This window comes from Poecilia mexicana, unplaced genomic scaffold (genome assembly GCF_051168715.1).
Source record: "Poecilia mexicana isolate PSO_F unplaced genomic scaffold, ASM5116871v1 scaffold_8, whole genome shotgun sequence".
NCBI lineage: Eukaryota > Metazoa > Chordata > Actinopteri > Cyprinodontiformes > Poeciliidae > Poecilia > Poecilia mexicana.
In genome coordinates this window covers 24,983,737-25,097,036 of record NW_028263377.1, presented here as the reverse complement: position 1 = coordinate 25,097,036, position 113,300 = coordinate 24,983,737, and the positions used below count along the sequence as shown (strand labels likewise).

The window sequence follows — 113,300 nt, the reverse complement described above, 5'->3', positions numbered from 1 at the left end:
TCTGACTATACTTTGAATTCCCCTTGTGTAAAAAACTACATATTAGTGTCAATTTGCAACTGAAAACCAATTAAACCATTATAATTGAGGGAAAATGCATTGCGTCCATACCAGTTTTATGTTAAATAAATAAAATATGTCTTTTAAAAAAAAAAAAAAAACTTGTCTTCTATACTTGTTGCATCCATATATAAATGTAACAGTACCGGTTAGAATTTACATTTCCTAGAGCAAAATTTGAGCAAAATTTGTATTTAAAAATTTTATTTTGAAAATTCTAGAACCAACTCTGTTTCCTGTGAACTCAGAGTTAAAGAGCAGCTTTACAAACCTGCGCAAAGCGACGTAAAAGAGAAAGAAAGGTAAATGTAATGCAACGTCAACTTAAAAGTAAGGGAAACTCAAGGAAGTTATGGCATTTTACTGTCATTGTATAAATATTATATGTAAATTATGAAGGCTCTTTTTATTTGGAGACATACTCTTAATTTTGTTAATTTCATGTAATAAAATGTGAGGATAATGAGTTTAAATACTAATATGTCTCGGGAAAGCCCAGATTATAATGATGCCATTGCTTATTAGAGCAGGGTTTCTGCAAACTTTAAAGTCCAAAGAGAAATTTCCACTCCAGCTAAATAAAACTTCCTCAGAGGCCGAAAAATATAGAACCTTTTGAAAAAAAATAAAATAAATAAGACAACCTGTAAACTCATATTTCTGAAATAAATGAATAAAACATTAAATCCCTAAAAAAAAGTGCTGGTTCTTTTAATGTCATTCTGTTGTGGAAATTCAATGCAATAAATTATCGTCCATTTTTATTAGAGATACATTTTAAAACATTTGTTCGTTCTTACGCATTTTAGTCAAAATTATTAGGCGTTATTGTGAAGGTCTAAAGAGTAACTTGTATTGTGTGTGTTATAACAAAAAATATACGCTTACAATAATTTGATAGTTTATCACGCTAACTTTAAAAAGTAATATTGTCTGTCTAAATGCTGACTTTGCTGTTTGTTTTTGTGAGATGCTTTTACTTTGAAGGTAAATCCCCTCCACTTCCGGTGTGTCATTGTTTGTGGAAGCTAACTTTCGTTTTTCTCTGTTTACGTATGAATCATCTTTTCCAAGATGGCGAGGCACCTGTTTCTCTGGCGATGATCCTCTTCATTTTTGCGCAGTTTTAATAAAATAACCACCGGGAATACGTTGTCGGCAAACCGACGGTGGGTGAAGGAAACTCTGAAGTGATCTGCACCGTCCAGAATGTCCACGGAGGAGCTGTCAGCTTCGGATAGCGAGACTGTGTTCGCCAGCGCCGGGGAGCGATGGGCACCGGTGGGCGCCGTGGCCAGCCCCGAGGAGGAGAGCGGCGGCCGGCCGAGGCAGAGAGGCTCGTCGTCGGCCACCGATGAGGAGATGGCCGCCCGGCTGATGAAGCTGGAAGAGGAGCAGGACTTGTTGAATTCATCTCTATTAGCGCTAACGTCGCACTTCGCACAGGTTCAGTTCCGACTGAAGCAGATAGTTCACGCTCAGAGCGAGGAGAAGGAGAGGATGCTGGCCGAGCTGGAGGAGTTCGCCTTCAGGGGCTGCCCGCACGTCGTGGGCTGCCGAGCCCAGGATGCCAAGCAGCTGGAGAACTCGGTGAGACTTCCAGTTAATTCTGGTTCAGAAATACATTTAATGGTTTAATAATATAAAAGTATTGTTTCTGGTGTGGTTAGGCTTATCAGAGGGAAGGTAAACACACAAACAATATATTTAACAGAAAAGGAAGCATTTAATAATCGGAGTTCTGGCAAATAAATATTTTAATTATCTATCTCTAAATGAAAATTTGAACAAAAAGATGGAAGGGTGAAACTCCAAAATTTTGAAATTAATCTCAGAATTAAAAATAAAAAATTGGACATTTCTGAGTTTAAAAAATCTAAAATTTATTATAAAAATATTGACATTTTTTAGATTGATCTCAGAAATTTTCTAGAAAAAAGCTGAAAATGTACACGTTTGAGAAATCAAAAATGTTAGAATGAAAAGAAATTTTGAGATTAACATCAGAAATTTTCTTCTTTTTCAAAAAAAGGACATTTCTGACTTTGAAAAGTCATAACTTTGTTAGAAAAACAAAATATATTCATACTACACCAAATGTTTCTGTTTTTGTTAAGTCCAAAAAATATCTTTGTTTATATTTTATGTCTTACACAGAACTAAGCTATGACAAAATATCAGTTTTTCCTGGAAAAAGCTAAGAACTCAAACCACTTTTGCTTTCAAAGCATGCACTCGGGTGGAATTTTTTGTTGTTTAGTAAAAAACGTAGTTTAGAGACATTCTTTTAGACACAAATGTTGATGCTACACATTGTCTTTTGCATTCAGAACTACCAGTGCTTTTTATCCTTTCTATTTCTAATGCAAGCTTTAATTTATGCTGCATGCGAAGTGTTTTTTCTGCTAATACAGATGCATAATTACCATGGTGTTTCCAGATCTGTGGTGGAAATGTTGCCTTGTTGAAACCTCCTGCAGCAGCAGATCACTGTCTGCTTTAAAAACAGCCGCTTTGTTCCCGCTGCTTTTCCTGCTGATGGGAATTTTCAGCTTGTTGTGTTTAATTTAAAAGCCTCTTATGTTTCTTTTGTCACATGCTTCATTTGCAGGAAGATCTGGTGAGTAGATCTCGTGTAAACATTGCGCCAAAAGCAGCTTCTGAGAGGCGTGTGTGTGGTTGATTTATAATCGGTGTGTGTTTGTGTGTGTCCTGTCAGAGCGAGAGGGAGAAGCGGGAGCGACTGGAGGCGCAGAGGGAAAAACAAAAGGATCTCATCGTCCAGCTGAAGACGCAGCTGGACGATCTGGAGCGCTTCGCCTATCAGGAGGGCAGCTATGACTCGCTGCCACAGTCCGTCGTCATGGAGAGGCAGAAGGTGTGGAAATGCAAACATGCGTCACATCTCATGCGTCACGTCTCACATCATAAAATCCACAGGTTGTTCTTCCACTTATAAACATCAGGCATATTAAGTCCAACATGCTGAGATATGAAACATTCAGATTAGGGATGCAAACAATTAAATAACCATTAAATGTTAATTAGTGGTTTATTAGATTAAAATGAGTTCCAATCATCAACTAACAACGTCCGCTTAGATCTTCTTTAGTGTTGTAGTTTGACCGCCAGCCAGCAGAGGGCGCCGCTGGTCATCCTGAAGGAGCCTGATACCCCAGAACGGTAAAGAGAAACTGTCCAACTTAGTAAAAACTTGGACATTTCTGAGTTTCAACTGTCAGAAATGTTTAATTTTTTTCTACAAAATTTCTGAGTATTTTCTTGCAAATTTTTGACTTTTCAAACTCAGAAATTTTCAACTTTTTTGTACAAAATTTTTGAGATAGAGCTCAAAATTTCTGACTTTTTTCCTCATAAATTTTTGACTTTTGACTTTTTTTTGTTTACAATGCCCGTAATTCTCCGTCATGTTTCACATATTTGATTCTTTAACAACCCAATTGGTCCTTTTTTTATATTTTATGAATATGCCAAAGATTAATATGAGAAAAATGCAAATTTTCTATTTACTCAGTCAGCATTTAATTCCAGCCGACACAAAATAATGCTAAAATTAGATGCTTTTTTTTAATTCAGTATATTCTGAAAAATATAGCCCTTTTTTGTTATGGAAAGAGAAATTGGCCGCTTATCGATTAATCTTTAGTCAATAAGATCAATCAACTTTAGATTAACTCATTCATTGTTAACTTGCATCCCTAATTCTGTGCTCTCCTACCAATGAGAAATCTTGTGCAGAGTTGAAGTTATATTTAGACAAATATGAGCTGCTTGTTTGGCTTTCCCAGAAGCAACACTTTCCGTGTTTGCATACCTCAGTGTTGCATTCAAGGAAGTCACGGGTAAACGGCTTCTGGAATTCTCTGATTAGTGTGATGAAAATCGACAATGAATTCTTTTAGATGAGGAAATGTTGACATGACAGGAACTGGGTGAGGTTTCTTTACCTCCTTATAAAAGGAGGGTAAATATCTTTCAGTTTCCAGTTTTTTTTCTTTTCCTCAAAAATATATTTTTTCTGGTGCTAATGGCGTTTACTGATAACAATCAGACAGGAAGAAAAACACAAGGCAACGGTCTCTACTTCCAGCTTTTCTTTCGTTTTTTTAAACACAGTTTTATTAGTTTTGTGTTTTCAGGTTTTCTATTAAATGTTAATTACATGTCTTTTATTACCAAAATGTTTTAATACGATTATTTTACAAAAACGTAAAAAAGTAATTTTAGGAGTATTTTTACTGCGCTGTAAAAAATACTCTTTTTCTTACCCACTAAATGAAAACAAACATGTTTTAACCAAGAATTCATCAGACACACACCTGCAGTTTCTGTTAAAGCTTCATAAGTTTTTTATTGAAAGAAACTGATTTGGAAAAATTTTCTTTTGTCTGATTTTGTTATTTTTTGTTACTTTTATGAATTATTGTCATTTTGGTCATTAAAATACAAAAATTTCCACTTAGCTTTATATTGTGGTCCGTCTGATGATGTAATTTTTAAATAATTTGATCAGTTACTTAATTTCACTTTTTCCCAGATACTTTTCACTCTTACTTGAGTAATTTCTTGGACTGATACTTTTACTTTAGTAAAAATATGTTGTAGTAGTAATACTCTTACTTGAGTGCAGTTTTTGGTTGTCTGCCCACCTCTTCCTAATATTGACCTGAATTCAAAGTTCATATAAATAGAAGCTATCAAACAAGATGGCCGCCTTGTTTGTGCTGACATCAGTCCAAACTATGGAAGCTGAAATCCAGATGTTTCAAAAATTAAATCTTTAAAAAGCCAAAGATAATATTAGAATTGATGTAACACCCTGGCTGTAGATTATTTGGTTTCATGGCCAAACCTTGATGGAAATACCCCCAAAGTGATTTTCATGTTTTGTTTCCGGTTTCACCTTCAGCCTGTTTCTGTTTCCAGGTCATCATTGACGAGCTGATAAAGAAGCTGGACGTGAATCTGAACGAGGACATCGGGAACTTGTCCCCGGAGGAGCTGAGGCAGCGGGTGGACGCCGCCATCGCTCAGATCGTGAACCCGGCCCGAGTGAAGGAGCAGCTGGTGGAGCAGCTGAAGACGCAGATCAGGGACCTGGAGATGTTCATTAACTTCATACAGGGTACGCAGGACACACACCTGTTCACTCTGGGGTTTATTCTTGTTAGATTGTCTCTTTTAATCATATTTATGTCTTTCCTTCCTAAAGATGAGGTGGGGAACCCTCTTTTGTCAGACGGAGTGCGGAGCCAGCAGCCGAAAGCGGACGGAGCCAATGGCAGAGCTGCAGGGATGAAGAAGAAAGGTCAGTTTATTACAGGCAATCAGAGAGTCTTAAAATAGTGATAAAGGTCCTAAACCTAATTCGTAATGGTCTTAAATTATAGTTGGTGAAACCGGCAGAGTCCCAGTTCATCAAGCTGCCTCTCCCTGTGTTTCTGCCCCCACAGTGGACCCGGTCCAGGCCGAGCGGATGCGGGACACGGGCCTGCAGCTCATCCAGAAGGCTCTGGCCGTGCTGCAGATCTTCGCTGCCAGTCAGTTTGGCTGCTCGGCCGGCCACGTCCCCCAGAACCTTTGGCCCCAGGACTGTCCGGGCCGGGACTACGGCCCCCTGCTGCAGCGCCTGGAGGCGGCCGTGGAGAAGGTCCGGGTCCTGGGCTCTCGGCGCCATCCCTCCGTGGAGCACGTGGTGAGCTACAGCGGCGGGGCGGCGGCGGCGCTGGGCGCCCGGGACGAGCTGACGACGGCGGTGAGGAAGGAGCTGGCGGTGGCGCTGAAGGACCTGCTGGCCCACGGCCTGTTCTGCCCCTCGCAGACCATGAGCCTGGTGCTGGCGCCCATCTCCTGCCTGCTGCCCTACCGCCCCGCCCCGCTCGCCATGCACCCCTGGGAACTCTTCGTCAAGTACTACGAGTCCAAAAACGGGAAGGCGTTCGTGGAATCGCCGGCCCGAAAGCTGTCGCAGTCCTTCAGCCTGAAGGTGGGCGGCGGCCCGGGGACGGTGACGCCCAAACACTCGCTGCTGTGGGCCGTCCACTCGGTGCTGAAGGAGCACGGCCGCTACAAGCGCGGGCCGGACTCGGAGCTCAAGGCGCTGGTGTGCATGGCGCTGAACGAGCAGCGGCTGGTTTCCTGGATCAACCTGCTCTGCAAGTCGTCCGTTCTGATCCAGCCTCACTACCAGAGCTGGAGCTACATGGCCCAGACGGGCTTCGAGGGCGCCCTGCGCATCCTGGGCCGCATCAGCCACCTGCGCTTCAACCTGCCGGTGGACCTGGCCGTGCGGCAGCTCAAGAACATCAAGGACGCCTTCTGACGAGGCGCTCTGCGGCGGCGGCCACTGCAAAAACACAAAGTCTGACCAGGAACTTCTGTTCAAAATGTCTCATTACGCTTAAAATAAGACAAAACTAAACCACAACTAACAATTCAGCAAGAAATACCAGCTGGTTTTAAGTCAGTAATTATTGAATATTGATAAAAAATAACTCACTGGCAGATTATTTCACTTATAACATAGGGAAAAATGTCTTGTTGCCATGGAAACTAGTACTTTTTATCAAAACTCAAGAACTATGTACTAAGAAATCCCTATATCTTGCTGAAAAGTTAGTTTTGTCTTATTTCAAGTGTACTAAGAAACTAGACCAAAAAGATTTAGTGTTTTTGCAGTGTACTCTAACCCGTTAAGCTCGTGTGCATGAATGTGTTGGCCTGCTTCTCTAAACATGCCTTACTGCAAAAACACAAAGTACTACCAAGTGTTTCAAATGTCTTATTATGTTTAAAATAAGGCTAAACTAACTCGCAAGTAACATTTCAGCAGGAAATACCAGCTTGTTTTAAGTCAGTAATTACTGGATATTGATAACAATCAGTGTTTCACTTTTAACATAGGGGAAAATATCCTGTTGCCATGGAAATGTGTACTTTTTTATGAATATTCAAGCATTATTTACTGAAAACAAGCTCCTATATCTTGCTGAAAAGTTGCTTGTGAGTTAGTTTTGTCTTATTTTAAGTGTACTAAGAAAATAGAGAAAAAATACTTTTGATTTAGTGTTTTTGCAGTGTAGAGTCACCTGCGATGACCTCACCTTTAGCCTTTAGCCTAACGCTCTTTGTGACCTTTGCTCAGCAGCTCCTTCCTCTGCTGGACCTGCTGGCGCCCCAACCTATGCAGCAAACATCCTGAGGAGACATGCACTGCAAAAACACTAAATCTTACAGTGTTTTTGTACAGAGCTGGTTTTAAATAAGTAACTCATCAATATTGATGAAATATTGATCAATATTGTGGAATTACTGACTCTTATTTTACATTTTACATTTAGAAGTTTTGTCTTATTTTGAGTTTACGGAGATATTTTCTGTAGAAACTAGACAAAAATAGTTGGTAAGATTTTGTGTTTTTGCAGTGTACGTTGCCATGGATACCGTTAGTGAAGGAAGAGGAGCAGACACATTCCTGATAAACTCTCTAGTTCTTGTTTGTAACTCTGGATGCTGTTACGCAAACAGGAAGCTTTTGTGTAGCAAAAATCACCAAAATAAAAGCTCTGCGTGTGTATGGGTGGTTGCTGTTGTGCAGCTTTTTGGTCAAATGAACCACCGAATGTGTTCCTGTGTTTCAGTTCTGACTGTTTTCTTGTTGACTGAGCTGCTGCTGGTGATCATTTTTATTCCAGATTTCATTTTATTTTCCATGAACAGCAAATCATGTCCGTAAAAACCTGAATGTATGGACCGTAGATGCTATTAAACTGACGTTAGTTTGTATTTGTTGTTTATTTTGTTCATGCGTTTGTGTCAAACCTTCAGTGTAGAGCACTTTTCCAAACTTCAGTTGTGTTTTGGGTATATTTACTCCACACTTTTTTGCTTTTGTTTATGTTTATTTATTAGATAAATCACTTTAAACACTTAAAGTGGCTGCTGTTCTGTAACCGTAGCAGTTCAATCTGGGAGCATCACTGAAAACAATTAATGCTATATTTATTTAATTGAAGATGGTATGTGGGAACATATGAATTGTTATTTTTGGTTTTATTATATTTAATGTAAACCTGCAGTTGTAAAATAATAAACTAAGTAAATGAAGTGTCTTTTTTTATCTCCGTTTCTTTCGTCTGCAACCTCCAGGGGGCGCCACATTCCCTCATCTATCTACCGTTCTACCTATCTATGCATTGTGTATTAATGTGTACATAATAAAGTATCCCAATCTTCAAATATTATATATCAGTCATGTGTTTTACTTTGCGATGCAACATTGTTAATAATCTTTTTTTCTTCATAATTTACAGAATTTAGGTTTTCTTTTTCTACAATCTAGTTCCATAATATTGAGAAATACAGAATATTAAGTAAGTATATGTTCAATACTATTAAATCAAATGTTAAAGAAAGGAGGACCCTTTAAGTTCCTCCTAAGTCCGTAATAAGTTCGTACTTATTTAAAGTCCGTATTTTAAAATGCTAAAATTTTAAACATGTTTGAAATGTAAAAAGTATTTACATTTTACGTTTAGATGTTTGGGAAAAAAAATCTTAAAAGATAATCCCGATATTTCCAAAATAAAATGATTTAGGAAGTGACGTACTCCACGTTTGCCCTCTGGACTTCCTTTTCCTGTTAGTGGCTGCCGAAGAGAAGCTTCAGTGAGTGAATTTTTCCTCAAAATAATCCACTTCCATCGGGTTTAATCTGGGTTAATACGTTGTCTATACCGCGGTATAGACCAATACCGCGGTATTGTGTCAAACTCGACCGGATATTTAGTGAGTTTATGTTTGATTAAAGATGAAAATTAGCTGTTTTGCTGCTATTGGATTTCTTCCCCAGCGCACTTTCCAACATGGCAGCCTTCTTAGGGCTAAAGCTGCACCTTACTTTTAGTGGCGTATTATATAATTATTTTAACATATTCTGATTTTATGTGGATGTGTTCTTTGTCAAGCAACCCATCTAACTTTAGAAACATCCAAAGTGCTTAACAGGGTGAATATTGTATGTAAACACGCTTGTTTGATAGCTTACAGTTAGCTAAATGCTAACTAGCTTGGTTGTCCGGGAGCAACAGCAAGGCGATAATAAAATCTGATTATTCTGAGCTACGTCTGTGTCGATTTTAACAGATTTACTTCTTTCTGACAGAAATGGGCAAGTTTATGAAGCCGGGGAAGGTGGTGATGGTCCTGGCTGGACGCTACGCCGGGCGCAAAGCTGTTATCGTCAAGGTATAAACTGATGTTTCCTAGACTTACTGTCCTGCAGCAAAGAAAATATATTTATACAAAATGTAGAGACTGGGTTCATAGTTTTCATCTTTACAAGGCAACAGTATGAAATTTGGCTGAAATGCTAGTCTAGTTAAAAAGTGTATTTGATTGTGTGGATATGAATGAATGAATAAACAGCAAGTGAATCAAACTTTCACGTTCCATGGCTTAAATCAACAATTACATTTTTAAAAAAAGACAATTTATTCTTAATGTCAACAAATAGTGTGGCTGGTTCATAATTGTTTGAGCTTTAAAACATAAAAAATCAACATAAAATCAAACCAAATTGACTTTTTGCTGTTAGAAGAATATTCTAGTGTGAAATTTATCTTTAACATTCCTGTAAATTGTTCTTGGCGTCTTATTTGCTCTGCGCAAAGTATTTAGATCATTAGCAGGACTTTCAATCAAATGTGACCCAAATCCATTGTTCTTGTTTTCCCCCTGATGTGATTATCTGACCTTTTCTTTTTAAACAACCCAATTCTGATCATTTCACCAAATAAAGAGAATACCATCTGACACTAATGTGGTTCTATACCTCAAAATTTTCAAACGGCTGCATTAAGACTTACTGACATACTTGGAGGTTTAATGTTCTCCAGTCTCTTTTTTTGTCTAACTAGATGGGTTAGGAGGTAAATTAAATGTTTATTTGACAGTAAACTGTTTGTTGTTCTTCTCTTTGCAGAATATCGACGACGGCACCACCGACCGCCCCTACAGCCACGCTCTGGTCGCCGGCATCGACCGCTACCCCCGTAAGGTGACCACCGTCATGGGCAAGAAGAAGATCGCCAAGAGATCCAAGATCAAGGCTTTCGTCAAAGTTTTCAACTACAACCACCTCATGCCCACCAGGTCAGAAACTCACCTTTTCTCTGCTCCAGTCCATTAAATGCATCCTAACCACAACGCTTCAGTCCCATTCGTTTCTCTTGTGTTTCATAAAAATAAAAGGTTAATAATATAAGCTTTTACAGTGTACATTGGGATAATCTGTTTAAATCAGAGCTGCTACCTGATTGGTGCGTCTCTAATTGGATTCTGTTTCTGTCAGCAGATAAAAACATTTCAGGTTTATTTATCCACCAAACTTTCCACTCAAAGAGCAAATCAGCTCAGGATTAAAACTCTGATTTGCTTTCCCACGTTTTAGGGTTGAAACGATTAATTGTGATTAATCGATTGTTGAAATGATCATCAAACAATTTGGTAATCGATTAATCTGTAACAATAGTATACAGACATTAACCAAAGTCGCCACTACAGAAAATAAAACATCCATGTCGCATTTAAGATTAAAACGTTTTGTAAATGTGTTTTAGCTTCACCATGTTTCTAAAGGAATGCTGCTATTGCATTTTAATTGGAATAAAATATTTGCATTATTTTGGATTTGGGATTGAATTGTTTGGATCTTTCAATGTATTTCTAATATTTAATAAAAGGTTTTAAGTGGTTAAATGGAAAAATCTGCAGTCATTTTTTTTAAATCTAATAATCAGAATTAATCATTAGTATTACATATTAATCACCCAAATAATCAATTAATCACCAGAATAATCTACTAGATGTCAGAATTATTGGTCATTAGAATTATTGTCAGTATTACCAATTGATTACTAAAATCAATTTTCCTGCTCTAATCAGTTAATCATTTTTGAAGAGGTGAACAGAAATAGTTTTTGAACGTCTCTCTGCTGTAGTTGAACTCGTTTCCTCTTCGTCCTCAGATACTCGGTGGATATTCCTCTGGACAAAACCGTCGTCAACAAGGACGTCTTCAGGGATCCTGCTCTCAAACGCAAAGCCAGGCGGGAGGCCAAGGTCAAGTTTGAGGAGAGGTCAGAGCAGCTTAGTCAATCATCAGTTTCCAACATTAACATGTTGGCTTCTTGCTAAATTTCTTTTTTTCTGCTTCCAGGTACAAGACGGGCAAGAACAAGTGGTTCTTCCAGAAGCTGCGATTCTAATTTCACCCGGTTCACAAAATAAATGTTTATAAATGGAAATCATTTGGACTCTGGGTTGTTTTTTGGTTCTGGTTGAACTGGAAATGATGAGTTTTATTTTCTGAAATGAGTAAAAAAAACTTCATTTCAAGTGAATTCAAAGCTTTAAAATATTACATTAAAGCAATAAAACACATTAATGCAGAAATGTGGACCAACTGAAAAGTGCGTCCATGTAATGTGCATCATAACTGAATAATTGTTTGGGGCTCCTGTTTTATTTTTATTTAATATTTAAGTTCAGAACTTTCTATAAGCAAAAAAATATGAGATTATAAAACAAAAAATATTCAGACTGACTAAACTTATTGTGATACACTTAAATCAATAGTTTTTAAATCAGGTAAATTTATCATGTGCCATTGTTTTTACTGAGTTTACTGAATATTGTAGTTGGCTTTAGTGTTTTTTATTTATTATTTCAGTTATTTAGGCAGGAAAATGAAATCAGATAAATCATAAAATGCTCCTGATCTGTTCAGGAAGCCCACACTGATTTGAATTTTGTTGTTGCAGTTAGTTTTTTCCTTCCACTCAACTTGCCATAGCAGTTTTCCATGTAGTTGTGTAAATATTAAAAATAACCATCTTCTTTTCTCATGTAATCTAATTTTCTGAGAACCTGAACCTGAAGTTTTCAGGTGTAATCATGAAGATTAACATAATTTGTTCTATAAAGTAAATTTTTTATAACTAATTTTTTTGTTTGTTTTTCTGATGTACTGAAATGCGCCTAACTCCAGTCCTCTACTGTCCTGCAGTTTTTAGATGTGCCACAGGTACAAAACACTGGGATGAAACGGCTTAATTACCTCCTCCTTGTGTAGATCAGATCTCCAGAATCCTGCTAATGACCTAATTATTCTCAGGTGTGGTGCAGCAGAGGCTCATCTAAAAGTTGCAGGCCAGTTGCCCTCCAGACTGGAGTTTGACACCTGTGATTTAGGGTGTTAAAATAGCGGTTCGTGCTGGTAAAGTGTTGGAATTCCTACAGCCCCTGAACACATCGTCATGTATTCCAGCTGTTCGCCCCCTGGTGGAGATAAGCGGTACCTGCTGCTCTTCCTGTTGATCGAGAATAGAAACTGAAAGAATAAAACACTGCAGAGCAGAGATCGTCGGTGAGAGGTAGGTCAGAAACGAGCTGCTGTTCTCTCATGAATACATTTATTTGTTTTTATTTAGTCGCTTTGTGTTTTGATTTAAAGTTAAATTGTTAGTCTGAGATTTACTGCAAGTTTAAGATTTACTGTTATCTGAAATTTGGCCTCCAGATTGGCTCTAAAGTTCACCTGACTGCGCCTTTCTTTGTTTACAGCATGTAAACATATTTATAAATCCTCTTTACGTAATGATCTGACTCTGAGTGACGGTTTTGAACTGTTTTAATCTGTTAAACATGTAATCTGAATTATTTCAGGTTCCTTTCACCATGTCGTCAGACGAGGTGAGATTAAGATTCTTTGCGTCATTGTTTGTCATATAATCAAAGGCAGGAACACTTTCCGTTTCCCTTTTAGCCAGAATCAACCTTTCACTGCTTTCCTCGTTTATTCACTGAACATTTTAATTTAAAACTCAGTATTTAACTCATGTTTGTGTTCAGATTCTTACTGTTTGTTCGCTCTTGTCAGGATTTCTCCCTGGTGACTGACAAAAATGAAGACACAATAGAGGGAATCCAGGCTCTAATCAAGGATTACCAGGTGCAAAATACAACTACAACACATATTTACTGACATTTGTGAAAATATTTAAAATAAACCCATCTTTTGCAGCATAGACTCTCACTGAAACATCTAATTTCACTAGATCTATTTCTGAGATTAAAAACTCCTCATTACAGTTTTAATTTCCAGTTTTAACAGTTTCCTGATTTTATGCAACTAAAATCAACACATTTTTAGTTTAATGTTCTCTTACCTTTCCTCTTTTCAATTACATTTAGCTGAAAACAACTAGTGGTCTTATCCCAAAGCAGAATTAAATGTCGTAACTCATTGCTCAAGTATCTACTGATTTCCAATAGCAGTCAGTCTTGCAACGAATCTGAAGAGGCCTCTGACTGAAGACTACTATAATCTCAATTTCCAGGCAGCAGAGATGATATTTGACAGTTAAAATGTCCTGGATGAAAAAATATGTTGTTAGCTAGCTCTGCTAATCCACCTCATTTGCTTTTGCTGCTCGTCTTTAAATCTGTTTCTAGCTGTTTGGTTAGAAAGTCAGGGATGTGATAAATATGTCTGGGCTCTAGCGTAACAAGTCGGCGTCGGTCCGGTCTGCCATCCAGACCGGGCCCCTCACGTGTTTCACCTGCGCTGCTGGAAACTGTTGAGCGGGGGGGTTGGGCTGCGTTTGTCGTTTGATTTTTACCCAGGAAGCACATCGGCTAAACCGTGAGTGAAACAGTCACTGGGACTGACTACTATATATTCCATTGAGGGAAAGTAATTTTAACGTTACATACACCTTTCTGAACAGGCGAGGGTGCACTTTCTCGTCTATAATCAGAAATTAAAGTGACTTGAAACCATTCCTCCCTGGCACCTCCAGACCCGGGCCCCCATGGGCATCCATCTGGGCCCGGGCGGCAGCAGCCCCCCTACTCCCCCTATAGCTCCTTGCCTGTGTCTGGGATATTTTAAAGAGAAATTAGTCAGATTTATCCCTCAGGAGCACAGAGGTTTGAATTTCTGATTGAAAATTGAAAATCTGATTGTTTCTCCGTGAATATTCAGTCTAATGTTTGTACAAAGGCGCTTAGGGCCGGTGTAGAAAGAAAGGAAGGAGAGCATTTCCACCAAATAACTTTTAATTTAATCCCAGAAATTTTCAGAAAAAACTTGGAAATTCTCTGAGCTCAAAAAGTCAAAAATTTACAAGAAAAAAATTCTGAATTTTGAGATTAATAAAAAATGTTCTCTAGAAAAAAATTGAAACTTTTTTAGCTCAAAATGTCAAAAAGTTGAAAAAAGTCACATTTTCAGATTAATCTGAGATTTTCAAGAAAACATGAAAATGTATGACCTAGAAAAATTCAAAATTTAAAAAAAAAAAAAAAATTTTGAGATTCAGCTCTGAAATTTTTGAGGAAAAACTTGGAAATTTCTCACCTCTAAGAGTCAAAAGTTTGTGAAAAAAAACTCAAAATTTTAGGTCAATCTAAGAAATTCTCTAGAAAATTTCTGAGATCCAAAAGTCAAGACATTGTGAGAAAAAATTAAGACGGTTTTGGATAAATCTCAGAAACTTTTGAGAAAAACATTGACATTTCTTAGATCCAAAAAGCGAAAAATATTTGATTTTTTTAAAATTCCCAAAAGTTTAACATTTTTTCTTTAAGAGCTCAGATTTTAATTCCAAGATGTATTAGTTTTTTGGTAGAAATGTATTCCTTCTTGGTACCTGTAGTGGATTAAGAGGAGTTTAAACTGCTGCCATAAAATCTGGGTTTATTTGAAGCCTGTTTACATTGTTTACTTGAAGGTAAGCCGTTCTGCACAATGCTAATGCTAAAACATTAACGTGTCTCCATTGAAACTTTTCACAGCTTTCAGACGTTCACATGTACCAAAAAGTGATTGTTGCCGTTTCCCCTCAGAAAAAATACTCTGTGATCCTGGAAGAGCAGGAGGATTTAAAGGTCTCCATTAAGGAACGACAGGAAATGACCCAAAAGTTCAAGGAGCGCACAGAAAAAGTGATGGAGGGTCTGAAAAAAGACCAGATCTCCTTCAAAGAACAGATGGCAGCTGAAAAGGTTGGAGTGCGTCTGTCTGCAGCACAGCATGGAAAATAAAAACTAAAGTTTTATGGCATTTTCAAGAAGGAGGAGTTGTGCACAGGATATGGAAAATGACTAAACTTAATGAAACAGTTTGTCAGACACAGTAATCTGTAGATGGAAAAAAAATCTCTTTAATTTTTTAAACAAAACTTGAGTTTCAAGTTGAAAATTACTAGAAATTTTGAGATTATTAAAATTTTCTAGAAAAAAAGGGAAATTTCTGAGTTTGAAAAGTTAAACTTTTTCTAGAAAAAAAACTCAGAAAATGTGAAAAATTTTCTCAGAAATTTTCTACAAAAAATAAGGAAATTTCTGTTTCAAAAGTTGAAAAATTTTTGAAAAAAAAAAATCCAAAATTTTGAGATTAATCTCAGAAACTTTCTTTTTATTTATTGCTAACTTCTGCCATAAAAGCAGTGGTATTATCAAATGTCAATATCAGTTGATCAATATCTATTTATCCCTCATAATTACTTTACAGTGGCTTAGAAAATTAACTTGTAACATTAACAGCTCTTTTTTTTAAGTTAATCTGGTCAAAAATTACAAAAAAATCTGAAATGATATTAAATATGAAGCAGCATCTCATACAGACTGTAAGAAAAAAATAAAAATGTGTTTGCCTTGAGGAAGTTCATATTTATATAAAAAGCCCAGACCTGAATCGGAGCCTGAACTGAAGAATGGGCGAAAAATTCACATGAAATCCTAATAACACACAAAATTTATGTACTTTTGCATTTTTTGTGAAATTAGCTCTAATATTCCTGAATGTGTTTTGTCTGACTTCAGGCCAACTTGGACGCCCTGAAGCAGGAGGACTGCGAACTCATGGAGGAGTTGCAGAGACTTCAGGCTGAACTCGAGAAGGAAGATTCCCAAAACGCCCAACTGAAGGAGCGAGCGCATGTAGGCGAAGTTCTGATTCCTCCGCAGCCCGACTTCCTGAGCGTCTCCACTAATGACGCAGCTTTCCGTCGCAGGTGTTCTCCAAGATGCCAGAGAAGAATTTCGTCTTCTCCGGAAAGACGGGAAAAGCCGATGACGCGGAGGAGTTTGAGATGAAGCCGCACATCAGGTACCCGATGGAAGAGGGAACGGCGCTCATCACGTTCGAGGAGGAGGACGGTGAGAAGATAAACGTCAATAGCGGCTTAAAATTCACGTTTTGCACATTTTTCTACTTCCATTTAGTTCTTAAAAAGAACTTTTGGCCATAAGTTAATTGTAAAAATGAGCTGTTTCAAAAACCTCTATGTTGTTAAGTCACATTCCAGGTTACCTAGCAACCTCAGCAGAGTTCTGCAAGTTACCTAGCAACCCAAGCTAAGTTCCTGCACATTTGTTCAGCTGTTTTTGCTGCCGTTTGTGCTGTAGATGTAGAAAAATATAGATATTTGATCCTTATAGGGGGCTTATTATTATTAATTGCATTTACGTTTTGAGCCATTTTCACGTGCGAGTGTAAAGGTTGTGTTGTGGGGCGTGGCCAGTAGCAGCTTAATTTGGATTTAAAGTGGCAGAAGCCCCTAAAACATCTCATTCTGATGTGACCAGACTGAAATCTCGTTACCTAAGAGATTCTGTGCAAATAGTGTAATGGGCATTAAAACTTGACTTAACCAGAGATTTTTGTTAACATGTGATTGTTAGTGGCGGCGAATATTCTGGAAAAGAGGAAACATAAGGTGGATCTGGGAGCAGAGTGCCACATCACGGTGGAGGCCCAGCCGGTTCACCTGATGATGCCCAGCCTGGTGGAGGTAAAATCCGTCGCCACGACGATGAAACGAAATGCTCCCATTTGTAACCTCTGACCGCTTGAACCGCAGATTGACACAGACATCTGTCCTCACCGGGTTTTGGTGTCCAACCTGCCCAAGATGGACACGGAGATGCTGCTGAACAAACTGGAAATCCACTTCTCCAAGTCCAAACATGGAGGTGGCGAGGTGGATTCCTGCCACTTCCTGCCCGACTCAGGGACGGTGGTCATCGCGTTCGTGAACAACAACAGTGAGGATGGATGTTTTCTGCTTTTTTGACTTCACAGTTGGAGAGAAAACATTAAACTGACTCTTCTTCTGAACTTTCTCCAATCAGTTGCAGAAGATTTGGCACTAACAGAACACCATAAAGTAGATTTCAACAAAAACAAGCACATAGTGAGAGTGACGCCTTTCGTAAACGGAAAGATCACAAACTTGGAGGTGAGAAAATATTGGGAAAACGCACTCAGAAATAAAAATACAGAAACACATTTTTAACTCTTTATACGGAAGAAGATTAAGGCCAACAAAAATTTAAATAAATTGATTGAATTTTGATTTTAATCTCATAATTCTTACTTTTTTTTATCAGAATTGAAATCAAATTGTTGAACCATCAGGCAAATCTAGTCTTACAAAAGAAAACCTACCAACACAATTTAGAAAGAAAGAAACTGTTCATACAACATAACTGAAGAAATTTGGTTATTTGCTTTCAAAATGGTGAGGGGAAAAAATCAGAATGACAAGATTAAAGCCAGGATTTTTAGGAAGTAATTTGTTTTTTAGAAAGTCGGGATTCTGAGAAAAAGTTTTAATTCTTGGACTTTTTTCTAAAAAGTGACTTTTACCAAATACTCTTTTTTTTTTTTTTTTTTTTCTTTTAGAAAAACTCAAAATTTAATGGCTTTTCTCTAAGTTGGATTTTTTAAGTCACTTTTTTTTAGAATTGAGAAAAAGTCAGAATTTTCCTATTTTTTTCTAAAAAGCCAGATTTTTTTATGTCAAAATTCAGATAAAAACTAATAATTCAGAGAAAAACTCAGATTTTTTTGACTTGTTTCTAAGTTATTTCCTTAAAAAAATATATATATATATATCATTTTTCTTAATTAATTTTTACAGAAAAAACAATAACTCTCTGAAAAAGTTAGATTTATGGGAAAAGTAAAAATTCCGAGACAAAAGTCAGAATTCTATGGAAAAAACCCTTTTTTTTTTTTTTTTTTTTTTTTTTTTTTAGAAAGTCAATTTGGAAAAAAAAAATCCAAATTCCGAGAAAAAGTCAAATTTCTTTTTTTTCTTCTTCAGTAGCACTGATGTTCTTCCATATTCTCTCTCTAATTTTTGTCTTTGTGTCCTCCGGACCTCCCAGACCCGGACCTCTATGTGCCCTCGGACCGTCCTGTTGACGGGAATCCCGGACGTCATGGACCGGGAGACGATGCAGGACATGCTGGAGATCCACTTCCAGAAAAACGGCAACGGTGGCGGCGAGATCGAAGCCTTCCTGTACAACCCGGTGGGCCAGCAGACCCTGGCGCTGTTCGGCAGCGCCGCCCCAGAGCCTGGAGAGGAGGAGGAGTAGAACCAGCTGCTCCAGAACCGAACTGACCGCCAGCCCTCTGAGAAACATCTGGACTCTGTTTCTGATGGACCTCAGCCGAACTCTGCTCTATCTGTTGTATTGGGAATAATCGGAATGGTGAACGGTGCATAACTGGAAAATCAAAGAAATTTAGATTTCCAGATGAAAATTAGTGCAAGTTTTATCGCATATATATACATCTATGTTAGGGCTGTAACAAACGACTATCTTAGTAATCTTTTGTTCAGACGATTAATTGATTATTCAGACGATTAATCGGATATTTACACGATTAATCGGGTAAAAAAATGGACACATAATGCTAATTTTTCATTTAACCACTTAAGTTCTTTAAACAATATTAGAAATACAATAAAACATTGAAATGCTTGTGTTTGGTCCTTGATTACAATCAAGAATGGTGAAAACAAACAAAACAGAAAACAATTGATTTAATTTTTTTCTAATAAGAATTACTAAAATTTTTTAACAATTATATACAGATTTAATTTTTAAAAATGTTTACTGTTAAGCAGGTAAATAAAAAAATCACAGGAAACAATTTTTTGCATTTCTAATTTAATGAATTTTGTGGCCTGTCAGTAGTTTAAATTTGACAGGGCAAGAACTTTGGACCGCTGCATTAAAAAAATGCAAATAATCAATTCAACTCAATTTTTAAAGAATAAATTAAATATTTTATTGCTTAAAAATTATAATGTAGCAGTCTTTTGTGAATGCTTGATCATTTGCAGCAAAGGATACAATACATGTGAAAACCTCAGCCCTTTCTGCTTCCCTTAACGTCAGTCGGGCTGTTGATTAATTTTTGATTTAACTGACTAACATTTGGATTTTTACAGAATTTGAATCAGGTGAAGCTAAAAATGCCACTTGACAAATGTGTTTTTTTTTAGTTTCTTAAATATTTTTTTGTACAGTTTAGGTTTAATTACTGCCTTGGATATATTCTTCTTTCAGTAATTGGACTTTTTTTTCTGTATACTCCAGTTAGCAATTAATTGATTTCTAAGTTAATTGATGATTTAAATTGATTAATCATTTCAGCCCTATATGTGCACACATGCAAATATTTGTCTTTCACATTAAATTATCATGTGGGAAATCACAGACACCTAGAAATACTGTTTTCCCCCATTTGATTTACTTTAAAAAAGTGAATGTTTTTACTGTTTCGTATCGTATCATAAAAAGATTATCTGGGAAAATATATATTTTAATAACTTTAATAAGGTCCATGTACCGTACTCTGACCCAAGCTGCAAAAACATTTTCATCGACCTAAAATAAACTAATAATGGTCCTACAATAATAAAACATTAATAGTTTGACATGAGTTTTGATGGACTGGTTTATATAAAAATATATTTTAATGTAATTCTGCTTTGTCAGAATATTTACGCTGTCTCTCAGATTTTGGAAATCTGAGATTTCCAAAATCGCTCAGATTTACATTTCTTGTTTATCAAATGTAAACAAGAAGGTTTGAAGAAGAATATTAAAGTTTGAACCAGCTTGGTTAAATAAGGTTCGGTTGTGTTTTTCTTCAGTTTATTATTCCTTAAAGTTTTGGATTTATTTTTACCTTGTTGAGCTTTCCGTACTGACCAGACCCCTATTTATTCATGAAGGTCGCAGTTTGATTCCTGTTGTAGTTTATTTATATTTGTATCAATCTAACATTTTAATCCCTAAAATATCAGTGTGACTATAAATGTATTAATTATTGAATCTAAAAGTGATAAAATCCAATATAATCATTAAATTTCTATGTAATAATCGTGGAATCAAAGAGGAAATGTTTCATGGCTTGTCAGCAACAGCGCCCCCTTGTGGGAACATGTATTGTCTGGAGCAGAGGCTGCAACCTCTACAAAAAACGAGACATTTTGGCCATCAGTCCAGCTTGTACAGAGTACTACGGAGCCCCCTTGTCCCCTGTAGGGCTCCGTACAAATGCAGTATGGCTTTTTGAGGAAAACTTAAGTAATGTTATCATTTTTAAAGAACCACCATTTTCTGATATTTTTAGGTTTTAAAATAAAACTTTTGCAAAATAAATAAAATAGGATGGATATATTTTCTTCTATTGGATGTTAACTAAAATAGGTCTGAATAAATATTATTTGTACTTTCAGTGTAATTCTGTTTTGGAACACCAATGCATTATTCAATGAAAAAACCAACAGAAAAACAGCTAAAATCTACATGTTTGTTTAATTAAAAACATTAGTTGATTCTCTGTCAGTTTAGCCAAAGTTTTTGAGAGCCATTTATAGAGGATGAAAGTTGTAGATTAAAGATTTAAAGTTGATTACTCTTATTGATCAACTAACGATTAATTAATTAATTGACTATTTTCTTAAAACTTGGGTTTTCTCTTGTATGACCGTCTTCTGATGACCTAAAGGGCAAAATGAGCATTATAAAAGTGAAACTTAAATTTCTCATCTCATATCAGAGCCTGTTTGGACCGTTTTATGGCCGCCATCTTTAACTCTGTATAAATGGCTCCACTTACGGATAACTAGAGGCGCCCTCTACTGGATGGCGGCCAAACTGCAAAAATGAAAGAGGATTAAACGGATCTCATTCGTCAGTCGATTGGAACTACTGTTAGCATTCCTAAAACAGTAGTTTTTCTTTATCTGAAGAAAAAAAACCAGACAACCACTAAACCTCAAATAAAATTTTATTGTAAAAACCGAATAAAAGTAACAGTATGTTGAAAATAAAACTAAGATGAATTGTTTTCAGCTACATCCCATACAGAATGAACATGAAAAGGACAAGCTAACCGACGGCGGTCAGGCACTTCAAGGAAAAGAGACAAGAGAGCAATATGTGAACAAATACATACCGTTCAGAAACAAAACATTTAAAAGGAGAATACAGCAACATGATACTTTGGAAGACAGCTGGCCAGATTTCACATCAACACAAGGTACAATAATTTAAAGCCTCTAAACACAATCTGGAACTTTACATTGTTCTCATAAAAACACAAACTAGTACAGGAGTAACAGCCAGCGTTCAGGTCTATTCTACGGCTGTGCTTCCCACCACCAGAGGGCGCCGTTTCACCTCCGTGACGGCTGAGTGGCTTGGATCAGTAACGGTTCGTCCTCACACAGGTGTAACAATTAAACATGTTCTACAGTGGATTTATAGTGCATTCTGCAGAGGCTGGCCTGCAGGTCCTACACTGAATATGTAGCTGCTTTTTAAACACAGATGTGTCCGTTTGTGCTGACAGCAAAGATCACAATGGGTGTTTGGTACTTATACAGACTCCTTACGCTAATACTTTACATCAAATCTTTATATTTTGTCATCTAGGTGCTTGATGTATTAATACTTTACATTCAAAACTCCAACCGTTTTCGTGTCAGGGGTCGATGTGGGCAGAGGAGTGCAGTAGCTGGTCGATCAAACTGGAATCACAGGACTTAAAAACCGACGGCTGTTTAAACAACCACTGGGGCCCATTCGCTTGGTTTGCGTCCGTACTGGGAGAGGAAAACAGTCAGGTGAGTGTTTATTTTGATTAAAACGATTCATATTTAAAACCAAAAGTTATTTTTTTTATTCATTTGAAAGTTCAGAAAGCTTATTAATGGCGATAAATGGTACAAAAAAGCTAGCTTGTGAATACTAGCAGCTAGCATTAGCCTCCTCAAACATTACTCCCGTTTTTGGTCCACGTACCAAACATTTACCCACCTAGCTGTGATTAGTTTCACTTTGCTTTAAAATGAGCAACTTTGAGAGGAAGAAATATACTTGTGGAAGTCTATATTTGATTCTTTTGCTTCTTCTGGCTTAAATGTCTGGTTAAATTGCTTGTTAGTGGTTGAATGAAGCCTGACGATCTTACCTGAATATCAGTAAGCTCCTTGTAGAATCTCTTTGCGAGATCTGGACCGTTCTGCATTGTAGGGATCTGATAAGTCTGGAAAAAATAAAGAAATGCAAAGAATCTGGCCCAAAGAATGACCGAAAGTAAAAACCAAGAACATTTTAAAATTTTACGTACCTTTCCTCTATAAAGGAGGCTTCCAACGGGACAAACGACGCAGGCGGTTCCGGCTCCAAAAACCTCCAGAACTCTTCCAGCATCCAAAGCTTGGAGGAGCTCCTTCATCCCCATCTTTCGCTCCGTCACTTTAAAATCGCCCTGACAGAAACAAACAAGAAAAACGAGGAATATTGTTATTATCCACCAAGACTGTAGGTTATGGAGAATTTCACAAAAACACACAGAATGTGAATTAATTTACTCTATTTAGGACAAACATTTTGCTACATGGGCCAACATCATAGACTCAAAATTTATTGCAGGCAAAAATAAAAACATAAATTCAACCAAATAAAGAAGCCTGATATTTATTGTAGGTCCAAAACTAGAAAGAGATTTTTACGACTGTGTATTAAGGCCCTAACAGATGGGCACAAAAAAACTAAATGTCCACCAAAAACTCAGAAATTTAGTGATTAATCACAGAAATTTATAGAAAAAAACAAATCTGAGATCCAAAAGTCAAACATTTCTGACTTTTGGATCTCAGGAATGTCGGTGAATTTTCTCAAAATTTCTGAGATTAATCTAAAATTTTATGAAATATTTTTCACAAACTTTTAAAATGTTAAATTTTTTTCTTGAAAATTTCTCAAATTAAACTCAAAATTTCAGATTTTTCTCACAAACTTTTTTGAGCTCAGAAATGTCCACTTTTTTTTATTTCTGACTGATTAATCTAAAAATTTTGACATTTGAAATTTAGAAATTTTGTAGAAAATCTTTTATATTAATCTAATTTTTTTTTTCTTCAAAAAAATTCTTAGATTACTCAAAATTATTTTAGTTTGTTGCCAGAAATTTTCTTTTTTCTACTGTGGCCCTAAGACACTGTAGAAGATTTTGCATGTTTGTAAATTAAAGACATGCAGCTTTCTGCTCCTTTTGGGCTCAATTGAATACATTTATTTTCAGTAATAAGAACAGGATTTTTGTCACTTTCTTTCAAATTTGTTGCTATATTTATCCAAGTTGCAGAAAGAATCAAAGCTGGTTGGTGCAGCAAAGTTGGTTTTTCAGTAAAAGTTTCTTGATAAAACGTTAAATACTTTGTAACAGTTGAAAAGTCTCCGGGCCCAACTGTTTCATTTTTGAATTGCAGTTTGGAAGCTAAATAAAGCTCCAGCTTGCATTGACTGGACTTTTTGTTGAGGAGGATGTTGTCTTCTCACCCAGGTTCTGCCCAGGTCCAGCAGCGACTGCCGGGTCACTCCTGGCAGAATAATGCCGTCCAGAGGAGGCGTCACCAGCTCTCTCTCTGCAGACACACAAACAGCTGATCGATTTCCACCAATAGTCAATAGATCCAGCATGAGGGGTCAGCAGGCGTCTCACCTCCTTTAGTGTTGGTCCAGTAGATGAAGAGGTTCATGGTGCCGACCTCGGTGATCTCCTCATCCGGGCCGTAGAGCCACAGAACCTGCTGGCAGCCCTGCTTCAGCGCCTCCGTCTGCACGGCGATGGTCGGCCCGTAGTTCCTGGACACACACACACACACACACACACACACACACACACACACACACACACACACAGAGGTTTCTATTATAACAGCTGGAATATTCACAGCTGCAGTTTTCTGGCCAGAATAATCAATTATCAGGATCATTTTCAGTTGCAGCTGTAGTTTTAGCTGCATGTCTGTGTTAAATAACCGTGTAAACGCAGCGATACCCAGAGCTGAATCCCTTTCTGCTCCCCCGGCTGATGAGAGCTGCTAAATCTGGATTTGGGGCGGACACATTCCCCACCTTCTGATGGGAGCGGAGCCGGCGTTCGGTTACGTAACAATCTGGGAGCGAAGCAGCTGAACGAGCAGAGTCACATGGAGGCCTGAGCGACTGCAGGAAGCGAGGAGCAAAAAGCCTCCAGGCGGAGAAACGACCGTCAGACTGACTCCAGATCAGAGGAACCGAACGGAAACGGAAAACTCCCGACTGAAAGTCGAGGCGACGTTTAGAGACTTTAACGATCTGAGATAAAGGCTCAGATTAACGTTCTGCCCATGTAATACAGAGAAATGTTCAGATTACAGATTAACGTTATCAATTACTGAGTTAATCTGAAGTTGGTCCATCTTATCAATAAACTAATTGATAAGTGGCAATTTCTTAAAAAGAACATCAGAGCAAAGTGATAGACTTTTCATTATATGCTAAATTATTAATAATTTATTATTAATTAATAACTATTAATAACTAAAACATTATTTGTAAATACTTGTTTTCTCAAAGTAAATTTTTCAACTTTTGAAAGTCAAATCTTAAAAACTTTCTTTAAAAATTTCAGTTTGAAAACTCAAATTTTGAAATCAATTTTAGACATTTGATTGAAAAAATATGGATATTTCTGCATAAAAATAAAAAACTTCTGACTTTTGAAACAGAAATTTCTAATATCTCAAAATTTAAGATTTTTTGATAAAATTTTTAACTTTCCAAAGTCAAATTTCCTTTTTCTAAAAGTTTATTACATTTATTTTTTAGAGAAAAATTCTGATCTTACTCCTCCTTTCCTTTTTTTTCTATCTACAACGTCCCAATACTCTGTCGTTGATTTCACCCAACTGTGAAGTTGGAATTTCCCATTTTCTGCATACAACTGGAAGGTAGCGTGAAAGAGGAGGATAAAAACTCACCCTCCCATTTTGTACTCCCCGACTCCTCCTTTCCAAGCTCGGACGAACGCCGGATCCGCCAGCAGAGACACCGGGTTGAAGGAACCCGTGGCGAAGTACGGTCCCACCGGGCCGATGATGACGAAGATCAGCGCCTTTCCGGCTCGAGAAACGCCAAGAGACGGCTGGACGGGGAGCAGGACGCCGTCAGAAAGGCAGACGGCAGAGCGGGGGTTGTTCACGGATCACCAAACTCACCTCAGTGCCGATAAACGTGGGTCGGATGTAGAGGCTGGCGTCCTGGGAGAAAGGAACCCAGTCCTGGTCCACCTCCACCAGCTTCTTGATGCACTGCAGCAGCTCGGTTTTATCAAACAGCTGGAATGGAAAACACAGCAGAGGATCATCCTTAAGATAATTCAGATTACTAATCAGATTGGTTTCCTAGTTGGTTGGATGTACGGTTGGATGTACGGCTGGATGACCCTTCAGTGCAGAGACTCACAGGAAGGCAGCTCCTCTCTGTGCTGCGATGCATCCTCTCCATGTTCAGCATCGGCCTGAACAGACGGATGTGGTTGTCGACGCCACGGAACGCCTTCATGCCTTCAAACAGCTAAAACAACAAAAAGACCAAAAAATAAACATTTAGGATGAAAATCCATGATCAGTTTTCGTCCATGTTTATTTGCCTTACCTCTACGGAGTAGTGCAGGGCGGAGGAGGCCGGGTGCAGAGACAGGTTCTGGAAGGGTTTGATCTGCGGCGCGTCCCAGCCGTCCTTCTCGGACCAGCTTATGGTCAGCATGTGGTCGGAGAAGTGCTTTCCGAACATCAGCGCGGACGGGTCGGGCTTGGGTTTGCATTCCGGGTTGCGTTCGATGGTGAGGTCTGCGGCCTGGAGGCGGACCGGAGGGAGAGGACGGACGAGAGCAGAGCGGAGCAGAAAGACGAAGCCACGAGGAAGACAGTGATCGTTTTTGAGCAGGTATTGATAGAGCATGCTTCACACAAACACATCAGAGATACAGGATTATAACGGAGTCAGCCTGAGACAGGGGCGTCCGAGCGTCTGGTCAGAAAGGCCAAAATCGTCACGTTAAAAGGATTTCAGGGCCAAACAAATGTCTTTACCTTCTCACACTGCAGAAAAACATCTCACTACGTATATTTGTGTAGTTTCTAGTGCAAATATCTTAGTTCACTTGAAATAAGACAAAACTAACTAACAAGTAACTTTCCAGCAAAAATAATAGGAGCTTGTTTTAAGATAATAATTCCTTAATATTGTTGAAAAGTACGAGTTCCACTGGCAGTTTTTGTTTCCATTTAAAACATGAAAAATGTAAGTGAAATAATCTGCCAAGATTCCATTTTAAGGAATTATTTACCTAAACTAAGCAAACATATGTTGTTGAAAAGTTACTTCCATGTCACTTTTATACGACGGTGTCTTAAAGCCACTGTTGACAGAAAAAAAATTACATTTCTGCCACAAAACTCAAATTTTGAGATGAATTTCAGAAACGTTTTAGAGAAAAATATTGACATTTCTGAGCTCCGAAAGTCAAAAGTTTGCTAGAAAAAACTCAGAAATTTAGATTTTTCTCTTTGACTTTTGACAAATTGATCGAAAGTCGACCAATTTGTTTGAAAATAAGAAATTCTGAAGTATTTTTTCTCAAAAATTTGAGTTATTTTTCTTTTAATTTATTTACTTTTCAAGCTCAAAAATTTCCAAGTTGTTGCAAACAACTTGGAAATTTTGTTTCCAAAATTCAGAAATTTCTGAGATTAATCTCAAAATTTGTACTTTTTCTCTCGCAAATGTACTTGTTTTGGTACTAATACGCCTTCTTAGCTTTCTTGTTTCAAGTGGACAAAGATATTTGCACTAGAAACTGGACAAAAAGTACTTGGTAAGAAGTGTAATAATGAAATAAGTAGGCAATATTTTCACTAAAAATAGTCAGGTTAGTTGTTGGAAATTATTACAGATGTAAGTTTTGCAGGTTTGCCTCATAAGAAATTTAGCAAATTTTCAAGGGATCAATTGGAAAAAAAAATAGAACAAAATTTTGAGCAATAAAGTCATGATTTAGGCCACTTTCTTTGAAACTGCTTAAAGTTTAATAAACTCATTAAAAGCAGCTTTTAAGTAAAAGCTGTCTGATGTGATTCTTACAAGAAATGTGGCAATTTAAAAACAAATAATTGGTGTTGCTGCCAACATTTTGTCACTTTGGACTCCCCTGGCTTCGGTTCTGACTGGTTTGGGTTCAATTAAACTGGATTAAATAATCAAAAACAGGAAAAGGAGAGAACAGGTGAGAGGAGGAAATAGTTTTTAAACATGAGGAAGCTTCTTTTTCCCAGAGGATGCCTGTGCAGGTCTTACCCGACTGGAGTTTCCTAATTACCTTAAAGGAGCTGGCGAATCGCAGGGCGCCGAAGGAGAAGGGGAGAGTCTGAAGGAGTCGTGCATGGAGCGCCTGCAGACCAAACGACAAAGACTCAGAGGTTTTTACTAGGCGACCTGCAGCTTTCTGTCCAATTAATCAAGAAACAAAATGGCTGACACTTTGTCCTCAGTTTATCTCCAGGACAGGAAACCAGAGCCGCATGAGAAAATGTCAGATTTATTTTGTTTGAATCAAATTTCTTGCTTTGAAATGACAAAAAATATTTTTTAAAAGTGTCTTTTATTTCTATCATGCCTGTGAGTTGTGATACAGAGTATCAGAATCCAGGATATGAGAATTTTGTTTAATTACGAGAATATAGTGATAAGAAACAATTTTACCAGAAAAAAAACATCTTAAAATTACGAGAAAAAAGTTGCTTTAATGAGAAAAAATATAAATTATCCAGATCAGACGCATTTTACATTTTATTTTGAAGTTCTCATAAAGTTACGACTTTAATCTCCTAATATTACAAATTTATTCTTGTTAATTGAATACTCTGTCATAGAGTTAACCTGGATTCAAAGTTCAAATAAATAGAAGCAGTAAAACATGTTTGTCAAGCAAGATGGCCGCCGTGGATGCACTGACAATAAATCAATGGAAACCAAGCTAATCTGCACAATATATAACATTTATAACTGTATAATTAGACATGTGAAATGGGACAATATGCTACTAATGGGCTATTCCTACAAAACTTAACTAATGTGTCAGATTTGACACATTTTTAGTGATTAATGCAACAAGTTTAAACCCACACAAGCTTTTTTTATCCTTCACTGCTTATATAGTCAGAAACTCAGTTTAGCTCTTGCATAACAGGTTTTGTTGAGTATTTTTTTCAATATTTGCTTATTCTTGCAGCTCTTACCCAGCCTGTAGTTTAGTTCACTTCAAAAAACTAACCAAAGGACAGTGAAATATGACTATACATCAATTTTTATTGATAGATTTGTTTTAGGATCTAACTTAAAGGGAAATTAATGCAGATTTTTCTTCTAAAACTCTTAATTTATTTAGCCAGGTTGGCTTTGGAGTAAAAGTAACTGGGTGCTTTTGGCTTTATTTACATTCAAATGAATCTGAAAGCAAAACATACTTAAAAAAGATGAAGTTTCTGTTTTCCATTTTTGGAAGATTTTATTATTTTTTTAAATGGCCAGTGCTTTAAAGTATTGCGCAATGATCTACGCGCAACCTGATGATGTCATTCAGTTATTAAAAGATTAAGACCGCCTTTTACAAGCTCAAGAATACAACAACCTACATGGACAAACAGAACAATTTCCTCCTTATGGTTTTAGGAATGCCAGGTCAGAGTGTGATCCATTCAGTTCTCCAGCAGAGGTCTAATTCTAGAGAGAAATGCAGTAATTATATGCATGATGAAAGGATGATGCAAGTTTTGTCTTTATTGCCTCATCTGATGGGAGTTAACACAAAGCTATAAATCTGATGATAAGCCTGGAAACGGAGGAAATCTGACAAAAATAGTAAAATTGATGACTTAATCATGCAAAAACAACAACAAAAAGGGAAAACGTTGTTGCATTTTTATTTTAGCAAGTATGGGAAGCAAATACAGCCTGAATGGAGAAAGAAAATTCTGAATGAACCTTCAACAAATTGTCGAGTCGAGTCACTAAAAAACAAACACGTTTTCAAGTTGTGCAGAAATATAAAATATATTTAAAATGACACAGTTAAAATATTAACTAAACAAAAGCGCCGAATTCGTTGTCAGCTCTATAAATTTTATTTTTAACCTTTAGTTTGTTGTTCTCACTTTTATTTTTAGGACGAAGCTTTATTTTAAACTTTTCTAAATGAAGTCTGGTGAGGGATATTCCCCGCAGTCGGACTCCCGGCGCGGGAACGAGCCGATCTACAGCAAGTCATGTCCATCTCCTCTCCTCTAAGGATACTGATTTATTGATCAGTTAAATAATGTTTAACCCGGGTCGTTAGTGTAAACAGATAAGAGACACATCGGTCAGTGAACTCACTCACCGTTCGGAGGGCTGCCATCTCCTCTGCGCTGATAAACCGAGATTATTCGCCCGTGTGGAAACAAATAAAAATCCAATTCAGTTCCGCTCAGACGGACGCGCCAAACTCCTTCCAGAACAACTTTTACTAAAACAATTATGTATTAATAAAATATTTCTATTTTATTACACTTTAAAAATTTCTGGTTTAATAACTTTTAAATTATTTTTTCTGGCTCCGTTTAAACACAAAAGCGTTAGTAATAAATTACAGTATGAGGATTCAGGAAGTTACTGAAGGAGTGGCAAAATCCTGGGATCTGATTGGCCAGGAAGAGCAGAGTTTACTGTAGGTCAAACTGCTTATTGTTGATTGGCCGCTCAGGAGGGGAGGGGTGCAGGTCGTGTTACGGTTGACCTGCATGCCAAAATACTTAAAATATTTATGTTCCTTTATTCCCAACGTGTCTGTTTTTATTTCATCCATCCATCCATTTTCCTACAGCGTTATCCATAGTGGGGTTTGGAGGGGTGCTGGTGCCAATCTCCAGCAAGACATTTCACCCTGGACAGGTTGCCAGTCCATCACAGGGCAACACTGTTACCCTGTTTTTATTTAACAAAAAAATAAAGGTGTTTGTTTTTGTTATTTGCATTAATCCTGTGGGGTCAGAGACCCTCAGGATGGGATCTGACTCTTGAAGCCGTAGTTGAGTTCAGCTCCTCCGCTGAGCAGCAGGTCGATGCCGGTGCAGAACGTGGCGTCTGCAGCCAGAAACAGAGCAGCCAGCCCGCACTCGGCCTCCGTCCCCATCCGACCCATCAGCTGTTGGAGGAGCAGACGCACAGGAAACGGGATGAACACGGCAGGGACTTGTTTCTAGAAGCCTGCAGCTGTTCGTTCTGACAGTTGCTGCTAAGCTGTAACATCCGCTCAACTAGCATATAATTAAAACATCTCAACTTAGACAACTCCACAATTTAGGTTTAAAAGAAAAAAATCACATGTTCATGCCATGAAGTTCAGATGACAGTTTCCTAGTCTGCTTTTAACAACTGAAAAAACTAAATACACTGCAAAAACACAAAATCTTACGAATTATTTTTGGCCTGGTTTCTGGTGTGCGACGGCGTATTGGGCCCATACTAACAAACAAAATCAAATTATGAGAATAAAGTCGTAACACTACAACTTTATTATTGTGCGACTTTACTCCGTTGTCATACGGCTTTATTGTTGCACAACTATTTTTATGCAACTTTATCATCCTATTGTACTATTCTCACAATGCTGTGAGTTTATTCTCATACATTATTCCCATATGATTTTTTTATTATCTTCTTATTGTGGCCCTAAAACTCTATCGTACTAAGGTAAGACGTTTTTCCCAAGTTATAAGTGAAACAATCTGCCAGTGGAACTTGTAGTTTTTATTAAGGAATTATTTGAAAAGTTACTTTTAAGTTAGTTTTGTTTTATTTCAGGTGTATTGAGATATTTACACTAGAGACTAGACAAAAATACTTGGTGAGATTTTGTGTTTTTCCACTGTATTCAGTGCTTGACCTCTTCCATGTGTCATCATGTGAAAACAACAAACTTCAGGGATTTTATGTGACTGAGACTAAAACAAAAGTATCTCAATAAACATATATATTTGAATAAACAAACTGGATTTATTTAGGGGTTTTAGGATAAAGAGGGATAGCAAACACTTTTTAGATTTGGGTTTGTATTTTGAAAACTTTAGTTTTCTTACAATTCACAATTGTGCACTATTTAATGTTGGTTTATTAAATAAAAATTTAGAAAAGTTCAACAGTTCTTAGATTCAGGAAACAACAAATGCAGATCTTTCATGAGAACTTGACCTCTATGAATACTTCGGTTCAAATAAACATTAACTAGTTTCATCAGGTGCTAATCTAATTAGCATTTCATCATAACAGAGTTGGTAAAATTCCTCCTGCTGGTTCTAAGAATGAAAGTGTTTCATTTCACAGAGTGGTTGTAGTGAGGCAAATTCTGCATTACCACAACAACAAAACCCAGCCAGCCAGAACATCCAGTTCAGCTGCTACTTCACAACAGCAGGAGTCTATGGTTACCGACATAAAAGACTTGAATGTTCAGCACTGAGTGTGTTCTCCTGACCTCACCTGAGCTTTTTCCCCTGCGTGGACGGTGGCTGCAGCGTCGGCCGTCTGCGCAGCAAGTTCTTCCCACAGCGGCGTCATCACGTTACCTGGAGAGATGCTGCAACACGTGTCAGACACTAAATTATAATTTATAATTTTTTTTATTACCAAAGGTATTTGTAGGAGCACAAATGCATTTTGAAAACTTTACATCTTCTGGTTTCTAGTGACAATTTTAACTTATTTTATATTATTGTGTAAGTAATAAATGATAGAGGTCAGCTACTTTCTGTAATTTTAAGAGATTAAAATATTTTCCGAACTAGGCTGTTCTCCAGATTAACAAAAAAAAAATGTACGGCAATTTTTTTAGACTATAAATATAAAATTTCCAGGTACATAAATATCACAAAATTTAAATACATACATTTATATGATATTTATAAGGATTAAACATGTATTCCATCTTTGAAATCAAATTTCTTAAATAATGAAGATAAATTTGTTAATTTTGAGTATTTACATTGCAGCGATTTATAAAAATCATCTCAATGCTTATGTAACTAATATAATCTTCACGAGATTAAATATCTCATAGTGCTTATTATGACATATTTAAGTCCTTTTCCTTCTTTCCTTTACAGTAAAACGTAAACATTTATTTTAAAGAATAGCTGAAATCATGAAAATACAAACTCTAAAGCACAATATTCAATAGCAACTAATTTAAAAATACGAAGAGTTAAAAAAAATCACAAATAAAGTTCAACTTCCTTCTGCAAACAGGAATATCGCTGAAGTTGGGTTTGGCTCACCAGTTCACTCTCACTTTGTGTTTACTCTCATCCACAGCCATCGCCTTTGTCATGGAGATTATCGCCCCCTTGTGGAGAAAGACGTGCATTACAGAGCAGTTCTGACTGCATTTTAAAAGCTTCATCTTGACATTTTTACTCACTTTAGTGGCGACATAAGGCGCAGCATCTTTCTGACCGATGGTCCCCACAAGACTGGAGATATTAATGATGTTTCCGTGGCGCTGACGCAGATACGGTAAAGCAAACTGCAGGGAAAAATATTCAGAATGATGTTTTAGCTTTTTATTTTATTTATTTTTTGAAACAGAAACATTCTGGATTAGATACAAATTTAATATAATGGTAGCTATTTCAACAGTTCCCAGTCTTCGGAAAGGTTTTTGCCGTAACAAAAACTGAAACTGAGAAAACATTTCACGAACTGAAATAAATAAAAACAGTAATTAATGGGGAAAAACTACAACTAACTGGAACCATATCGTGGGTTTATAAAACTAACTAAAAGGCACTGAAAGTATAAATATAATATTGTTCATTTTCGTGTTTATGAATCTATTTATTAGCCTTTAGACTGATGTAAATTAGATTTCAGTTTACGTCAGCTGTAGGCAAATTACGACACTTCTTACTCCGCTAGTCCGCAAAATGGCGACGGCAAAAGTTGCTCAACAATATTTAAATACTTTTATCAATTGTATCTTGTGATGAGTATTCATCAGTGTGTACATTATCACAACACAATGGTTTGACATTATTTAATTCTGCACTTAAAAATCAAAGTAAAAACAGAAATTACTTTGGAAGCTAAGAAGTAGCTAACGAGGTTCAGATTCAGCAGATTCCTGAACTCCTCTGCTGTGGTTTCATCGATGGGTTTGTGAGGAGGATCTGACATGGAAGATACAAAATCATTTAAAAAGCAACACAAACTCAGACTTTTCGCTTTCTGTTGACGATGTCTTCCGGAGGAACAGACTCACGCCAGCCTGCGTTGTTCACCAAACAGTCGACGTGTCCATGAAGCTCCACGGTGACTGCAATCAACCGCTGAAAAGAAAATGGCCCGCATGTATCTGTATTTTAATCCATAAAACTTAAGCATTTTTGCTCAAAGTATGTAGAATCTGTATTTAATAATTTATTGCTTCCCGTTTCCATCGAGACTCGCCTCCCTTTGTCACTCCTCTTAACGGTAAAGGAAAGATGTGTGTTGATTTTCCTTTTAGCTAGTAATTATGTGTAATAAAGTGGCTTCTGAATTACAATCTAACAGTTTGTACAATAAATAAAAATATTAAAACAAAAGGACTTGATGAGAGCCATCCTGTCAGCGAGGGGAACCGTAAGTAAATGTATAAAAAGAATCCTCTTAAGATAACCGTTAGCATCAGAAGATTTTCACAAGATTAGCCCGTATAAATGCACATTATGGCACCAACTAAAGATTATGGATTACTTTTAGTAATTGATTAATAGAACAATTATTCTGGCGATTAATTGGATTTTAAAAAGTCTGATTTTTTAATTTAAATGTTACTAGAATAAACTCCAATAAAGTCTGTTAGAGATTTTTTGTGTTATTTTTATACATATTCAGTCTAATGTTAATCAGTAGTGACGTGATGTGCTAAAACCTTTTTGATTGCTGTGCTGAATATCTGTGCTCCTGAAAACTGATTGTTCCCTCCAGATTTCGCTTTTCTGACTTGTTTTCCCAAATAAAAGGCCTGCTCTAACAGAGAGAGGGCAGAACGCTCTGTGAACGGCTGGCAGGAGTCTCGCACTATTTAGAAATGGTATTAGATACTTAGCAACCCTGAACAGGAACACCTAGTTTACACACTTTAGGACAACATTAGATTAGTTTTCTTTCCTTTGGTTTGTTATTTTGTTTGTATTTCCTTTTAACTCGTGTAAAGCACTTTGAATTGCCTTGTTGTTGAAAATATCCTATATAAATAAAATTACCTTATTCTTGTAATTTTATGACTTTATTATTTTCTTAATACTCTGTGGTGAGACTGCGCTCATCTAACGATTAATTAAGAAAACAGCTTATTGACTTAGTGTAAGAAATGGGACTGTTTGCATCTTCATCGCTTTACCTGGATCTGGTCTTCCTTGGTGACGTCACACTCCACAAACTTGCACGCGCCTGGTCCCAGCGTGTTGAACTCCGTTTCCAGAGCTTCACCTGCTGCAGCTGCAACACACGGTGACACATCCTGTTGGCGTTACTGTGTGTTTTATTTACGTATTTTGCAGTTTTGCACCGACCTCCTCTTGCACAAAACACCACTTTGGCTCCATTTTCCACTAAAAAAAGAGACGCAAAAATAATCAGTGCTCCATTTCTTTTTTGTAATCTTAGCAAACACACAACGTAAAAACAAATATCCACAAACCAAACGCTTTGACAATCCCTCTGCCGATGCCTTTGGACCCTCCAGTGACAATAACCACTTTGTTTTGGTAGCGCAGCGGCATTTTGGTGCGCCAAAACGGTCAGGCAGTGCGCAGCGTTTATCTGCAAAACACCACAAGTTATTATTTGATCAAAGTTTTAAGCTGACTGCACGTCTAAGTCCTCTGCTTTGTCAAATATTGCGCAGCTGCCACCAAGTGTTTGTAAAGTTCAAAGTCCCACAAAAAACTCGTTTTGCTCTGAGGCGTTCAGGTGTTCAGGAAACGATCGGAAATTCAGCAATTCGCAGCAAAACCCAAACAATTCATGGAAAGCTCAACTTACTGCTACATACGGGATCTTGATGACAATTTACCTTAGTTACTTTATTCATGCAATCATAAACGTAACTATATCTGACATTACACTGTAAAAAAGAAACATTTAATTGATTTTAAAGAGTTTTTTTTAAGATAATATAAATATTTGTTTTTAATAAATCATTTCAACCTCAAAATAAAATTACACAGAACATTAAGTTGTGAAGTAGAACATGTACTGTTTAAATATAAATATTCAATAGGAAATAAAAAATATATATTTTTAGATTAATTAAATCTCAAAATAAAGTTTCACAGAACATTAAAATGTGAATTACAACATATATATTTTAAATAATATGAACATTTGTCAGTAAATAAAAATATATATTTTTAAATTTAATTTTTTTAAAATGCTATACAGACCAATAAGTTATGAATTACAAGTATTTTTTTAAAACAATTTGAATACATTTTTAATTGATAAATCTCAAAATAATGTCAGATAGAACATTAGGTTTTGTATTACATGTATGTTTTAAATATTCAGCAGGAAATAAAACAAATACATTGTTTTTAATTAATTCCATCTACAACATGCATGTTTTAATAATATAAATAATTGGCAGGAAATAAAAAAATACTTAAATAAATCTAAAAATGTTATACAGAACATTAACAAGTATTTTTTGAAAATAATATACATTATCAGTAGGAAATATCAATGATAGTCAAAAACATTATCATTGTCATGCAGATATGTACACTATTCATGCACTCACCATGTACAGTATGTTTAGTAGATTTAACAGGCTGACATTTTCAGACAGCAAAGGTGAGGACTGGGAGCGCGAGGGGTTAGCGACACTCTTGGATCAGGGTCAAAGATTAAATTTCAACCCTGCAGCATTCCCTGGGGCGGCGCGTAACAGAGAGGGTGCAACAGAGAGGACCCACAAACAAGCCTAACTCCAAGTGAGCGCTGCAGATTAACACCACAGCGGCCCCTGAAGGAGCCACGCCGCCGCCTCCTCCTCACCACACACAAAAACACGGTGAGGGCTTTCCTGGACATCCTGATGTGGAGATCGGCGAGGAGTCGGCTGCAGACGGAGGGAAGGAAGGAGGAGGCAGAGCAGGAGGAATATGTGGAGGAGTGAGTAGCTGGAGCAGCTGAAGCCAGGTAAGGAGGAGGAGAAAGTCTGATGGTGAGACTCCTAAAATTATGCATAACAAACTAGAGGTGTATCGATTAATCGTGATTAATCGATTAATAAAATAACCATCAAGTAAATTAGTAATTGATTAATCGTTAAGTGAAGTATACAGACTAAAAAAACAACACATTCAGAGAGTAATTAAGCAAAAATTTACAAAAATATAGACTTTTACCATTTGAGATAACTTTTTTCTGTAAATATGTTAAACCAACAACTAAAGTGGAATCCATTTAGCTTCACCTGGTTCAAATTCTGTAAATAAATCTCTCATTAAGCAATTATTAATCAGTTAATCCAGGAAAATAATCAGCAGATTATTCATAAATGCTGTTATGTCATTTTAGGCAATAAAATGTTTATTTCCTTATTTAAAGAAGGGACTGAAGTATTTTTTATTTCTTGCATCTTTTAACATATTCCTAATATTTCATAACAAGAATGAATGCTAATAATGAAAAATCTGCAGAAAGCAGCTATTTTTATGTTATTAACTGATTAATTGTCAGAACAATGTATAACTAAATTATTAATTATGAAACCTAAGGTTTTAGACAGCGGGGCTCGGCTTAACAGTGGTTGCTAAGTAACGGGGCTGGGCTTGGCAGTGGTTGCCAGGTAACGGGGCTGGGCGTGGCAGTGGTTGCTAAGTAACGGGGCTGGGCTTGGCAGTGGTTGCCAGGTAACGGGGCTGGGCTTGGCAGTGGTTGCTAGGTGACAGGGCTTGTCTTGGCAGTGGTTGCCAGGTAACGGGGCTTGGCATGGCAATGGTTGCTAGGTAACGGCACAGTGCCAGTGGAATGTGACATAATAATCGGGAGGTTTTAGAAACTGAAATAAAACTTAATAAATTAAAACGTCAACACTCAGCTGAGTGTTTTTGGGACTCAAACAGAAGTGGAAAACTTTGCAAAATGTAAAATTTGCATTATAAAGATTTATCTGCATCGACACGTGACTTTTTAATTCATCTGTGTCTCGTGGTTCAGTCTCGATTGTTTGATTTTCAGAGAGACGCAACCCAAGGAAACACCCAACGCCGAGAAATGGACAATCAAGACGAGCGAACCGGAAATGAGGGGGAGACAGAGGAGAAACAAAAAGCCGATGAGCTCAGCGACGAACAAAAGCAGAGCAAAGACAAGTACAACAAGCTGGAGAAGGAGAGCAGTGAGAAGGAGGTGCGTGTCGAGGCCAGGAGGGCGAGCCGCCGCCCCCTTAAGAGCGGCTGGGACTTGAGTGAACGCCTGGCCATCAACGTCTCCGGGATGCGTTACGAAACCCAGCTGCGCACCCTCGCTCAGTTCCCCGACTCCCTGCTGGGCGACCCGCGGCGCCGGCTACGCTACTACGACCCGCTGCGCAACGAGCTGTTCCTGGACAGGAACCGCATCTGCTTCGACGCCATCCTCTACTTCTACCAGTCGGGCGGCAGGCTGCGGCGGCCCGCCAACATCCCGCTGGACATGTTCCTGGAAGAGCTGCACTTTTACGAACTCGGCGAGGACATCATTGACCGGTTCAAGGAGGACGAGGGCTTCGCCAAGGAGGAGGAGAGGCCCCTGCCGCCCACAAAGTGGCAGCAGAAAATCTGGATGTTGTTTGAGTATCCCGAGTCGTCGGGTGGAGCGAGGATCATCGCCATCATCAGCGTCATGGTCATCGTCCTCTCCATCCTCATCTTCTGCCTGGAGACTCTGCCTGAGTTCAGAAACGAGAAGGAGCGGCGGGAGGTGAGGCGGACATGTTGGCATGAAGGGTCACTTTAGGTGCAAAGGTTAAGCCCCCAAACCCCCGGACTGGGGGCAGATTTTAGCTGAGGGTGTTTTCACACCTGATAATCCATTAGAATCACCAAAATCGCAACATTTTGTTACATTTGCAGCTCGGTTCTCTTTCACACTGCACTGAGTCAAGCTAACCAAAAGCTTTGAAAAACATGTTCCCCTACTTGCCTGTAGGGGCGCTGTACCAAGAACCACTAAAGAAAACAACTAGAAAACTTTTGAAATTTTTAGATTTTATAAGAAAAAATTATAAAAAAGATTATTTTTTACACATTTGTGTAAATTGTTACTATGTTGTGAAAGAATGTTATTAGATATATTACTAGTGAAAAAATCAAGTTCCTCCACCCAGCGCTCTCAGTGCTAACTACAAACAACCAGTAAGAGCCAGAAGACAGGAGGTCTTAGCGCTGCCTATCACAATCTTGTGTGACGCTGCTCATCCTCCCTCTCCTAACCTTGCTCTCTGCTACACTGCAGTTAGCATAACTTGTTGTGAATGCTAATGTCAGTTAGCATTTCCAATGATGATGACAAATAAATAGTTACTGTAATAGTATGTTGTTTTCCCATCTTTAGCATACTAAGCAGTGTGCATAAGGATGATCGACAGCACTAAGACCCTCCTCCTGGATCTGATTGGTTATCTATTCAGACCAATAGTAGCTTAGTGAGCTAAGCTTTCACTCATTATCTGTCACCATATGGTAACAGTTTTACCAGATATGTATAAACAAACATATTCTTTATAAACATTGCATACTGCAGCTTTACGTTGTCACCCTTTTTATTTAAAAATAAATGTTAAACATGAAGATGAAAAAAGCGGGCAAAGCAGCAGAGAAAGTGACGTCAGTGAACCCGATCCGCTCCGACGGAGTGAAGACATCATCCTGTCGGTGTAGTCAGAGGAGGAAGGCTACTTCGATGTTTAGCTTGTTTTCACCGACAGGCACCTGCCGGAGTCATTTGGTCGATTCTTCAAACCCAGCCTGAAGTGAGAGTGAATGAGAAGCGGAGCAGAAGTGAGCGTGAATGCGAGAGCTGGTCTAAGGTTACCGCGCCATGAGACCCGGACGGCTAAACTTAGCATGGACGGCCGTTACAGAGCATCGACACATAAACCGATGTCCGTATTAATAAACGCGTTGACTCACCGGCTCTGAAAACGGCTTGGAAAAGACGGCGGCAGATCAGCTTTTCGCCGCAGGATGAAATTAGAAACGACGCAGCACCGTACAGAAAGTCTTCAGGTCCTTCTGGTCTTTTTTTAGGAGGTTTTGTACTCATCTTCGGTCCAGTTCCTGGCGGGTTTTGTTTACAAAGCTGCTTGACTTTGACTTATGAAGCATTCAGGATATAAAATGCTCCCACTCAGCAAAAACATTTTTGGCCTACTTTCTGGTGAAAATATCTCAAAACACTTGAAATAAGACAAACTTAAAAATAACGTATGAGCAAGATGTGAGAACTTTAGAGTCAATAATTCCTTATTATTTGTGAAAAAGTACTAGTTCCATTGGCAGATTATTTCACTTATATAATAACGTATTATATTTACTGCTGATAGAAAAAAAGGAGTAAATTTCCACCAACCAAACTGAAATTTTTAGATTAAGTTCAGAAATTTTCTACAAAGAAACTCAAACATTTCCTTGGGAAAAAATGTTTTTAAATTACTGTGGCACTAGTACATTTAAAAATCAACATCAAGAAATTATTGACTTAGAACAAGCTCCTATATCTTGCTGGAAAGTTACTTGTAAGTTACTTTTGTTTACCAAGATATTTGCATTAGAAACTTGACAAAATACTTTTAAAAAAATGGAAATCAAATAAAAACGTAAACATTTTTACACTGTGCTCGCATCAGCAGTCATAAATCCATTGCTGCAGAAAATCAGAGATGTTTTGGACAAAATCCAAACCTAATCAGTCGCTTTCTGGATGTAAAATCACAAACATTATACGTTTTCTTAGATGTTGATAAATTCATTGTGTTGCTTTCCAGTTGACATAAAGGATCAGAGTCTTGCATGAACCAGCATTAAAGCTGCATCTAAAAGTGGAAGTCCAATGTAATCAAACTCAGATTAGTAACATTTATTTGCCAAAAAAAACTACAGATATTTTTACAAAACAACAAGAAAGTGATGGGTAGCGAGAAACATTAAAGGGAAGTTTAATTTTCCAGCTGAAACTAATTTAATCTAATACTTTGGTCCTGTAATAAATCCTTCTTTCAGACAGGTTACAGAGTTCATTAAGAGCTGAAAGAGGAGCTGGAGATGTTTGCTCAGCTGCTTGTTGATTTTGGAATATCGTTCATCCCTATTATTTGATTAATCCGAGCTGAATTATGAAAACATCGATCCAGATGAAGTGACAAACCTTGAAAAACACAAAGCCGCAGCATTGAGGTTGTATTATCCGGGTGCGTTTCAACGCAGAGCCATCAAACGCTTACTGTAACTTTATCTAACTTGTTAAAAGGCTCTAAAGCCAAGTTATGTCAGGCAGGCATTTTCCACCCAGATAAAAACAAACATCTGAGTTAAATGAAGCGCCAGATGTCCGTAATTCAAGCCAGAGTCACATGAACTTAAGATTTATTTGTGTGTTCAGAAATGGAGAAAGTGATTTCTATAAAAGTTGGTGGGAGAGTGAAAAAGGAGAAGAGAGAAAAGGTTATCACCGTATCACAGATCTCATAATGTACTCATCACGGATACCTTGAAAATGTTTTCTCTGCTGTAATCACCGTCTATGGAGACGCAGATCTGCTCGGAAACCTTCGTCACACCGAAGATCCAGACTTTTAAACTTTTAATCAAAACTCTTTTACTGACCCTCGATTTATTTAGTCATCAAAATATTTTCAAAACTCTTCAGATCAACCATAACAGACAATTTATTCACACCAGCTGAGGGTCTTATAATCTTATTTCAGAAAGTTTTCTTCTGCTGCCTCTTCACACTTTTATGTTTTAGTTTCCTGGAAATAACTCTAAACAATGAACCGTTACAGCATTTCTGTTTTGAAACAGAAAGTTTTATATTAAAAGACACTGATTTGGGAAATTGTTTTTTTTTCTTTGCCTGGGTTTGTTATTGTGTATGATGGAGTGAAAACATATATATTAAGAGAATAAAGTCCTATTACAAATTTATTATCTTAATATTATGTCTTCATTGTGGTAATATTGTGACTTATTCTCATCATTTTATTTCTTTATTCTCATAACTTTATTTTTTTCATAGCATGGCCCTAATTCTCTGTCATAATTTTGTACCTTCGTTACTTTTATGAATTATTTTCATATTTTTATTATTTATTTTTTAAAATAGCGTACCAAAATTACGGTAACACTTTATTTGAAGGGGGCTGAATAAGACTGACATTACACTGTCATAAACATGAATAAGCCTTCATGAATATTTATGACTGTTGTCATAAAGCGTCATTCGGTAAATTATGACACTTTTAATACAAAGTTGACATTATTGTTATGACAACTTGACATTAACCAAGAAATCATTACTGTTTAAACTTTACCTTTAATAACATAATGTTACCTAATTTTTTAAGTGCAATCAGTAAAACTTTTATAACAAATTTATATCAATAATGATTTCTTGGTTAATGTCAAGTTGTCATAACAAAGAAATTTTGAATAATGTCAACTTTGTATTAAAAGTGTCATAATTTACCGAATGACACTTTATGACAACAGTCATAAATATTCATGAAGGCTTAGTCATGTTCATGACAGTTCATGTCAGTCTTATTCACCCCCCTTCAAATAAAGTGTTACCAAAATTTCCACTGAACTTCATATTTTGGTCTGTCTGATTTTCTAAAGTAGCACCACAAAATCAGAGATTTTGACACAAAAAAAAATCACAAAATCCTGAAGGAACTTACAAAAGGAAGAAAATCAGTATTTTCTTCGGTTGTGACCATTACTTCTCCATTTATCTTTCAGCAATACACAACCACTCCTCACCCAACCATCCCCAACGCAACCATCCTGGTCCCGCCAAAGTTCTCCCCATTCCAGGACCCGTTCTTCATAGTCGAGACCATCTGCATCTGCTGGTTCTCCTTTGAACTCGTCATGCGCTTCATCAGTGCCCCGAGCAAGATCCTCTTCTTCAAGGACATCATGAACATCATCGACTTCTTGGCCATTTTGCCCTTTTTCGTCACAGTGGGCACAGAGCTGGCCAAGGACAAAGGCACACCGCCGTCTGTCTCCCTGGCGCTCATCAGAGTCATCAGGCTGGTGAGAGTCTTCCGGATCTTCAAGCTTTCCCGTCACTCCAAAGGCCTGCAGATCCTTGGTCAGACGCTGAAGGCCAGCCTGCGAGAGCTCGCGCTCCTGATCTTCTTCCTCTTCATCGGCGTCATTCTGTTTTCCAGCGCTGTCTATTTTGCCGAGGTGGACAGTCCCGACACAATGTTTACCAGCATACCCGAGTCGTTTTGGTGGGCTGTGGTGTCCATGACCACGGTGGGCTACGGGGACATGGTTCCGATGACTGTTGGGGGAAAGCTGGTTGGGTCCATGTGCGCCATTGCGGGTGTGCTCACCATCTCCTTGCCGGTTCCCGTCATCGTTTCAAACTTCAGCTACTTCTACCACCGAGAGATGGAATGCGAGGACAACAGGGAGTACCACCACGTCTCCACATCGCTCTGGGAAGACGACAAAGAGGGCGATGAAGAGAATGATGAAGACAACGGGACGGATCAGGATCCTGAATTCATGGAGGATCGTGTACTTCTGCACGAACAGAGCAGGGCGATATGTCCACCGCTCAATGGGAACCTCCTGGCTGGGCTTTGTGCAGAACAGGGAGGAAGAGATCAGCAAGGGATGAAATTACCTCTCAAAGAACCTCTGGTTACCCAAGTGTGATGAAAACTATTTACACTCTGACACTTTTTGCACGTTTTTGTACTTCCTTTTGGGTCCCTGCTGCTACTAATAACAACCCAAATGCTTAACAAACCCCCAACTCCCCCCCCAAAAAAAAACACTCCACAATTATTTTGGCAATAAGTTAATGTTTTTTGGTGTCTACAAAATGAACTGTTTCAAAAATCTACTGCGTATTATTATGTCACAAATCAGCAATTACTGCCCTAGCAGTAGGGCAGTAGTAGGGCAGTAACTGCTAGGTAACCGCAGCGAAGCCCTGCCGTTACCTAGCAACCCCAGCGGAATTCCACCCATTACCTAGCAACCCAAGCTGAGCTCCAGTATGTTTGGTCAGCTGGTTTTACTGCTGTATAATGGCTGCTAGAAAAGATGAATGTTTTATTGTTGCGTTCCTGTTGGTTGTACAGGAGACTCCACTTCTGCTTTTCAAAGATGCACAGTTGTATAATTGTGCATCTGTTTGCAGCCATTTCCATACGCGAGTGTAAATGTTGATTGGATTTAAAGTGACAAGTCACCTAAAATAGGGAGCTCATTCTTAAAGAAACTGAAAATAATCAGACTAAAATCTGATTCTCACAGAATGATTTTATGCAAAAGATATGATGAACATGTTTTTCCTAACCTGCTGAAGGAAACGTCACATTAAAGGAAAGAAGGTACTGCTAGTACGACACGATGAATTTGGACACAAATTCAGCAGGTTACCTTGATTCTCGTTGCTCAGGGTTTTGTGTGACTATATTTTGCAAAGTCTAGAAGTAAACTTTGTTTTGTTTCCTGTTTGTTGTTTCTCCACTTACTGCAAAGCTATTACAATGTTCTCCAACCTCTAAAAATGTTCGAATAAATCAGATTTTCATGGCAGAGGCAAAATGAAACACTGAAAAATCCAACATTTAAATGGAATACATTTGAAGGAAAACCTGTTGATGTTTCTTCAGCCCCTCCTTTACCTTTAGAACTGTTGCTCTCTTCAACATTTCATAAGATTAGAGAGAAAGATCTTTACACAATCTTTTTAAATCGACTCATTATCCTCTTTTTGGATTGGATTCATAAAGAAGGTTGATTTTGTGTCTGGTAAATCATTTCTGGATTTGGTTGTGCCTCTTAAAGATCTTATTGGGAACCGTTTTTCAGTTTTCTTGCAGGTTTCATAGAGTTCATGATGACATGAACTTCAACAAGGTTCTGGAGAACATCAAGGCCCACAGCATCACAGATTCTCCACCATGCCTAGAGCTGTATACTGAGCATCAAACTAAATGTTTAGCATGTTTGCTAAATATTTAGCTTGGAGCTAAATATAAAACTAAATATTTAGCTTGGAGCTAAATATTCAAAGTATTTAGCTTAACTAAATATATAGATTGGGCCTAAATATTTACAAACTAAGTATTTAATGAGTAAGCTAAATATTTTGGTCCTAACTAAATATATAGTAGAGCTAAATACTTACTTTACAAACTAAATACTTAGTTTGAAAAGTAAATATTTAGTTGGTAGACTAAATATTTCATCATGACTTTACAAACAACTCCCCACATTGTTTAACCACTTCAACAATAATCTAATATTTAATTGAAGTTTTTCCCTTTATTTTGTGTTTTAAATACAACATTTCAGTTTTGACATCTTGGCAGATTCAATCATCATCTTATTTAACACAGCTTCGGTCAGCATCCAGCGTTATTCATGTGCCTTTTTTTTAGGACATATTCCGTACAGTTTTCTAAAGATGTATTAAAGTATTAAATAGGTAGATTATCTATAGGGACAAAATATCCCGCGGGAGACCAAATCTGTAGTCAAACAGTATTTGTAGTAATAGTGACGCTAAACTGGTTTAATGTCTTTATTACAGTCTGGTAACAATATTGGAAACAGCAAAAGTCATTTATGTCAATATGCTTGATTAACATAGCAGCTTAATTAGATCAAATTTACCGTAAACTTCTGAGAAATAAAACACAATAAAACTTATGACGGATTTATAAGAAATCTGCTGAGTAAGCAGTATGTGACGTGACATCGATGTGCGCGTGCGCATTACCTAAGGTATGCGCTTGCGCACATCTGACAGATGTTCAGAACACCTGTTATTGACGTCAATCTGTGACGTATGACTCAGGCTTTGACATTGCCACCGGAGGATCACGTGATCAGCTGAGCCAATCGCCTGCCTCTGATTGGTCTCACACAGATCTGCCCTCCAAAACGTACAGCTCCACCCCAGCAGGGGCAACTCCTCCTCTTCCACCCCGCAGAGCGCCAGTTTCCTACCTTACGCCTCCTCCAGGGAGGCGTAAAAAGTAAAAGGGCCTACATTCAAATACTGTATGCAATAGGACTGTGACGTCACCTGCACCTGATTGGCTCAGCTGGTCACGTGATTCTCGGTTTTCAAAGTCAAAGCCCGAATCATACGTCACATAGTGACGTCACTGACAGAGTCCTTGAATGTAGGCCCTCTGCGATCATTTGGTCACTAAATTTTTTTATTTTCGTCTTGCAGGCTGACGTTTGTAAGAACGAACCAGTTAGACTGGATAGAGGATAGAAAAGGTTCTCCTTTCTGTCTTTTACCTCTCTCTCTGTCTATCCCTCTATCGTTTTAGATTGAGGTTTTAGCATAGACTGAAGATGAGGGTTCGTTCACAAGTGTTACCACACCAGACGAAAAGGAAAAGTTTTAGTGCCAGGGCTTTTTTATAAGACTTTGTCTTGAAAGCCCCGAACCTTAAGCCTCCTGCGGGAAGGCGCCTCCTGAAGGAAGGCATAAGGTATGGGGCTTTAAAGACAAAGTCTTTAAAACGGCCTCGGCACTAAAACTTTTCTTTTTCGTCTTACGTGGCAACACTTGTGAACGAACCCTCATCTTCAGTCTATGCTAAAACCTATGTCTAAAAGGATAGAGGGATAGACGGAGAGAGAGGTAAAAGACAGGAAGGATAACCTATTCTATCCTCTATCTGGTCTGACAAGTTCGTTCTTACAAACGTCAGCCTGCAAGACGAAAATGAGAAAGTTTAGTTTGAATCTACATTAAAAGCAGACTCTGCTCATAAAAGCAAATCTTGTGTTAATGCACATGCGCACATCGATGTTACATTTCTTATAGTTCCATCATAACTAGGGTTGCCACCCGGCCCGTATTGAACCGATGCTGTACGCGATTTGTTCGGTATTCTACAAACGTTGATGTGTAGTAATAAAGACCTGGTCCCAGAGTCTTTATACAGTAGGCGGCCCCAGTGATTGTTTCACTCACGGTGTTGGTGCCCAACTGCTTTCTGGGAAACACAGACTAACTGACACGCTGTCGCAGCAGCCCTGGATTCTGCAGCAGCAGATTCTGGGACAAGTTCGTACAGAGGAACTGATCGGGAAGGAGCCGATCTCAGGTCAGAGAGGTCTGGACGTGTTCGAGCTGGATCAGAATCTGATGACAGAATCAGTCACCGTACTTTTTATTCAGCACCACAGAGAGCAGAGCAGCCAAAGATTACAGTCAGAGAGAGTAGCGCTACTTCAATGTTTTACTCAAAGTAGCCGTCCAAGAAATTACTCAAGTCAGAGTAGAGAGTACTCTTACTCAAGTAACTGAGCAAATTGTCAATCATTTAATATTTAAAAATTACATAATCAGAAAGACCAAAATATAGCTAAGTGGAAATTTTGGTATAAAATAATTGTAAGATTACCAAGCATTAGGGCCACACTGCAAGAAAACAGTCATAAAATTACAAGCATAACGTTATAATATGATTTTATTTTCATAAGTTTTTGTCTTAGCATGGCTCTAATACTCTAAATAATACAAAATAACAAAATCATGCAAAATTAAGTAAAAGTAAATGATTACTAAAGTATCAGGACCATACTAAAAAAATAAAATTAAACCACGAGAATTATAAAATTCAAATTATAAAATTGAATTTATTTTACAAATTTAAAATAAATAAAAAATTATTTTAAATGATTATTTTTCAAAATAATAAAAGATTTATTCATATTATCCAAATAAAATTTGAAAAATGCTAAGTTTATTTGTAATATTCAAGAATACTACAAATAAAATACTACAACTTTATTCTCATAATTGTTTTTCCTAGCATGGCTCTAATTCTGTGTTGCACAAAATAAGAAAATTAGGCAAAATCAAGTAAAAGAAAACAATAATCGTCCAAAAATTTATTTTTCTTATAACAAAGGGAATATGTCATCAGTGAAATAATCTGCTAGTACTTTTTAAAAATCAATCTTAAGGAATTATTTATTTCTTTAATTCTTGCTGAAAACTTATTTATAAGTTAGTTTTATCTTATTTCAAGTGTATTAAGATATTTGCGCCAAGTCGTAGAACAAGAATGCTTGCAGTATTATTCTTTTTATATTATTCAGTCAGAATAAATACTCCACAAAAACTGTTTTACCTGAAGTTTTCTGACTGTAGGTCTTTAAATGAATATGTGTAATTTATGAGGCTGTGTGGACGCCATGCTGTCTGCAGATGTTCCCATGTATACATGCACGTCTTTCTTTAGTAAAGATCATGTTTTATTTCTGCATTCCTTCCACATGACTCGCTGTGCAGCGACTCCCGGAGAATGTGATGATGATGAAATTAAAAAAGCTTTTTCTTTTATTTTCTAAAGCATGACTAGGCTTAAACGCCGAGGCGGACACACAATGGATGACGGATGATTCTGCTCCTGATTGTTTTCTGGTTCTTTGCTTTGGGAAATCTCAGGATTTTATGAGTCAGGTTCGCGTGAGGAAGAACTCAACCTCTAGAGGTCAGACTGAGTCATAAAACAGGCGCTTCCTTCTTCCACTGGCTTTGATTTATGACCTCACATTTAAAAGAAATCTGCCATCTTAACATGATACTACTCATTTATACCACATGATCAAGAAGATTTAAGTGAAGATTAAAGTTGTGAAACTTTCACTGCAGAACACAGGTGATTATTTTTACCGGATATCACCTGAAACAGAAGCTACACTGCAAAAACACAAAATATTACCAAGTATTTTTGGTCTAGTTTAACATGCAAACATCTTAATATGCTTTAAATAAAACAAAACTAACTTATAAGTAGCTTTTCAGCATGAAATAGGAGCTTATTTAAGTCAATAATTACTGAATATTGATTAAAAGTTCCAGCTGCAGATTATTTAACTTATAACATGGGGGAAAATATGTTGTTATAAGTTAAATAATCTGTACTTTTTCTTTAATATTAAGGAATTATTGACATAGTAAAACTCCTAGAAAATACTTGGTAATATTTTGTGTTTTTGCAGTGCTGACCCTTCATTTTTACAGAAAAAAAACAAAAACTAACAAACAAGTAGCTTTTCGAAATATATAGGAGATTGTTTTAAGTAAGTAATTCCTGACTACTGATGAAAAAGTCAAAGTTTTTCCCATATTTACTTATAACATAGGACAAATTTCGTTATAATTGAAATAATTTGACCTTTTTCATCAATATTGAGGAATTATTGACTTAAAACCATTTCCTATACCTCCCTGAAAATTTACGTATTAGTTAGTTTTGTCTTATTTTAAGTGTAATAAAACATTTGCAGTAGGAATACTTGGTAAGATTTTGTGTTTTTACAGTGTAGTCCCTTGGTTTTCACTGAAGCTCTCTGAATCCTTCAGTTATTTGGGGAACTTCACTTTTTCCTCTGCAGGGTGATGAGTGGAGACCGGTCGGGCCAGAACCTGACACCAGCTGGTTCTTCTTCTGCCACTCCTTCGTCGCTGTGACTGTTGGTTTTGGGTCTTTGTCACGCTGGAAGACCCGACCGTGACTCATCCTCAGGGTTTCTGGGCTCCTCAATGCAGTGAAACCGTGAACAAAACATCCAAACCAGCATGTTTCCGCCTCCGTGCTTTCCTGCACGGAGAGTAGAAGCAGCAAAGTGGAAAGTAAGTCGAGTTTCTTGTTTGAAAGTTGATTCTGATTCATGATTTTGGTCCAAAACCTGCAAAACTATCATGATCAGAAGGAGTTTGATTCTGTTTTTCCATCATGCTCTTGATTTCTGTTTTGATTCTGTATTTTTTATTTCTTGTGTTAAATTGACTTCCTGTTTTATTTTGACAGTCTGTTTTCTCTTGTGCACAGTTCCTTTACTTCCTGTTTTCCCTTTTAAATGCTCCCGAGTTGTTTTGTTTCTAGTTTTTCTTCAAGCAGTTAGAATATTCTTCAGCTAGTTTGTAGCATAAATCTGTAAATGATTATTATTTCCAGAAATGTTGTGATTAATTTGAATTTCTCATTAATTAAGTGATGAGGGGCGAGGCAGATTTGGGTTTTTTTCTCAAATCTTTGATGTGATGGCTAAAAGTTTATTAAAACTATTTTATGACCAAAATATTTTGTTTCACAAGTTATATAAACTCTGCCAGTAGAACTAGTACTTTAAATAAATGTTAAGGAATTACTGACTTAAAACAAACTCCTATATTTTGCTGAAAAGTTCTTGTTTATTTCAAGTATACTAAGATATTTTACCAGAAACTAGACTAAAAATGGTAAGATTTTGTGTTTTTGCAGTTTTTAATTGAACATTTATTTATAAAACTATGCATAATTTTTCTTCCACATCACAAATATACACAGCTTGATATCAGAGTAGCACTAAAAACCCAAAGAAAACCAGTAAAGTTTGTAGTTATGCTATGAGAAAATGTGAAAAAGGTTGAGATGCACTTCAGGCGGTTTTCTAATCATCGCTCAGCTCATTTCGAAGCGCCGCTTTAGGACAAGAACCATTAAGACCCAACATGGTGACCCAGAGGTCAACAGCTGCTCCGGTCAGTGTCGGGTGTTTAAAATATTTAATATACTCAAACCCAAAGGCATAAGCTTTCCTAAATGTTTACACGCACACGCACACACACACACACACACACACACACACACGCACACACACACACACACACACACACACAGGGCCGGCCCAAGCCTCCATGGGGCCCAAAGCGAAATCTGGTTTTGGGGCCCTCTAGTTCTGCTAGTCCTTTGTCTTAAAGGGGAAGCGCACCCGCGTTGTCAGTGTGGCCCGCATTTTTTATATATCCATTTTTCATCAAGCTGTGTTTGCATCTGTTTCAATTGATTTACACTCAAGCTTTGTCCTTTAGGAAAGTCATAATTCTGTTTTCACCATGCAAAACTGTCATTCCCATTTTCTTAATTTTTTTGCCATTAGGTCATAAATATAAGTGCTGGGCCCAGGATCAGGCCGCTCCGAACTTTTCTTTGAGGTTCCTGAACTCATATTTTCAGTGAGACGTCTCTCCTCTGGATTTCTTTCCTTGGAGGTGTAGAAATGCTAGAAACCATCTTCCCTTGGATGGTTACTTTGTTTCTCTAGGAGAGAAAGAAGAACAAAACCCACTATCTCCCGATAGTTACTTTATTTACTTTCTCTCTTGGAGGTGAAAAAAGAATAAAATCACCCACTGTCTACTCCTTAGACAGTTAACTTTAGTTCACCAGCAGTCGGAGCCCGTCTCAGCAGACATGAAAAAAAAACAACAAACCCGACTGAAACCGTCCTCATCCGATACATTTATTGAGGTTCTGATGGATCCGGTCGGTTGCAGGGCGAGACGTTGGACTCCACTCGTTCAATCTGACAAAAAAGACAAAAAAAAGTTACTTGTATGTTCATTTTTTTCTTATTTCAACTGAACCAAGATGTTTGAACTAAAAATTAGACCAAATATATTTCGTAAAAATTTCAGTTTCTTCATTAAATTAGGATTTTAAAAGTGTGATTCAGATTCTTTTCGGCGTCGGCGCGGCCTGGCCTTATGCTGTCTGGGAAGAATGAAAACCATTGACGTCTTTGTGGCCATCTGCCGCCCTCGGCGTCCCCTCGCCCGTCTCTGGCTCTTCTTTGAGCGGATTAAACGCGCTCATATCGCTGTGTGTTGTGTGACGTGCGTACTTTGCCTCTGTTTCTGTTCATCCTGTAATATCTTTGTCTCTGGGATTTTTCTGACCCCTTTCTGACAGCAAATCCTCCTGCAGATTGCAAAAGATGTTTTTTTTTAAATAAAACAAACGAATCACAGTTACTTTAAATAAATCTATAAGGTTTTATTATAATATACACAGAACCTGGTGATGTGAATCTGATGTAGGACTTTAGGGGTGAAGGATGACGATCGACATACAGAAATTAAATGACAAAATCAGAATAAAATACCAATAGATTTAAACGTACAACATTAAAACAGCATCACACACAAACCACAATAAATAAATGTACAAACCTCACATGATTTGAGCAACATTATTACCAAGGAAGAGATTCAGGAAGGTGTAGAAAAATAACATCTGCTGGACGGATTCATCGTTTTATGCTTTTAAATTTACATTTTCAGCATTCTGGCAGATAAATCTAAATAAACTGAGATCTGATTGTAATCAGATCAATAAATACTTGATAAGCAGAAACGTTTGCAGCTGGAAACTGGAGGAAAGAAAAACTTTTCTTACAAGAACAGATTCTGATATGTTTGACAGCTTTAATTTATTAAATGCATAAGAGACAATAAAATAAATTAAATTTAAAAATGTGTCTAGAAAGGAAGGAATAAAAAAAAGAAAAAAGGAAGGAATTCTTGAAAATCTCAGAAGTTTTCAGTTTAATTTCAGAAACTGAGAATGAAAATATTTCAAAAAGTTGAGTCAAAAATGTTTGAATTTTGAAACTCAGAAAACTTCCAAGTTTTTTCTGGCAAATTTACGAAGTAGGAAGGAATGGAGGGAGGAAAGAAAGAAAGGAAGGAATGAAGGTGGAATGTCAAAGTTTTGTGGCCGGTCGTCATGGAAACGCAGCTTGTGTGAGTTTCTGCGTTGAGTCTCTACTGGATTTTCTAGGTTTTCATGCTGAAAGTGGAAACGTGTCGTAAAACCAAAACAGACCAAGATGTCGTCACGGTAAATCGCTCGGTGAGATGGCGCAGCGCCGATCGTAGGCGGTGTCGTCGCTCTCCTCGCCGTCGCTCACTTCGCCCAGAACTCGCTCTCTGTCCTCTTCCTCCTCCGTTTCGCTCTCTGGCCTCAGGCGTTCCCGCTCCCGCTCCCGTTCCCGCTCTCTGTCGCGGATCCTGTCGCGCCCCCGCTCCCGGTCCCGATCCCGCTCTCTGTAGCCGCGTGGTAACGTTGAAATCTAGAAGCAGAGGGAAACATATCAAAGCATTCTGTGAAGAATGTAAATTTACAGCAATTTTACATAGAAATGAAAAAAAATGAGAAAATTTCTGCCAAAAAATCTTAGAAATTTTCTAGAAAAAACAACAAAATTTCTGTGCTTCAAAAGTCTGCTAGAAAAAAACTTTCATTTTTGAGAAATTTTTTTTTAACATTTTTGGTTTCAAAAGTCAAAACATTTTCACTTTTGACTCAAATTTCCAAGTTTTTTCTCTCAAAAAATTCTAAGACTAATCTCAAAGTCTAAAAATGTTTTTTTTTTCTTTTTGAAAATTTTCAAGCTTTGAAATCTAATTTTTCAAACAAATTTCTGATATTAATCTCAAAATTTCTGAGTTTATTGGTGGAATTTCCTCCTCTTTTTATTGTATTTTCTGTCTACGGAGGCCCTAAGGTGGTAAAAGTCATGTCTCAGTGTTACCTGGTTGTCGTGGCTGGGCAGGGCGGAGTAGCCCGGCTCCGTCCTGCAGAGGAGGCGAGGCGAATGAGTGCGGAAAGGCCGAGGGGAGTGGGAGCAGACGGAGCGCGGGGAGGGAGAGCGAACGGAGTGAGGAGACGGAGATCGGACGGAGCAGGAAGGTGAGTAGGTGGCGGATTGGGACTGGGACAGAACGTTGCTGTGATGGTTCATCTTCGGGGGGCGAGGGGAGCGAGGCGGCAGCTCCGGCGGCTTCAGCGGGTCGACCAGGTCCATTTCGGTGAGGATCGGCGGCGGAGGAATGAAGTCCAGCTCCTCCTCTGTCGGGAGCATTTCCGCTGCATCGAGCTCCGCCAGTTCGGCCCTCGATAAATGATCCACGATCCCGGCGCCAAACGAATCCCCAACCACGTTGATTGAGGTTCGCATTCGGTCACTGGCAGAAACACAGCCAGGAAGTGGAATCATGGTTTTGCCAACAGAGATGTACACAGATAGACACTAGGTGGTGCTAGAGCGCCGGTACCTGTTCCTCTGGAGAGAAAAAGTGCCCTTTTCAAATTTTGTTTTACTATGTATTTATATGTGGCCCAAATTAGCATTTCTGGATTTAAATGCCTGTATTACTGATGCCACACATTTCTGTAAGTTTGCCTGACAAAAACATTTTGACAACCAAGAATTGGGGCCACAAAAAAATGAAGAATAACGAGAATATGAGAATAACATCCTAAAATTATTAATAATTATTAGTCATATTATTACGACTTTATTCTTGTAACAGCAGTTTTGAAATACTGTTATGAGACAGAATTTCTGTTGAGATTAGCCTCAGAAATTTTTAGAAAAATTGTGGGAATTTAGTTTCAAAAGTCAAAATTTTCTACTTTTGAAACTCGGTAAGATGAATCTCAAAATCTCTGAGGTTTTTCTAGTACATTTTTGACTTTTCAACTAAGAAATGTTCTTGTTTTTTCTAAAACAATTTCTGAGATTAATCTCAAAATTTCTGATTTTTTTGGTGCAATAATAAAAAAATACAAGAATGTCTTAGATATTACCTTTTCATCAATTTATAATAATGTAGTCATTTAAATAATCCTAAAAAATGGTAAAATGCACTTAAAATAAATCAATTAGTTTTTTTAATCCCCAAAATGTCTGTAAATGCCACTGATCTCCAAAATAATCCCCTGATTTTATTGGCTGCCTCTGGAAAGATACTGACTACTCATAACTAGTTCACACAACCCATATCAAACACTACAAAAGGGCACATAACTGTTTTTTTTTCTCTGTTTTACATTAAATCAGACTAAACATTTTCTATTTTAGGTCAGAAAGAATGAAAATGTATTTATATTTAATGTTTAACAAGGCTTTGTTTCATAGTCATGTTAGCCCAATGAATGAAAAAATAACAATTTGAGACTAGATAAAACTGGTAAAAGAATCATTATACACGGTGAAATATGTATTTACATGAGCTGAAATGCCACTCAAAGAGGAAGAAGCCGTGACCCTAAAAGGATTATTTTAAAAAATCAGACGCATTTAAAATTTTACTGTTAATGTTTTGGAAATAATAACAATGGAGAATGTAGTGGGAAAAGCGTGATTACCACACCCTGACTGTGAAGAACGGGGGTGGCAGCATCATTATTTCTGTAAAACGATGACATCATGATGACAGAGCAGTGAGTGGAAATAATGAAACGACATCATCAACCATCAGGTAAAAGCTTGGACAAAAATAGGTCAAAGTCTCAAAAGGTGTGTGTGAGAAAGTCAGACAGAAAACCTGAGTCAGTTTGACCAGATCCGTCTGACAGGGAGCCGTTTGTAAAGACACAGTAAAAAACTAACAGCAATAATTTGATTTATTTAGTTTATCGGAATGAAAAAATGTTCATGTTTCAGAGTCACACTTTCACCATGCTGTTCATTTACAAATGTATGAATTTAGTTTGAGTTCCAAACTAATTTTTAAATTTAGAGATAAATATTATCTCTAATATCTCTATTTAGCTCCAGATATTAATCTGGAGCTAAATATCTCCAGATTTAGCTCCAGATATAATAGCTCCAGATATTAATCTGGAGCTAAATATTTTGTTTGCAAACTAAATGTTTAGTTTGAAAACTAAATATTTAACTTTCAAATAAAATGTTTAGCTTTCTAACTAAATATTTAATTTGATAATTGTGTTTTCAAATTAAAACAGCTAGTTTTAAATATTTCAACCCAAATCAATATTTCAAAATAATTAATTCTAATATTTAGTTTGAAATTAAATAGTTCTAACTACATATTTAATTTGAAAACCAAATGTTTAGTTTGTAATCAAAATATTTAACTTTCAAATTAAATATTACATTATAAAGCTAAATATTTAACCAGGAGCTAAATAGTTTGTTTGCAAACTAAATATTTAACTTTCAAATAAATAGTTTATAGTTTATAGACTAAATATTTACCTCATACTTAGATATTTACGTTACAAACTAAATATTTACAGTATTAACTAAATCTTTAGTTTGAAAAATAATTAGTAAATTACAAATTTAGCTCTCAAATTAAATATTTAGTTTGGAACTCTGACATTTGACTTTGAGTAATAAACACCCACATCATTTTCTCTATTACAGTATTTTTTATTGTGTGAATTCACAAACGGCTACCTGTCAGGAGAAAAGGGCCAAAGTTCCAGCAGTGCATTGTGGGAACTTTGTTGAATGGTACTCAAATCTCTGATCCAGACATCTTGCAGAAAAAACATTGTTTGTTGTCCTCCGCACTGAATCCAATGTTTGTTCAAATTTAGCCTTGCCAGTTTACATGACTGCATAAAACAAAACAAAACAAAACAAAACAAAACAAAACAAAACGTACTAAGAAATGTCTCTGAGCCAATAACTGCAGATGATTTGATATTTTCATTCCCTGCTCACCAGACTCCTTTACTCACAGCAGCCAGTCGACAGCGATCAGCAGACTGATGTCCTGAGTGGGCAGGCCGACAGCGGTCAGGATCAGCAGCATGGTCACCAGTCCAGCACTGGGAATACTGGCGGCTCCAACGCTGGCCAGGGTGGCCGTCATACTGCCAGAATTTAAAAGAACGTTTTAAATTCTGAAAAAAGAAACATGGTCGCCTGACTAAGAGAACACTAGGTAATATGTTCAAAGGGAACCTATTGTGGAAACATTCACATTTTACAGGTTTTTGTACTTTTATTTGGATCTGCTGCTTCCAAAAACAGCCTAAGAACTTAGAAAAAACAACCAGGTAACAACTTGATGCTTTTTGGTGTCTGGAAAATTAGCTGTTTCAAAAATCCAGATTATTAAGTCACATTCCATGGGCAGTGAGCCGTTACCTAGCAACCCCAGCAGAGTTCCACCCGTCACCTAGCAACCGAAGTGAACTCCAGCTAGTGGTGGGCGATATGGACTTACAGTTTTACCATAATGTTTTTTGGTACTATTGTGATAACAATAAAAGTGGGGATAATAAATATTTATCTGTTTGAGGTAGATGTGACTCTATGGTACAACAGACACCAACACTACTCTTTAAAAACAAATCCTTTATAGTAAAAATAACGAGATTTTATTTAGAATGCCTTTCTTATCTTGAGATCTCAAAGGGATAAAATTATAACATAATTTTAGTGTATAATTATTAACTTCTTTGGGAGAACAGACGCATAAAGAAGTGAAATTTGTGTCACTAAGCTGCACACAGTAACTGCGTTTGATCATACTTTCAAATTCATTGACACTCATTGAATAGGCAGTGAAGAAAATAGCAAAACAAATTCTGACAAAACAAGACAATTTCTGGAGTTTATTATGACAACAATAAATCTAAATTTTTAGATATTGATCACAATAAATGATAAACGACACAGTAAGTGTCCTAATCTCCAGCATGTTTGGTCAGCTGGTTTTACCGCAGTATGACTGTTTTGTTATTGACTTACCATCCAGAAACCACTTCCTGCATTCTTGTTGGTTGTGCAGGAGGCTCTACTAATGCTTTTCAAAGATGTTTTTTGTATAACTGTGCATCTGTTTCCAACTATTTTCATGTGCGAGTATAAACTGAGTCGGGGGGTGAAACTTTCATTCTCCAAGAATGATGTTGTGCAAAAACATGTTTTGTATCGCCCATAAACTAATCCTAAATGTTCAAGTTAGAACAGTAGGTCACCTTTAAATTTGTTTGTCACCTAACATGAACTCCGTTTGTTCACAAAGGAAAACTGTTGCCTCAATCACCACCTAATTTTTATTCTGGCTCGAAGCTTTCCTGTAAACTCAGCATCACGTGAGAACGTATGAACTGAAGAAACACCGAGCGAACGTTTCTGTGGAGAATTTCCAACAACATTAGTGAATGAAGCTGTCAGAAAACATTTAACAGAGCGAATTAATGGTACAGTAAACGCCTCAGCCAGTCAGCGCGTTCTGGAGAGAAACAAACCCTGACTCAGCAAGTTCAGACAGTTTAATGGCGGCCATTAAGCCGCATCAGACGTTACTTCATGAACCTTAAAGAGCCCATAAAGGCCTGGATGCTACTGAGGATGAGGAAAAAATTCACTTTATACTTAAAATGAATTTTATACGTAAATAACTTGAAACACCTTAATATGATTTTGTTCTACATGTTTTTACAATATTTGATAACAGATAAATTTTTAAAATAAAAGATAAATAAATAAAAAAATTTGATGGATGGATGGATTATTTCCCTCTCTGTCAGAATCCCACAGGATGCCGCTGCCGTTTTCACTCAGATTAACTTTATTTTGCTAAATTAGCGACGTCACATGAAAACAGAACCAAACTTCTCTTCCTCCAGGATTGTTTCCTCTCTACAGAATCTGATCCGTTCTGCATCATAATAACTGTAATAATTTACTTGTGATGATCCGTTTTTGTCGTTTTTCTTTTCTTTCGCCACAAACCGTCAGAAATCCGAGTCGCGTCTCCGTTTCTCTCCAACCGCCTGCAGCATGCGGGGAATATTTCAGAGCAGAAGAAAACGCTTTCCAGCACGTTTCAAAACTGGCGTTGTGGAATTTAGTGGTGAACAGACATTGTTGGAAAAAAAAAATACAATAAACAATTTCAAAGTGCTGGGCATTATTTGCAACCCGCAGCCATAACAAGCTGAGTCCCGTCCAAGCAGACTGGTTCCAATTAAGACTTAATGTTCAGCCGAAACCTCAGACATGGGAAAAAATGTCTGATTGCTTCTTTACTGCATTCATTTCAGATTTTTACTCCACCGCTCTCTTCCATATATCATAATAATCTGCTTTAGTCATGCAACTTCACCAAAAACGCCTTGTGTTTTGTTTAGACTTGGTTCAACTGAATGCATATTCATAAGCAAACTTAATGTTTCATGCAGAATGCACTGGGAATATCTGAGCTAATTTACTTTCCTAAACAACCTTTGACACTTTATTAATGTTGCTACTGTGAGAGAAATTTATTAATGAGTTTTATCTGGTTACATTTTTGTTTTAGGATCTGAACAGAACCGTAGACGCAAACAAAGAGCAGCAAAAGATTCGTTTTAGTTGTAAAACTATGCAATTAATATAATTTACAACCCTGGTGTCGTTGCGTTTAGCTCTCATGTGAGGCTAAATCTCCAGCTGTTTGCGTTTACAGCTTTATCCGCACTGTTTCCTGAGCAATTCTGTTTCTGGTCGCAGCAGAAAAAATAGTTTGTCAGGAGGATTTTCACAGAAATCACAAAGAAAATGAGTGAAAAACAGCTGACAGCCATATCAGAACGAGTTAATTAAGAATATGTTAGGAAATGTTTGTTCTGGTTGATTGTATTTATAATTAATACTGGAAAAAACTCAACACATTGGTGCTATACACTTAAAATAAACATATAAAGTAAAAAAAAAATAACTAAGCGTGTCATAATAAATAACACATTGCAAAAAATCAAAATAAGTTTATTAACCCTGGTGTAGATGCATTATTCTAAATTTATGGAAGACGATTAGTGCCACTGAAAAATAAGAACAAAATTTTTTTTCTTGGAATTTGGATTTTCTTTTTTCTCAGAATTTTCATTATTTTTTTTTCAAAATTCAGATTTGCTTTCATAGAATTCTGTTTTTTTCTTAAAATTTAGATTTTTTTCCTCAGAATTCTGACTTTAGTCTTCTAAATTTAAAGTCATAATTCCAGGAAATTCTGACTTTCCCAGAATTCCCAGAAGTTCGTTTCTAAACTTCCATAGGAAACAAAACAGTTTCAGATCAGAACTCCTGCTGGTTAAAAGCCAAAGATTAAAAAAGAGTTTTCACGCAGCTTTTAAAAGTTTCCACTGTGGTGGAGAATCCGATGTGAAGACACACTTTAGTCTTCAGTCAGAGGCCTCCTCAGATTGCAAGACTGACTGCTACTGGAGATCCTTCCTGCCCACAACGACTCGGACAAAATGATTTAGGGCATTTAATTTCTCTGTAGTATAAGTGAAATATTTCTGAATTGAAACTTAATTTAGTTTGAATTACGATGAGATTTGACCGTTTATCCATAAATCTAACTCTGGTTTTATTGCTGTTGGAGGCAGAAACGTTTTACAGGTGGCCTGGAAATGTGCAGATCTAAGCGAACATCTGCGATAAATAACCAACAAAGTACAGATTGTAGAAGCTGCCAGGCCAAGTTTTCTGACAGAGCTGGTAAAAAGCGCCGTCCGTCTGTATGTGAGAGGAAAACGGCTTCACCTCACTGGAGAATCTCACAGATGCTCTCCACTTCCAAAGCTTCAGCCAAACCTCCCGTTTAAAGCTGTCTAAGCTAATCCTGCGCTGTCTGTTATCACCGTTGGTGATCTGCTCTGTGTGGCAGGCCGCTCCCTTCAGCTACAGCTAAAGCTAGAAGTGAGATGTTTAAACTGAGTAATGATGGTTCTACTTTAGCATAAATGCAAAAAGATTTGTGAAAAAAACAAGAACAAAATGAAACCCTGGCTACTTTCTTAGGTCAGCGCAGCGAGCCAAATGTGGTGTAAAGTGGTTATAAAAATTGCTTTCTGGAAGCGACACTGAATGAAACAGCTAAAAACTAATATATATTCCTGGACAGACGTGGAGTTTGGCAGCAGATTTTATACCTCAAAGCAGAAAATTTAACAAGAAAAGCAGCAACAGGCTGTTTATACCATCTTAAATTAAAGACTTTTGGGTCCAACTGGGTTTTGTTTTGACCCAACACATTAATAATGGCCACAAATCTGAAGTATTCTTAACATGCAGGAAAATCCATACAGAAAAACCTGAAAAACTAGATTTACCAGCAAAATTTATGTAACAAGAATCACATAAAAACTGATGTGACATGTTGTGCAAACACTTAAATCCAGTCTGCAGCTTGTAACGTTGCTGAAAAAACAACACAAACATCTTAAAGGATCTAATTTATTGTTTATGCTAAAGCTTTTATCCCCTTTGAAATGCTTTTGCTGCAATAACAGCCACAGACCTCAATGTGTTTCATGAGAAACCAACACAAAGTGGAAGGAAAACGAATCGTGTTCTCAAATATTTATATTTGACAAATAAAAAAAACCCTTGTGGTGAATTTGCCTCCAGCCACGAGTCAATACTGGATTTAACTCTGACTGGGATATTCTGAGACATTAATGAGGTTTGATCCACTTCCTGCTCCACCTCCATTTTTACTCTATTTAGATCTGATAGTTCAGTAGATTTGGTTCGATTGGGACCAAATTGCTGTTACATTATCTGTTACATTTTCAGCTGCGGCGGTTGATGATATTTTGGATTGATTCGCCCTCCTATAGTTGCAGGTCTGTCTAAATTTTCTTTGTAATGTTTTCCAACATTGTTGGTCATTTTTCACATTTTCTTACAAAACCAAGCAGAAGGTTTTGTGCAGCAGTGGCTTCATTTTCATCACTTGTGTGCATAAAACTGTCGATATTCCATTAATGCTAAAAAACACAATTATGGCGTTTCCATTACATAAGAAATTAGATTAAAATCACACGTGGAAAAGTCTGCTCACACAAGAACTCATTAATAAAAAAACTTTTTCCACTTCCTGTTCTTCGTCGTTTGGTGTTGATATTTGATTATTGATCGTGTGACTCGTGTGATGCAAAAAAAAGTTTCCATAGCAATTTTGTGAAATACAATAATTTCCAATACAGCTGAAAAACTACCTGATCCTAATGCAACGTGATTTTTTTTCAAAATTGATATTTCCATTAAGCAAATTTATTTTGTAAGTCAAATTTTTGCAATTTATAGGTCAACGGAAAGGCAGCTGTTGATTTTTCATTTTGACAAAAGCCTTTAGAAACTTCTTTTATCGTTTATTTAAAATCTAGAACCAGGGTTCATGTGAATAAGCCTCTGATTAATGTTCACTTGCCCAGACAGTTTGATTTTTGAACAAAACCCATATTTTTGTTCTTGTCGTTGCGCCTCCAGTTAGCGTGATTTGATTGGGTTCACGTAACCTGAGCAGCTTCCTCTTTCATGCCTACCTGACGGTGACGATCTGTCCGCTGTCCAGTGTGATGTCATTCATCTGGGCGATAAAGATGGCAGCCACCGCCTCGTACAGCGCTGTGCCGTCCATGTTGATGGTGGCGCCGATGGGCAGCACGAAGCGAGTCACACGCTTGTCAATCTTCAGGTTTTCCTCCAGGCAGCGGAAAGTGACCGGCAGCGTCCCCGCACTGAAAAAACACCAAAACAAAACAACATGTAAAATTCAGCACAGATTTTTGAAGATGAGAAGCAAAGAGTCATAAAATATGCAGACAGGTGGTGTGAGACATAAGCGCAGACGTGTGGAGGAAAGGTGAAGGGGTAAAGACGAATAAAAGGCGGCAGAAACTTGAGTCGGGTGACAGCCTCTTCCTGACAGCTGCTGCCGGTCACTGTTTCAGTCCCTCAGTTAAAGGAGTCTGATTCCTGGCCCTGCTCAGCTCTGCTCATAATATAATTAGAGAAAACGTTGATAGGATTACCCGATTTTCACTAAAACCCAGCTGATGTGCCAGAACGACATTTGGTTCCAGCAGATTTCCAGCCCAGAGCCGGAGGCTTAGACATTTACAACCTGGGATCTGTCTGACAGCCGGCACTCACACGTAGTGATACACTCTAAAGAAATACATGGTTTGTTGGCTCAACTTGAGAAACAATTCCCACTCTACTGCCTCTAAAAACAACCCGAGCACTTGAAAAAAAAAGAAACACTGGGTCAATTTTTGGCAATAACTTTATGTGTTTTGTCTGGAAAATGAACCGTTTCAAAAACTTTTCGGAATGTAACGTCACAAATCTGCAGGCATTGCCCCGTTGCCTAGCAACCACAACATAGTTCCACCCCGTTACCTAGCAACCACAGCAGAGTTCCTCCCGTTACCTAGCAACCACAGCAGAGTTCCCCCCGTTACCTAGCAACCACAACACGGTTCCACCCCGTTACCTAGGAACCACAGCAGAGTTCCGCCCGTTACCTAGCAACCACAGCAGAGTCCCGCCCGTTACCTAGCAACCACAGCAGAGTTCCGCCCGTTACCTAGCAACCAAAGTGGAACTTGACCTGGTTTGTTCAGCCTGAATTTGTAATTACATTATTTATAGGGCTGAAACGATTCCTCGAATGATTCGAGTACCTCGATTACTAAAATTCCTCGAGGAAAATTTACCTGCCTCGAAGCTTCGTTAATTTATGTTTTATTAGTTAGCGCACCGTGTTCCGGCCGGGACTTCATTTGCGTTGCGCGGAGCTCTCACTTCCGCCTCTGAGTTGTTGACAAAAGCTAAGTCTCAGCGGCATAAAGTCCAATCTTCAAGATTGGCCCGTGGGGATTTTATTGATTGATGATAATGCCCGACTTTTTATCGTTTTTTGGGGAACCAATAAGCATCCTTAAAATGACTGGGGGAATGCCTGGAGTACGGCAGCATTTCTCCTCCGGGGCTGCTGGTTGAAAGCGAACGGCGGGAAGAGCGCTGAGGTGAGCGGATAGCCTGAACAGGGCGGGCGACTGAGTAGCTGATGCTTACCGTGTAAATGTAGCTTTACCGACGAACCGCACAATAAATTTCATATCCCGGTCTGAAGAAACGGGTGGCGGAGCGCATCGTACATGGCTGGTAGATGAGTTTCTGAGTGTGACCAGTGAAGGTGTCGTAAATATCCCGTATTGCTTCCCCCGTGTTCGTCCCCCGGTCTAACGGTTCGTCAGTCCGCTGGTCTATTTCCTCCCCTCCACCCCATGTTCGTTCATTCGCCCTCTCTTCCCACTCCAGGCGGCATTTCCCGTATTTTCAAACCCAAAGCGTGACAGGTTAGGTGGCAAGGTGAGTTTAATTAATCTATTAAACTCACTGAAGATGAATACATAAACTAAAAGCTGGATTGTAGACATTTTTTATAAGCATATTTGTGAGCCTGCCTCTTTGTTATTAAATTCAATATAATTTAAGATTTTTCTATAACTTTTCTTCTGGTTAACTTAGAAAGTGAGCTATTATTGTTACAGGTTAGTTTTCTAAACTACAATAAAGCAACTGTTAGGGATGCTCAAATATGAAAAATTGGACTGACATTGATATCTGATAGTAACACCGGTATTATGCCAGATTTACCAATATTTCATTTTAGAAATTTTTTTTATCCGATTACTCGATTAATCGTAAGAATAATCGATAGATTACTCGATTACTAAAATATTCGTTTACAACAGCCCTAATTATTTATATAAATTATTTTCATCTTGGTCCTTAAAATAACCAAAATTTACACATACATTATATTTTGATCTGCTTGATGACATGATTTAAAAAAAGAAATAAATAAACTTCCTATGTTTTGATCAGTTATTCAGTGAAATTTTTACCAAATACTTTTTTTTAGTGTTTTTTGGACTTTTTTCTTTCACTTGAGTAAAAATAAGCTGATGTAGATTTACTTTAGTACTATTTTTGGATCCTCTACCTACCTCTGACTGTATTAATAAAACACTATAAAACAAGAAAGTTGTGATCAGGTAACCGACCTCAGATTTTTGTTCTATTTCTCTTGCTTTTTTCTGGTGGTTGTAATAATTTTTTTCCTTAAGCAAACAAATAACATTCAAACTCATGTTAAGTTGAGGTGCTTTTTCATTTTGAAATGTGTTCATGTAGACAACTTAAGTTTCTCCAGGTGAAAAAATGCTTTTATTTTAAGTTTTACAGCATGAATAGTTTTTTAGAGTGTACTGTGGTTGCAGACAGTGAGTTTAAGGCCAAATCAAAGATCAGATCAGATAGCAACTTCCAGATGGTTTTGGTTGGAAGTTTTTATCGTAAAATGTCGCGTTAAACATGAAGGTTGTTTTAAACATGAAGGTCGTTTTAAACGTGAAGGTCGTTTGAAACGTGAAGGTCGTTTGAAACGTGAAGGTCGTTTGAAACGTGAAGGTCGTTTGAAACGTGAAGGTCGTTTTACGTGTGAAGGTCGTACCTGCTGGCGGTCCCCAAAGCTGTGATCCAGGCCTGGAAGATGCCGGAGTAGAAAGCAAATGGGCTTTTTCTGGTGATGCCAAAGAAGATGGCGGGCAGGATGAGGCCGCCGTGGATCACCAGGCCCACGATGACGGTCACCATGTACATCCCGAGTTGCCTAGCAACCATCTCAAGGTCACCGATGGCGGCGATTTTACCAGCAATCAGAGAGGCGATGCCGACGGGGGAATACCTGAGCAACCAGGAAGGAGGGATTAATGTCATCCAACCAGGATCCAACCAACTGCTCATGTATCTGTTTGTCCAGCCATCATCCAAACATCCATCCAACCATCATCCATCCTACTACCATCCTACCATACATCCAACATCATCCAACTGTCATCCATCCATCCGTCATTCAACCATCTGTTCATCCATACATCTATTCATCCAACATCAAAACATCCAACCATCATCCAACCACCATCCGTCCGTCCGTCCGGTGCAACGCACCTGTGTACTAAATGACGTTTTTTTTCAACTATCGGTTTATTAAAAAACTTTATTTTCCACTCCAGTTTATGATCCTGTAGCTAAAAGCTAATTTGGTGCTTTGAAATCAACATTTTCCTGATTTTATTCCAATAATAATTCAATCTGTGAGTTTCCACCTGTAAAATTCAGAATAATTCTTGATCAATTCTCCCCCAGTGGAGCATTTCCTCTGACTCATACTGGGATCTCTGGTTTCACGCGTTGCAGCACAGTTGTTCCCATTCATAAATTCAGACCGCTCTTCTGGGAGATCCGGTTTAAAGCGAAGCTGGCCGTCAGGCTCCGCCCCCTGCGGCTGGGCCAATCAGAGCGCCGGCCTGCGGCTGCAGGTCAGCTGCGCAACGCTGAAATCCCGGACAGTTGCCTTTTGTTGGAGCGTCCGGCTGGATGGAGGCGTTTTTTTCTTCTGTTTACAGAGGAGTCTGTGTTTGGCTCGCCCTGACTAAAATGTTTACGCTGAGTGAGTGATGCGAACAGGACACAGTTTCCTTTGGAGTCCAGCTGCACATGCACTGTAAAAACACAAAACCTTGCCAAGTATTTCTGGTCTCGTTTCTTAGTCATACGAACTTGTTTTAACTGAATAATTCCTTAATATTGATGAAAACCTACTCAGAAATTTTACTGTTGATTTGGAGAAAATTTGAAAGATTTTTCAAACTAATTTTTGATTATTGGCGTAAATTTACTCCTTTTTGTTCTATCTACAATAACTAAGTAATTGTACAAAAACTAACTTAACTAAAAGTTACTTTTTAGCAAGATATTGGAGCTTGTTTTATGTCAATAATTTCTTAGTATTGGTAAAAAAAAAAACCTGGTGTCACTGGCAGCTTATTTGACTTACAGTAAAACTAAGACTTTGTCTCCTGCAGCAACGACAGATCTTAAGGATTTTCGGTCCAAGTATCTTAATACACTTGGAAAAAGTCAACAATTCATTAATGTTGGTTTTAAAAATAAGTACATTGGCGGATTATGTAACTTCTAACAAGACATTTTTCCAACGTTATAATGAAATAATCTGTCAGAGGACTTAGAGGTTTTTCATCAATATTAAGGAATTATTTACTCTAAACAATCTACTATATCCTCCTGAAAAGTTATTTCCAAGTTAGTTTTTGTACGTTGACGTAGTAGAGTTACTGTAGATAGAAAAACAAAAAAAACAAAAAAACTGATCTTAATTTTAAGATTAAGATTAAAATTCTTCAAAACAACATCAACATTTCTGAGTTTGTTCCAAAAAAGTACTTTTTCCATCAATATAAATAATGCTTGGTAAGATTTGGTGTTTTTTCAGTGTTCAAATGTTGTAACATCAACAACACGGCAAAAAACAAATTTTATTAAGTATTTTTGATCTAGTTTATAGTGTAAATATCTTAAGACACTTTAAATAAGACAAAAATAACTTACAAGTACATTTTCAGCCTGATAAGGAGGCTTGTTTCAAGTAAATAATTCCTTAAGGGTGACTTTCTAGTTCCATTGGCAGATTATTTCACTTAAAACATTTTTCAGATGTTTTCAGTCAATCTGCCAGAGGAACTGGAACTTTTTCATAAATTTTAAGGAATTATTCATTTAAAACAAACTCCTATATGTGGTGGAACTTGAAAATTAGTTTTGTTTTATTTCAAGATATCATCCACCAGAAACTAAGCTGAAATTACTTGGTAAGATTTGGTGTTAAATGTCAAAGGTCACGGCTTTATAAGCGCCAAAACCAAAATTAACCCAAGAAAAAGCTGAAGGTATCTGGTTTCTGAATTCACTTCCTATTTAATTATTTGAAAAATATGTTTATTTTTAGCAAAAATATAGACAAAATTTAATTTCTTACAATTTACATGTAAACAAAAGTTAATTTAATCTGGTCCTGTGGTTCAAGCACCAGGGAGGTTTTGTGTTTTTACAGTGAGAGCTGGCGTTTCTCCTCCGTCTCCCGTTTCCTTTCCCATCCCTCCTCTAAGTGCCACTTCATCGTCTATTTCTGCGCGACTTATCCGGAGTCCTGCAAAGCCTCAACTCGTGTTTTCTGCTCTGAAGTCCTGCTTTCACACGCATCTCTCAACAACTCCTCTCCTTTTATTCCCCGCCGCCAAGCTGCTCCTCTGCCCGCTGGTGGATCCATTTCATTTTGGAGATTCTCCACCCCGGCTCCCCTGGGAGTCCGCTACATGGCTCCTGCTACTCCCCAGCATACCACAGACTCCAGACCCTAACTCCTTCCATCTGTCCGTGTCCCTCACCAACACGCCCTGCTGCACAAACACAAACTCTTTCCAAGCATTTCTGTTTCGTTTCTACCACAAATATCTTAATTCTCTTCAAATCAGACAACATTAATTTTAAAATAACTTTTCAAATCGATGTAAAAACTTCGTTTAGGTAAATAAATGCTTAAAACTGAAGTTATAATCTTTGGGTCTAAAGAGAAATATACTGTAGACTAAATATTACAGATGCAAACTCATGATCAGACCTGAAATCTGGGTGTCATTTTGACCTCTGACCTGAGGCTTCAGAGTCACATAAAGACAGTTACAAAGTCGGCCTTCTCGTAAATTTATTTTTGGGATTATTTTTACTATGCTGTACTTTTTACTTTTACTTGAGTAAAAATATGTTAAAGTATTGCTACTGTGAAATTTTTACTCACCTTTGCTAACAAGCAACTTTTTAGCAAGATATAGAGGCTTGTTTAGCTCAATTATTCCTTATTATTGATGAAAATGTTCTAATTTCACTGGCAGATTAATTCACTTGTAGACATTTTTTCCATGTTATCAGTTAAATAATCTGTCAGTGGAATTACACTTTTTAACCAATATTAAGGAAATATTGACATAAAACAAGTTGAAAAGTTACTTATAAGTTAGTTTTGTCTTATTTCGAGTGTCTTAAGATAAAAAATAAACTTTGTAGGATTCTGTGTTTTTGCAGTGAACATAATCTCTCCATCTTCCTTTCCTTTTCAGTCTTCATGTTCCCACAATTTGTCTCCTGTAAACATTAGTCACCGCCCGCCGCTGACCTTCTGTGTGGCATTTTCCCAATATCAGAGCAAAGCCGTCGTCTGGGAGCAAAACCAGAGACACGTGTCTGCAAGCAGATACTGACCACATGATCATGGAAACCATCGTCATGATGATTTCATTCAGGATGTTGAAGAAGTCGCACATGATTCTCCCACGCTCGCCCATCCTGCCCATGCAGATCCCAAAGGTGATGAAGAAGCCGATCAAGCCTTGAAGAGCAAACAGAGGAGTTAGTTTACTGCCAAAATAAACACGAGCAGACGCACGCAGACTGAGAACCTGGTAGCTATGAACTCACCAAGAACATTCATGCCCCATTTGTATTCCAGTTTTTTCCTGTTCACCACCACCGGCTCGGTCTGGTTCGGTGCCGTCACCGTCACCTGTTTCAACACCGTCTGCACCTACAGGAGGATTTCAGGCTCATAACATCTCAGCAGCTGGAGAATTAACTTTAAACTTACATTTTTACGCAAAATTTACGTTTCACACATTTTTGTGCTTCCATTTTTGGGTCTGATTCTATAAAGACTCCAAGCACTTAAAAAACCCACTCAGCTGATTTTGGCAATAATTTAATGATTTTTGGTGTCTGGACAATAACCATTTCAAAATTCTTCTGAATGTACAGAGCAATAAGTGTTTTTGGTCTAGCTTCCAGCACAAATATCTTATTATACTTTAATTGAGACAAAACTAATTAACAAATAACTTTTCAGCAAGAAACACGAGTCAATAATTCAAAATTACTTTTTCCATTGGCAGATTACTTCACTTATAACATGGGAAAAATTATTGTCATAAGTAAAATAATCTGCCAATGGAATATGTAACTTTTATCAATATTAAGGAATTATTAATTTAAACTACCTCATACGTCTTGCAGATAACTTGTAAGTTAGTTTTGTCTTCTTTCAAGTGCTCTAAGATATTTACACTGGAAACCAAAAATACTTGGGAAAATTAAAGTTTTTTGCAATGTACTGTCACAAATCAGCAGGAACTGAGCCTCAACTAATGACCCCTGCAAAACCCAACCCGTTGCCTAGCAACCCCAGTGGAATGCCCCAGCGGAGCCCCAGCATGTTTGCTCAGCTGATTTTACCGCTGTGTGCGCTGCATAATGGCTGCTGGAAAAGACGTGGTGTTGTTGACTGTAGGCTACGTTCACACTGCAAATTCTCAATTCAGATTTGTTTGTGAAATCCGATTTTCACATTTCCAAATGTATGCGATCTCTCGTGTGCAAACAACCTGAAAGTGTCCCGAATGTGCAGTAGTGGGCGCTGTAACGTCAGTGTTTCCAGAAGTAAACATGGGTGGAGTCCAGTTTTTGTGATTTTAAAGTCCAGTCGGAGCCAGCACATTACCGTCCGCCGTGGTTGGTGCTTTTCTTCCTGCTCCCACATGTGAATGAGGTTCAGGTTGGACACGAACTGGCCGCACAGACTCAAGATAAATTAGAAAAGCTCTGATGTGGATCAGATTTAGGACCACATATCCAAACGGCCTGGGTCAGATTTGTAAAAATCAGATCTGTGTTGTTCAGGCTGTCATGGAAAGATCAGTTAAAGGTCGCATAAGGGTCACTTCAGGCTGCCGTTTGAACGTAGCCATGGAAACCACTTACTGCATTCTTTTTGGATGTGCAGAAGGCTCCACTTCTGCTTTTCAAAGATGTACAGTTGTATAATAGCACATCTGTTTGCAGCCATTTTCATGTTTAAAGTGACAAAAAGCCCCCAAAAAAGCTCATTCTGAATAAAATCGCATTATCTAAGAATGGCTTTATGTAAAAAAAGAGTAATGAACATGTTTTGTCTAGGCTGCAGACCAATCCGAACGTGTTCAAGGAAGCATAATAGGTCACCTTTAAAGAGAAGGCAAACGGAGAACAAGAGCTTTTAACATAAAAGACAACAAAGAGACATAAAAGAGTCAAAAAGGCTGAAAGGGGAAGGAAGATTTCTCCCCACTTAAACATTCAGCCTTTTTATGACTAATGAATCCCTGATGTTTACACACAAAAGGAGCAGTAAAACAGAAATGTAAGGAGCGGTATTTGGGGGAGAAATGAAAGACAACGGATGGATTACCATGGGAAAAAACCAAGTAAAGAGGTTTGATTTGGCAGCTTTCGCCAGCAGATTCCTCACTGAGATAAGTGCAGATGTGGCAGAGCGCATTTTAAAAGAGAAAACTACTACGGTTTATAAAAAAAGAGAACACGACTTGCATAAGCAGCTTATGCTTCGCTTCATTGAGGTTTGCCTCTCTTAAGGTCACTCCACAGATTTAAATCAGCGTGAGGTCTGGACTTTGCTCTGTTGATGACCCAGTTTGCACCAAACTCACATTTGACTCTAGAATGCTCCCAGGTCTGGACCAAATGACCACCCCTCCACCACCGTGCTTGACAAATGGTACACAGTGTTTTTCTGTTGTTTTCTCCAAACATGGTGCTGGAAATCATGGCCTACTTGAAGTCTTTACTTTAAATAGGCCATAAAACTAAAGAAGTTTTATGGTTTATCCAGAAGCAGCTCTGCAAACCTTAAAGAATAGAGTCAATTTTTGCAATCAAGCTGCACTTTTTCTCATTGCCTTGTCATTTAGTAGTTTAGTAGTAACTAGTTACATTTACTCAATTACATTTATGAAATATTGCTACTCTGATCTGAGTAAACTTTCTGAATATTCTACCCTCTGATTGAAAACCAGACGTGTTTAGTACCTGTTGGAAGCAGGCCTGCACCAGGTTCTCAGGAAACAGGTTTCTGATCAGGTCCAGGAAGGCGTCCAGGCTGCTGACCTCCTGGTTCTTCGCGGATGAGGACGTGGCGCTGCTCCGCAGTTTGGGGTTTCCCGGGTGGATTCCCAGAACCAGGATGACTCCCAGGATGGCGGCGATGACAGTGGTGGACATGTAGTACACCATGGCTCTGCTTCCCATCCTCCCACTGGAGCGAGCGTCAAGACCGGCGAGACCTGGAGGTCACAGCCAGTGGATTTACAATTATTGAAGACAACTCTTCATTTTGTCTGGTTTTATTTAAGAATGGCTCCCATTTAAGGTGTTTTCACACCTGATAGTCTGGTACACTTGGTTCGATTGGGGACCAAAATTGCAACATTTGTTTTATTTTCAGCTGTGGATTCCTTTCACACTGCACTGAATCAAATGACCCAAACCTCTGAGCACACTGCAAAAACACAAAATCTTGCCAAGTTTCTAAAACAAATCTCTTAGTACAATTGAAATAAGACAAAACTAATTGAGAACTTATCAGCAAGAAATAAGAGTTTCTTTTAAGTAAATAATTCCTCAATATTGATGAAAACGTTCTAGTTTCACTGACATTATTTCACTTATGGAAAAAATGAAATTAGTGAAATTATCTTCCAGTGAAAATAGTTTTTCATCAATATTAAGGAATTATTAACTTTTACAAGTTAATAATAAGAAGTTTTTTTTAAGGTAGATTTGTCTTATTTCAAGTGTACTGAGAAACTAGACCAAAAATACTTTAAGATAAGGTACAGCGCCCGTTTCACAGCAGACGCTGCCCCAATCCGTCTGTTGATCTCCCGCTCCCTTCTTCCCCCATTCATGAACAAGATCCTCAGATACTTAAACTCCTCCACTTGAGGCAGGACAACCCCCCTGACCTGGAGAAGGCACTCTACCCTTTTCCGGCTCAAGACCACGGCCTCAGATTTGGAGGCACTGAGCCTCATCCCGGTCGCTTCACACTCGGCCGCGAACCGCTCCAGCGAGAGCTGCAGATCACGTTCCGATGAAGCCAACAGGACCACATCATCCGCGAAAAGCAGAGATGCAATCCTAAGGCCACCAAAACGGATCCCCTCAACACCTCGGCTGCACCTAGAAATTCTGTCCATGAAAGTAATGAACAGAATCGGTGACAAAGGGCAGCCTTGGCGGAGTCCAACTCTCACCAGAAACGAGCCCGACTTACTGCCGGCAATGCGGACCAGACTCTGACACCGGTCATACAGGGACATGACAGCCCGTATCAAAGGCCCCGGTACCCCATACTCCCGGAGAAACCCCCTACAAGACCCCCTGGGGAAACAGTTGAAAGCCTTCTCCAAGTCCACAAAACACATGTAGACTAGTTGGGCGAACTCCCAGAACCCTCCAGGACCCTGCTGAGGGTGTAGAGCTGGTCCAGTGTTCCACGACCAGGACGAAAACCACACTGCTCTTCCTGAATCCGAGGTTCGACTGTCCGATGGACCCTCCTCTTCAGGACTCCTGAATAGACCTTACCAGGGAGGCTTAAGAGTGTGACCCCCCTGTATTGGAGCCCACCCTCCGGTCCCCCTTTTTGAACAGGGGGACCACCACCCCAGTCTGCCAATCCAGGGGAACTGCCCCCGATGTCCATGCGATATTGCAGAGTCGCGTGAGCCAACACATCCCTACAACATCCATAGCCTTAAGGAACTCCGGGCAGATCTCATCCACCCCGGGGCCCTGCCACCGAGGAGCTTTTTGACCACCTTGGCGACCTCGTCCCCAGAGATTGGAGAGCCCAACCCAGAGTCCCCAGGATCAGCTTCCTCAACAGAAGGCATGTTGGTGGGATTGAGGAGGTCTTCGAAGTATTCCGCCCACCGCCCCACAACGTCCCGAGTTGAGGTCAGCAGCACACCATCCCCACTATGAACAGTGTTGGTGCTGCACTGCTTCCCCCTCTTGAGACGCCGGATGGTGGACCAGAATCGCCTTGAAGCCGTGCGGAAGTCTTTCTCCATGGCCTCTCCAAACTCCTCCCACGCCCGGGTTTTTGCCTCAGTGACCACCCGAGCCACATGCCGCTTCGCCCGCTGGTACCCATCAGCTGTCACAAAGAAGACTTTGAAAATGGTGCCATGTCTCTAAACATGACTCAAATATTCCAGGACAAATAAAATTACTTAGCCGTGGTGGGATTGTTTTAGGGGAAATTTCTACTAAAAGTTGCATATTTAAATATTTTGTAGGCTTATAAGTAAAAAACACTTTTTCCTCCAAGGCTTCAAAGAGTTTATTGGTTTATTAACTGTGTTCTCGTTACAAAAGGTTGATTTTAAGCCTTTTAACCTTGCTAGCAGCATCTGTTGCTAATTAGCTGTTTTGCTATGGTACATTTAATTTTAAGGAACTTGAATTCTTAAGAACCTAATTAGGCAAATGAGCCTGAATACGGGCTCAGTTCTGGTCACGCACCAAGCAGAAAATGCAATCTCAGGTTATCTCCACCCTACCGCTTATGGTAGTGATGTAGTAGCAACAGGGAAACCCAAAGCTAACCCAAAAGCCAGAGTTTATGAAACAATTGTCCTGCTTTGTTAAAAAAAACAAAAAAAAAACAAGAAGTAGGGCAAAGATTTATTCCTATCTGTGTTAAATCTGGTACTTTTTATAGAAATTATATAGATTTAAAGCATATGGCTACCGATTTATCTCACCTGTGAAACATGTACGCTAACTAGCACTAGCCACTGTTATGCCTGGTTGTATTGGACACTTTAATTCAGCATATAATGCAATTCTAAAACTGCACCTCAGTGACTAAAGTTTACTATGACGGAAACATCCTGATTCATCCGCAGAGATTCCCTCCAGTCGCCGAGTAAAGGGATTACAAGCTCTGCTAGCAAGGTAAACAGTTCCATTATTCACTCTGGGTGTGGTGAAAGTATTTATAGAAATGTGCATGGGGTGTGTTTTATTTTATCAACAGAAGCACAGACACGTGAAAATAAGTGAAGAAATATACTGTTTACAAAAGCAGACTAAAGCTTCTTCATTTTGCTTCATTGGCATTTTTAATCATTAAAACTAATATTATTATCAAAAATAGTAAAAGTATATTAAAAAGATGATTTAAGTTATGTATTTCATGAAAAATAAGTATATTATCGACAAAATATTTTCTCAAAAGACTTTATCAAAATGATTTACTATTCATAACATGAACTGTTGTGTTTTTGTTGTTTTGCTTAACAAACTAGGAACTCTCCATTTTTGTCTAATTTATTTCCTAGTTTTGAATCATGAACGCTAACATTAACCAGGGTAATTAATCCAATATTTGTGGAAAATGGCTTTCAGTGTTGCTTGCTTACACAGTGGCGGAAAAACTTTAGCTAATTTGCTAATGTACTAACAGCATAGCTGGTGTCTTGTTTAGCACCTTAGCGTTTAGCACATTTTAGCTAATCTGCTAATGTGGTAATACTAGACCTATGTTTTTGCTTGGTGCTTTAGCGTTTTTGCTAACTTTGAAAACATTTAGCATGATTAGCTTCCTCTAAATGAATTGTGCTAATTTACTACGCTGTTTTGTAAACTTTCAGTCGAATAAAGTTTGATGAAATTTTGGTTATCAACCAACAAAGCCAATTCATTAGGCCCTTAGCAATGGCTTTGCAACCCTTTCCAAACTAACAGATGTTGTCAATAACTTTACTTCTTATATATTCCTGCATTTCTTTGGAACAAAACATGATGTGAAGCTCTTTTAGATAATTTAGCCTACTTCATGTTGTCAGATGGGTTCTCCAATAGATTTCTTTCCCTTGAAAATGTATTTGTTTTAGATAAATGACATGTTATCTGTGTGTGATGTTATTTTTGTTTGGTTGGTTTACGTCTCAAGAACATTATAATAATTTTACTGTAAGAAGATATCAACCTCTAAAGTTCAAATAGCCTAACTGAAGCCATTGTTTTTTACTTTAGCAGATTTGTCTCACCTGTGATAAGACTGGAGATGATTAGAGGCAGGATGAGCATCTTCAGCATCCTCATGAGGATTTCTCCAGGAAAGGAGACCATGGTGAGGGCGGCAGTGTCTTTCACCATCATGTAGCGCAGCAGCATCCCAAACACCGCTCCCATGACAACACCTGAGGAATCATAAACACTCCTTAGTCATTTTCTTTTGTTTGACAGCAAGAAGTAGCTAAAGTTTTCCAGAAGTGGGGCTAATATGAATGTTGAAAGTTTCTAAAAATAAGTTTTTGTGGTTTAGTTTTCAACAGAAGTCCTTAGAGAAATTTATGTCTCTGTTCACTTGTTCAACCGAGTCAAAAATCAGGAATTAAAATCATTGTACACCTGTTTAGCTGAAGAAGTAGAAAATAAAACAAAACAGATTGTCCATGTAGTTTACAGGCTCTGAGTGGAGTCACTGGCCAGTTGTTTTACATCTTGGATGTAAGGGAACTCTGACTAATGAGAGCCATCTACCGTAATGTAAACGGCTTCATATCTGAGTTTAAATCTTGGTGACAAATTACAGACAAAAAATAACACACTTCTCAAGCTCTGCATGGATTTTTTTTTTCCTACAAGAATGCAGCTATGGCGAAACATAGCTAAGTGTTTACAAAAGCAGGCTAAAGACAACAACAAGCCGGCACAAGTCTTGTGGGAAAATGATCACAGAGTTTGTACATCTTGATTTGCGTTAAGCAACATTTGCTGCAAAACATGATTTAAAGGAAAAGACAACAAACTAGCCACTCAGCAGGCAGTATGGGAAGTAAAAGCTGAAACTTGTTGTTTGCACAATAACACAGTGAAGCAGCCTGAGCTGTAAAGTGGGTTTGTACCAAGAACAGTGAGTCCGAGCAGCAGGTTGTGGGTGTTACGGCTGCAGTGGCCGGCATCTTTGTATGCAAGGTCCGTGTTGTCATCTCGAGCGTTTTCCTCTTTCTCCTTCTCCTTTTTTGTGTTGGACTGGTTAGTTGTCGGCTGGTTTGTCATCCTGCCTGTGGAGAGATTGAGAAAGTTGGGTTTACTTTTAACAAAGATCCTCAGACTTCAATCTTAAAGTAAGTTTGTTAGCTTGTCAAATAATGCTAAAAACCGTATTCATTTTATTTCAAATTATTCTTAGATAAAGAGATTTTAGTCTGGTCATTTCAGAATGAGATGTTTTAGGGCATCTTGTCAATTTAAATTCAAATAAAAACACTTCTGCCCAGGTCCCCAAACTCAACTTTTACATTCGCACAGAAAAATGGCTGCAAACAGATGCGCAATTATTGGTGATGCACAGTTACAGAACTGTGCATCACCAACAATACAGCATATAATTTCTGGATGGTAAGTCAACAACAAAACAGCAGCCATTATGCAGCACATACAGAGGTAAAACCAGCTGACCAAACAAGCTGGAGGTCCACTTAGGTTGCTAGGTGACGGGCGGAATTCTGCTGGTGTTGCTAGGTGACGGCACTCTGCCTGCTGATTTGTGGCATTACATTCTGGAAGTTTTTGAAACATTTCATTTCACAGACAATGAAAAGTATTAACTTATTGCCAAAAACCATCAGTGTGGTTTTTTTAAAGCACTTTGGCTTAAAATTTTTTACAAAAACATGCAAAATGTGACTTTTACACAGTAACTCCCTTCTAAATTAGCTTGTGCTATAAACACTTAGATGCAAACATGGGACCGATGTTCTGTTCAGTTTGTCTATGTTGATTTGTGTCTGTACCTATCAAATAAACTTAAATTAAGTATAAAACTCCATGTTTTATACATTGCTTTTGCTTAATTTTCTGTATGTAATTTGTGTTTAACTTTTTTGTGATCTGTGTCTTGAAAGATGCTAAATCAATAACGTTCCACTTTACTACTGAAGGCCTATGTAGTCTCTCCATTGTGTAACAGAGTATTTAAAGAATACCAACCTTCTGTTTGAGATAAAACTTTACTGCCTTGCATCTGCAGGGTACCACAGGGTAAATGTTGGGTTTCTACCTTAAGTGTACTTGAGGGTAACTGCTTTTAGCTCCTGGTGTTGAGATGAGTGAGCCTGACTTATCTGTCATACTTAAAGTATTTCTGGGCCTGGACCCACTCGACAAAACAACTTTAAATCTATTTCTGGCAATCAAAATGCTTTGAGGATGAAATAATTCATAATGACAGTTCACAATACTTAGCATGCAGTTTACACGTCAACGGCATCCTCACCTGCTGTGTGAGAGCTTTAAAAGCAACAGGGAGTCTTAATCACAGATAGTGTTTGGACCAATATAAAACATTAAAGTCTTTGCTGCTTCTGCATTGAGAAAATTGAGGAATTCAGCATTTTTATACAAGTTTATAAAGAAAAAAAATGCAGAGTTGTTTCAATAAGTATGGCTTAAAGTGGTCTGCATAAAGTTTCATGTGGAGTTATTGTATCCAGACCTCAACTCTTTGTGGCTTATGTTGGCAAATTTGGCAGCTATCGCTAACCACAAACTGTATCCAGATGCCGACTCCTCTTACAAGTGACTTGCTGGTAAATGTGAGGCGGCCATGTTTTCTGCATGTAATATCAGAGGAGAAGTTTCCCATTTATTTGATGCGGTGTCACAGAGGTAGAAGGTAAAGATACTTTTCTGTTATTTCATCCATTCAAACACATAAATGCTCATATATTGGCCCTCTGGCGCACAAATTCATTAAGATCTTTCATTTCTCAGGCTGTGAAACCAGCTCAAAGTTTTAACCTGAGGCAGACACCCTGCCTACATTTAGGACCAGGCTTAAAGGTGACCTTATATGCTTCATTGGACACATTAGGAAAGGTAAGTGGTCTATATAAACCCCATTCATTAATTTTTCAAATTTCTTAGATAATGAGCTATTAGTCTGTTCAGTGTCAGAATGAGCTAGTTTCGGGTTTCTTGTCACTTAAAATCCAAATAAGCTTCTGCTGGCCAACTCAAGGTTTACACTCGCATGGGAAAATGGCTGCAAACAGATGCACAATTAAACAACTGTACATCCTTAAAAGCGGAAGTGGAGCCTCCCGCACAACCAACAAGAATTCAGCAATGGGTTCCTGGATGGTAAGTCAACAACAGCAGCCATTGTACAGCTTATACAGTGATAAATCCAGCTGACCAAATGTGCTGGAGCTCGGTTTGGACTGCTATTGATTTGTGATCTCACCACTGAGAGGTTTTTGAACTGGCTGATTTTCCAGGCATCAAAAAATGTTAACATATTGTAAAAAAAACAACTTGGATTGCTTTTAGAAGCAGTTTAGACCCAAATTGAAGTGCAAATCGTGCAAAATTTGAAGTTAACAAGGACTTATCTTCATCAACAAAATAAAGGTAAATTTAAAGGGAACCTATTGGGCAAAATTCATATTTTGCACCTATGTATGCCTCCATTTTGATCTCTACTGCTTCTAAAAACAACCGAGGCGCTTAAAAGAAACAACAAGTCACTTTCTGGTGTTAGGTTAGTATTTTTTTGGTGTCTAGAAAATGAGCCATTCCATAATCCTCCCAAATGAAACATCACATTCAACGGGCTGCACTGTTACCTAGCAACCATAGACAAGCCCAGGCCTGTTACCTAGCAACCCAGTCATAATTCCAGGATGTTTGGTTACCTGGAAAAGACAAGTGTTTTGTTGTTGACTCACCATCCAGAAGCCACTTTCTGCATTCTTGTTGGTTGTGCAGGAGGCTCCACTTCTGCTTTTCAAAGATGTATGGTGGTATAATTGCGCATCTGTCTGCAGCCATTTTGATGTGCAAGTCTGAAGTTGACTTGGGGGGGAGTGACCAGCAGCAGCTTATTTGGATTTAAAGTGACAGAGACCCTAAAATAGCTCATTCTGAACTGAACAGACCGAAATCTCACTATCTGAGAAAGATTTTGTGCAAAATCAAGTAACACGTTTTTATAGATCAGAGACCTATCCTTCCCTATTCAAGGAAGCGTAATAGGTCACCTTTAAGGCAGGTAACTAAGATACTCCTCTTCCCAGCTGATCCCATGGCATAGCCAGGCTAGAAAGGATCCGTTGCCCCGTCAGGAAGTTTTGGGATGTTCAAATCTACAAGGAAGCTCATTTTGGCTAAACCCCGACTTCAGATTCAAGGGACTAAATCCACTTTCTCCATTCCCATTCACAGGAGGCAGCTTATCCTGGGGAAATTGGAGTTCAGCCACATATTTCTGCTTAAATCTTTGCTTTAGGCACGTGAAGTTTAAAATAGTTGGCCTACACTTTGTTTTTGGAGGGGTGATAGCATTCTCACGTCAGGAAATCTGCAAATAATTAGAGGTAAATACCGCTGTGCAGGAAACGTACGCTGAGGCTTCAAGGAAAGACTGCAGCCAAACAAAAATAAAGGCTTTCTTCTGACAGGTATTCGAATCAAAGGAATTATTTATTTAACGGACAACTGTGGGATTTCTTTGCGGTCAATGGTTATCCATTGATTGTGTAAATTGTCATTTTGAAAATAAATTTGCTTATTGAAAACACGTAATTTTTTTTAGCCATCTTGAAATTGGTGTATTTCACAAAACTGCAATGGAAACAGTTTTTTTCGGATCACAAATGTCACATGACCAACAACCAGATGTTGCCTCTGGCAGAAACCACGAAGAAGAAGACGACAGGAAGTAGTTGGAGGATGATGGTGCAGCATGTTTTTTAATGATTTATGACATGAACAACCTTATTCATGTGTGATTTTAATTCTGTTTCTTATTTAATGGAAACACCACAATTACAAAATTGTGTTGTGTCAACATTAGTGGAATACTTACAAAGTTTTACACACATTTGTGTTGGAATCGCAACTATTACTGATGAAACCATCAGTAATAGTTTGTTTCTGCAATTTAATGCCCTATTTCTGCATTAAATTGCAGAAATAGGGCAAACCTGCACAAATAGGCCTGTCATGATAATATGATAATAATATTGTTGTTTTCAGACAATTTTCAACTAATATAATAATAATGTCCTTCTAATGCAAGAACACAAAGATCAATAAACTTTACATTTTAACAAATATTTAACACTGGAACTGGAAGACATTTTAAATATCAAAAATAAATAAACAAACCATCAGAAATAACAAATAAAATGAATAATAAAGTCTCTGTAAATAAAGTTATCCTTCAATAAATCAGACCAAAGCACCAAACTGAAAGCTTTTGTCATGCAGTTTTTTGTAGAAAAAGAGAAAAACGATAAATCCTGCAAATGGAAATTATTGAGCTCATTTTAATTCAACATGCGATTAATTGATTATCTGATTTATTGCGACTGACCTACAGACAAATGGGCTGGAATGTGTCGTCATCCTGGAACAAACGGCTGGATTAGGATTGGCAGTCTGGGCAATAGTTAATTTCCACAAACTAAAAACACAACCAGGTAAAGACAAATCTAAAAACTGAACATATCTTCACGACAAAACCCAAAGTCTACCACCTGCATTAGCATTAATATGCTGTGTTTTGTTGTCATTATTTACAATCCATCATGTTGTGAATGACGAACCAACGACGCAGTAATCTAAGGTCACCTACTGTTTTGTTTTCCTTCAGGGTTTCATCTCCACGCCTTCATCGTCTCAGCGCCGCTGTATTGTCTGCCAGACCGAGTACTGAACTGAAACGGTGCGTTTTAGTGTCCTGCCAAGTTTCAGTGGAAAGAGATGTAATCCTCGATGAATGGAGTTATGAGAAACGCAGGGGGGAGGGAGGGAGACTCTGTTGTAGTCATCGCAAATCCTCTTTCAAATCTTTACATCATTCTTAGTATGAACACTGTTTGGTGATGTCAGCTGGCCACATGGTCGTATTTACACAAATCTGAAGCGGAAAGGTCCATTATCGGGAAAATCATTTAGGAACGAGGTAGTTAGAGCCGGACGGATTTGGATGGGGGATAAAAAACTAAAATAGAAAGGCGATGAGACCAGAATAAAGGCTGTAAAAACACCAAACATTACCAAGAATTTATCTTCTAGTTTCTAATGTCAATATCTTAAGACACTTGAAATAAAACAAAACTAACTTACAAGTAACTTTTCAAGAAGGTATGGGCTCTTGCTTTAGGTAAATTTCTGTTGGCAGATTATTTCAATCATAACAAAACATTTTTCCATGTTAGAAGTGAAACAATCTGCTAATAAACTATAACTTTTTCATAATTTTTAAGGGATTATTGACTTAAAATATCCTCCTGTAACCTGCTGAGAAAATATTTCTAAGTTAGTACACTGGAAATAAGGCGAAACTAAGATATTTGCACTAGAAACAAGACCAAGAATACTTGGTAAAATTTTACAGTGTTCTCTTCAAATCGCAACAATAAATCTGATATTGTTTCAAAATCAGGGGAGGAGCCAACATGTCAACATTTTCCTCCTGATTCAGAAACTCAAAGCTGCAATGGGATATTAGAGACATTTTACATAGAAAAAGGGAGCAAATTTCCACCAAAATATTTTAGATTAATTTCAGAATTTTCTTAAAAAAAAGAAAAGAAAATTTCTGTGTTGCAAAGTTACAAATTTTCTAGAAACAAAAATCAGAAATGTTCAGAATAATCTCAGAAAGTTTCTGGAAATTTCTGTGTTTGAAAAGTTGAACATTTTTAAGATGAATCTTATGAATTTTATAGACAAACAAGGAAATTTCTGACCTTGAAAATTCAAAAATTTGCTTAAAAAAAAATAAATTTTTTTTAGATTAATCTGAATTTTTCCAGAAAAAATTTCAAAACTTCTGCTGAAAAAACGATTTTGAAATTAAATCTCAGAAATGTTCTAAAAAAATAGAAAAAGAAAAGCAAGAAAATATCTTAGTTTGAAAATTTAAAAATTAATTTGAGATTAATCTCAGAAATGAGTTTCAAAAGTCAACCATTTTAACTTTTCATATTTCCACAGTGTTTCTAGTACATTTCTGAGGGGTTTTTTGCAGAAATTTTCCCCTGTTTTCCATCTACGGCGGCCCTAATACTCAAAGCTGCCTCTAGATGTGGAAAAACAATAATCGAGGAATCGGCGCGTCCTGTTGGCTCGACTTCTTACGTCTCTAAAATCTTGCCTGGAAAGTCTGAATTTATATCAACAGAACTGACGAGCCTGTTATATCGCATTACATCTTAGGATCCCTAATAACACAGAAATTCAATTCGCCGGGTTCAGATAGGTCAAGCAGCTTAAAGTAAATCCTGGATTTTCTCCAAACATGACACAGGTATTATAACTCGGGCTGGAGAACAAGAGGTTTCTCGCTTCGAAGGAGGGAAAATTTGATTCCTTGCAGGTGATTTGGGAATATTTTCTGATTTTTAAAGGTGTGGAAAAAAGGAGAAAACTCTAAAACATTTTACTGGTGGGTGCAAACTAAAAAACTGTCATATTAAGATAAAACAGCAACCAAAAAATAAATAAATAAATACTGCAGCATAAAGGCTTTGGTTGTAGTGGAAACCAATGTAGAAACATTTTTGTAAGATTTTAAACAATTTAGTTTAAAACAGGAAATATGGCAAGAATTAGGAGAGAATTTTAAATAAGATTGTAGTGAATGGGACAATTCAGGCTTGACCTTTCACCTCATTAAATTCTTAGGTTTTGCCACAGTAACTTCATATTTGAAGGTTTTTAAGTTGGACTGAGTTTCCTTATTCGGATCATCCAACTGATTCAGAAATTCAGAGAAGCTTCTAAAATAATACTTTGAACATTGATTTATGTGTTAAAACTTTTTGATTCAACAGAATGATCACATATTTGAAACTTTTAATGTAAAAACAGCCTGGAGTTAGTTTTATCTACAAACAGTCCTGAGCTCACGTCTGCTAATGCGCTAATAGCAGAGCTAATGTTTCACTTAGCGTTTTAGCTAACTTTGAAACAGTTAAGCTCACTAAATAAACTCTAAATTTACTCGGTTGTTTTTTAAACTCTCAGTTGATTAAAGTTTGACATCTGTGTTGAAGTTTTGGTTAAGACTTCTTCAAGTAGTTAGACGTTTATATTCATGCTCTTATTCTGAAGAGGTGAAGAATATTTAAGGAGCAGTTCCCTTTCCTCTCCTTGTGTTCTCTCTCCCTGTCCTTGTTTTTCTAATAACTTTAGTTTTAAAAAATGAATAAATAAATACAGGAACAAAATAAAACAGACAGTACATGGGTAAACCACAAAACCGTACCAAGTATTTTTGGTTTAACTTTTTAGTGCAAATATCTTAGTACACTTGAAATAATATAAAATTAACTTACAAGTAACATTTCAACAAGATATAGAAGCTTGTTTAAGGTAAATAATTCCTTCATTTTGATGAAAAAGTAAGAGTTCGACTGTCAGTGTTACCTAGCAACACCCAGCCACACCCAGTCCGTTACCTAGCAACCAAATTCTTGTTCCGCTGGCAGATTATTTCACTTATTACATGGAAAAATGTCTTGTTATAAGCAAAGTAACCTGTCAGTGGAGCTAGTACTTTTTAAAATCAGTGTTAAGGAATTATTGACTTAAAACAAGCTTATATATCTTAATGAAAAGTTACATGTAAGTTAGTTTTGTCTTATTTAAAGTGTACTAAGAGTTTTGTACCAGAAACTAGACCAAAAATACTTGGTAAGATTTTGTGTTTTTGCAGTATTTGAAGTCAAAGGATCCGGAAACAGATCAAAACAAAGAATATATCACACTAACACAAAGAAGGGGAGTTTTGAGAACAGAAAAATTAATAATCACAATATTATTAAGTCTAAAAAGAGTTTAAAGATGGGCGTTAATCTGGGTTATGATTAATATTTGTGTGTTTTTTCTGTGAGTTAGTAAATCCAGAAATGTATTTAATTTTGTTTAATTAGTAATTATTTTGTTTGAAGTCATAATTGTACATTTACTCTTTACTGTGTTAATTATAAGCTCAGAGGGTTGGTTTCTGGGATAATCCTTGATTGATGTGTAATAAATCTTAATCTGAGAAAAATACAGGATCAGCTTGCTTCTAAACCTCTGAATTTATCCCTTGATAACTGATTTCATTCAAACTAATCTCTTGTGCTGCCGTCCTTCTTTTAACACCTTCTGAAACGTGGCTGGTTTAACCACAAAAACTGAGACAAAGCTCGAAGTTTTGATATATTACAGCTACAAAACGAGGTGCCTTGAAGTGCAGATTCTGTGTAAATGATTGCCGAGACATCTGTGGTCATCCCAGCTACAGGCGTGTTCGAGTGTCTGTGCGTCTCAGAGGATTATTTTCCAGTGGTTGATTGTTTGGTGTGAGCTTTGCGAAAAGGATCGAGAGGTAATCCCCCGCCCCACCCCGCTGCCAGAACCCGTTTAACAGAGCGAGAGGAGGACGGCGGCTGCAGTGACGCTCTGCAAGTCTAACAAGACTGGAAGGACAATTTGTTTGTCAGTTTGAACGTGCAAAATTAGGAAATAAATCATCCAGATATGCTCAACAAGAACAGATGATGGAAATTTAGGATTTGTCTTTCTTAAACACTGCAAAACCACAAAATCTTACCATGTAAGATTCGCTTAGTTTCTATCAAATATAAATTTGTACTTAAAAAAAAAAACAAAACTAACTTTCAAGTAACTTTTCTCCAAGAAACAGGAGCTTGTTTTCAGTCAATAATTTGTTGATATAGATGATTTTTCATCAATATTTTTCCCACTAATAATGTGGGAAAAATATCTTGTCTTGCAAGTACCTTTTCACCAATATTAAGGAATTATTGACTGAAAACAAACTCTTATATCTTGCTGATGACTTAAGTTAGTTTTGTTTTACTTCAAGTTTAGTAAGAAATTAGACCAAAACACTTGTTAGGATTCTGTTTTTGCAGTGTAGAGGTTACATCAGTCCACATGCTAAAGCATCCCTGAGCATTTTCTGAACATCCAACCGAACATCTGAAGCGTAATCTGCAGCAGGACCATTTAAACCATGATTCTAATCTTAAAGCTTGCAATCATTATCAGTAAACACAAGTCAGCTTTTCAGGATCCATTAAGTAAACAAGTTTTACCTGCAGGGAATTGGACCGGAGCCAGTCAGACTGCGGCGGCTCCGGTCCAACCAGGCATTGAATAGTTCTGGAGTTTTCATTATAGCACTGCAAAAACACAAAATCTAACCAAGTATTTTGGTCTGGTTTCTGTTTTAACTGTCTTAGTACAGTTGAAATGAGACAAAACTTACTTACAAGTGAGACATAGGAGCTTGTTTTAAGTCAGTAATTCCTTCATATTGGAGAAAATGTAAACGTTCCACTGGCACCGTTACCTGGCAACCCAGCCCATCACCTGGCAACCCAGTTCTGGTTCCACTGGCAGATAATCTCACTTTCAATATGGGAACATTGGCTTGTAATAAGTGAAATAATCAGCCAATGGAAATATTACTGTTTTTAATCAATATTGAGGAATTATTTACTTAAAACAGGCTCATATATCTTACTGAAAAGTTACTTGTAAGTTAGTTTGGTCTTATTTCAAATGTACTGAGATATTTGGACTAGAAACTAGACTAAAATATTTGGTAAGATTTTGAGTTTTGTAGTGTTGTGTATTATTTCGTTGCTATTTTTCTTGTAGCTTGTTAGGTATTTTTTATTAGTTACCATTAGTTAAATATTGTTCAGTTTGTATTAGTTGGGGTGGTAGTTTTAGTTTTTCCATACATTGGTTAAATTTTAGGTGCAAAATTCACAAAGTATTGTCTTGTGATTATGTTTACATTAATTGAATATTGAATGTTGAATAACCAACTGATTCTGGCGTTTTCCTCCAACTTTTGCCGCCTCCATTTTGCAGACTGGCGGAGTACGGAGTGCCATAATTTGTCGACAGCTGACATAAACTGCTTGTATTTATACATCAATTTAAAAGGCTAATAAATATTCTCATAAACACAAAAACGAATGATGTTATATCTATAACTTCAGCATGTTTTATTTAGTTTCATAAAACCCATAAAGGGTTAAAAAAAAGTGCAGGCCCATGTGAGCCTGACAGCGACAGTCTATGATTGAGTTAATATGAACCATTTGTCCAGAAATACGCCTGAAAGCAGCTCTGCTTATGCTGCAAGAAATATTTGCTTTAAAGTCCAGACGTCTTTAACTGACCAATAAGATCTTAATCAGAAAATTTTCTGATAAATTCATTGTAATCTGAATAAATCTCTCATTTTTTTCTCTTTTGGTTCCTTGTTGGATGATTTTTTCACTTTTTTCTGCTTAGAAAGAGCTAATCTATTTAATCAGTATTATAAATATTTATTGATACACTGCAAAAACAAAATTTTACCAAGTATTTTTGGTCTAGTTTTAATGTGAATAGTAGAAATAAGACTAAACTAACTTGAAAGTAACTTTTCAGTAAGATATGGACCCCTGGAGCGTTATTGTTTGCATCTGGAAGCACACTTCCACAAGGATGGAGCGCATAGATTAGCTACCGCTACTATTAGCTACCGCTGCTAATAGCTACAGCTGCTATTAGCTAATATAAAACTGTGGTGGTTGATTAGCTAATTTAAACACAACCTACTGATGGTCTGTCAGAGTTGGTGTATAGTTTGCTTTTAAATTTTTTTTATCTGAACTGAAACACCAAATTCCACAGCACATCTACAAGCTGAGGTTGTCAAAGTCAAGCTAGCATAACTGAGCTACTTCCCTCTCCCTCACTATTTTTTTCTTAGTTAAAACTTTTCCTGACCTTTTTATCTAGTTGTCACAGTGTTGACAATTAGTAGCAAAGTATGGCGTCTTTTTGTTTACATAGCAGGCGTACATTTAAGATTTAGCATGTTAAATTGAGAACTTAGACAACTTAGCAGCTAAAACCAATGCTAATCATTGTTAGCAAGCAGCTTTTTGCTCTCCAGTAGGTAGATGGGAGCAGATACTTGTGCGCAAATAATTCCTTAATATTAATGAAAAAGTACTTGTCATAAGTCAAATAATCTGCCATCAATATTAAAGAATTATTTCCTATTTTAGATTGAAATAATATCTGACAATGAAAGAAAAAAAAGACAGTAGCTGATATTCTTCCGTGTGTACATAGTTTTTACTTTGTGGAATCAGAAATCAGTAAAATAGTTTATTTATTCATGTATTTTTATGTGTTTTATGTTGAAAAACCCAAATCATTTGGGCTTCAGGTACCTCCAGGATTTTGTCCTGATTTTAGATTGGATGCAACTGTGCTTGCGTGTGTGTGTGTGTGTGTGTGTGTGTGTGTGTGTGTGCGCGCGCGCGTGTGTGTGTGTACGCGTGTGCGTGTGTGCGTATGGGTGTGTGTGTGCATGCGTGCGTGTGTGCGTGTGTGTGTGTATGCGCGCGTGTGCGTGTGTGTGCGTATGGGTGTGTGTGTGCATGCGTGCGTGTGTGCGTGTGTGTGTGTGTGGGTGAGTGAGACAAAACCCTGGCATGTAATTGATTGTGTTCAGTGGACACATGTCAGATACACACCCCTCCCCTCGGCTGGATGATAATCGCAGTGTATTAATCTGTTGTTTGAACTCCTTAAGCACAGACTGTCTATCACATCTGCTCTCTTCACCCCGTAAAGCCCTGCTATTAATAAACTCCCTCATTTCCCCCATTTTTATCACTTTGATCTGCTCTTCCCAATCCAACAAAACTGAATTTCACACAGCTTATTGCCTCCATAAAGTAAATTCTCCTTCATTATTCTTCTATGCACTGCAAAAACACAAAATATTACCAGATATTATTGATCTAGTTTCTGGTGTAAATATCTTTCTACGTTTTAAAAAAGACAAAATTAACTTACAAGGAACGTTTCACCAAGATATAGCAGCTCGCTTTAAGTCAATAATTCCTTTATATTGATAAAGAAAATACTAGTTTCACTGGAAGATTATTTCACTTATAACAGAAGGAAAATGTGTTTTTATACGTTCAGTAATCTGCAGATGGAATAAATACTTTTTAAAATCAATATAAAGGAATTATTGACTTAAAACAAACTCCAATACAAAGCTGAAAAGTTACTAGTAAGTTAGTTTTGTAAACATCATATTAGATAGAAATAAAAAAGGAGTTTTTTTTTTTTTACCAAAACAAATCAACAATTTTGAGATTAAGCTCAGAACTTTTTCAAATATATGACATCCAAAAGTAAAAAACTGACTTATAAAAATTAATCTTATAAATTTTCTAGAAATAAAACTTTCACTTTTCTGAGTTTGTTCCAGTTTGACTTGTACTTTTTAATCAATATTAATAAATTATTTAATCAAGACAAGCTCCTATATTTTGCTGAAAAGTTACTTGTAATTTAGTTTTGTCTTATTTAAAGTGTCTTAAGATATTTGCACTTGAATACTTAGTAAGATTTTGTGTTTTTGCAGTGTAACCCTCATTTTTGGTACATTTTACAGTGCTTACACTGCAAAAACTCAAAATTTACCAACTATTTGTCTAATTTCTACTGCTAATATGCTTGAAATAAGACAAAACTAACTTAGAAGTAAATTTTCAGCAAGATACAGCAGCTTATTTTAAAAATATTAATAAAAAAATTATACTAAGGAGTTCATATTTCTTGGTGAAATATTTCCTGTAAGATAATTTTGTCTAATTTCAAGTGCACTAAAATATTTGCAGTAGACACAAGACAAAAATACTTGGTGAGATTTTGTGTTTTTGCAGTGTGGAAGCATGGAGAACATTATAAATAAAGATGTTTTTGAATTAATGCATCAGGGAAAAGGTGAGCAGGCTTACCTGTGGTGCGTTAGTGTCTCCCATCCGACTGGAGCGAGGCATCGGGAGCGACGCAGAGCGATGTGCAGATGAAGAGGCGACAGGAGGCAAAGCCGCAGTCTTTGCGTCATCTGAGAAAATGTTCAGATTAATACGACAGCTTGTGGCTCCCCTCCCTCCTTTCCTCTCCGTTTTGTCGACTCACTTCTTTTTTTCTTTTCTTTTTCTCATTTTACAAATAATCTGAGCTACAGAGAGGAGGCGACGATCACTTGTTGCCAGTAGAGTCATATTAAAGGTATTTTTAAAAATTGAAAAAATGTTTCTGTTTACAAAGAAAAGATACGGAACAGAGCATACACTAAAAAAAGAGAAAGGAGCTCCAACTTAAAAAAATTAATTAATGTGTTACATTTAATTGAAATTTATGTTTTTAAACTGAACAACTTAATCTTAATATATTTACTTTGATAAGCATGATTTGGTTACTTGTAACAAATTAACTTTTTTTTAGTTGGATCACCTATTTTCTTTTTATGGTAAAAAAAATTATCAGACATTAAAGACATTATGATAAATTAAAAACATTCAGTGATCTGCAACATTCATGTGTTTTTAAGGCTTTTTTTATGGGAAATAAAGTTCAATTTAGGCCAATTTAAAGGGGAACTATTCCCTATTCTGTAAAATTCACACTTTGCAGGTTTTTGTGCTGCCATCTGGGTGTCAACTGCTTCTAAAAAACAGCCAGAGCAATTAAAAAAAAGGGAGAAAAAAACACCCAGCAGTTTCTCGTGTCTGGAAAATTAGCAGTTTAAAAAAACCTCCCAAATGTAATGTCACAATGTGTGTTGCCTAGCAACCACGGTGAAGCCCCGCCTTGTTACCTAGTACACAAGCTGAGCTCCAGCACGCTTGGTCAGCTGGTTTTATCTCTGTATTCGCTGTACAATGGCTGCTGAAAAAGAGAAAGTGTTTTGTTGTCGACTTACCATCCAGAAACGACTTGCTGAATTCTTGCTCATTATGCAGGAGGCTCCACTTCTGCTTTTCAAAGATGTTGTTAGTGGTGGACGATATAGCTGAAAAACCAACAACGATATAAGCGTTTCATATCAGTCAATATCAATAACTGTGTATATCGATGATTATTGATTATTTTCTTGTGTTAGATATCTGAAAATCTGCCAAACTGATGGTGTGACTTTTCCTGTTTTATCTAAATGTTTCACTCCCCACTGCTGTTGTTTTTTAATTTTTTAAGCAGTTATGAGACACAGTGGCAAAACCTGAAACTGCTGCTGTGCAAGTTAATCAACAGGTTGTTGCTAGGTAACCAGAGAGTGAGTGAGTTGCTAGGTAACCAGAGAGTGAGTGAGATGATGCTGCTTGGCTAGCAGTGAGAGGTTGAGCAGCTAAAGCCTTTCTTATACCTGCATCTCCCAGAATGCTTTGCAGTTCTAGATTGTAATATTCTATATCTACTGATATTTATTGGTCAGTAGATATTGTATATCTACTGATTTAGAATATTGATGTGTCCATCATGTATACATTGTTGTTAATTCATTGTCCAGTCCTAATGGTCGGATAATTTCGCATCTGTTTGCAGCCATTTTGACTTCAGTGTGAATGCTTAGTTAGTGGGCGTGGCCAGCAGCACCTTATTTGCATTTAAAGAGACAGGACTCCCTAAAGCAGCTCATTCTGAACTTACCAGACTAAAATCTCATTATCTATGAATGACTGTTTGCAAAATGTGTAATAATCATGTTTTGTTTAACCCACCGACTTATGCTAATCTGTTAGAGGTAGCATAAAAGATCACCTTTGAAAAAAGGTGCTGTCAGTATCCTCCCTTCCACAAGGGGGAGCTATGACTCCTGTTGAAATCCGAACAGCAGCTTCGTCCTTGTAAGGTCCACCGTGACAGACATCAGTGTCAATCATGAGGCCTGGATAGGCTCGGAGGCCCCAGGGTGGAGCCGGAGTGTGCTGCACGTTTTCCGTTCTCGCATTTATCCTCCAGCCGCGACACGGCAGGGGAACGCAGAGTTAGAAACAAACCAATAAAAAACAGGAGGAGTTTTTTCCCACAGAGACGCTGATCATAAAGAACGCTTCTTCCCGAGCTTCACGGCTGAGATGGGAGTGATTTATGAGTGCAACGTCTCAACTGTCACATGAGATGTTGTACAACAACGTGACATTCCTGACACTTTCAAGGCAGCCTGTTTACTTGCTGCAGTGGCAGATAGAGGAATCTATATTTAAGGGAATGTATTTATAATAGCCAGAGTTAGAAAAGCATTTCTTAAAACACTGGTGTGTGATTTGAGCCCCCCTAAAGTGGGGGCTTGTCATCGCTGGTTGCTGAGCTCATGCTAATTATAGGAAAGAAGACTCAACACATTTGCTAAATATTTGGGTCAGTAAGATGTTCAGAACACCAGGAAAAAATGTTTACAGAGAAACATTTTTCTTTAAAAACAAGACTCAGATTCCACAAATACAAACTCATTAACAAGAATATGGTTTATACATAATTACACTGCAAAAACACAAAATCTTACCCAGTTTTTCTTGTCAAATTTCTAATAAAAATATCTTAGTACACTAGAAAAAAGACAAAACTGCCTTTCAAGCAACTTTTACGCAAAATATATGAGCTTGTTTTAAGGCAATAATTCCTTAATATGGATGAGAAAGTTGTGGTTCCATTACAGATTATTTCTTTGTAACAAGGGAAAATGTCTTGTTATAAGTGAAATAATCTGCCGGTGAAAATGGTTCCTTTCAATCAATATGAAGGAATTATTTACTTTAAAAAAAAATCCTCTCTCTTTCTGAAAAGTTACTTGTAAGTTAGTAGACTTGAAATAAAACAAAACAAAGATGTTTGCACTATAAAGTAAACCAGAAATACTTGGTGGTTTATGTGTTTGTTTTGGAAGTGTAAGCCAGATTTTAGAAACTGGGTGCTGGAAATGATCAGCTATGGAAGAGTAAAGATGCAAAGAACATCTAATCATGCAGTGGAAAACAGCTTTTATTTGTAGAGCACATTAAAAACCATTCTGATTTTCCGAGAGTGAATGTTTCAGCAGATTTATCACCATGTGATGCTAAAAAAAAAAAATTCAGATTTTAGAGATTTTAAGAAATCAAATCTTCAAAATAATGGTTGAAAAATTACAGATTCAATTTACTGAAATGGTCCAATCAAAGTCCAGAGCTTCACTTTATTAAACTGTGGTTAGCAATAAAGTTTCTTGATTCAGCGATCGTCTGCGTACCATTTAAAGTAAAAGTTTCCCAGTTCCAGGTGGTGAATTGTAAACATGAAGAAGCTCTAAAGGCAAGGAAAAATAAAGATTTTTCAACAAAACCAGCCACATGTTTGTCAGGTGTTTTTATTTTGAGTTTAATATCAATAAGAAGTTTACAATGGGCTTCTTTAAATTACCGTTAGTTTCTATTTGGAGCCTCGTTAGACGCAGACATTTTAAACACAAACATTTGGAAAGTAGACACAGCTGTCAACCATTTATTTGGTACACTCAAAAACACAAAATCCTACCAAGTATTTTTGGTCTAGTTTCTAGTGCAAATATCTTATTACACTTGAAATAAGACAAAACTAACTGATAATAACTTGTTTTGAGTCAATAATTCCTTAATATAAATAAAAAAAAGTATTAATTGAAGTACTAGTGCAACATGGGAAATGTCACGTTTTTACATTTCTACATGAAATGTAAACAAAACGGAGTTGCATCAGATTTTAGTGGTTGTAAGATTTCTCTTGTCTGTGGTATTTAATTTCCTTTTGGGATTAATAACGTAGTTTTGAACAGAATTGATTTGAATTGGTAAAAGATCAAGTCATTTCTCCCGCTAGTGCTAGACTCGCATCTTTCTTTTTTACCCAGAATGCCCTGCGCTGTAGTCCACTTCCTGCAGACTAGAATTCAGTTTAAGAGGACAAAAAATGGGCTGGTGTGTACCCAACCTAAAATAATCGAAGGCGTTGTATTTATTTAAAAAAAACAATCAAAGTGAGAAATCTAGCATTACATTTGTGTTAAATTTGTAACAAAATAAGGGTGTTGATTTCAGACCAAAACTGCAACATTTGTTACATTTTCAGATGCTGCAGTTCACTTTCACACTTAACTGTGTCAATCAATCCAAACTAATTAAGAAACCTGTTCCCCTCCTCGCCTGTGGGGGCGTTGCACCAAAAACCACTGAAGGAAACAACATAAAAACCTCTGAAGAAGACACAGAGTGGAATGGTGTCAGATTTTAGCGGTTGGACGATTTTGTCTCAAGACCAGGAGTCATTTCACTGCTAGCACTAGATTAGCATGTTTGTTTTGGTTCCATTTACCCAGAATGCCCTGTGCTTTAGTCCACTTCCTGCTTTTGGAGTGGTCCCCGGTCCACTTGCCGTTCACATATTGTTTCAAACTGTACAAGAGTTCACTTCAACCGAACTGAGGCCAAGGTTTGTAGGTGAAACAGTTCGTTTTTTGGTCCACATCAAAGTTCGATAACACCAAAATAAACCACACTTTATAGACAAATGAACCAGAGTTCGATTAAAAGGGACTAAACGGAGCTGGTGTGAACGCTCCCTAAAAATATGTGTAATTATGATGCAATATTATCTTAAAAACAGAAAATATCCCCAACGCTACGTTGACGTGACATCACATCTTCAGAACCAATGCTCTTCAGAATTGCCAAATTTTTATTAATAACAGTCCAAACAAAAACAGAGTTCAAACATTACCGCACCGCACACATCCTGCATCTCCCTCGGTCCCACAGGACTGACAGATGGAGAGGGGAAAACGGCTTGTTCAGCCGGGCCGGGCCCCGCTTTGTGGAAGTAGGTGCTCTGTAAGGCAATCCTCTACTAATTGCCAAAGTAGTTCAAACACAAAGTCTGCCACTGAAATCCAATCCAGCTGGTGTTGTACAGTGAGTAAAGTTTACAATGTGTAACATTTTAACCCCCCTGGCAAGAAAAAGGGACAAATATGCAACTTATGGATGAGGAGGTGAGGGCACCGAGGGGCGGATGAGTTTTTTTTAAAAAATGCAGAAAGACAGCGGAAGGTGTGGAGCGTGCTGGCGACATGAAAGGCGTAACTGTAAATAGAGCATTCAGTATTTAGGCTGCATGTCTAATGAGGAGTGCAGCCGCTGTAGGTGGACCGAGGCATGCAACAGGACACCAAGAAACGAGCGATAAGGAGATGGGGAGGAGTGATTGAGAGAGAAAGAGAGGAGCTGTAAGAGGAGAGGCAGATGATGTAAACAAGACGTGCAGAATCCGTCTGAAGCCATTTTATAAATGACTGAACATCCAAAAGGTCGGATATTTAGAAAACACTAACTCACTTTTTGTAAAGTCTAAATTATTAAAGGAGTGGTGTTATGTGAAATTAACTTTTATGCGCTCTAAATCATGTTATTCTCATCAAAAACAGACCTGCAGTGTTGCTTTAATTCTTTCATGCATGTTTGAGAAATCCTTTAATCTCCATGGCAACTATTCAGCTGAAACGTTTGGGTGGGCCTAGCCCCGCCCTCGAGGATGAAGCTCCTCCTCAGAGCTGCAGTTTCCAAGCGACTGCTCCTTCAGACTAGCCAGCAGCAATTAGCAAACACCTGGTGGAACTGCTGAGCTACTGCTCAGTGCAACGCTGGTAAAAACATCGTTAAACGGTTAATACAGGAGAGATGTAGTAATTTCACTTACAATAAGACATTTTTCTTCTAAGTGAAATTATCTACCAGTGGAAACAAATACTTTCTAATGAATATTAAATATTTACTTTAAACAAACTGCTATGTCTTGCTGAAAAGTTACTTCAAGTGTACAAAGATAATTGCACTAGAAACTAGACAAAAATACTTCTTGTGTTTTTGCAGTGTTCAAATTATCATGTAAGAATATGATAATTGCTAATAATTTACTAATAACATTATTACTACGTTGTTGATGGTGTTGTTTGTTAATGTGATTAATGCTAGTTTTGTGTTTTGGTGAAATTCAAAGAAATAATGATGACGAATCTGAATTAATACAAGTTAAACAATATTTAATTTCCCTTTGGGATCAATAAAGTGTTTTTGAATTTTAAATTGTTCATCCACTGCAATTAAAATTAAACAAAAACTATATTTATGGGTTAACTATTAAATACGCGTTTAGCTGTTATATGTATGGATTACACATGTAATAAATGATAAAGAGTTGGAATATTTAATATTTAAAACATTACTATTCAAAAAATAAACAAACAAACAAAACACATCGCATGTCATCCAAAATCTAAACTGATTTGAACGGGACAGAACTGCAGTGAGTTTTTAATTGAACATAAAACAGAATTCAGTCCTCTGTAACGAGGGCTGGGCAGTTCTGATGCTCAGACTCCCTAGCTCTTTTGAAGGTGAACATTCCTTACACTAATTTCAGTTTCGAGCAGGAAAGACGTGTAGGCACATGTGTTGTTTGTTTGTCAGAGCAGCAGCATGTCAGCATGGCTGCACATTTTACCTTCAGTGAGCGTTGCTTGGCCTCGCACTTTATGGGCCAGTGAAGTTATATTTCAGGCCAGGTTTCCGTTTTCCAGTGGTGGGATGTAGCAAAGTACTTTATCATGGTACATGAGTACATTTTTCATATATCTGTACTTTACTTACAGGGAACCTATAATGCAAAATTCATATTTTGCACGTTTCTGTTCTTCTAAAAGCATCCCACGTACTTTCAAAAGAACAATCAGCAGTTTTTTTTTTTTAGTTTTTTTTTGTTTTTAGCAATGAGTTCATGTGGTTTGGTGTGTGGAAAATAAGTTGTCTCAAAAGTCTTCAGCTTGTAACGTAGCAAATCAGCAGCCACTCCATTGTCACCTAGCAACCACAGCGGAGTTCTGTCCGTCACCCAGCAATCCCAGCAGAGTTCTGTCCATCACCTAGCAACCACAGCAGAGTTCTGTCCATCACCTAGCAACCGCAGCAGAGTTCTCTCCGTCACCTAGATGCTAGTTTTGTTTTTTTGGTGAAATTTAAAGAAATAATAACGGAGGATCTGAATTAACATGAATTACAACAATGTTTAATTTCCCTTTGGGATCAATAAAGTGTTTTTGAATTTTTAATTGCTCATCCACTGCAATTAAAATTAAAGATACTATATTTATGAATTAACGAATTAACTATGAAATACGTTGAGCTCCAATACGTTTGGTCAGCTTGTTTTACCACTCTATGTGCTGTACAATGGCTGCTGGAAAGACAAATGTTTTCTTGTTGACTTACCATCAAGACATCAACAAGAAAACACTTGTTGATTGTGCAGGAGGCTCCACTTCTGCTTTTCAAAGATGAATATATGGTTGTATGATTGTGTATCTGGTTGCAGTCATTTTCATGTGTGAGTGAAAATGTTGAGTTGGAGTGACTGATTAGTGTGAAAAGATGCTCAATATTATTTAATCCTAAGTACTTATCAAATGCAAATGCAACCATTTATTAATATTTAAACTGTTTATTAATGGGTTTCAATACATCCTGGGCCTTTTAGTTTCAAGTACCTTCTTTTACTCAGGTAAAAATGTTAACGTAGTACTTGTACTTTTACTAGAGTACATTCTTGTCTGTTTATTTGTACTTTTACTTAAGTGTTTGAGTACTTCCACCATTTGTTTACTGCACATTTCCAACACCTGTGCAGAGCCTGTCCCTGCCACACCGAGCCACGAAGTTTGACAGCAGACAGGAGGTGATGTAGTCATCAGAGACGCCCCCCTCCCCAGCCTACCTCGATGAACGGCCTCACCTTTGACCTTTTACCCCGTTGCCACCAGGGCTGGCGATGGGGGCATTTCCAGGAGGCTCTGCCTAATTGGGTCAGATTGCGCGGAGAGCAGCATTACGCCTGAAATTGGAAACATATGCAGCTATACCTTATTGTGCATGTGGTAATGGTGGCAATGGGCTTGAAAATGGTGGACGAATGTTGGGAAATAATTAAAAGCATTGAAAAAGTGAAACTAATCAGTGGAAGAAGAGATGGTAAACATCTGACACTGACGAACCTGGGAGAGGATGGAGGTCCAGCTCAGCTTTGGACAGGCAGACTGTTCACTCTTACAACACGGCTCAGCCATTTCCAATAATTGCCATAATAGCTACCTTCCAATTACGCTGGGATCCGAGTTTCGAATGAAGGAAGATGTCTATGGCAAACGCAATATTTTGATGGCTGATGGCAGGACGTGTGGGAAAGATTTCATCAGAGGGGCCGACGGGCGTACAAGTGACATCTGGAAACTTCAAAATGCTTGTGGGTGTTTTCTCCTGGAGCAATGAAAGGCATTTGAAGACAGCCCAAGAGGTGGATCAATGGGGTTGCTCAAGTGCAATCAGTCAAGTGAAATCCTGAAAAGTGATTGCTAATCATATTATGAACTGAAATGTTTTACATTATAGGTCATAATTAATATGATCAGGGCCTAAAATGATTTAAATTTAACTTCAGTTGTAGAAAAACAACAATCAGATTAAGAAAAGAAGACATACTCGCAGAAGAACGGCAGAAAAGACACAGACATATGTGCATTTATAGTGGTGAAAGCTAAAGTTTGCTACGCTAACCCTAAATCTCCAGTCAAAAACATCAGTTCTGGTAGCACTAAAGTACTACGCTGAGGTGCTATCTAGCATAAGCTAATGGTAAACGCTAACTTCAATTCAAATGATACTGTATCTGTTGAACGATTACAACCCTTTAGCACCAATTTAATTTTGACATTTTAATTTTCATGCTCTTTAATGCCCTTAGATTTTGTACTCATGTTTGTCTTGTTCTCTGCTGCCTGTTTTATTTTGTTTCTTGTTTAAAATAAAATTACAGGCGAGTAAAAAGAGAGAGAGAGAAGCTAAGTGCGCTTAATGTTGTCAAATTTAGCAAAAGCATTAAAGTGAAAATGAAAAATTAGCACATTAGCATTAATGTACCAAACACTAATCAATCAAGAACTCTCATCCAAACACATTGGATGTATCTGGACTCTGTTATTATGGCTGTTTGGAAGCCATGCCTGGTCTTTATGCTGCTGAGTGGATCTACATCGGTACTCATGTCACTGGATTATAAACTCTGTCTTACCTACTGGAGCAGCATCTTCAGAAGGTTTTTTTCCCTGGTTTAAGGGTTGAAAATCACATTTCACACCAAAACCCGTCTCCTGATTTACTTCCATCCGACTTGATGTCAGATGAACAATAAAGACTTTGGACGACTTTATGATTTAGAAAAACTTTAACTGGGACACCAAGATGTAAAACTTGTTTTCTGAAAAACTTTGAGAGGCTAAAAGGAGCAAAAGGCCAAAGAAAACAATCATTCCTGGGTGCCCATAACTTTCTCCTGCTCTTTGTGGCTCCCACTCCGACTTTCACTGATGCGCCCAGAGGTGGAAATATCTAAGTAGGTGTTGGACAAGTTGAGGCAGGGAAGGAGCTAGAGAGTAAGGGTGGAGGTCTGTGAGGCTTTCAAGTGACTGACAGTAAACGCCAAGAGGTAGGAATACCGAACGGGAGACTCCACGGAGTGTGTGCGTGTGCGCACAGACGTGTTTGTGTTTGTGGTGAAGACGAACTCGCAAACGATTCCTAGCAAAACGACTTGGGAGCTGCTACTGTGTGGAAAAAACAAACAGAAAGAGAGAGTCTGTTTGCGTAATCGGACAATAAGTGTGAGCATATCAACGGTTGCTTCCATTTGAGGGCGCTGGCAGTGTTAAATGTCTCGTTCCCTGAGTGAAGACTGCACTTTAGTCTGTCTCTCTATAGAGAATAACCCGTTTTAGCAGCTTGAAAACCCTCTTTTCATGGCCCCCTCCCCAGCCCGTCTCCTCTCTGGTCCCTATCTCTCTCATCCCTAAACTCTTTCATGAACAGTCTCTCAGGGGCACGGCGGTAACTCAACCCAACGCTCTTTTGTCTCCATTCTTTCCCTTATCCTTTCATCTTTTTAAACATTCAAGGGAAAAGGGGTTCGGTGAGACAGAAACCACCAATTGGTAAAGGAAAGAAAGAGATAGCATGTGAGAGAGTGACAGAAAAAACAGGGGGAGGCAGAGTTTCTTCCACTCTGTGCTCATCATCCAGTTTATGGCTCTCCTTTTCAACAAGGCCATTCAAGGTGGGGAGGCTCAGTGGCCATTCTCGCAGGTCAATGGCACTGAACTCTTGTCTGGTATGTGCTGCGCCGAGGACCCGTTGAACCGTCTGACGGCCCGTTTGTCCCCCACGGACCTCCGCTGTGTCTCCTTTACCCCAAAGGCCCGTCGGTGTACGGAGCAGCCAGCCAGCTGCTCCTGTTTCCAGACATTTACCTTTTAAGGTGATATGTTAAACTTCCTTGAACAAGTTATGACAGCTCTATTAGCTATATATTTAAAAAAAAAAAATTGGGGGAAAAAAAAATCACTCTTAAACCGTGATGTTTCGCTCACACATGAAAATGGCTGCAAAATGGATGCACAATTCCATAGCTGTACATCTTTGAAAAGCAAAAGTGGATCCTCCTGCACAACCAACAAGTTTAATTTAATTTATTTGGTTGGTACAAGTCATTAATTTTTCTTGCAACAAACGAACAAAGGTTATACAAACAAGGTTAAAATGACTTACCTACAAAAATGTTGTTGAGGACTAAACAAGAATGCATCAAATGGTAAGTCAAAAACAAAACACTTGTCTTTTCCAACAGCCATTGTACAGCGCATTTAGTGGTAAAACCAGTAAACATCCTGGAGCTCTGCTTAGGTTGCTAAGTGACAGGCTAAGCTTGGCTGGAGTTGCTAGGCAACAGTGCAGTGCCAGTTGAATGAGACTTTATCAGGAGGCTTTTGAAACTGCTCATTTTCCAGACACCAACAAAAACATTAACTGACTGTCAACAGCTGGGTCATTTTTTAACCACGTGAGCTGTTTTTCAGTTGAGACCCAAATCAACCATGTGAAATGTGAATTATGCAAAACATGTTTCCTTTAAAGACAATCACAAAACAATTTATGTGAAAATAAATCCTTACATTAACAAAAGTACATTTCACACCAAAACAAAACTTAAAAAGGTGCAGCGTGATCTCAGCAACGATCTTTGAGAAGAAATAGCTTCTTAGCATCAACCTGGAAAGGCTTACTCAGCCAAGTCAGCAACAAAACACTTGTCTTTTCCAGCAGCCATTCAACGGTAAAACCAGCTGAGCAAACAAACTGTACCTCAGCTTAGGTTGCTAGGTAACCGGTGGAACTCTGCTGGGGTTGCTAGGTAACGGCACAGTGCCTGCTGAACTGTTACATTGTAATGTTTTTGAAAAAGGTCTCCAAAAACATTAATTTATTGGCAAAAACTGGCTGACGTATAAAAACACCCTAAATGTGAATTTTGCACAAGGCCAGGATGTCCGTGCTCATCCCACCTGCGCTGCAAGAATATACACGCCTGTTTGCGCTGCAGCCTCTGCCAAATCACATAGCACTGCAGCACTTAACCATGAAACCAGTGGCGTTAGAAATCTGCACGGCCACAGGTGGCTGAGCCGAGCAGCAGAAAGAAAAACACCCAACAATGAAAATCAAACATAGGACAACAGTCTGTTCAAAATCCTTTGCAATGTAATGCACTGGAAAAAAAAAAACTTTGCCTGCAGTGCCAATAAATATTTTTGTTTAACAACCAACTGACTTTATGCTGCTAACGTCTGGAACCATACCAGACATTATTATGATCTCGCCAAGTAACATTTCTTTCTGAATTAGGAACCCGGAAATCTCAGTTTTGCATATTTCAGTTGATCTGCAGCAGCTTTTCAACAGTTTATCTGATAATTTTCTGATTTAGATAAGATTACCGGTGAAGTTGTTTTGACACAGAGGGCCCTCACCTATTGCCGGTTCAGTAACTCAGTAAAGAAATTCTCATCTAGTTGTGGATATTTTCATGAAGGAAATCTAAAATACTGAGAAGAAAATGCAGCTTGAGAAGCTGAAATATGCACAACGCACAATTCAAGAATAAATTAAATAAATTAGGACAAAACAGCGACTTTTAAATAAAAATCTACTCACAAAAATGTTAGATGCAACACAAAGTGATTACCTTGTTGCCATGGTAACAAGGAACACATGTACCTGTTGACTCTGAAAAACTTCTTTTAATGACTAAATAGTTTTATTTTCAGTCATGCACCTGATTTCTTCATTATAAAAGCCACACAGCATAATGCTGCCATTTCCTTGCTCATTTAGAGCATTGTGATTTATTTTCTTATTTTAAAATAACATCTATTAAAACTGCAGAGAACTGATCTGAAAGAAATAGCAGAAATAAGGAAGTGTGAAAAAGTCCAAACGGAGTTTGGTACACATGATCCGTAAGCATGTCCTAACTATTATCATCATTAATTTAGTTGTTTTTATGATTATCAGTAATGTAATCAAGGACTTTATGTATTTTTTTAACTTTCCTTTTCTACCATATCAACAAAAACCCATTCTGAACCATCCTACAGACTGACCTGCTGTTTATGATTTTTTTTCACACTTTTCATTTTGTTTCTGTTTACTTACTTAATCTTAATACATGTATTTGATTTGTTTACATCACAATAATGAAAAAAAATATTTAAAAAGCATCTGCCACACTTGTGAAGATGCACAATTTATCACTTTGATCTAAGATGGATTATCATATAGTGGTTTTAAAATGCAGTTATTCTGATGTATTTTATTAAAGTAACTCATGAATTAGGAAGAGGGGGGCCGTGAGGACCCCAGGCCTCAGAAGTCCTAAGTACACCCCTGTTGCAACCAGAAATAAGGATTAAAGAATTTTTTAAAAAGGTCTAAATTATGTTTCTCTCATGTTATTTTTTTCCCACATGTGCACTTTTGTTTTATTTGTAAAAGCTAGAATCAGTCACATGTTTGCCACATGTTGTGATCTCACTGAAAATCTGGCAGAAGCAACCAGGAAGCAATCTGTAAGCAGACTGTTATTTGGCATTGAACTGGAGGTTACATCCTCCGGTTGGCTTGTGCCAAAAGGAATCATGTTGCAGCTCCTTGCGCTTGCAGATGGGAACCTTAATGAGTTTGGGCTTCCAACTTTGCTTCAGCCTGTTTGCAATAAGTTACTCAAATACAAGATAAAATTGAAATGTTTCTGGCTGAAGGCCAAACCGCATTGGTTTCTATTGCAGTTTGAGTTAAAGTGAGCAGAAAAACATGACGAATGCTCGTTAATATTGTAAAAATTGGTAGTGTTTTACATAAAAAGCCTTGTTTCTTTTTTGTATCACAATTTAAGTCAGAAGTTTACATACACTCATCTTGTGTTTTTAATGAATTTACAAAAAATACATTAAAAGGTTTCAAATTATAATGAATTTAATTTGATTGACTCTTGGTCAATATTATGCATACACCCTGGTTGATTTTGTTAGTTTTTGTTTCAAAGTCTTGGGAGTCCTGAAACATCCCAATCAATTTCCTTTCATCTGAATTAGACAGCTGGAGAATCCCTCTAGATTATGACAAAATGTAGATTTTAATAGCTTTGCTTTTTATAATTTTTTTAATTAATGATCATTGAATATTTTGTTGTTTAGAAATAACTTCAAACAGTGTAAATCAACATTTTTCCGTCTTAAGAGCAACACGTGCATCCTGACAGGTTCCTGTGTGTTTCTGCTCCCCAGAAAATGCACAAATTGGAATTACAAAAATTAATTTGCTTAACATAAACACACCAATTCCAATAAAAAGCTTTTGTGCTGAGAAGAGGTGGTTTTTCTGCTGTATCAAAACTATCCATGCTTTGCATAGAACTGCAATGGAAACACATTTTTCGCATCATACAAGTCATGTGATCAACAACCAGATGTTGCTACTGCTGGAAAAGATGAAGAAGACGACGACAGGAAGTGGTAGAAGGATGAAGGAGTTGCATGTTTTTTAGTGATTTAATGCGTGAACAAACTTATTCATGTGTGATTTTAAGTGTGTTTCTTAGTTAATGGAAACACTGCAATTGCAAAATTGTGTTTTTTCAAATTTAGCAGAATATCAACAAAGTTTTTTATTGGAAATGCAGCAAACATCTTTTTTTAAACACATATTTGTTGAGGTGAAGAATAAATTTAAAAAACAATTTTGGCCACAACAAAACTTAAATGTATGCTTACAGAAACATTTAACTGCCAGAACTACAAAATTAATTCAGGAGTATCTCAAAGTACTTTGTCTTTATTGTCAGATATAAATCTCATTTAAAAAAGTTTTATTACGGGATTTATAGCCCATTAAAACCAAAATGTCTTCTCGTTCCAATGAGAAAAGTCGTAACAGTAAAACTGCAACAGCTTGCAGGATATTTGAGTGTCATCCAGAAGAAACGCAGTGAGAAGATGCCTTTTTATGAAGTCATGATCCGTCACAGGAGGTTTATATGATGAGATGCTGATCCTGAATTCATTTACTATGTTTGGCAATTAAACATTTCCGTTGCACTTCACATTTGATTAGTAATAATTTTATGCTAATTAAAAAGTAAATTTTCGATCATTCTTGAATTACAATCAGGGTCCGCACAAAATCTTTCCAGGTGCCACAAATGGCCCTCAGGCCACACTTTGAAAACTAACTCTAAAACTTTCAGCACCACTTGAGAAAATCCAAAATAAACTTTTGCAACCAATTATTGATATGAAAATATTTGAATTTGTAAATGATATACTTGAGTCACTTTTTAAATAAAAATGTCAAACGCAATCTTCAAATAAATAATTTCCGTGATAGGTGTATGTAAACTTCTGACCGCATGTGTTTGTGTTAATATTAGCAGTTTACATTTGTTGTATGACTTGTACAAATGTTTCTCGTTTAATACTGTATTCCCCCTCCCTAAAAAAAAGTTAGCTGAGTCAAGTTAACATTTAACACCGGAAGTGCTCTAATTCAGCTAAAAAATAAAAGCACTTCGTCGCTCCTACACAGTCGTCATTCTGAAACGAGTTTTATTCAGAAGTTCCAAACCGGAAGTGATGTTGGTAGCTTAAGCTAGCTTGCAGCGCGGGCTTCAGGCGGAGCTCAGAGCCATAAAACATTAGCCGAACTTCTTCCCCAGCTCCACTCGCTCACCTATTTGAACTGAAACACACTTTCCGAGAAAGCGCCCCTCACGGAGGACCAACATATGGGAATATTTCGAGGCTCAATTGCATTTTTAAAACTTCCCACGTCGCATTTTCCCCTCCTTTCATTGGAAGCGCTCCCTGGAGAACAGGAGTTTTTTTTTTTTTATAGTTTATTAAACTGCGCTACTTTTATTTATTCCATTCGTCCAAGTGGGTTTCTCTCTTTGCATGCATGCGATGTCACGGATTACTAAAAGGAGAAAGAAATGTTTGAGTTTGTATCCAGTGTTTCCAAGTGAAAGTGATTTTTGAGGGTTTTTTAAAGAAACCAGTTGAGCAACTGGCGACAGGACTCTATAATCAATGTGGTGTCAGCTGGAAGGACGCGGGGTCCGGATCTCACCTAAACGGTACGCATATAAATCATCTTTATTATTACTATTATTATTTACTTGAATAAATGTTTTAAACTAATGCAAACTGCTGGAAAAATAAACACATTTAGCTCCATAAACTTTAATAATCTATTTTCTTCGTGTTCAGACATGCGGAGACATGCACGCTTTGTGGCTTTATTCTTCTGGCGTGTTTCTGTTGCGCTATTTCTCCCATTTCATTTCTGCATTTATCTTGGCCGTCTTGCGCCTTTTGGGCTGCTGCGCATTTTGTTTTCTTTGGCAGTCACTCAGGTGAGGTGAGAGCTACTGAGTCACGGTCCCAACCCGCAGGTAGATCACACACACCTCGCCGAGTTGATGTCTAAACTCCGGCTTGTCAGCAAGATAATGGGCCGAGCTGGCGCTGTGGGTGGCATTCCGCTTTTTAGCGAAAAAATGCAAGCGCGAACAGCGCAAGGAGAGAGTTTTTCCTCTTTTAGCTGGGGGTCTCTGCATGGATTGAAATGATCACAAAACTTGAATTAATTGGGTGTTTTCACTGCAAGACGCCAAACATTAACCTGGATGGTGTTTTTTCCATGTCACTAAATTAGAAACATGCAGAAGTGCACACGTCTGATTTTTAGGGGATTTCTAAACAAAAATGTGCAAAAATAGAATATAAAAAAAAAACTGGTAAGTGAGGCCAAAACCATGTGGAATGTGTTTAAAATGCAAAAGTTGATCCAAATATTATAAAATCTTTTGGATGTAACCTAAACACATTTAGAAAATAATCTTTTGATAATTTTCTGCCTTTGTAGTGATTAGAAAAATCTCTGTTTTGGTGGAAAGTTTCTGTTCTTTAACTAAAAGCCATCCATTTCCCCAAGATTTAAAAACTGGAACTTTTTCAGGATTAAAAACTAAGCATCTCCTCAATCAAATCAATTAGCTTTTAGTGTAAAAGTCTTAAATTTAAAAACTTGTTCATCTCTTTTGGTGAACAAGGAAACATCTAAAAGCAAATAAAAAGCTTAATAAAGAGGATGTAACAACTTTATTACAGATTTTTAATCCATAAAAGAGAAATTAAGATTATTTGCAAGAGAGAATCCAGAAAAATGAATTGCTGGATGTTATTTGTTTATGCATGAAAGCATTTGCATTTCACCTTTATGGGCTTAAAGGAAAGTAAAAGAAAATCCATGCTGCTGGTGATGCATTTATGGCTCAAAAGAGATGGGATTTCTTAGCTTTGATGCATTTATTGAGTAGGAGAAAACATTTTTGCATCCAGTTTTTAGAGGGAACTGCTTCAGTTTCTTGCAGCTCCTTGAGTTGCACAACTTCAAAGAGTTCAGATTAGCGCAGGACGGGGCACAGCCGCAACTCTAAGCACGCAGAGCGCATCATGGGGCCGTCAGGCTAACGTTAGCCGCGCAGGAGGAGGGCGACTAGTAACGAGCAGCAGCCTCCGCCAGGCGTGGAGCTGCTTTATGGCGTCTGCTCGCCGCTTCTCACCACCATTTCCATGAAAATGTTCGTATCAGCTCCACGTTTTCCATGTTTCTCCATGAAGTTCGATGTGTTTTTTAACTCTGGAGGAGCTGCAGAGATTCACAGCAACATGGCAGCATCATGCTGTGGGGAACGCTCGACACAGATAAGGCGAACCTGAAAGTACCTCGAGTTTCACCCTGAAACATACAGAGTGGGCTAAATCGAACCATGATCAGGCATTAGAATGGTCTAGTCAAAACCCAGCTCAGAATCTGTGGAAACACCAGAAAACTCAGGTTTATGAATAATCTCCATTCATTCTGACTGAGCTGCAACTACTGGGCGTCTCTGGAAAATAAACACTTCACATTTTTATTAGTGCTCAACTTTAAAGCCCTCTACACTGCAAAAACACAAAGTCTTACCAAGTATTTAAATCTAGTTTCTAGTGCAAGAAAGAAATAAGACAAAACTGACTTACTAGTAACTTTAAATCAATATGAAAGAATTAAAACAAGATCCTATATCCTGGTGAAAAGTTACTTCTTAGTTAGTTTTTACTTTTTTAAGTGCATTAAGTTATTTGGACAAGAAACTAGACCAAAAATACTTGGCACGATTTTGTGTTTTTACAGTGAATATGAATAAACCACATAAAATCCTGTTAAAATCTGTTAAGATTTGTGAATAATTTTGCAATGAAACATCCTGCTGGAAGTTTTTTTTTTTTGTTTCACTTTTATTTGTTATCTTTTGTAACAAGGAAATTGTTATTCAAATTAATCAAAATGTTAACATTTTAAAAAAAATTTGTCTGAATACAGACGAATACTTCAAATATTTGTTCAAAACTGAAAAACATCTGGTAAATTTGTCAACATTTTGTTGGATTACACTTATACAAGTAATCAAATTAAGTTTAACCAAGTACATTTATAAAGTTATAATGTTAAAGTTTGACAAAAATGATTAAATTTGAAGAAATAGCTTGATTTTGTGAAGTTGTAGCTCCATTCTCATTTTCCAGTGTATGTAAGGAGGGAGAAAGTTGATATTTTGGGACATTTTTATCGTATTTACTCACACAAAAGGCAATTAAAGAGTTAAAAAAAAGCAGGAATGTTCAAACTTCTTCTGTTTCTGAACATTTCAATGCAAGACGTCCAATTAATCTGCAGTCTTCGTCTGGCTAATGCAAACAAAAAGATCACTGAAATGAATGGAGGCCTTCTGGTGAAGGTCATAGTTTGGTCTGTTTCTGCCTTTCATGTTTGGTTCAGGGGTTTTTTTTCCTCTTCTCTTCATTTAAAAGAAAATGAAACGTGGAGATCAGGCGGGAGAGGAGGGCTGAACTTTCTGGCCGGGTCTGAGGCAGCCGGGGTGGAAGAGCGTTGTGGTCGTCGGTTAGCGCCGCGGCTAAATGATGCGCATCATTGTAGCAAATGGAGCGCGGCGATGAAGTGCCGCCACTTTTTTTTACAAAAACAACACTTACATGGGGAAAAGCCTGCCTGTCTGCTTTCAACAGTCTGAGAAAAGCTGGAGAGGTTTCTCAGGTCTGGATAAGCCGCGATTCTTCTAGAGTTTACTCACAATTCTGTTATTTAAAACATTAAAAATATTAATTTTTGTCAAGTAAACAGCAATTAAAGCTCAAATATCAACATCTACCTTTAATTTGCCACATTTAACCTGAGTTTTTAATCAAAATTTGCTGATAAACACAAAATCAAAGTAAGAAATTTTACTGTCTTTTCATGGTTTTAAACTGGATATTTGACAGGAAATTTACTTTTATTTATAGAAAATCAACCTGTTCTTTAAAGAATCATCATCCAGTCTTGATTTGAGCCAATTTCAGCAGTTTTACACTGTAAAAACTATGTTAAAATTAACTTAGAAGTAACTTTTCAGCAAGATATAAAAGCTTGTTTTAAGTAAATAATTAATATTGATAGTTTCACTAGCAGATCATTTCATTTATAACATGGGGAAAAATATCTTGTTGTAATTGAATTTATTTCCAAGTAGAACTAGTGATTTTTTTAAAATCAATTTTAAGAATTATTGATTTTAAATCAGCTCTTCTATCTTGTTAAAAATTACTTCTAAGTCAGTTTTGTCTTAATTCAAATGTACTAAGATATTTGCAGTAGAAATTAAATCTAAATTTGAGTAATGTTTGAGTTTTTCCAGTGTGATTCATGGTTTCTGTAACATACAACTAAAAAAATTATAATTTTAGTGCCTGAATTTTCAGAATAGTTATTAAGGAACATAGTAGTGGCAGAATAATGCTGTGGGAATGCATTCCTAGGTAGAAGTTGGATATCAGTAAGAGGATTCAAAACATTAAAGACTGAGATGGAGGTTCACAAACAAGCAAATCTACCAAAGCATATTTATGTGTTAGAGCGGCCTAGTCAAAGTCCAGACCTAAATTGAATTAGTTTAATTTAATTTAAATTGACGTTGGCATTCGTTTTCCATCTGAATTAATTTGTAACTGTTTGACGTTATTTCACTGTCTGGTGGAGAGAAAGTACTGACCCGGTTCAGCAGAACAGAACTGATAACAGCCATTAAAAAAACAAACAAAAAACATCTTCGAGCTCAATTTTTACAAAGCTAACGTCACAAACATCACGATTCTTGATATACATGTAGAATAAAACAGTCAGTACAGGACCCAAAACACGGCTCTGTACCTGTTCATAAGGTCCAGGGCCGGCCAAAGGCTTTTGGGGGCCTTCAACAGATTTCCATTTGGGGCCTCCCATACCAACATGTCAACACTAGATACTAGGTTACTCTATGTTTCTAACATACTTACTAGCATTAGCATAATCTGTATTGAGCTTGCATCACACCAGCATCATTATGGCTGGTAAATATATTACCAGATTCTATCAACTGACGATTATTTAGATAATTGATTTTTCTGATGAGTAATTGGATAAAAACGTTTAGGACATTCTGCAGATTTTTCATTTACTAACTTTAACCATATTTTATTTTTATACAATATTAAAAAATACAAATAAATTATTTTTTAAATAAATGTTTCATCACCTGAAATGCAGTAACAGCATTTCTTTAGCTAAAACTATGCCATTTGAAGACTTCTGGGTGGAACATATTTGCATAAAGTGTTTTTTTTTTATCTTGAACTTGATATTTTTGTGTTTTTGTACAGTTTTGGCTTAATAATTGCTCTAAATATATTGTTCTTTCAGCAATTATCTTTTTTGCTTTCTAGAGCCTCATTAACAATTAACTAATTAGTTGACAATTATTTCAATAATCCAATTTATCTCAATTAATCTGATTATTCGTGCTAGCTTGATGCTATTGAGGGCCCCCTAGTGGTTTGGAGGCCTTAAGGAGCCGCTTAACATGCATATATCTTGGGCTGGCTCTGTTGGTGGATCATTTCAATAACAAAAACCCAATTAGTTAATTTTCTATAATCAAAACCAGCAATGTTGAGTAATTAATAATCAGAAAATGCTGGAATCCTGGCTCTGCGCCACCCAACTCACACACTTCTCCATCATTTAGAGATCTGTCAACAGTTGTTGCTTATATGCAAATTTTCCCTTTGTCAAGTGAAATTTGGCAGACTGGATGGATCAGTTGCTGGTTTGATGTGATTTATCGTCGGCATCAGAAGGCACCCAGAGCACCCGAGGTTACTGGATGGTAATGAGAACCCGGTCCCGTCCTCTGCTGCTACATGCATCATGTCCGGGGCACGGCTGACGATACATCCACTCAGTCATCGCAGAAACTCCCTCACTTTTTATCTCGCGTCCACCTGCGTTTAGCGCCCGGCTCCCCGCAGCCCGAGGAAACTACGATCGGCGCTCCAGTTATGATTCACTGACATTCCCTTCATTCCGACAGTTTCAGCTCTTTCTACTCGCAAACAACAAAATCGACGCTGCGTAGGCAGATGCACTGCAAAAACAGAAAACAGTGAATCCATCTAGATTCTAGTGCAAACATGGTAAACTTTAAATAAAAGAAAACTACCTTACAAGTAACTTCAGCAAGAAACGGGAGCCTGTTTTCAGTAAAACATTCATTTAAAACTTACCAGTTCCTCTGGCAGATTATTTCACTTATAATACGACATTTTTCCCCAAGTTATAAAGAGAAATAATTTACCAATAAAACTAGAACTTTATCAATATTAAGTAATTATTGACTAAAACTCATGTATCTTGCTAAGAAAACGTTACTCAAGTCATTTTTGTCTTAAAGATTTCAAGCATTTTTGATCAACTTGTTCCTGGTCTTAATTTGCTACACTGCAAAAACACAAAGAAATTACCAAGTATTTTTGGTCTAGTTTCTAGTACAAAAGTCTCGTCATACATGAAATAATTATTGACTTAAAGCAAGCTCATATCACTTGTTAAAAGCAGTTACTTTTAAATTAGTACACTTAGAAAACAAAACTAAGTTACTTGATTCTGGTTTCATGCATTTTTTTGACCAACTTGTTCCTGGACTTTATTTACTACACTGTAAAAATACAAATCTTTAGCAGGTATTTTTGCTCTAGTTTCCATTACAAATGTCTTACATTTGAAATAAGAAAACTGGCTTATGTAACTTTTTAGCCACATATAAGAGTTTAAGTCAAGATTCCTTAATGTTGATTTAAAAGTTCTAGTTCCACTGCCAGATTATTTCAGTTGTAGGAAAATGTCTTAAGTTAATCTGCCAATTTTAATCAATATTAGGGAAATATTGGCTTAAAACAAGTTATTTTGATGAAAACCTACTTATAAGTTAGTTTTATCTTTCTTATTTCAAGTTTACTAGAAAGAAAACCAAAAATACTGTAAGGATTTGTGTTTTTGCAGTGCAGCAGTAGCACAAATGAATCAATTCTGTTTTATCTGATTTTATTGACTACACTGCAAAAAATGTATCTTGCAAAGTGTTTTTGGTCTAGTTTCTAGTGCAAACATCTTAGTACACTTGAAATTAGACAAAACTAACTTACAAGTAACTTTTCAACAAGATATAGAAGCTTGTTTTAAGTTAATCCCTCAATATTAAAAATATAATTTCACTTATACAGTGGAACTAGTTCTTTATCAATATTAAGTAATTACTGACCTTAAGTATTACTTGACCTCCTATCTTGCTAAAAAGTTACCTGTATGTTAGTTTTGTCTTCTTTCACGTGTCCTAAATTAAAGACACTTGGTTTGATTTCGTGTTTTTGCAGTGTGTGTGCCGCCTGAATGAAAGCCCGCTCTGGCTGCCACAAAGACGGGGGTGACTGAAATATTTGTCGTGTTAGTCAGAGGGCAACCTCGTGTTGAAATGCGGATGAATCATGCCTTCCCTCTTCGCTGCGCTTCATTTCATGCACACAGACTCACGGACGGCTGAAAGCGTCCGTCTCCGTCCCGGGAAATGTTTACATTTTTGATGGCTGTGTAACCGTTATCACTGCTCCTGGGAGCGCGCTGGGAGTCGGTATTGGCTCCGATTGTAATAACAGTTACAGCTGAAATGATGCAGGTTATGGCATGCAGGATATTTACTGTTGCCATCTCTCAATAACGGAAGCTCATTCAGCCTAATGAATCAGTCGCTTGCCATTCCAGAGAAGAACAGAATCGCCCTGCGGCTGAGTTCAGCGATGATACCTGAGGTTTAGGCGTCGTGTGATCTGGTGTTTGAAGTACAACTAAAATCCTGTCGAGTTTTACAAGAGCTACTGGCAAAAAGAAGCAGCATGTTTTAGATTTTACGTAAATTAAACCTCCGTCTGTTTTACCTGGAAGTTCAGCTTCCAGGTAAAACAATGTCAAAACGCAGAAATAACGACGTTCTGCGTTTTCATGTTCACTGGAAAAACTCAAAACTTTACCAAGTATTTTTATACTTAAAATATCTTCATACACTTGAAAAATGATAGAAACCAGCTTACAAGTAACTTTTCAGCAAGATATAGCTTGTTTAAGTGAGTAGTTCCTTAATATTCATGAAAAAGTTCTTGCTAAGTGAAATAATCTGCCATTGGAACAAGTACTTTTTTAATTTTAATCAATATTAAGCGGTTGTTGACTCAAAACAAGCTTCTATTTATTGCTGGGACAAAATTTCTCTTCAGCACAATGAACCCCCCACCACCACAAATATTTTGTATTTTTGGTCTAATTTCTAGTGCAAATATCTTAATCCACTTGAAATAAGACAAAACTAACTTACAAGTAACTATTCAGCAATATATGAGTAAATAATTGTCTGATATTGATTAAAACAAAAAGCAGGTTATTTCACTTACAGCCAGTATTTTTTCATCAATATTAAATAATTATTAACTTAAATTCTTATTTCTAACTGGAAAGCTACCTATAAGTTAGTGTTGCCCTTTTTTAAGTGTACAAAGATATTTGCACTAGAAACTTTACCAAAAGTACTTAAAATCTGCATTTTTTTGCAGTGTTGCTGTTAAGAAATTTATTCCCAGTCTTTAGAGTGTTGCTTTAAGTCAAAGGGAGTCCAGAGTTGGTCTGGGGGCCATTCTGTGGCCCTTGAAATGATCCTGTGCGGCCCCCAACCACAAGACACAAATATGACCAACAAAATAGGAAAAAAAAGGAAATCTGTAAGAAAAATTCTTAAGAAAACACTCTACTGTGTTTGTTTTTAATATTTTTGTAATAAAGTTTAAAAAACAACTTATTTTTGTATTTTTAATTTTAAAAAATAATTCAATTCAGGGCAACTGACAAGAGGAAATAAAGGTCAAGTCATGTCATCCAAGCATCTTCAAAGAAGAGAGATCTCCAGTAGCAGTCAGTTCTGCAACCATTCTGAAGAGATCTCTGACTGAAGACAGTCTCATTACAGTCATGAATGGCAGCTCAACATCAGGCAGCAGAGATTATATTTCATCGCAAAATGTCCTGGACGACACCATCAGTTGTTGGGAAGCTCTGCTAATCCACCTCATTTGCTTTTGCTGCGCCTCGTTAAATCTCTGTCAGATTAGAAAGATGAAGTCTGGGATACGATCCTGACCCATTGTGATGGATGGATGGAATGGTTTGAATTGCTTTTTCCAACTCCTCCAGGGTTTGGGGTCATAGTTCAAGTATTAATTGAGCTTTTAAGGTGCTAATCAGATCCTTCTGAACAAAACAAACAAACAAAGACACCTTGTTGTCATAGTTACGCATCATAACAGTTATCCTAAAGTAAAAAAGTAGGAGTAAAAATCCTTTCAGCTGCACAGCATCAAAAAATCAGAGGGAATAACTGTACAAAAAAAAATCAAAGCTTAGATTGTAGAGAGAGAAAAGTTTCCTTTCTTTCTTTCTGGTGTCTTTCCATCCTCATAAAGCATAAAAGAATATTTACTTACCTTCTTAAGTTTTGTTTGTGTTGTGAAAGGCGCTTTTGTTCACCTAAGAGTATATTTCACATAAATCCTGGTAAAAAGCTAACAATTTTTTGTAAGAA

The 113,300-nt window shown here is 37.5% G+C and overlaps 8 protein-coding genes across 11 annotated transcripts in view; 5 read left to right on the top strand and 3 right to left on the bottom strand.

Moving 5' to 3' along the window:
- Positions 1-472: 472 nt before the first annotated feature.
- Positions 473-8,187, top strand: rundc1 (RUN domain containing 1). The gene is made up of 5 exons (XM_015000169.2): positions 473-1,650; positions 2,780-2,938; positions 5,008-5,206; positions 5,294-5,389; positions 5,535-8,187. The coding sequence occupies exons 1-5, from the start codon at positions 1,270-1,272 to the stop codon at positions 6,401-6,403; spliced, it is 1,704 nt and encodes a 567-aa protein (XP_014855655.1). The 5' UTR covers positions 473-1,269; the 3' UTR covers positions 6,404-8,187.
- Positions 8,188-8,654: 467 nt separating this feature from the next.
- rpl27 (ribosomal protein L27) lies at positions 8,655-11,387 on the top strand. The gene is made up of 5 exons (XM_015000170.2): positions 8,655-8,748; positions 9,245-9,327; positions 10,064-10,233; positions 11,109-11,219; positions 11,300-11,387. The coding sequence occupies exons 2-5, from the start codon at positions 9,247-9,249 to the stop codon at positions 11,346-11,348; spliced, it is 411 nt and encodes a 136-aa protein (XP_014855656.1). The 5' UTR covers positions 8,655-8,748; positions 9,245-9,246; the 3' UTR covers positions 11,349-11,387.
- Positions 11,388-12,417: 1,030 nt separating this feature from the next.
- Positions 12,418-18,924, top strand: ifi35 (interferon-induced protein 35). Its single transcript, XM_015000171.2, has 10 exons — positions 12,418-12,515; positions 12,808-12,834; positions 13,022-13,093; positions 14,992-15,150; positions 15,970-16,086; positions 16,161-16,305; positions 16,831-16,940; positions 17,010-17,193; positions 17,281-17,387; positions 18,322-18,924. The coding sequence occupies exons 2-10, from the start codon at positions 12,820-12,822 to the stop codon at positions 18,532-18,534; spliced, it is 1,122 nt and encodes a 373-aa protein (XP_014855657.2). The 5' UTR covers positions 12,418-12,515; positions 12,808-12,819; the 3' UTR covers positions 18,535-18,924.
- Positions 18,925-21,229: 2,305 nt separating this feature from the next.
- Positions 21,230-30,361, bottom strand: bcat2 (branched chain amino acid transaminase 2). 2 transcript variants are annotated; one of them, XM_088007771.1, is made up of 12 exons: positions 29,729-29,815; positions 28,986-29,073; positions 27,671-27,742; positions 25,948-26,148; positions 25,756-25,866; positions 25,509-25,628; positions 25,272-25,435; positions 23,969-24,111; positions 23,806-23,891; positions 22,592-22,732; positions 22,433-22,507; positions 21,230-22,064 (listed from the first exon to the last, which is right to left on the bottom strand). In XM_088007771.1, exons 4-12 carry the CDS (start codon positions 26,083-26,085, stop codon positions 22,023-22,025), a joined length of 1,020 nt encoding a protein of 339 aa, XP_087863897.1. In that variant the 5' UTR covers positions 26,086-26,148; positions 27,671-27,742; positions 28,986-29,073; positions 29,729-29,815; the 3' UTR covers positions 21,230-22,022. The 2 variants fall into 2 exon arrangements, with proteins under 2 accessions (XP_087863897.1, XP_014855661.2); XM_015000175.2 differs by lacking the exon at positions 28,986-29,073 and having other exon boundaries at positions 29,729-30,361.
- hsd17b14 (hydroxysteroid (17-beta) dehydrogenase 14) lies at positions 30,281-35,323 on the bottom strand. 3 transcript variants are annotated; one of them, XM_088007772.1, is made up of 9 exons: positions 35,069-35,319; positions 34,941-34,979; positions 34,769-34,866; positions 33,644-33,710; positions 33,460-33,551; positions 32,804-32,908; positions 32,661-32,728; positions 31,867-31,963; positions 30,281-30,532 (listed from the first exon to the last, which is right to left on the bottom strand). In XM_088007772.1, the coding sequence occupies exons 1-9, from the start codon at positions 35,148-35,150 to the stop codon at positions 30,386-30,388; spliced, it is 795 nt and encodes a 264-aa protein (XP_087863898.1). In that variant the 5' UTR covers positions 35,151-35,319; the 3' UTR covers positions 30,281-30,385. The 3 variants fall into 3 exon arrangements, with proteins under 3 accessions (XP_087863898.1, XP_087863900.1, XP_087863899.1); XM_088007773.1 differs by having other exon boundaries at positions 30,444-30,532; positions 31,862-31,963; positions 35,069-35,323; XM_088007774.1 differs by lacking the exons at positions 33,460-33,551; positions 33,644-33,710 and having other exon boundaries at positions 35,069-35,320.
- A 2,294-nt stretch (positions 35,324-37,617) lies between these two features.
- Positions 37,618-44,121, top strand: kcna7 (potassium voltage-gated channel, shaker-related subfamily, member 7). Its single transcript, XM_015000176.2, has 2 exons — positions 37,618-38,337; positions 42,378-44,121. Exons 1-2 carry the CDS (start codon positions 37,651-37,653, stop codon positions 43,311-43,313), a joined length of 1,623 nt encoding a protein of 540 aa, XP_014855662.1. The 5' UTR covers positions 37,618-37,650; the 3' UTR covers positions 43,314-44,121.
- A 7,340-nt stretch (positions 44,122-51,461) lies between these two features.
- slc1a9 (solute carrier family 1 member 9) lies at positions 51,462-75,919 on the bottom strand. The gene is made up of 10 exons (XM_015000179.2): positions 75,761-75,919; positions 74,900-75,052; positions 70,866-71,119; positions 68,430-68,535; positions 68,214-68,340; positions 64,549-64,782; positions 61,568-61,762; positions 55,976-56,110; positions 53,010-53,442; positions 51,462-52,547 (listed from the first exon to the last, which is right to left on the bottom strand). Exons 1-10 carry the CDS (start codon positions 75,912-75,914, stop codon positions 52,311-52,313), a joined length of 2,028 nt encoding a protein of 675 aa, XP_014855665.2. The 5' UTR covers positions 75,915-75,919; the 3' UTR covers positions 51,462-52,310.
- A 27,987-nt stretch (positions 75,920-103,906) lies between these two features.
- Positions 103,907-113,300, top strand: part of ntf4 (neurotrophin 4) — a 14,078-nt gene continuing 4,684 nt past the window's right edge. The window contains exon 1 of the mRNA XM_014977799.2: positions 103,907-104,336. The gene's annotated coding sequence lies outside the window, so the exon portion shown is untranslated. The remainder of the gene's footprint in view (positions 104,337-113,300) is intronic.

Bases quoted from the DNA above. Each gene is read 5' to 3' on its own strand.
- rundc1 (XM_015000169.2), top strand. From the start codon at position 1,270: ATGTCCACGGAGGAGCTGTCAGCTTCGGATAGCGAGACTGTGTTCGCC. The intron at 1,651-2,779 runs GTGAGACTTCCA...GTGTCCTGTCAG, and splicing joins CCAAGCAGCTGGAGAACTCG to AGCGAGAGGGAGAAGCGGGA. The intron at 5,390-5,534 runs GTCAGTTTATTA...CTGCCCCCACAG, and splicing joins TGCAGGGATGAAGAAGAAAG to TGGACCCGGTCCAGGCCGAG.
- rpl27 (XM_015000170.2), top strand. From the start codon at position 9,247: ATGGGCAAGTTTATGAAGCCGGGGAAGGTGGTGATGGTCCTGGCTGGA. The intron at 9,328-10,063 runs GTATAAACTGAT...TTCTCTTTGCAG, and splicing joins GCAAAGCTGTTATCGTCAAG to AATATCGACGACGGCACCAC. The intron at 11,220-11,299 runs GTCAGAGCAGCT...TTCTGCTTCCAG, and splicing joins AAGGTCAAGTTTGAGGAGAG to GTACAAGACGGGCAAGAACA.
- ifi35 (XM_015000171.2), top strand. The intron at 16,306-16,830 runs GTGAGAAGATAA...TGTGATTGTTAG, and splicing joins CACGTTCGAGGAGGAGGACG to TGGCGGCGAATATTCTGGAA. The intron at 16,941-17,009 runs GTAAAATCCGTC...CTTGAACCGCAG, and splicing joins TGATGCCCAGCCTGGTGGAG to ATTGACACAGACATCTGTCC.
- bcat2 (XM_015000175.2), bottom strand. The intron at 25,436-25,508 runs GTGAGTTTGGTG...CTCCCCGTCCAG, and splicing joins CCACGTTTATCGGCACTGAG to CCGTCTCTTGGCGTTTCTCG. The intron at 22,733-23,805 runs GTGAGAAGACAA...TGTTTCTGTCAG, and splicing joins TGGACCTGGGCAGAACCTGG to GGCGATTTTAAAGTGACGGA.
- hsd17b14 (XM_088007772.1), bottom strand. From the start codon at position 35,150: ATGCCGCTGCGCTACCAAAACAAAGTGGTTATTGTCACTGGAGGGTCC. The intron at 33,711-34,768 runs GTAAAGCGATGA...TTTTCTTTTCAG, and splicing joins CCAAGGAAGACCAGATCCAG to CGGTTGATTGCAGTCACCGT. The intron at 30,533-31,866 runs GTGAGGTCAGGA...CTCCTCCAACAG, and splicing joins ACGCAGGGGAAAAAGCTCAG to CTGATGGGTCGGATGGGGAC.
- kcna7 (XM_015000176.2), top strand. From the start codon at position 37,651: ATGGACAATCAAGACGAGCGAACCGGAAATGAGGGGGAGACAGAGGAG. The intron at 38,338-42,377 runs GTGAGGCGGACA...TTTATCTTTCAG, and splicing joins ACGAGAAGGAGCGGCGGGAG to CAATACACAACCACTCCTCA.
- slc1a9 (XM_015000179.2), bottom strand. From the start codon at position 75,914: ATGACAAACCAGCCGACAACTAACCAGTCCAACACAAAAAAGGAGAAG. The intron at 71,120-74,899 runs GTGAGACAAATC...TGTGACCTCCAG, and splicing joins CATCTCCAGTCTTATCACAG to GTCTCGCCGGTCTTGACGCT. The intron at 56,111-61,567 runs GTAGGCATGAAA...AAATTCTGGCAG, and splicing joins GGACAGATCGTCACCGTCAG to TATGACGGCCACCCTGGCCA.